Source organism: Pogona vitticeps, chromosome 4 (assembly GCF_051106095.1).
Source record: "Pogona vitticeps strain Pit_001003342236 chromosome 4, PviZW2.1, whole genome shotgun sequence".
NCBI classification, from domain to species: domain Eukaryota; kingdom Metazoa; phylum Chordata; class Lepidosauria; order Squamata; family Agamidae; genus Pogona; species Pogona vitticeps.
In genome coordinates this window covers 8680550-8824728 of record NC_135786.1, presented here as the reverse complement: position 1 = coordinate 8824728, position 144179 = coordinate 8680550, and the positions used below count along the sequence as shown (strand labels likewise).

At 42.9% G+C, this 144179-nt stretch overlaps 1 long non-coding RNA gene across 1 annotated transcript; it reads right to left on the bottom strand.

Moving 5' to 3' along the window:
• Positions 1-52361: 52361 nt before the first annotated feature.
• On the bottom strand, positions 52362-141869 carry LOC144588708 (uncharacterized). The gene is made up of 4 exons (XR_013544385.1): positions 141753-141869; positions 64390-64528; positions 57590-57641; positions 52362-56039 (listed from the first exon to the last, which is right to left on the bottom strand). It is a non-coding gene; the product is annotated as an uncharacterized LOC144588708 (long non-coding RNA).
• Positions 141870-144179: the final 2310 nt, after the last annotated feature.

Here is a 144179-nt window from a genome sequence, read left to right as displayed (position 1 = left end):
TCCCTTCCACACTGAAGACAAATCCTATCTGTCCCCTGTCCAGCTCCCTGATTTTGCTGCTTTTGGGACTGCCTCTTTGCCTCAGCCTGCTGGACAAGGGTCTCTTCAAATTGGGAGAGGAGGCAGGCGTTGCATCACGGCCTCTCCCATACAGGAGGACATACCTTTTAAAAAGCTGCAACTTGTGAAGAAGGACAAGTTGGTAGCACATCCATCCTTCAGTTCATGGAAACCAGCCTGCCCAACAGCTGAATCTTACTGTAGTGTTGTAAGTTTCTATCAATGCTTGGAAAAACCTCCCCACTTATTATTTATTCATTAGGAACTCTTTGTTAGATTTATCTCCTGCCTCTCCTCCAGTGAGTTCTAGGTAGCTCAAGTGGTCCTCCTTCTTACTTCATCCTCCCAACCATCCTGGTCAGCATGAAAGTGAGTGAGCGGTCCAAGACACCCCGTGAGGTTCATTGTCCCCAATCCCACTCCAGCATCTTAACCACAACACCGAAGTGGTGCTCTTAAATATAGGACATTGTCTGGGAGAGTAAATGTTGGTTAAGCCCTATTAAAGCAAAGTGAAGTGTGTGTTTAAATGACTTCTCTTGGAATTAAGAGTGCTGAATATTGGTTGGAGTTGTAATTAATTCATCATAATGAACGATTCCATTAATTTGGATATATACCAATCTATGTTTAAAGTACAAGAATCTGAGTTGCTGTTAAAAGTCTGCCACCCATTTCCAAAACCCATTCTCATAACCAAAGACAGAGAACGTGAATTAAGGATTGCATTTATAATCCATTAATTTCCAAGTATCCCCATAGAAATCCATGGGGTTGCTCTGTATTTTTTCCAGAGTAAGGGAATGGTACGTTATAACCTTGAGGCAAAATCATAAGGAGGTGGTGCTGCAGAAGTCTCGCTGAAATAAATGGCAAGCGCTCAGTCATACACACCTACATAACCTGGCTTTGTCTATATTTTTATACTCCTTTTAAAGGTGATGCCTCTCCCTTTCTCTGCATCCTTAGATACTAAAAAAGGTGAAAAGGGTGAAACAATAGAGCAAAGGGTAATGTGAATTAAGATTCTAAATTGGATGCTCCATCTTTAATGATACATATGATAATTAAAGAATACAATAAACACAATTAGCATATGTTTTAAACAGTTTATTAGTGAAGCTTACCATAAAAATCAGAATATATAGCGCTCCAGGGTTTGTCAGGATAAAAGCTTCTAATCCTCAGAGCCATAAAATCTCTGGCGTGGAAGAAATGGGCATCTTTAAAATGATTGAATCAGCAGGCCTCCAGTGAAAACACACAAATTAGCAAACTCCAGCAGTTGGCCACTCTCTCTCTCTCGTCTTGCAATGCAAGGGAGGTGAAGTGATCTTCTCAGTGGCTTGCATGGGGAAGGCAGGGACAAATAGCTCCCTTCGAGGGGCACCCCGAGAGGATAATGTCTTTGACCCTTTCTGGAAGGAGCAGAGGCCGCCTTTGAGTCCCATCATACCAACCACCGAGCCTCCACAACACACACAGACACACATATGGCCCAAGGCTAGGGTTGCCAGACATCAGGCAAAAGGAGGACATGTCCTCCTTTTTAGCCTAACGTCCTCCGTCCGGCAGGCAAAGATAAAAACCTTTAAAATGTCAGGCTTTTGTATATTTTATGTTATAATTTTGAATGGGAGGGGGAGAGGTGGAAGGGAATTATGGAAAAAAAAGCCTCCATTGAATTTATTTTTATTTTTTAACATGACTGTTACTTGGTCAGTTCACTAAGAAACATTTATTGGCAGCTATTGTAATAAAATCGTATTGATTGCAGGTTTAATCCGGAACGATTCAAATGAAACATTCAATACATCCTCCTCTATCCTCTTTTTTGTCTTTCTATGTCCTCCTTTTGGTACCCATGTATCTGGCAATCCTACCCAAGGCAGGACAACAAAAAACAAAACAAACCAGGCCCTGAAAGAAGTTGCAAGACAGGTCTCTCTGTCCATTTTTGGTGAGAGGAAGAGGGCAGCAAAAGGACCACAGGTCCTTAAGGGTGGATGCAGGATTTTCTCCGGCGACAGGTTCACTCATCTGTTCAAGATATTTCACAGGGCTTTGGGCATTCTGGCTGTGCAAGAATTCCAGCTGGCTGTCCGATAGGCTGGTGGATCTGAGAGGCTTATAACATGTGGTTCTGGGGCCCATAAAGCTGAGCTACACAGAGAGAAACCCCCTGCCACTTCATTTAGATATGGACACAAACTGAACAAACCATGAAACGGTTTGCTTTTGAAAAAAAAAAATTCAGCATGGTTCATGCTCTGTGGACGCTGATGAACCACGAACCCTTGTGCCAGTTCGTGGCCATCTCTAATCACAGGGAGGGGGTTGTGTGAGCTCACCCATTCTTTCATGCAGTGGTTAGTTCAATACTCAGCAGATCATAAAACTGGTGGAGTTGTTGTGTGCTGTGAACCATGCTGTCTCTCTCCCTCCTTATTGCTTTTGACTTGTGAATTACAGTAGTCTAGCCAGTGTTTGCTAGCTTTAGGTATGCTTATTACAAGTTAGCTATGTGTATTAGATATGTGTATACTTAATACACATACCTAATACACTTCTTTTAAAGGTCTGGTCAAGAGCCTGCCTGCAGCCTAATACATAGCCTAATACACATACTAGTACATTTTTCACTTAAAGGTACAGTGGTGCCTCGCATAACGAGCGCACCGTTTAACGACGAATCCGCATAGCGATCTATTTTTTGGGATCGCTAATTTGATCGCACTGCGATGTTCTGAATGGGCAAACATCGCATTGCAATGATCGGTAAGCGTTTCGCTTACCAATCTTCGCATTGCGATGTTTTTAGAACAGCTGATCGGCGGTTCCAAAATGGCCACCGGGTGCCCAAAATGGCCACCGCAAGCATTTTCGTGCGCTGCTCTCGCTTACCAAGGCGGCGAAAATGGCGGCGCTATGGAGGATCTTCACTGAACGGTGAGTTTGGGCCCCATAGGAATGCATTAAATGAAGTTTAATGCATTCCTATGGGATTTTTACTTCCGTTTAGTGACGATTCCGGATAGCGACCATTAATCCGGAACGGATTAACGTTGCTATGCGGGGCACCACTGTACTGTCAAGAGCCTGCCTGCAGCTGAGTTAGGTGGCAAATTCAGCTGTGGGTAGGTTTTTGACCAAGCTTTTAAGTTAAGGCAAAGAAAATACTTTGAATTTTTTTTCATAAGTGATGTAGTAATGTATTTTCACTGCTCTAACAGAGTCTTTAATTTTTTTACTTTTTCTGCTCCTCTGCTAGGGAGCAGAAGAAGAGTTTATAATAATAATCTTAGAACTGCAAAGCTGGAAGGAACCTTATGGATCATCAACAGCTCCTGTCAGGGAGGCACTGTGAGAATTGAACTCCTAACCTCTGGATCTACAGCTAGATACCTAAACCATGAGCCAATATCCTGAAGTGGATGTCTTATTAAGCCAATTCATTATATTAGCAAATCAAAAAGGGAAGGAGACACTCATTAGGCCCATTAGGAAGAAACCAAAATTGGCGGCGGACGACATTGGAAATTATAGGCCTGTCACCAATGTTTCCTTCCTCAGCAAAGTGGTCGAGAGGGTGGTGGCAGACCAGCTTCAGGCGCTTTTGGATGAAACCAACACTCTGGACCCATTTTAGTTGGGCTTCAGGCCGCACTATGGTACAGAGACAGCACTGGTTGCACTGTTGGATGACCTGTTGAGGGAGGCCGATGGGGGCAATATGTCCTTGTTGGTCCTCCTTGATATCTCAGCCACCTTTGATACCGTCGGAGAGCCTCCTGGGGAGGCTCTCCGAGTTGGGAATTGGTGGCCTGGCACTTGCCTGGCTCCGTTCCTTCTTGGAGGACCGTCCCCACAGAGTACAGCTTGGGGAGAGTGTCTCAGCCCCGTGGAGCCCCAGTGTTGTTTAATATCTATATGAGGCCGCTGGGTGAGGTCATCAGGGAGTGTGGGGCATTGTGCCATCATACGCTGATGACACACCGCTGTACATCTCCTTTTCACATACTTCAGTGGATGCCGTTCTGTCCCTTCAGCGCTGCCTGGAGACTGTACTGCAATGGATGCAGCTGAATGGGTTGAGGCTGAACCCGGACAAGACAGACGTTTTGAAGGTGGGTGGCCCTTTCATTAGCGGTTTAGGTGACTCCCTTTCTTTTGGGGGGACGACCCTCACCGCAAAGAGTGAGGTCCGCAGCTTGGGGATACATCTGGACCCGGCACTTACTATGGAAACCCAGGTGGCATCCGTGGTCCGCTCCGCCTATTTTCATCTATGGCGGATTGCCCAGCTGTGACCATATCTTGATGGGGGGCCCCCTCACTACTCCAGTCCACTTGCTCGTAATCTCGAGATTAGACCATTGTAATGCACTCTACGTGGGGCTGCCTTTGAGGTTGATGCAGAAACTTCAGGTGGTCCAGAATGCGGCAGCCAGGCTCATTAGTGGGGTGAGAAAATATCAGCATATCTCCCCCACCCTGGCTGCCTTGCACTGGTTGCCCATCCGTTTCCGCATTGACTTCAAAGTGCTAATGATCACTTATAAAGCCCTAAATGGTTTGGGACCTCAATATTTGGCAGATTGTCTTCTTCCACCTAGATCTACCCACATCACCCGACATAGCCAGCAGGGACAGCTGAGGGGCCTGACACCGAGGGAGGCCAGGAAGGAAAAAACAAGAAACCGGGCCTTCTCGGCGGTGGCCCCTCGGCTGTGGAACACCCTCCCAACTGAAATTCAGCTGGCACCCTCGCTGGGTGTTTTCAAAAGCCAGTGAAAAACTTGGCTATTCAAGCAGGCCTTCCCTCCAGTCAATTAATTGATCTTTGTTTTTTTTTCCCTATGAGTCATGCCATCTTGGTAATGTGTTGTTTGGAATTAATTGTTATAACTGTATTTTATACATGTCATACTTGTGTTTTTATCTATGTAAGCTGCCCCGAGTAGACATTGTCTGGGGGGGGGTGGAGTAAAAATCTAATAAATAAATAAAATATATTAAGGCTTTTGCTTCATTCCAGTCTCTGGATCTACAGCCAGCTACCTAAACCATGAGCCAATATCCTGAAGTGGCTGTCTTATTAAGCCAGTTCATTATATTAGCAAATAAAAAAAAGAAAAAGAAAAAAGGAAGGCTTTTGGTTCATTCCCTGCAATCACACATGCTGGGAACAAACCAAATGAGAACAATTGTACCAGCACCAATAAAATAAAATAAAATAAAGTAGAAGCCCCTGACAGGGACCTGAAAGGTCTGGGTAGGACTGCTCTGGGGATGGGCTGTTTCGTTCCAGCAAAGACATAATCTGATTGCCCTCTGAACTGCCCAGGAAGCACTGGGGCAGAAAGTGGTCCCAGACAGCCAACTGTCCTAGGCATCTCGGAAGTGTCAGAGGTGACGTGAAGGCCCAGACTGAGTAAGGTAAGTGCTAAAGTACAGGAAGAGGGGCTTTCTGGGAGTCGGGGAAATGAAGTGGAATGGAACACCCATGATGAAAAAGTCTGACATTTCATTTTGCTTTCTGAAAGTGTGGATCCCCAAACTGCCCATGAACTAAGCCACAAACTAGCCTGGTTATTTTGCAGGGGTGGGGGGGTTGCTTTGTGGTTCATTTCGTGTCCATATCTAATTGCGATTGAGGAGTGGTGGTGAAATTCTTGCCTCAGACTGTATATTGGAGCTCTCACTAGGCAAAGTGGGGGGGGGGGGGTTATGTTTATGTGCTGTGATGGTTTATGATGATGATGTGTTTTTCCCCAGCCCCATTGCATTCCAATGGGGCTAGCTGTGTGTGCATGTGTGTGTGGTTTTTGACTTTCCCCCCCAGCCCCATTGCGTTCCGATAGGGCTGGCGGTGTGGGGGTAGGTGGGGGTTTTTTGGATTATTTTTCAGCCCCATCGCATTCCAATGGGGCTTGGAGTGATTTTTTTAAATTCTTTTTTGTTGTTGTCTGGAATTGATTAATTGCATTTCAATGCCATACCTATGGGAAATGGTGCTTCCACTCAGGACCATTTCGAGTTACGCCCATCTTCTGAAACAGATTATGGTTGTAAGTCGAGGCACCACTGAATTCGATTCAGGATTGAGGGTGCAACTGAATGTGAAATGTTCCAGCATTCTTTGGAATCAGGAACAATGAAGGTCCTTTAGAAAAGGGATGGAGAACCTGAGACCCTCCAGGTGTTGATATACTCCTCCTCCCGTCATCCATCACTCCTGGCCCAACTGGCAGGGACTAGTAAGAACTGGGATGCTGCAAAACAGTTGGATGCTACGACACAAAGGCTCCCCAGGACTAGCTTGGATGCTGGATATTTCCACCTGGGAAGTGATTAAGGTGTTGAAGTACAGTAGCAAAAGGAATAAACTATGCTTGTTTCAGGGGCACTGTAGAGGTTTCTTGTTTGGGCTTCAAGGTGATACAAGCTTTTTGCTTGCTTTAAGAGGCTGCAAAGTGCTCCAAGCATAGACAGCTGGAAACTAGTGCAAGATATTTAGTGGCAAACAGCTACCAATATGTGCTTGCTTTACATGGATTTTCCATCACTGAATTTTGATGGCAAGCAGCTACATGCTGGCATTAAGGCAACATGTTGTTGTTTATTATTTTTTCCTGTAACACAGTTTTATTTATTTTTCCAATGACACACTGTTTTTAGGTTTACCCTAGGTGACTCAAAAACCAAAATTCTCAGTGCTGGCTTCCATGGGTTCAGTCAGGATTACAATTAGGTAAACCATCATCATCATCATCATCATCATCATCATCATCATCATCATCATCATCACCACCACCACCACCACCACCACCACCACCACCACCACCATCATCATCTGGCATCCCCTGGAATTGCAATGTCAATGATCCGGACATTTCTCCATTCTATTACTGCTATGTCTGGGGTGTTACGTTCAAGGTGTTGATCCAGAAATCCCAGGAGATCTTGACTTCCTCGTTTTCTGACACTTTCTCTACCTGATGTTCCCACAGGTTTTTGGAGGCTGGCAAGTTATGTTTTTTGCATAAAGACCAGTGCACTAATTTTGCCACTCTATCATGTCTTATTTTGTAATTTTTGGGGCAGTCTTTGGACATTCGCAGATGAGGTGTGACACAGTTTAATCTTTTTCTTGGCCAAGTTGACTTTTGCTGTTAGTGACTCATTCCTTGAATCTTAGCATTCACCACATTGGTTTGGAGTGCGTGTTCTTGTGCAGTAAAGATCAAGCCTTCAGTTTCTTTCTTAATGTTCCCCAGTTTTAGCCGTGATCATGTTGAATTATTACATGCTTTCCATCAATATTTCACAGGTGTCGTCCATGTAGTGGTTTATTTTTCCAACTGTTTAATTTATTTTCAAATTGTTGTTTCTTACATTGAGCCTTTGGTTCTGGGGTGGTGAAAGCTGTACGCTAAGAGGTTGTTTTCAATATATTCTCCATTTTCTCTGCCTTAAGTAATTTTTCTCTGCTTATACTGATATAATCATTTAGCCTTCTTTTTCCTCCTCTGCTATCTGCTGTATTTGCAGTAATCCACAGCCTCCAGTTTTTCATGGTAAATAATAATCTGTCCACATCATTTTTGGGATGTAGTACCAGCATTGAAAACAAAGACATAGAAAAACTAACAAATTACAGAGACCCAGGAATCAAAACATCTCACTTGTGGATGAAACACACTTCAGTGGTCCCCAGAGTCTTTGGGGATTTGAGAACAATATCGAGAAATTTCATGCAGTGGAAAAGGAAAGTAGGCATCCTTCAGTCTCGAAAGACTATGGTATCGTGCTCTGTATGGAGGACTTGGAACAGCGTCTAGTGTGGCTGAGGAGGCCAATTCGAGAGTGACAATCCCTTCCACACTGGAGACAAATCCAATCTGTCCCCTGTCCAGCTCCCTGGTTTTGCTTCCTTTGTGACTTCCTCTTTGCCTCAGCCTGCTGGACAAGGGTCTCTTCAAATTGGGACAGGCCGTGATGTACTGCCTGCCTCCAGGCTGAACGATCAGATGTCAGAGTTTCCCATCTGTTGAGGTCTATTCCTAAGGCCTTCAGATCCCGCTTGCAGATATCCTTGTATCGCAGCTGTGGTCTCCCTCTGGGGCGATTTCCCTGCACTAATTCTCCATATAGGAGATCCTTTGGAATCCGACCATCAGCCATTCTCACAACGTGCCCAAGCCAGCGTAGACGTCGCTGTTTCAGTAATGTGTGCATGCTGAAAATTCCAGCTCGTTCTAGGACTACTCTATTTGGAACTCTGTCCTGCCAGGTGCACTATAAACAGTTGCAGATCTCAGAAACAATACCATCAGAGCTACAAAAAATAGCGATACAGTGGTGCCTTGCTTGACAAGGATAATTCGTTCCATTCAAATCACTGTTAAGCGAAATCCTCGTCAAGCGAAATGAAAAAGCCCATTGAAATGCATTGAAAACCGTTTCAATGTGTTCCAATGGGCGAAATACCTCAGCGTTCAGTGAAGATCCTCCATAGGGCAGCCATTTTCCGGTGCCTGTAATGCGAGGAATCCATCCTAAAGCACAGCAGGGAGCCATTTTGCACAGCGGGCGGCCATTTTGAAACCCAACAATCAGCTGTTTTTGATCGTTGGTAAACGAAAAATCGGTTCCAGAAGCAGGGAACCAATCAACGTTAAGCGAAAAAAGCCCATTCATTCATCGTTTAGCGATTGCAATAGCGATTGCAAAAAACTAATCGTCAAGCGATTTCCTTGTCTAACAACGTAATCGTCAAGCGAGGCACCACTGTATTAGTAGCAACATACATACTGTGCCTATATTTAACAGATATGAGGTGTTTCTGGTTAAAACTTGTATCTGTTACATAATACCAGTCAATGTTTTTATAATTTTGATTGACTGTGCCTGGTGTTTTTTTATAATAATAATAATAATAATAATAATAATAATAATAATAATAATAATAATAATAATAATAATAATAATAATAATAATAATAATAATAATAATAATAATAATAAGTGTTGTCAAGTCATTTCTGACTTATGGTGAACCTTTTCAGGGTTTTCTAGGTAGAGAATACCCAGAAGTGGTTTACAATTCCAATTTTCTGGGGTGTCCTGGGACTGTGCAGCTTGCCCACAGCCACCAGATTAGCCCTACTTGCAGGAAGCACAGGCAGAATCAAACACCCAGCCTAAACTACTGAGCTATCTAGCCAGCAGATAACACGTAGGTAACATATATGAAATGCTTTCAGCCTTTGACAGTGCTGTGCCATTGTTCAATATTTTTTATTAAAAAGGTGTTGTTTATCTCCTACCCCCTTTTCTTAGTAAAACCCATGTATAGCTTTGTGCTGCACACACAGAGAGAGAGAGAGAGAGAGAGAGAGAGAGAGAGAGAGAGAGAGAGAGAGAGAGAGAGAGAGAGAGAGAGAGGAGTTAATTATTTCCATGCCCCTCCTTTTCTTCCTTCTATGTTGGCTTCTTCTTTGCTTGCATCTGAGTAAGGCTTAAGCTGCCTGTGCATTTTAATCCACCTTCAAAATAATGTCATCCTCCTTTTGTTGGTGGGTTGGTTGGTTGATTGTTGTCTTGTTTGTTTGTTTGTTTGAAGTGGGAGGGATGGCCTTAATCCTACAGTCGAGTTATCATGGGTCTCTGCATATCACGGATCAAGCCTTAGGACGTGGTTTGAATCAGAGTTAGTGAGCATGCATTGAAAGGCAGCCACAATGCTTGAGTTTGCCAGCTTTGAGATCAACATGCATCTGATGCGCCGCCATTTCAATTCTGCAAAGAAAATAAAGAATAAGAATTGAGCTGGTGTTTGAATACATTCTTATAGGGAAATTGGAATGTCAAGACCTTCAATTAGATCTGAAGACGGCGGAACATTTCCATAAAAATGAAAGAGCGTCCCTCAAATGATGCATTTCGAGTTTGTTCAGCTCCAGGCCTAATCTGAACAAATTCAATCACAGCTTAGTGCCAGTGGAAAATTTCACTCTCTTTGCCGAACGGCGACTTCGGGGACTGCATAATAACTGCTTTTGTCAAAGGGAGGTGTGTGCGGAAATCCAGGTACCTGATTCAGCAGAAAATCAAACAGTGCTGGGGTGGGGAAAGGTGTATGCTAAGAGGTTCTGTGTTCACTTGTAACATCGGGAACCGGCAGAAAGTGATGTAACAAACAACCACAACCCCACAACAATCCCACAACATTTATACTGATGATGCAGTATAAAAACAGGCTAACACAATTTCAAGTTACATCAGGCAAAGGCTAATATCTAACCAGATCAAAGACACTAAATAATGATACTACTCTAGTCTAATTCAACCAGTTGTCACCTAGGGTCTTATGTCTATTTCCAGCCATCACAGCTTCAGAAGGATACTGAAATGCTTAGGAACATAACAACAGGAGGGTGACCAAGAGGGTAAATGGTCTGAAAGGCAAGCCCTATGAGGAAGAGCTGGGTATTTAATATTTGTTTTATTTAGCCTAAGGAGTTATGAGATGGCCATCTTCAAATATCTGATGCACTATCACATGGAGGATGCAGCTGTTGTTATACTTCATCAAGAAGTATCCAATTTATGGAAACCCTTTGAATGAGAGATCTCCAAAATGTCCTGTCCTTAATAGCCCCACTCAACTCTTCAAAACTCAAGCCTATGGTTCTTTTATGGAGTCGGCCCATCTCATATTAGGTCTTCCTATTCTCCTGCTGTCTTCCATCTTTCCCAGCATTATTGTCTTTTCTAGAGAATCCTGCCTTCTCAGGAAGTGCCAGAATTAGGACAGCCTCAGCTTCAAGGGACTCGGTGGCGCTGCGGGTTAAACCGCAGAAGCCTCTATGCTGCAAGGTCGGAAGACCAGCAGTCGTAAGATCGAATCCATGCGGCGGAGTGAGCTCCCATCGCTTGTCCCAGCTCCTGCCAACCTAACAGTTCAAAAGCATGCCAATGCGAGTAGTTAAATAGGTACCACCTCGGTGGGAAGGCAACGGCGTTTCGTGTCTAGTCGCGCTGGCCACATGATCACGGAAACTGTCTATGGACAAATTCTGGCTCTACAGCTTGGAGACGGGGATGAGCACCATGCCCTAGAGTCGGACATGACTGGACTAAATGGGGAACCTTTACCTTGACCAGTTTCGACATTTTTGTGTCCAGAGGTAGTTCAGTCTGGATTTGATCTTGAACCTGTTTGTTTGACTCTCGTGTCAAAGCTGCACAAAGCTGTACCCCAGCACCACACCTCAAACAAATCGATGTCTTCACTATCCAGTTTTCACACCCCTACATGGTAATCAGAAATACAAGAGTGCGGGATGATCTTGCTCTTCGTCTCCAGTGACACTTCCTTCCAGTTGATCTTTTCTAATTCCTTCCTTGCTGCCCTTTAGAGGCTCAGCCTTCTTCCGATTTCTATCACTTGACGGCAGAGAACAACTGCCTGTTCCATTCGATAAAACCAGAAATAGTATCCCAGGTGAGAGAGAGAGTGAAAAGTTTTAGCCTCAGACTGAAACGGTGAACGTCTTTATCTAAAGCTCCCAATGAATTCATCTTTTCTAAGATGGACAGCTTTTATTTTCTTGCCAATGTTCCTAGTTCTTCATAGGATTTAGCCCCCAGTCCCCCTTACCATCTTTGTTGCTTATCTCTGCACCCCTTCCAGGGCCTCAATGCCTTTTTGTATCATGACGACCAGAATTGGACACAGCACTCCAAGTGCAGCCTCACCAGCGCGGTACAGAGTGGTACTATCATTTCCCATGATCCTGATGCTATCCCCCTGTTGATGCATCTAGGACTGTGTGGGGTTTCTTGGCAGCTGCAGCACACTGCTGACTCATCCTTAGGCAGTGGTCCACCAGGACCCCTAAATCCCTCTCACAGGTCAAGCCAGGTACCACCTACCCTGTACCTATGCAATAGGTCTCTTCAATGAGACTGGGTCTGGTTGGAAAAGGAGATAGAAATTTCATTCCTGTTTGTTTGTTTGTTTGTTTGTTTGTTTGTTTGTTTAGCAGCAGTGGGGTGGAGATCGCTACAATCTTGGGACACCTTCCCACATTTTAAGGAGAGAATACAGGGATTGTTGTTGTGGGTTTTTTGGGCTCTTTGGCCGTGTTCTGAAGGTGGTTCTTCCTGACGTTTCACCAGTCTCTGTGGCCGGCATCTTCAGAGGACTGCAGTAGGACTACCCTGTCCTCTGAAGATGCTGGTGAAACGTCAGGAAGAACCACCTTCAGAACACGGCCAAAGAGCCTGAAAAACCCACAACAACCATCAGATCCCGGCCGGGAAAGCCTTTGAGACTAGAGGGATTGTTTGCCATTGTGAGTCATCAATCTACACTGATGGCTCAACCCGTCTTCAAACTCTGGGCAGACAAAAACGTGGGACGGAAGGCCAGAACCACCCTCATCTGTGTCATTCCTCTCTCTCCGTGTTTTTTTGAGAGAAGCATCAACTCTTCAGTCGGTTTGCTCCATTTCCCCCAATTTTCTGTGATTTTGTGTGTTTCAATCTGTCTTGTCATTCTCGCCTTAAATGGATCGAGGCGCTGACGGCCTGCAATCTCAATGTGACATTTCACAAGGAAGGTGAAAACATAATCAGAACTGTTATTTTAGCAGGGAGAGGCTGAGCAGGGTTACCTGAAGTTCTGCTTGTAGTTTGGCAACACAGCTAAGCAACTTTGGTGTATCTTGGGGCCAATTTCATGTGTACCCCCGGATCCCAGATTAAGACCTTGGAGGAATCCATTCCCAACTGGAACCCAAGCTCCCAAGCCCAGAGTGAAGGTGCTGATTGACAAAGCCAACCTATAACAATCGATAAACGTATGTTGCCAACTTTTTTTGCTGGCTTTCTCCTCTGCTTTTACAACAAGCTGAGACAGAGAATGGCCAATTCCTCACATTTTACCTGCCAGCCATAAGAAGCTTAATTTAACAGAAAAACAGCCTTCCTTGGTCACGATATAGTCCCTATGCCTTTAGAGCAATATTTCCCAACCTGGGGGTTATGATATCCAAGGGGGGTCAGGAAGTGTTTTCCGGGGTGGGGGCTGCAACCCTTGAATGCTACTTAGGGACTGTTCTGGAGCAGATGAAGGCAAACGGACTGAGGTTGAATCAGGACTAGATGGAAATCTTGTGCATCAGCAGCCCTGATGTCAGTGGGTTGGGAAACTCCCTCTCCTTTGGGGGGAGTGATTCTTCCCACAAAGAGGGAGGTTCGCAGTTTGGGCATCTGTCTGGACCTGGATCTCACCATGGAAACCCAGGTGGCACCAGTGGTCTGGGGAGCCCATTTGCATCTTCAGAGGATTGCCCAGCTGCATCCCTATCTAGACATGGGGGCACTGACGACCCTGATCCATGCCCTCGCAATCTCAAGAACAGACTACTGCAATGCTCTCTATGTGGGGCTACCCTTGAGGCTGATGCGGAGACCTCAACTGGTCCAGAATTTGGTGGCCAGATTAATAACTGGGGTGAAGAAATTCCAGCACATCTCCCCCACTCTGGCCACCCTTCATTGGCTTCTGGTTTGTTTCCGCATTGACTTCAAGGTTATGATGATAACATTCAAAGCCCTAAATGGTTTAGGACCTTGGTACCTATCACAACGCCTGCTCCCAGCCAGATCTGTGCATAATACCCATTTTTCACAGGCAGGGGAGTTGAGGGCCTTGACCCCAAAGGAGACGCAGAGGGAAAGAAAAAGAAACCGGGCCTTCTCAGTGGTTGCCCCCACCTATGGAGCAACCTGCCTATTGAGATCCACCTGGCACCCTCGCTGGATGGGTTCAAAAGAGCACTGAAGACCTGGCTCTTCCATCAGGCTTTCCCGGAGCATTAAGACCTTGGCCTCCCTTTTTGCCATCCTCTCCATCACCCTTTTTACCACCTTCATTGCCATGTTTTAATTTACCCTATTTAGTTATGTATTGATTAATTTTTTAATCGTGTTTTAATATTGTTGCTGATATTGCTGTTAGCCACCCAGCATGGCCCAGTTGCCAGATGGTGCGGGATATAAATTCAATAAATAAATTGCCGGTCACCTTATGTATGTTGTAGTCCTTGTTAAATAATTTCTTCCTTGACCTTTCAGAGCGTGATATCAAAGTGAGCATGTATGCGTATGTATGAGAAACGGGCCCTTTGGGGGAAAAAGAAGCCTCTAATTTCTGAGAAGGGATGACTGTACTCCATTAAAAATGCCTTTTCATGCAAATGTGATGCTGGTGGGGTCACAGGTTATTTGGGTATTATAAAAGGGGGTCATGGCTTGAAAAAGGTTGGGAACCACTGCTTTAGCGTATACCCGACATCATCTTTGGTAGCGCAAACCTGAGTTAAAGACAGAGAACCATAATAAGGAGGGAGATTCACATGCCTACCCACACAAGCAACTCAGAATGCCAACAAGTCATGGGATCACATGCCTTCCCCACTTGACCAAGATGCACTCCCCATACTATTTAAATTAGAGAACATCATTTCTAATTTTATATCTGTACATTTTCACAAAGCATAGGAAGGCATGTGTGTGTAGGAATGTTGAAAACCATGATTCCCACTTCCTTGCAGTCTATAAATTATCTCTTGAAAACAAACAGCTGTAAATTCTCCCCCTAAATAAACATGTTGTGGTGCCCCTAAGCTGGCTGGATAGCTCAATGAGTTAAGTATCTGGCTGTTAGATTCAGCACTATGCCTCCAGAGAGAAAAGTCAGCTTGTGTGGCCTTGGGCAAGCTGCACACTCTGAGAGAGCCCCCCCAGAAGAAGGGAATGTTAGGACACTTCTGAGAACTCTTTACCTAGAAAACCCCCAAAAGGGACACCATGACTCAGAATTGACTGGATGGCACACAATTATTATCATGGTGCTTAGAGATCGGCACAAACTGATGGTTCGGGATGGGTTGGTGCAGTTCAGCGCGCTGGCTTCCCAGCCCTGCCTCCTCCATGGCTTCCAATTCAGGAGCAGCAGTGTGGCTTTCCAACCCTGCATCTTCCAGGAGCTACCTCTGATTTCGGCACCCGCTGGAGGAGGCAGGGCTGGGAAGCCACATTGTTACCTCTGAGTGGGCGGCTGCTGGAGGAGGCAGAGCTAGGAACCTGGTTTGCCCATGGAAGAAGCTGTGCAGCTGAACTCCACCAAATTGTGAAATGGTGGTTCATGCCCATCTCTAATAGTGCCTCTAAGTTCATTTATTTAAATGATAACCGGAAGGCATTCTTGCATTTCTCTACCTACCTGTATTTAAAGTGTCTTCTTCCATTTGTATGTCAATGCCATGAAAATCCAGGTAAGGTGACAAATAATGCCATGTAATGTATGTGGAATAGAAGGGCCATCAAGTAAGCATTTTCTTGCTCAAGGAGACCCCTTATTGTACAACCCATCAAACAACCAGTTTCTTTAAGCCATCTCCAAACCACAATAAGACCAGGCGTGCAATGAGAAACTCAGCATGGAAAGGAAACTTACGGGATTGTCCTTCTGCAATTGCATGATTTACCATTTTTCACAAAGAAGGCTGTTTAAAGGAAAATAACTGAAAGATTAAAGCTGCAACGAATGAAACCCAGGCATACAATGGGAGACAAGGCTTCTACCTTGGCGGCAGCTGTCACTTTACATTACACCGCTGCTTTTAGGTGAACCTTTGCTAATAAATCACAAAGTGGTGCAGCGACAGCATAGGAAACGGAAGGGAAAAGTTCACATCCTTGGTTTGTTTCCTGGTTACAATACACGGCGGAATCATAAATTAACTGTGGGTGTTTGGGAGTTTTTTAAATATATATCTCATAAAGGCTATATCAAACACTCCTGAGATTGCCCCATGACCGTGATGAGAAATAAATAAATAAATAAGGCCCAGGAAAGCATAAAAGATTAATTTTAATGGATAACAGGTTTTGCTAGTTCATACTTAATAATATTTAATATTTCATTTACTAACGGGCAGACTCACCTTCTCTCTCTCTCTCTCTCCCTCTCCCTCTCTCTCTCCCCCCCCCCCATGCCTTCCTCTGTCTCCTTTCCTCTCTCTGCTGGAGTGTGCAAGACTGGAGGCACTCGGGTGCATTAAGATTTTATAGCTGAAGAAAACAAGTCTTGTAAAAAGCTGGTGCAGGAGCAATTTAGCCTGAAACAGAAAAAACGAAAGCCACAAGGCGGTAAATTTTTTCTTTACCTGCTCCCCTTCCCCACCTTCCCTGAGCTGTCAAAGCAAGATTGAGAGAGTCTTCTGCAGGAAGATTTCACAGGGAACCATGAACAAAATCCACGGTAGGTTCCTTTGGATGTCAGGTTTGGCAATGGTACCTCTCAAGGGGGATGAACACAACAACATGCCGAAGTCAACCCCCACTGAGTGACAGCAAGATGATGCTCTGGGTCCCAGAGCATCATTCTTCCACTTCTCCATGATAGATGGCTTCCTTGTGGCATTTTATGCCTTCTTCAAAGGAAATGGCCAAGACCCTTTCTGGTATGCTTTTGCTTGTGGGTCTCCATAATTTAGGGTAGGCTGAAAGGGAACCCATCTGAGACCAAGTCATGTGTGTTCTCATAACGAAGCTGCAGGGAGCTTGTTCTCATTCATTTATTTTGTTCCTGAGTTGGTCTTTCACCTGGTATGAGAACCCAGGGCATCTCACAAACAGATACAAACACATGCAATTTTTTAAAAAATCAATGGCTATAACATGGAAAAGCAATCTGAATGTGCAGCAAAATTTAACATGTTCTTCTTCCCCTATAGCCATTCAAATGGTTGCAGAGGTAAGCATGCTCACTCCAAGCAGAAAAGGGCAGGCTGAATGATCACAAAGAAACAAACCGTCGAAGGGTGGTCTGTTTTAATAATCAACGCCACAAGGCAGCAGTTATTACCATTTTAAATTTACAGAAATGCATGGAGGACTTGAACATATGCAAAATCTCTGTCAACAACAGTAACAACAACATCTTCCTGTTGTGTTTCGAGGAGAAAAATGGCCCCATGGCCTTGTCTAGCATATGACGATGAACACAACTTGTAGTTTGCCAGACCATTTGTCTAGAAGGGCAGGGTATAAATTTAATAAAATAAATAAAATATATTTTACATCCCAGCTGTCAATTCAGACCCAGGATTCTCTGCTACCAGTTGCCCAATGTTGCTCAATTCCAACTCCCATCAATATCAGACAGCATGGCAAATGGTAGGATATTTTCTTGGCTTTATAGTGCATCCGTGCTTGGGGTTCTGAGTCTAGAACCAAGGGCTTTGGAGGATTTAGGAGAGGAGTAACTGGCCTAGAAAGACATTCACCTGAAGCTCCATGTTTTTTCCATTTCCCTTCCATCTGACCTGAGGCACCGAGTTGAAAGAAAACAGATGAGGAGAATCCATTGCTGCTTGGCTCCTGGGAAACAGAATTGACTTTCTCCCTTAAATTCCTGCTGGTTCAATTCACTAAACCAAGAGGGACCAGGGCCTCTGTTTCCCAGGATCTCCCCATCTAGAGGAAACAACCAGCATTTAGGACACAAAGAAGACTCATCGTTTACTTAATCTAATAATAATCTTATAACTGCAGAGCTCGAATGCCCCCAATGAATCATTGAGTCCAGTTCCTGTCAAGGAGATACAACTGGGGAATCAAACTCTCAGTCTCTGAGCTATCCAGCAGTTGAACGCCATCTTCCTCCAGCCAGTCTCCATCCACTGACTATCTTGGTTGGAGATGGTGGAGAATACATTCCACCCCATTTGGAGAAGAGTAGGTTGGAAAAGGTTGCTCTGCTCACTCCCTCCCTCCAGAACCCATTGTTGTTTAGGAAAGTTTCGGGAATATAGGGTATGCATGGCAGTGAAGGATATCTAGTGCAAGGAATAGTGGAACAATCACAAGTTGAGCCAAGCCTTCAAAGACGTTCAACTTGACTTGACATCTCTTGTTGTTTAGTCGTTAAGTCAACTCTTTGTGACCCCATGGACCAGAGCATGCCAGGCCCTCCTGTCTTCCACTGCCTCCTGGAGTTTGATCAAAGTTTGTGATCTCTTGCTGTCTCTCAAATTGGCAAAACTTGGTTTCTAAATCTCCATCTCCACATTTCAGTGCCATCTCCACATATTACCTAAATGTACACTAGTGGTGAGTCCGAACTACCACCACCACCACCACCACCACCACCAACAACAACAACAACAACAACAACAACAACCAACCCACGAACGAGGCTGGTTCATGGTTTGGTTTGTGATTTAGTTTGTACAAGCCATTTTGCCAACACAAAATGAACCACTGCACTTTTTTTCCCCTTCTTGTTGGTGCTCCTTCCAGGAGCCAGGCCTGCGGTCTCTGCCCATGCATCAGCATATCAGCTAATAGGTGTGCGCATGTGCAGAGAAAGCAGGATCTGCTCCCAGAAGGGAAGTCAGGCTGCTGCCTCTGAAGATGGTGGTGGTGGAGGAGGAAGAGGCAGCAGGACTGGGTAGGGCGTCAATGGGGGCAGGGGGCAACTGGAAGGGGGTGGAGCTGTTATGTTCCCCTTCCCCCTAGGCATGAACCAGAAAAGCAAACCACAAGCCAGTTCATCTTTCTGGGGTTCAGAGATTGTTCGTGGGTAACCACAAATCACTCTGATTCATTATTTTTCCAGTTCATGCCCATCTTTAGTGTATGTTCAGAATTACCCTATACATTGAAAGCTTTTGTAGCCCACAGTTCCTTGAAGTGAGCAAAGAAGGCCACATTCTGTTTCCCCTCATGGTATGCCTGCCTCACGGTTACCCCAGAAATACCCTGATTCAGTCTATTTTTGCACATTTGTCTGAAGAAAATGCACATCCCAATATAGATTTAGTGTTTCTAAGCATGTGGTTCCCTGTTTTTGTATGCATCTTAGCTTCCCATTGGATCACACACATTTTTCTTCATGTAACACAATAGTATGTATTTATGAACCACATGCCTATTTCCATTGTGTGTCAATATTTGTACCATATTCAACACTATGTTCTTTGAACATTTTCTATTGAATTTTACCAGTGTTATCCATTTGAAGTTTGATTATTTGACTATATATTCTGCCTTGCTGCTAACAAAGAGTTTGTTCAGAGCCACAAGAAAGGATTCACAATAGGGCCGCATCTGTCTTTGCTTGACTGTTCTTAAGTTTATAAAATCCTGCCTTTTTCCTGTTCCCCATCTAGCAAACACACAGACACACTGAAGAGGTGAGGCTAAAAGACAGTAAATGATCACAGAAAACTGTGTTCATTTGTGCAGGATCTGGATGCACAAGTCTTTAAATAACTTTCTAAAATGGTGACCACGTCGGTCCTCACTTGCATCTTGGAGACGTTCCCCCGCATGTAAAATTGCAGCAGCCTTTTAAGCTACTGGCCTGTGTGATAGCATTCCACTGCACAGGGCATTTGAACCCCTGGGAACCACAGCAGACAAACTGCCAGATTCCATGAATCACACAACCCAGACCCTTTTGTGGCAACATGCCACCCTTAGACAAGTGTGACAAGCCTCTAGAGAGGGACGATGGAACTCATCAAGCGGCTGGGCTTTTTGCCTTCCAACCTAGTTTTGGCTTGACTCATCTGGAGCAGCTGGCACCATGCAGTGGTGCCCCCACTCTTAGTTTCTGGCAGGCCTTGGTCTGCGTCGTGGGGCTTTTGTCCATGGGCAGTCCGTGCGTGCAATGCTCGCCTGTGAGCGATAGAACTGGAGAGATTTTGAGTCTCTTTCCATTCTCTGATCCCATGCCCAGGACAGATGAGGGATTGAGCAGGAGTTCTGTTCATCTGTCCATCTCTAGCAGCTGCCCATCCAGTTACTAATTGGGAATCAGATTCCAATGAATCTCTAAGCAGCTTGCTCCTTGGCTGGTGCAATGGATGGAGCAGAAGAATTAGACCAGGGAGATCTGGATGAAGCAAGAACATTCACAGGCTGATCTCTGGACACTGATCCTCAGCAATGTGTACATGTTTGCAGGGGTGGGTGGGTGTGGAGAGATGAGGGTTATATCATTATGAACAGCAAAGTGAGGATAGAGAGACACACATAAAGATTCTTAGTTATCCAACGAAACAGATTGGCAGCAGGAAACAGAACATGGAAAATTTTATTTAGAAGTAATTTGTTATAATTCCAGCCCTAAGATAACTGATTTTTGGATAAATGATCTAAAAGTAGTCAGTTTCCACTAAGCTTATCATTTAAAAAAGGTAGCATTTTGCCTTCCTGTTTCTCAAAAGGAACTAAAAAGGTGATGCTTTGCTTTCTCTCTTCTCAAAAAAACCTAGAGTACTGAACTCAAATTTAAAAACCATTGGAACTGTGCAACCCACTTGCCTGCAGTACAAAACACTTTCTCTTCTGGAACAGTTGCTCATCTGATCTCAGCAGCCACAGAAAATGAAATGCATTATTTCCAAGAGCATCAGAAAATTATTGGGGAGGGGGGGAATCCTTGTATGAGCAAGAATGATAGTCTATGGAAAACCATCCATTTTTTGGTGAAACATGCCACAATTTTGTGAACTGCACAACTTGCGCCAAAGGATGCCTGCTGGCTTGTTTAAGAATCCCAAGCCCTGGATGGGGTGCTTGCTTCTTTTTCTCACAATCAGCCAGTCCTATTGTGTTCTCTCTCTCTCTCTGTCTGTCTGTGTGCATATGCTCCGCTTCTCAGAGGGTAAGGGCATGAATAGAGCTGTTTTGTACAAATTGCAGAGCCCCTGTGGGTGGAAAACAGATCTTTGTCTTACTCTTAGCTGGAGTTAAAAAATCCTACTGGGGCTTAAATTCATCACTGAGGTCTATCATCATGTCCGTGTATGTGACATCAAGTCGGAACAGACTTCTAGCAACCCTAATAGGGCTTTCAAGGGAACTGAGATATTTAAGGCATGGTTTTACCATTTCCACTCCCCACCCCACACCATGAGCTTCTATGGCCAAGTGGGGATTTGAAGCATGGATGCAAGCCAGAGATTTGACTTGTTGCTTCCACAAGCTTGCCAGTGTCTGGCTGCAGATTTTATAGCAACAGCAGTCATCTAAACACCTCATCCTGCTAATACTCAGGGCTGGTCGACCTGATGTTCCTATGGGAAGCATTCATGTGGGCTTCGGATCTCCATGTCATGAGTCCTTGCTGAAGCTTGTCCCTCACTCTGGCTACTGGGGGAGGAGAATCTGGCGGTGATTCAGCTGCCTGTGATTCTGATTGCCTAGCACTCTCCTCAGCTGTAATTAACCCCTCAGATTCCAGATCTTCTTCAGCAGAACTCATGACAGAATGGCAATATCCCTCATGATGGTGCTGATGTAAATGCAGTGATACCTTTTTCATTTGGAAAAGGAATTAACTACAAGTAACTAATCTGATGAATACAAGGCAAATTTATAGATGAAAGGGCTGTCCCCAGGTAGGAGTTAAACAGAACCTCTGTTCCCAGAGAAAGTATATCAGATGCTAGGTCCCATCACATTCACAGATGTGCTTGGTGGGGACATGGAAAAGGGCCTTCTCTGTGGCTGATCCCAGACTCTGGAACTCCCTCCCACAGGAGGCCAGGTTGGTTCCATCTTTGCTGTCCTTCTTCAAGCAGGCAAAGACCTTTTTCATCAGGCAGTGACTGGCCGTCTGAGTGGGGCTTTTAAATGGATGGTTGTGCCATCCATTTTCTACTTTCTTTTAGTGTTGATTTTGTTTCCTTGTTTTTAGTGTGGCATTTATTTATTTTTCAAAAAATATTTGTATACTTACCATTTGTAGCTTTGAAATATTGCCTTTTAATGAGGTCAGCTGCCTTGGGTCCTTTTTAAGTGGAAAAGTGAGGTAAAAATAAACAGATAGCTACCAACAGGAGAAGGTGGTACCCACAGGACTTTAACACTAGTAGGAGCATAAGATTCTCAGTGTGGTGCTGTAGATAGAGTGAGGGACTAGGACTTTGGAGAACACGGTTCGAATCCCAGCTGAGGCGTGGAAGTCACTGGGGAAGTGGAACTGGTAAAACCACTTCTTAAATACCTCACTTACCTTGAAAGCCCCATTATGTCTGTATGGGAAATATGGCAGAGGGCTTTATTAATCCTAGCCCTTTGCCTTTTTGGACAACAACTCCCATAATCCCTCAGACAGCATGGCCTGGAATATGAGTTCTCCAAGTTTTGCAGCTTGCTTTGTTTCACTTGTTTATGATTTATGTCATGTTTTTTTTTTAAAAAATTAATAACCAGTGTGGCATCCAACAAAAAGACAGTACAAGGTTATAAAAGAAAAACAATAAATGATGATAAGACACATGATAAAAAGAGAACAACAGTGAGAGATCTATAAGAAAACATTAATGTGTGGCATGTTTAGAACGTCGTTGAGAATATCATAAAAACAGCTGGTTACTAATTATTAAATGCAGAGCTTTTACTAGCCATGCTTACTGGAGGGTTTTGGCAGTTGAGATCCCAAAAAAGTAACTTGTCCAAACTTTGAAAAAGCTAGCTAATAACAAAATCGTAGTGTGGCGGCAAAGAGGGCTGTCTTTCTGATAAGCTGCCCTAATTAGCAACCCAGCTGGCTTGTTCTCCATCAGCTCTATTTTCCAAACTAGTCACATGTTCCACATAGAAATCATCGCAACAGTCAAGACTTGAGCTTACCAGGGGCTGAACTGCTGAAGGCAAAGCTGTTGCCAAGGTGTAGCTGTTTGTGATTGGTCCAAACGGCCACCCCAACTGAAGTTGATAAACGGTACTTTGAGCCATGGAAGCCACCTCAGCCTCCCATGACAAATATGGCCCCAATAGGACCTGTCAGTGCTACGCTCAATCCAGGTGCTGCCATCAATCCAGGACAGGTAGCCTGCTTTTCTCCCAGATATGGGAGTCACTCACTCATAAAGCCTCTGCCTTGCTGAGATTCACCTTTAGTTTATTGGTCCTTATCCAGCTCACCACTAAATCCAGGAATGGGCGTAGAACCTGTACAGCCACACCCAACTCAAAAACAAGCAAGATGTAAACTCTGTCCAGTGTTAGAATCCCATGCTCTCCGATCATGCTCAGAGGGGTGCATCTCACACCATTGCCTGCTGTTATACATTCTTCAATGGATCACCATCCCTGCTACCCAGAGAGTACCAGAGCTTTGATCCTGCAAACTCTGGATCCACTACATCAGCGGTCCCCAATCTTTTTCGGACCACAGACCGGTTGGGGGGGCCTCCATGCGTGGGGGTGTGTGTCGTGCTTGCGGAAGGGCGTGTCGTGCTTGTGCGCATGCCCACAAGTGTGACATGCCCACCCGCGAGTGTGGCATGCCCACCTGCGAGCACAACACGCCCACCCTGTGAGGGTGACACGCCCCTCCACAAGCATGACAGAGGTAGATCACACTGAAATCCTTGGAAGAAGAAGGAAGAGGAGATGTGGAAATGAGCTTAGTAATGAATAGCCTTATTTTAATTTCATAATATGGACTCAACAAGTCTATTAGCCTCATAGAATGGACTCAATGTCTTCAATACGAACATCTTAAATATGGTTAAGATGACTGGAAACTCTTCTTTTCTGAGGCCTCATCCTTTCCTTTTCCAGTTCCCACAGGACAGCCATCCTTTCTGCTTATTATGAAATACAATGACTTAAGTGACTACGGTGGCTCATGAAAAATGACCCCAGTGAAGTGGTGCCTGAAAAGGAAACACGGTAAAATTAGCACGTTCCCTCATGCAAAAGTTTAGGTTCTAGAGTGGACGAGTCGCCCAGATAGGTGGGGTATAAATCAAATAAATAAATAAATAAATAAATAAATAAATAAATAAATAAATAAATATAACAACAACAACAACGATGATGATGATGATGATGATGATGTCATACATTAGCCTAAATGGGCAGTTCTCCAGCCTATACATAAAATCTTTGAATTCTTATCCACCCATCTTTACCCCATTCATCAGAAAGGGACATGGCTTAAAAGACTAGTGTGTTCCATCAATTATGCAAAAGAAAGGGAGTGTTTTTTTTGAAAAAAGGAGGAACAGAAAACATCAAATCATCCAAGTTACTGTTACTTTTAGACAAAGTGCAAATAAGCTTTTCATTGCATATTAATGAATTGTTAATGCTGGAGCTCTTCGAAATGCATATTTATGCCGATTATAACCATGCTATTTGCACTACTGTATATAAAATGAAGGTATTTCCTCTTTCCATCCCCACCCCCCATTCCCCTGCTACTTCCTTTTGAAATTTTCCAGAACCTAAGATTGAAAGCCAAACCAGCAATGCAGAAAGACTCTATTGAACGGTTAAATCAGAGCAAGATGGAATGGAATCCTCAGGGATCTTTTCATAAAGCCTAGAGAATACAGTTTTGCAGAACTGAGCAACAAGACAATCAGGTGCAATAAATGACCTTATAATTTGCGCTGTTCATAAGAGTCTGTGTTGGCTGGGGGGTTCTGACTATTGTAGTACAGGCTGCTCAGGGAATCCCCAGGACTTCTAGACCAAAAAGTAACTTTTCCATACTCCAGACCAGGAGCACAAGGGGTCAGGCCAAATCGAAGTGGTTGTAAATACATTCAGTGCTTATCAATGCTTATCAAACCACAGCTGGCATCTATGAAGCCTCTTGGTGCAGTGGTTAAACTGTAGTACTGCAGTCAAGACTCTGCTCAAGACCTGAGTTTGATCCCAATGGGTTCAGATAGCCAGTCCAAGGTTGACTCAGCCTTCCATCCTTTCAAGGTTAGTAAACTGAGCACCCAGTTTGCTGGGGGTGGTACTGTCAATGTGTAGCCTGTACAATTAAATTGTAAACCACCTAGAGAGTGCTTTAAGTGCTATCAGGTAGCATATAAGCAACACACTCTGCTTTTTTTGCTATGTCTAGTAAATTTTTTTTGCATGTCTAATAATTATTATGACATGTTGTCGAGTCAGTTGCAACTTATGACAACCTTCCCAGGTTTTTCTAGGTATGATGTAATCAAAATTAATTTATTGGTCCCTCCTTCTGGCAGTTCTCTAGGACCCTGAAGGCTACCTGTTCTCCTAAAAGGCACAGTAGGAAGTCAAACACCCAAATTCTAGCTCGGTAGCAGAGTGCTCCAGCCCACTGACTCAGGAATAAGCTCCAGTTGCCACAACATCTCAGATTGCAAACCAAAGATGAATTCCATGCCACAATTTCCTGGGTTTTAAATAGCCTCTTACCTCTCACAGGATCAAGGAAATAGCCTGCAAGAGCATAAACCAACTTGAATTTTCACCTTGGTTGCTTATATACCAAATCACATATTTACCTTTGATCATAAACAACTCCTCCAGAGCTATATTAATCCATTAAGTAAATAATCTGTGTCATTCCTAGATATACAGCACAGAAATATTCCAATGCATAATTAATGTAGAGAGCAATTGGTCGTCTCTTGTAGATGTAATGCATGTATCCTTGAACAGATTTAAACATCACCAAAGACTTCACCAAGGCCTTTCCACCCACTCCTTCCTATATACACAACAAAGGAAGGGCCACCATTTTGAAGGCCAGTGAATGGGTTGAATGCACATCATGAAATTCAGCTGTTAAAGTGAAGTAGGTCTAGGCTGGTAAAGACTCGTCTCTTAAATCTCTGGCAATGGCAAAAGATTATAAATGGACAAGGGATCAAAACTCCAGAGTTGTCTAATATCTTCATTGGGGCATGAACATATCAAAAAAAAGAGATGGAAAAGGCAGCTTTTGAGCCTTTTAATGGTGCTGTAGGACAGTGGTTCTTAACCTCGGATTACTCAGGTGTTTTTGAACTGCAACTCCCAGAAACCCCAGCCAGCACAGCTGGTGGTGAAGGCTTCTGGGAGTTGTAGTCCAAAAACACCTGAGTAACCCGAGGTTAAGAACCACTTCTGTAGGAGACTCTTGAGAGTCCCCTGGACTGCAAAGAGAACAAACCTATCCATTTTGAAGGAAATCCACCCTGAGTGCTCACTGGAAGGACAGATCCTGAAGCTGAGGCTCCAGTCCTTTGGCCATCTCATGAGAAGAGAAGACTCCCTGGAGAAGACCCTGAGGTTGGGAAAGTGTGAAGGCAGGAGGAGAAGGAGACAACAAAGGACGAGATGGTTGGACAGGGTCATCAAAGCGACCAACATGAATTTGACCCAACTCCGGGAGGCAGTGGAAGACAGGAGGGCCTGGCGTGCTCTGGTCCATGGGGTCACAAAGAGTCGGACACAACTTAACAACTAAACAACAACAACAACAACAACAAGCTGGGCATTGCAAAACCTGTGAGTGCTGAGTAATAGATAGGAAGGAAGGGTAGACTGAAGATGTTAAAACTTCATCCCACCCAGAGTTTCATAGAATCATAGGAAAGTGAAGATGGAAGGTGCCTATGAGGCCATCAAGTCCAACCCCTGCTCAAGGCAGGAATACCATCAAAGCAGATCTGCCAGGTGATTATCCAAGTTTTTCTTGAATTGCTTCAGTGTTGGAGTATAATCACTATCGAAGCTACACTTACTGGGTGTAGTAGTAAATTTGGAAGTTTGGGTGCTCAAGCGTACCATCCCCATAGCCAGCTTTTCATAAGTTTAGCTGAAAATGCAGCCAGCTGGCTCAGTCAACTCAAGAAATAAGGAGTAAGGGCTTTGTAAAGTCAAGAACTTTTAATAGCCCATACAAGATCAAAGCACCTTCAAATAGTTTGCACTCCAGCGGAGAAAGCTTGCAACAATGTACAGCTCTTCAGAAAAATCCCCCTCTCTCTCACCTCCTATGTATACTTTGTTGTATGCAAAAGGCCCAGAAAGAAGTACAGTATCTAGAAGAATCTGGAAGGGCCTGGAAAGGCACAATTCGAAAATCTCAGGGTAGGGGGTGGAAATAATATTCAAATTTATTGACATTTAAAAAACAACAACTGTATCCAATTCATGGTCTGCAAGCCTCATAATGAAAACACCCGTCCCTTTCGGTTTCTCACCATTGACGAAAAAAATGGCAAGCTTCAGACTGCTGTAGTCTCCTCCCCCCCCTTGCTTTTTTTAACTGCATGCAGGTATGTGACTAACAAATCAAGCATTTGGAAAAAAAAACCTCTAGTTGATGGAAGTATAAAGAAAATGTCATGTGTCATTAAGGAATAATGCATAAAAGCATGCCCCTCAGGAAAACATTCTGTCAAAATATGTACACGTTTCTAGGTGGGGAAATCTTGAATCTGAAAAGTTGGAAGGGATCCTAATCATCATTATGTCCAGCTCCTATCAAGGAGGTGCAGTGGGGAATTGAACTCCCAAACTCTGGCTCAACAGCCAAAGACTTAAACCACTGAGCTATAACCAGATCTAAAACTAGGACAACAAACTGTTGGGATCACAGCCTGCAATGCTATTTTTAGAAACCAATTTTGTTGTACTCATTGGATAACCCTAAAATAATGTGATATGTTACTTGCTGAAGGGCAGAAGCATTCATAACGTTTCATATTACTTGCTAGGTTCCCCCATTGCTACCTATGAGAGGAGAGGGAAAGATTGAGTGTCGCTTTTTACTTTATTACACAAGACGGAATGGTAGGGCTGCCCCCTTTACATAAACACACACATTAAAACAAGAGTCACACACTGTTCGGCAGGGACTGTGTTTACTACTTATTGCCCATTTCCATACAATGCATACCAAAGCAACGATTCAGGAAGTAGAGGTGATGCAGGAAGTGAGGCTGGCTGATAGCCACACTTCTTGAAGCATCTAGAGTATCACATTAGGTAGCTTCTCCACTTGGTTTAATTAAGTAAGAGGTAACACTCTCCCACCAATGCATGGCTGGTTGTGGCTAAAGTATCATGTTATTTAGCCACTTCATGTTGTCTAATTAAGGTAGGAGGTATCACTTCCGCACCAACACTACTTATTACATGTGCAAACACACACACATTTTTTTTGCATTGCCAGTTGTTTCATTACTTCAAAAACAATTCAATGACCTTGTTATCACAAAGAATAGCTTATTGCACAGTCAATGCCAGGATTTGTAATTCACTACTTCCAACCTCAAGGTGGGATTCTGAGAAAAAGGCAGATTTTTCTACATCCTGATGGGGAACTGCATCTTGCAGAGATCGAAAGAGGGACCCTGAAAAACCAAGTTTTTTTTTTTTTTAACAGAAACCAAGGTCCACCAATCCCAACTGGGTGTGAAATAACGGGCAATAAAAGTATACTTCCGCTTGAAGTGTAGTACCAGCCTCACAGCCCTTTCACACAAGCACAGCAATCAAGATGGTCTACAGCGGTGGTATCCCATGTGTTCTTGTACGGCAATGTCCAAAAACTCAGACCAGCATAGCTATTGGTGAAGGTTTCTGGGAATTGCAGCCCAAGAACACCTGGTTTACCCAAGGCTGGGAAACACTAGTCTGGAGGAGACCCTCTTACTTACTTGCTACAATTCGTGGAGTGTCACAAAGACCATCAAGTCCAACTGCATGGTCAAGGCAGGAATCCAAATCAAAGCAGATCCGACAAACGGTTGTCCAATTTTCTCCTAAATGGCTCCAGTGCTGGAGTGCTTACCACTTCTCGAGGTCATTGATTCCATTGTTGTACTGCTCTAACAGTTAAGAGGTTTTTCCTGATATTCAGCTGAAATCTCGCATCCTGTAGCTTGAGCCCATTGTTATGTGTCCTGCACTCTAGGATGACTGAGTACGGAGCCTGCCCATCTTCTGTTTGACAACCTTTCTAGTATCTGAAAAGTGCTATTCTATCTCCCTTCAGTCTTCTTTTCTCAAGGCTAAAGGTGCTCATTGTGCTTGGTTTCCAGTCCCCTGATCATCCTTGTTTCCCTCCTCATGAGGTACAGCAGAGAATTCCAACCACCTCAACAGTTTCAAAATCCCAAGATTTCCATAGGATGGAACTATCACAGTTAAAATGTTACCCAACTGATATGACGGTGAAGTGTGGATACTAGAGATGGGCACACATTTAAAAATGAATCACCAGATGCATTCAAAAATTGCTAATTCGTTGATTCATATTCATATAAATGAATGCCCCTGACAAATCACGAATCAATGAATTTTAGCCATTTTTGATGTGTTGATTCATTTGGCTATAAAACGTCCCCCAAGGCGCCCAAAGACACCAAAAATACAGAGAAGCTTCCTCCAACTCTTCTCTGCATTCTTGCCAGGATTGGTGAAGATTGGATTACAGATGTCCGCGTTACGCTCCAATCAGCTGAGCTTAGCTTGACAAGTCCTTTTGCTCAAGAAGACCCAGGAGGATGCCAAAGCTATGCACTGCTAAATTCAGTTCTACATCCTCCTCCCTGACCCCATGCTATATATAACTCTTTATACACCGGAAATGTTGGCAAAGTCCTCTGAGCTTTTGAGATAGGATAAGATTAAAATCAGGTCAGTGGAATCACTGAAATTATGTGTATCTATCTGTTTATCATCTCTTTAAAAACAAGTATGGCAGACACTAAAGATAAAATGCATTCTTTTGAAACAGCAGTTCATCTTGAACATATTCATGTTTGGGATTTTGAACTTTAATAGGCTTCAAACATTTCCTCACCTCATCCAAAGTCTGAAGCAGCAACCCAGACAAATAAAAGAGATGAAATGGTAGGTAGCACTGCCAAGAACAGCAATTTTTTAAAAACTTTCAGCAGGAAGAAGTGCACTTCTAAACATTCAGAAGCAGGATTTATTTGACCAATTTTAAAATAATGAATTGCCTACTGAAGAATTTAATTTGGTATTGCTGCTAATAATACAAGAGCCACTGAGCAGTGGTTACTTACTGATAGTTCTCGTAGAGGCGCCATATTTCTAGCATAAGAAGCTAATTAAAAGTGCATCAATATTTAATATTCTGTGTGTTCTCCTTCCCCTCACCTCCATTTTGGTTTCAAATGCAGCTTGATCATAACATTACAATGATGGGTAAATAAATTAAGAAAAAATACACACAACCTAAAAGAGAGTGATCTGTAGAATTTAATGCTGTAAGAATATGAGCAATAACAAAAGATGTGTTTCCAGACGATTGCAAAATGCACAAATGGTAATCATTTAGCGCTGAATATTTTTGTGCATGTAATTAAAATAAACTAATAAAGATTTCAGAGATGTACTTGTTTTAATAGAATGCAGAATTATAATCGGTGACCTATTCTAAGCAATTTAATTTCCCATGACCTGCTTTTCAAATTAACATAGTAATAGACGGGTGTTTATTGTGTTTGGAAATAGAGGCTTCTCCTTCAAAAGATGGCAATTCCTCGATGCAACTTGGTTTGAAGGTGCATTCATTGATTAAAATACTGCTTAAGATCTTGAAAAATATATATGCCTATGTCTCTTTTTATGATATCTAATGTGCCCAGAATATTAGATCAGTGCATAATAATACAAAAATAAACAAGGACATATTGAGGATCCAGAAGATTGTTAAGTGGCTCAATACAGTCATACCGAGTTAATTTAAAATCGCTTATACAGATAATAAATTTGAGAAATACTCACCCATGAACAGAAACGTGGTAACAATGACTGGGGAGAGGATCATAGGTAGCAAAGGCAGGTCTCTGTAAATGTGGGCTGGCTTAATGTACAACCTTCTGAACTCAAGTCCAACCTGGGTTGTTCAGATGTTTGGAACAGTCTCTCTGGCAAGTCCATTGGAGTTGCCCATAGCTAATAGGGTAGATTAGGTACTGGTGAGAGCTCATGGGAAATCTACTAGGCTGAGGCCTTTTCCAGCTGCCTCTTATTCTTTCCTGGCTAAGGGAAATTGGTTCTGGGCCAGCCAAGAGGGTTTTACCAAGATATGAACAAGTAAATGCTGGAGGACTCATATGGACGCAGGGCATATCTTAGCATTTGGTACCATATTCTAACTATTGGTACAATAATTAGCATAATGTGACAGGAGGGGGTTTTGACACAACTCCGGGAGGCAGTGGAAGACAGGAGGGCCTGGCGTGCTCTGGTCCATAGGGTCACGAAGAGTCGGACACGACTAAACAACTAAACGACGACGACAGGAGGGAACATATTATTGCTCAGTACAATTCAGTCTTCTCAGACTACTGCATAATGACAACCATGGTGTGTTTTTATTATGAGATATTCTGCCGTTCAGGGACGTGGTGGCGCTGCGGGCTAAACCTGCAGAGTCAGAGGACCAGCAGTTGTAAGATCGAATCCATGCAACGGAGTGAGTGCCCATCGCTTGTCCCAGCTCCTGCCAACCTAGCGGTTCGAAAGCATGTAAAATACGAGTAGATAAATAGGAACCACCTCGGTGGGAAGGTAACAGCATTCCGTGTCTAGTCGCACTGGCCATGTGACCATGGAAGATTGTTTTCAGACAAAACGCTGGCTCTATGGCTTGGAAACGGGGATGAGCACCGCCCCCTAGAGTCGAACACGACTAGACAAAAATTGTCAAGGGGAACCTTTACCTTTACTATTCTGCCGTTCATATGGCAATGGGCCACCAAGTTGGAACCAACTTATAGTAACCCTAATACAGCTTTTCAAGGTGGTTAGACCAGTTCCACTCCCCCAATGAGTTTCCACAGGTCAGTGGAGTTTTGAGCCTGTGTTCTAGCCTGTGACTCACCATAGCCAGTATGATTATTCGCAACACCATACCGAGTATTCCATATGTTCCATGCTGCTCTCTAATTTTGGGGACATTGGGGTGAAGGGTTTTTTTAAAAAAATAATAAATAAATAAAAGAAAGCTCACATGACAACTGATCTCAAGGTACCTGTAATATTATATAGAGCCCAACCTGTTTCAGCATTTGGAATTCCCTTCTCCGGAGATCCTGTATCCAAGGGTCTACAGTGAGTTTTTTCTTCTTCTTTGTCCTCAACAAATTACAGGAAGGTAATAGTGGGGGAGGGGAATTCACAGAAGGTTGGGACGAATCCCTGAGAAAGCCATTCTAAATCTCAAAATTGGTTGGGTTTAATAAAATGTCGTAGGCTCCTTGGAGGATAGCTTCTTGCTGACCTTTCTTGGGTCGTCTGCTTTTGTGAGAAGAGTCCTCTAATTTTTCTTAACCCTCAGAATGCCCCTGGAGGATAACTTCCCTCTCCTCAAATTGACCTGGGAAAAGTTGCTGGCTGTAGTAGTTAAGGATTACAGAAGTTGTTCAAAAAAATGGAACTTTTCCTACTTCTTCCCTCACCTCTAACCCTCTGGCCTTGTCTGGATCAAGCCAGCTGGCAACAATAGGTGCCATCGCTGGTTTATTATTTGTTGGCTTGTTTAATGCTGCTTTGATGCTGACACCCTCAGTGAGGGTTTCACACCAGGTAGTGATTGGTTTTTTTACACCTCGGTGGTAAGCCTGCCATGCAACATACGATTAAAAAAGTGACAGACTCATGATATATGGGCCCATTAGTGGGGGCCTGAGAGCCATCGGGTGAAGGCTGAAGGCACTTGAGCCACCAGAGAAATGCATTTATAGCGCTGTTAAACACACCCTGGAGTGCCATAATGCTGTTGTAATCTGGAAGGTTCCCCTTCAGTTTTAATTAGATTTTTGTGAGGGGTTTATGTGTGCACCCACGCATGTGTTTACTTGCTGCAGAAGAAATGCACTTTCTACTGTAATTAGAGTTTGCTAAAAGATGTGTTTTTTAAAAGTTGCATGCAATTGTATTTAGTGTTCTTAATGAAGAGGATGATGCACCGTCAAGTCGATTCCAGCAACTTACAGCAACTCTCCTATCAGATCGATATTTAGACAAAAGCTCTGACAAGATGCTTTTTCTCTCTCGTTTCTCAACAGCAGATGCTGCTCAGGAGCTGAATCCATTGCATAGATGAGTTTTCTGCTCAGAGGTTAAATCTGATGACATGGAATTTAGCAACAATAAAATGTTCTAGTAGTTGGCTGAAGCAAGGCCTGATTTTAGTACCACAAACCCTTTCAGCCGAAAACTCAGGCAGTTGGCTGAAGATATTTTTGTTCTATTAAAAGAAGCGGGGGAAGGAGAAAGGAGTAAAAGAGTAAAAAAAAAATCCCACGAAGTTACAAGAAAGTTTCAGAATTACTTGGAGCAAAATACTATCTAAGGTAGTTCCAAAGTTCATACTAGAAAATAATAAAGCCTAAACTTACCTACCTGATATTCACACTTTACTGCAGGATCAGCATAGCTTTTAGGCGTCCTTCCCAGCACTATGAACAGCAGCCATGGTCAAAGCCTCCTCTCCTTAGAGACCAGCCAAGTTAAGCTAACTAAACATGAGATTTATCCATGCTGACCTCAACTCCACCAGCAGGTTATAAATTCATCTTTGAGGGAGGGTGTCCTCCCTTCTTGCATAAAAGAAACCATCGCCTGACCCATCGTGAAACAACACCAGTTGGCATCGGACAATCTTACTAACTTCTGTCTGATCGCCAAAATACCATTCTTGAACAAGGTGATTTAGAGAGTGGTGGCAAATCATCTACAGACATACCTGCAAGAGCAGGATTGGCTTGATTCATTCCAATCCAGATTCAGGCCATGGCTGGGTTCTGAGACAACATAGATTGCACTGCGGTATAACCTTTTAAGGGAGGCTGACAGGGGTGGATGTACCTGTTGGTTCTTCTTGATGTTTCAGCGGATTTTGATACCATTGACCACAGTGTCTTCATGGTCAGGCCCTTAGACATCAGAGTTAGGAGCTTAGCATTGTGCTGGCTCTAATCCTTCCTTGAGGACCATGTCCCAACTTCAGCTTGGGGATGATGTGCCTGGACCCTCTCTTGTGGGGTTCCCCAGGGATCACTGATATTCCTAATGCTGGTTGGCATCTATGTGAAGGCACTGGGGGAGGTCATTAGGAGACATGGAATAAAGTGTCATCAGAATGCTGATGATATGCAACTCTATCTCTCTTTTAACTTCTCTGCAGTGGAAACCATGCAAACTCTTGAGTGATTCCTGGCTTAGGTACTGGAATGGACCAGGGTGAACAGGATCAAACTGAAGCAAGACAAGACAAGGTTGTGCTCCTGAGAGAGTCCACTCAAAGGTTGAGAGGGATTGTCCATAGACTGGATGACGTTGCCCTCCCATTTAGAGACCAAGTTCAGAATTTGGCCATTCTTCTGCACCTGGTTCTTTCTTGGGACTTCCAGATTGCAATGGTGTCCAGATCAGCCTCTAACCAGTTTAGGCTGATCACCCAACTCCACCCCTACCTAGATGACGACTCCCTCGGCACCCTGGTGCAGGCATTGGTCATTTCCCAGATTGACTACTGCAATGCTCTTTACATAAGGCTTGAAGCTGAACCGGAGACTTCAGCAGGTCCAAAATATAGTGGCCAGACTGGTGGTTGGTGCGAGCAGATTTGATCACATCACCCCAGTTTTGGCCTGCCTCCACTGGTTAACTGCTGAATCAGGGTTGTGACTCTCATGTATAAAACTCTTCATGGTTTTGGCACATGTTACTTGTCAAGCCCATTTGGAGGAGTTGATGCTAGCTATCGAGGATAAGAGGAGAACTCTAGCAGCATACAAAGCCTGTCCTAGTGAGTACAACTTGCAGGCTCTTTGACTTGCTCATAGCAAAGTGCAACAGGCTGCCAGGAGATGTTTCAACAATTATTGGCTTCAGATCTGCTCTCAGATATAGATAGCGGTGGACACAGGTGACATCAAGGGAATGTATGATGTTATCAAGCAGGCTTTAGGTCCAATAGAAAAGTAATCTGCTCCATTGAAGTCTGCTACAGGCGTGATCATCCAGGACCAAGCACAGCAGATGGAACGCCGTGTGCAGCACTACTCTGAGCTATATTCCACAGAGAATGTAGTAACCTAAGCAGCACTAAATAACATCGAGTGCCTGCCTGTCTTGGAAGAGTTGGGCAGTAAGCCAACTTCAGCAGAAATAAAAGCGGCCTTAAACTCTCTAGATTGAGAGCGAGGACCAAAGTCCAGCTGAAATGTATGCGGGACTTCCTCTTCACCAATGATGCAGCCATTGTTGCCAACTCTGCTGAAGACCTCCAACAACTCATGAATCACTTTAGCAAGGCCTGCCAAGACTTTGGATTAACAATCAGCCTGAAGAAAAGACAAGTCATGGGCAAGGGGATGGACTCACCTCCCTCTATTACCATCTCCATACAGTACAAGAATTGGAGGTTGTTCATGACTTTGTGTACCTTGGCTCAACGATCTCTGACACTCTCTCCCTAGATGTTGAGCTGGATAAATGCATTGGCAAAGCAGCTAATATATTCTCTAGACTCACAAAGAGAGGATGGCTTAATAAGAAGCTGATGGCATATACCAAGATCTAGATCTATAGAGCCTGTGTCATGAGCACACTCCTTTACTGCAGTGAGTCCTGGACCCTTTGTGCACAGCAGGAGAGAAAGTTGAACACATTCCATATTGTTGTCTCCGACACATTTTTGGTATCACCTGGCAGGACAAAGTTCCAAATAGAGTAGTCCTAGAATGAGCTTGAATTTTTAACATGTATACATTACTGAAACAGCAAAGTCTACATTGGCTTGGGCATGTTGTGAGAATGGCTGATGGTTGGATTCCAAAAGATCTCCTGTATGGACAATTAGTGCAGGGAAATCGCCCCAGAGGAAGACCCCAGCTGTGATACAAGGAGATTTGCCAGCGGGATCTGAAGGCTTTAAGAATGGAACTCAATGGATGGGAAATCTTGACCTCTGAGCATTCAGCCTGGAGGCAGGCGTTGCATCATGGCCTGTCCCAGTTTGAAGAGACCCTTGTCCAGCAGGCTGAGGCAAAGAAGCACACCCGAAACCAGCAAAATCAGGGAGCTGGACAGGGGACAGATTGTGTTTGTCTTCAGTGTGGAAGGGATGGTCACTCTTGAATTGCCTTTCTCAGCCACACTAGACGCTGTTCCAAGACCTCTATTCAGAGCACGTTACCATTGTCTCTTGGGACTGAAGGATTCCTAATCTAACTTGTCAAAGTGTCATTTCCGAATGTCAACTGCTGACCCACCAAAACATCACATACAATGCTCCTCTGGGTAGCCTGGCATCCTGAGGGAGGCCCATAAATCTTCTATGAGAGGTAGAGACTTCTTTGTGGTGGGTCCATCTTTGTGGAACAGCTCCTGGGGGAGCTTCATCTTGAAGCCTCCCTGTTGGTTATCAATAGGCCATTGAAGGCATGGCTCTTCAAGGAAGCTTTTTATATTATTTATTATGATTGTGTACTTTATGTGAACTGTGCAGAGTGGTGTTGTGGCACTAATGGGAGTGGTATATAAATTAAAGCAATAAATGAATAATAAATAATTGGTTTTCTGAATCCCTTTTATACAATAAATGACCCATTCCAGATCTGTCTTAATCAACATTTTAATCCCCTTTCATGTTTTTCAAAACAAAGCACCTCTCTCCCTTTCACACAGCTGTATTCCTCCCCTAGTTTTGTATGACTCAGGTGAAGAAAGTGGACTTGCTTTTGATGACAAGAGATAAGGTGAAGGTATCTGCCCAGATGGCACAAGTCAGTCGGTTAAAGGGGTCACTTTTCCCTTGGCTGGAACCGAGCCTGGCCTTCTCAGCCAGCTTTCCCTGGCATTCACAACAAATCTTTGAAGTTTCTAAAAGGGTTCTATATCCCATGCTCCCAGAGTTTCTCAGTTTCTTCACAGACTCCATCAGGTCCTTTAATATTCATTTTCTTTCTCCTTTGATGCTGGGAACTCAGTGTTCTAGTCCTGACTTCCCCGTTCCTCAATTCAAGTCATGGACCATCTTTTTAACCCTATGAATGCTAAATGGAATAAGAAGAATCTGCAGGGATGTTGCTCTGTATTGTGGATGAACAACAGTTCTTTGCTCTGTCCCATGATCGCTCCCAAATCCTGTTCTACCTGTTTTTGCATGTGTCAAGGCAAGGCACATATCTACTATGAAGCTCTTGTAATTGTTGTCAATTCAAGGGGTAAAAAAGCACCATAAACATAATCCCAAGTATTTTCAGTGAGGAAGACACCCAGATTATGTCAGTGCTGCTTCCGCCCCCCAACTATGAATGGATCAGTAGGGGCTACAAATTGCTATGTTGGAGTTGCCGTCTTGTATCTGTCTTCAGATACTTTCTTAAGGAGTTTGTGTTAAGTTAGAGTAAATAAGAGAAATGCAAGGCATTTAAGCAAACAAGATACAATGTGTTACCAAACATTGCCTAACCTCAGAGGAAACAACATCCTTATCTGGTAAGCATCCATAGGTGTCCAAAGAATAGCACAGGGTTTCCCTTCACCAGTGACTGTCTCCATGCAATAAAAAGGCAGTATTAAACATCACTCAGGTCTTCTCTGTAGAGATTGGCAAGAACTGCTGGTTTGCTTAGTGGCTGAACAGGTGTTTGGCACTTATTTGATTGATTGATTGATTGATTGATTGATTGATTGATTGATTGATTGATTGATTGATTGATTGATTGATTGATTGATTGATTGATTGATTGATTTGCTGTCTTTCTCCCGATAGGGGACCCAAGGCAGCGTACAATAGATAAAATAAAAGATTTAAAAACACTATAAATATCATATCTAAAAACAATGAAATATATAAAAAGATTAAAAAGTCTGAAAACAATTCAGGTAGCAAAGAACTGTTATGTATTTAGAGAATAATTGTGCCATGCTAACATTTCCTTTATGTTGCAATAAAACAAACTGTGTTTGTGAGGAGAAGACATGTTTCTGCACAGGGAAGATCATGAGCATCTTGACCATGCCTTTCTAAAGGATTCGTAAGAGTGTCACTGCACTTTCCTCCTCAGAGCAACTCGTGATGCTTTCACAGTGTCATCAAGACATTTTGAAATAATAATCAGAAAGAGTCCTATAATCTTTATTTACTCTGCAATCCCAAAATACAGGGTGGGATTAAATTAGGACTGTGAATTGGATTTGGTGAGATCATTAACCAAATCAGCATGATTCAGGCTAATCTGCCGGAGGCCTGAATCCAGTGGAATGACTAGGTTCTGTTCCAGGGAAGAGCAAAGAAAATTACCACATTATTTCAATTTCAGAGCACAAATTCAATTGGATAGGTACAAATTTGTTCAGCCCAGTTCAGATCAGAATGCATTCCAAAGCCCTTAACTGGCCTCCACATTAGATTACAGGACCACACACAGCCTTAATATAAATGTTTTAAATAAAATAACAGCCAGCCCCTTGATTTAATGAGTATCACTTGTGCATGGATGGTTGGGGTGTGGGGACAATGGGTTCTGTTTCTTGGGGTCTCCAAAGAATAGGCTAATAGCTTTACCTAGCCAACTACCTGGATAAAGGGGAGATATTCTGGTGGACCTCTCAACTTTGATGAAGTCTTCTGCCACCTCCCCCTTAGGAGACAAGAACTATGAGTGGAGGGCAGAAAATAGCAGGGGGAATCTGGCCTTTCAAGTACACCTCATGAAGACTTAAAACATTCTTGAGTAGCCCTGTTTTTTCTGAAGATGAGCATAAGGTCACCCATTCATTTCTAATTTGACCAAATTAGTTGTTGCATTATCTGCTGATAGAAATGTGTTCAAGTCTGCCACATCCGGCTGCTGCAGAACACTGGAAGAATTCTCAAGAAGGAGATATATGAATAAAGGTTTGCTGAATATATATATATTTTTTTAAAAAAATAACAAGCCAGTACTTTAAAGCTGTTGTTAGGCTTCTGCAAGCCGAAGAAGACTAAACCTTGAACTTCTCCTGGAACATCCCACCATCTCAGAGAAGGGCAACAAAGTGTACCAATATTCCTTGATTTTTCATCAGCACTTGGAGCAATGACCTACAATAAAATAGTACTGTGGTGTGCCACCAGGTTGCTTCCAACATATGGTGACTTATGGTGGGAGTATTCGTATTCCTATATGAATGCCCCCCCCCACAGGTGGAGATAATGAGGGTCCAGCCCATGGCAGTTGCGGAACGGTGAGTGGACGGTCCGTTATCTCCACCTGTGACCCTATAAATTAAATTGGTGACCATATAAATTAATGACCTTCAAAATGTCCTGTCATTAACACACCTGCTCAGCTGTTACAAATTCAAGGCTGGGACTTCTTTTATCAAGTTAATCCATCTCATATTTGGTATTTCACTTTTCCGGCTGCCTTCCACTTTTCCTAGCATAATTGCCTTTTTCAGTGAGTCTTGCAGTACATAACTGCAGTACAAATCATCATCATCTTTGAACTACAGAGCTGGAAGGGACCCAATGGATCATCGAGTCCAACCCCTTTCAAGGAGGCTCAATGTGGAATTGAACCCCCAACTTCTGGCTCCACAGCCAGATACCTAAACTACTGAGCTATCCAGCAGAAACCATCTCAGATTTTCTTCCTCCTCCTCCTCTTCAGTTTTATCTGCTTCTGCAATTTCTATAACTTTTACACTTCTGTGACGGAGTGTTTCTATGTATGCAGCCAAGTGCCTGTCCTTTTGTATGGGTTTCAATTGCCTGGGTCAGAACTTCCCTTTAGAATGGTCTATTCTGCCTTTTTCCTCTCGTCCGTTTGGTTTCTGCTGGTTCCAGCGTTCATAACAGGCAGACAAATAATTCTGCCAGAACTAATTTCGAAAGTATTGTGTGGCTTCCTGAGATGTGGCTATTTTTATTTTCCTCTTTGCAAAAAGTAATGGATATGGCTAGGTTGGGTCATAGGGCAACTGAAGACCCAATCTTTGTGCTGTTATTTGGACTCCGTGGAGAAAGATAGAAGTACAGTGGTGCCCCACATAGTGACGTTAATCCGTTCCGGATTAATCGTCACTATGCGGAAACATCACAAAACGGAACTAAAAACCCCATAGGAACGCATTAAACTTCGTTTAATGCATTCCTATGGGGCACAAACTCACCATTATGTGAAGTTCCTCCATAGTGCTGCCATTTTCGCGCCCTCAGTAAGCGAGGAAACCACGCGAAAATGGTTGCGGCGGCCATTTTGGGCACCCGGTGGCCATTTTGGAACCGCCGATCAGCTGTTTTAGAAACATCACAATGCGAAGATCGGTAAGCGAAATGCTTACCGATCATCGCAATGCGATGTTTTGCCCATTAAAACATTGCAATGCGATTGCATTAGCGATCTAAAAAAATAGATCGCTATGCGGATTCGTCATTAAATGGTGCGCTCGTTATGCAAGGCACCACTGTATACAGCCCTATTTTTTCAAAACAAGAAACAAGGGAGTTACTTTCAAAAATCAAAAGGATCACGGTAATTAACAGTAACTTTTTCTACTTGAAAGACTATCAAACAGAAGAGAGGAAGAATCTGTTTTTTGCACTTTAAGGAGGATGCTAACAAAATGGAACACGTTCAGAGGAGAGCAATAAGGATGGAAACCAAGGGACTGGAAACCAAGCCCTAGGAGGAAAGACTGAAAGAACTGGGCATGTTTAGCCTTGAGAAAAGAAGACTGAGGGGAGATAGGGTAGCATTTTTCAAATACCTGAAAGGTAGGAGGGGCAAGATCTGTTCTCGATCATCCCAGACTACAGGACATGTAATAATGGACTCAAGCTACAGGAAGCCAGATTTTGGTTGAATATCAGGAAAAAACTTTCTAACTATTAGAGCAGTATGAGAATGGAACCAATTACTTTGGGAGATAGTGAGTGCTCCAATGCTTTTAAAAAAAATATCATTGTTTTAGTTTTTCAGTCTGTCTACATTCAGTTTGTGCCTGTTAAATATCACATGGGTTGCTTATAATAATTTGTTTTTGCATCTTGGTGTCTTCTTGGTTGTCCCTTCAAAATCTTTACATTTTTTTTAAACATTGAACCAAACATGTATATATTTTAATGTACCATATTGGTGGCTATCATAATACAGTATTGCTGTCATAGTATACAAGTTTTCAAAATCTGATAAAATGCCTAATACAAACAATTCTGGTTTCAAATCTATATAATTTTGAGGCAACGTAACTGAACAACTTTATATTTTATACCAATAGTAGCTAAATAGGTTCCTAACACATAATAAATGTTATCTAAAGCATTTTATATAATTGTTTAGCCATTTCTATCTCCACATTTTCTGTCATGTTTATATCAATATCATATCTAGTATATGTTAAGTACTATTTGTTTTACTTCTTTCTTATGTCTAGCTTCAATTTATTTGTTTGTTTGTTTGTTTGTTTGTTCGTTTGTTTCCCACCCATTTAGACCACATCTACTCTTGGTGTCTTACAATAGGAATATCATAAAACAATTAAAAACAACAATTTAAATAAGTAATCTTAATATCATTCAAGATGGAAAAAGTACAGTGGTGCCTCACTTAGCGATTTTAATCCATTCAGGAAAAAACATTGCTAAGTGATTTCATCGCTAAGCGATATGAAAAAGCCCATAGGAACATATTAAAATGTTCCTATGGGCTAAAAACTTACCTTAAAGCGAAATTCCTCCATAGTGGTGGCCATTTTGGGTGCCTCTCAAGTGAGGCAAAACAGCGGTGGCCATTTTGTTTTTGCCACGGCCATTTTGGATCCGCCGATCAGCTGTTTAAAGAAGTTCACTTTGCCATGATCGCTTCCCCGCGATCATCGCAAAGCAAATTTTAGCCATAGGGGCCATCGCTAAGCGATCGCTCCAGCGATGGCCAAAAGTCTATTGCAAAGCGATTTCATCGCTCAACGGAGCGATCACTAAGCGAGGCACCACTGTATAGAAAATTAAAATAGAAAAGTAAAGATCAAGTATTGACAGAAGGGAAAGCATGCCTAAAGAGACAGGTCTTAAAACATTTATCTTAAGAACCACCTTGTTATGCCTTAACCCTGATTAATGATCCCTTATTTCAATTTGATTCCCTTTTCTTATATGTCCCCTTACAATTCCAGAAGTTAGGTGTATACATGTTTTTGTGAGTGCTCCAATGCTAAAGCCATTGGAAAAGGAAGTTAGAGAGCCATCAGTCAGATCTACTTTAATTTGGATTCCTGCCTTGAGCAGGGGGTTGGACTTCATGGCCTTATGGGCTCCTTCCAGCTCCATGATTCTATGATTCCATTATTCTAATTAGGGACATCATGGAGTAATTGTAGTAAGCCATTATTTTCTGAAAGTAAGACTTCAGGTTTAGCTTTTTTGTAACTTAAATTCATTGCTTAGTTGTGGGTTGGAAGTACTGGAGCTCACGAGAGAAAGAACAGGAGCACTAGAAAGTGAAAAAAATAAAAAGTCAATATGATGCTTCAGAAAGCTCCATAGAAATAATTATTTATTGATCTATGTGAATTGCTAGACATAGTTTGATTTTTCAAAAAAGAGAAGCAACAAGCCTTGCCTGCTATCTCTCTTTATGTAAAGTAACCAGATTGGCTTATTCAAGATTATTTCTTCGAAGAATGTTCTTGTTCTCTAGCTGGCTGAGTACACAATGCAACAGAAATTTCTCAGAGGAGATTGGACAATAGCATGACATGGACCAATTCACAATTATTCACAGCATGGATTGCAGGCTTGGGCTGCCCTCCCTTCAACACAAGGATATGTAAATTTCCCTGCAGAAGTCCTTACATCATGTCATTTCCTTGAAAATGTTTTAGATATTTTCACCTGGGGAGGGGGATCCTCCAGGCTGGATTTAGTTGAGACATGGCAAAAACCTTGAGGTTTAAGGAGGTTACCGTTCAGGTAAAAACTGGTGAAAATCCTCTCTTGAATACTTAATGTTATTAAAACTGTTCTGTTCCTTTTACTAATATCATTTATACCCTATGCATTTAGAGGCAAAAGAGGGAGGAAATACTTCTTCCTTGAAAACTTTTCTCAAGTTTGTGCAGATATTTCACCCAAAGAGCTGCAAAATTTGTCCAATATTTTTGACATCTCTGGCTTAGGTTTTTTGGTTCCTGGCAGGATGATGGTTATCAATTTTATTGTTCATCCTTGAAAGGTAAACAAAAAGCTGAAAAGACAAAAAATTATCCTCACTGCAAAATACCTTTATTCTTTTCTTTTCTGTTCCATTTTAATGTTTTGATAAGCCTCACAGAGATGTTGTATGTTTATGAAACTGTTTTTTTTTTCATTTGTTTAAAATCTTTGTTATAGGGAGATGTAGTAATGACTACAGTCAAAGCTATGGTTTTTCCAGTAGCAATGTATGGAAGTGAGAGCTGGACCATAAATAACCGAAGAATTGATGCTTTTGAATTGTGGTGCTACAGGACACTCTTGAGAGCCCCCTGGACTGCAAAGAGAATAAACCTGTCCCTTCTGAAGGAAATCAACCCTAAGTGCTCACTGGAAGGACAGATCCTGAAGCTGAGGCTCCAATCCTTTGGCCATCTCATAAGAATAGAACACTCCCTGGAAAAGACCCTGATGTTGGGAAAGTGTGGAGGCAAGAGGAGAAGGGGATGACAGAGGACGAGATGTTTAGACAGTGTCATCGAGGCAACCAGCATGGATTTGACCCAACTCCAGGAGGCAGTGGAAGACAGGAGGGCCTGGCATGCTCTGGTCCATGGGGTCATGAAGAGTTGAACACAACTTAATGAGTAAACAACAAAGTAATGACTGCCTTCTTGAGCGAACTAGGAAACATAGTAGCACTGAATGGTTTCCTTATGTCTGTCTGATCAATCAGCTGGTCTTTCAGTGCTTCCTGTATGTGTCAACAAAGGGACAAGGCACAACATTTGCCTTGCCTCATTTTGTACGTAATGTAGAAAACAGAATGGGTGGGGGAGGATGCTTGTCGTTCTGTTTTCGTGTAGGAGAAGAGAACTGCCCCAGAGGTCAGAAAAAGAAGAGATGTGCCACCTTGTTGAAATGGCTTCTTCTCAACCACAAAAGGAGGCATGGAGATGAATCCTTTCCATCTCTAGTCTGGTCAACACATGGACTGTCTTGTGGTTACAGATGTTCTGCTGTTTCCAACTGCCTTTTCCATTTACAGCTGCGTTCCAGAGGCAGATGAAGGAAGGCTCATAGTGGCCTCAGTTGCTGGATGTGATGATCTTGATGTATTTCAATTAATTCGTTAAGATAGCTTCCTCATTAGACACAGGTCTAAATCCAAAGGTTAATCGTAGCTAGAGAAAAAGTATTGGCTCAAGGGGACTTGGCTTAAGTATTGACCCCAGTGATGTGCTGGATCAAGTTTAGCCAGTGCGAACTATTTAATTTAGATGTCACTCTTTTTAAAAAAAAACTTGTATCTTTGATTAGGATGAAATGTTTCAGGTCACTTTGTTATATCCCACTTCAGCAGGCAAGTGTGTTGTTTTGTTTCTCCCGGGGCAGGGAGACATTTGCCATGTCTTGTAAATGGGATTCTTCCACTGGGGCATCCTTTCCAGTGCTCCTGAAATGTTACACATTGGTTTCATTTCTTCTCAAGTGCTTCGTCAAATGGGGGGAGGGGAAGAGAGAGAGAAACACCCAATGTCAGTGGTTTTAATCGCCTAATAAAGTTTTTCATTCCTCCCTCCAGACTTGCTGGGTTGGCAACAAGTCAGGGGAATACGCAACCAACTAAGTCATCGAGGGTTGTTCAGACTGTCAAATTCTTTTCAGTGGGCTTTTCTCTCTGCCAGCCTGCACCTCTGTGTTCAGTGGAGGAAGGGGAGGAAGTGATTGGCGGAAAACCGGGGCGAGTGGGGATTTTCAGGAAAACTTCCATGGCAAAGTGCCCATGGAGACCTGGCCTCCTTCCAATCTGGCCCCCTCCTTTCCCCATCAACTCCTTGCTTCCAGTGGGTACAAGAATCTGCCAATCTCTTCTGCACACGCATGCTCACCTTCCCATCGCAATGGGAACGGAGGCCAACCAAGTGACTTTCCAGTAACTTTACTCACAAGTGGCCCTCTTTGCTCAAAGCTTGGCACCCTCCAATCTCCTTCTCGCCTTCTCACCAAGCTGGACAGCTTCCAGCACTTGAAGAAGCCAATTCAAATTTTCTCTCTCTCCCCCACCCGCCTTCCACCCTTCCCCCCCCCCTGCTTTTGTGGAGGACTGCTAAGCCCTGCGCTGATTTTATTGACTTCGCTGTGCCAAAAGGAGAAGGTGCCAAGGGTCGCCGCAACGCCTGTCGAACTCCACCAGCCGCTGTGCACTTTTACAAGGGACTTTCTCCGAACACAAGGATACAAAAGGCAAGGGTGTTCTCCACACATCAGGCGCCTGTGTAAGTTTTAATTCCCCCCCATCCCTTGGGCTTGCCTTTATCTTCTTGGCAAGCACATGTCATACTTTTCTCTTTATAAATTGCACGGTAGAAGGATTTGAAGGTCAAGTAAGGTAAGCTGCCAGACTCCCTCCCCCCCCCAACTCCAAACTGCGTTGCTTAAGCCATGCGTGCAGTGCGACACCATAACCGCCAGGAGCAGTAGAGACACAGCACAGAGGTGGATGGCTCCAAGAAACATCTTTGTCAGCGCATGCATAGGAACACAATTAATCTGGGTCATGTTGGGGAAGCAGGATGGGCACTTACACCTCAGCAAAAAGGAAGAATTGTATCATTATAAAAAGCTCTTGATGCCGGCCGTTCCCGAGCCACAATTATCTGATGTGTTTATTAATTATACGGTAGCACTTCTGACACAAACAAAGACTGGCTGACAAAAAGGAGGGCACTGAGATGCATAAAATTACACATCCTGCTTTATATGTATTGATGCAGATGCAAAAATAGAAATGATTTTAATAAGTTAAAGGGAATTACGATACATCTCTCTCTAGCTGGTGGGAACTGAAGGTTGTGTCCAGATGATCTGTGCGCCTGATGCTGGCTAGGCAGCTTCAAGGTCCCTGATCCTCCTCTTGTATAGCTCAACTCTTTAGGCCTCTGGGTATGGAGCCAGAGGCTGAAAATTCCCCACTCTGCCTCCTTGACAGGGGCTGATTGATCCATCGGGTCCCTTCCAAAGTTATTTATCATTAAATCATTCCAAGGTTATTTTATCATTAAATCATCATTGGTCAAATGAAGGACTGTCCTCCCCAAAAGAGAACATGTGGTCACTCTACAGGGAGACTATACAGAAAACAACTTCTCTTAACAGAATGGTTGGTATATTTCAAAGACTCTGACTGATTGATTGACTTGGCAACAGTGGGAGGGTGAATAAAAAAGCAGCACATTAGATTACATATCTTAACCCACCCCTACACTCCGCTTTTGAGCTCCTGTATAGGATAGCAAAGAGCTCCTGTATAGGCTGCCTGACCTAATCCCTCTAAGCTCTTTGAAAAGCACTAAAAGGGAACCAAATTAGTTTGTATGAAGGGACAAGCTCCCAAGGGGAGCGGCTACAACACCTAGAATCCCCCAACCTACTGGGCTACTTGAGAGCAAGGATAGTGTTATTGGGATACAGTCTGGCTTAGCTCCTACAGTGTAGGGTAGGATTTGGGCTAAAATCACCTCTCAGCCTTGCCTGCCTTTAGACTGGTCACATTCAGTCTGAACGCCAGACTGAATGTCAAAGGGTTGACAATGAAGATAAAAGGGTAGAGGATGGCAGTGGTGCCAGTAAGTCGTTTTCCAGATCACTAGTGCACAAGTGAGATATAAGTGTAACAAATGAATAAACAAACAAATGATAAATGTCCCCAAGCTCTGGTATAGTTGCTTCCGTTTACTCAGGACAGTGGTGATTTTAGTCTCAAGACACTCTCCATGGTGCTGAATACAGTTCCCAAAACAGGTTTAGAGCCACAGAGAGCTCTTCTGTACTTCTGACTAAAACTCAGAATGGATTCACCACCCCCACAAAACTAGAATCGCCTGCCTGCAGCTCTGTAGCCCCAAGGTGGGCCCAGTGGTTGAAAACCAACTACCCTGGTCAGCCTACCCCAGGAATTAAAAATGAGGGCCTCTTCATGACCTCATGACCTGTTTCACCGATTGAAGACATCAAATAGAAGACCTATTGCATATAAGTACCCCAGCCCCCCTGTGCTCTTTGGAAGAGGAGGAGGAGGTGGAGAGGAGGAAGAGCAGAAGCAGCAGCAAAGGTGGAGGTAAAGCAGTGACTGCCCAAAACAAGGCTACTATAGGTCATGTATAAATGGTTATCAAAAATATTTTTAGTAACTTCCTTTACCAATTAAGTCACCAGTGTCATGCATTTTGAACTTTTTTGCTTTTCCCCTTCTCAGCTTCCTCAGTTTTGCAACAACCAGATAATGAAAAGGTCTGAATTATCCAGAAATTCAGTTGTTTTTCATATATATATGTATTTTCAGATATATTCATATCTATCTCTCCCTGCTTCTTCCATTCAATCTTGTGGCTGTTTCAATTATTCTCTCCGAGTACATGCTGCCATTTTGAATGTTCCAGCTAGCCTTTCAATTATAGTTTGGCCGTTAGCAAACAAAATGGCCACCATTCATTTTAACAGACCTTTATGTTCTCTGCATCGCCAGTACGAGGGACCAGACATGCTCATCCAGACACCTCTCACGGCAGGGGGGATTGCTACGCAGGTGGAGGTGGCTGAGAGGGTTGAAGCTGATGAGGAGATGTCCGGCTGTGACCTTCTTTCCTTCAGGTCCAAAGAATGTGTTGGTCGGAAGTGAAAAAGCAACATGCTTTAACATGTATACAATTATGTGTTGAAGGTTGAACATTGGCAGGTTTGGAGAGAAGAACACCGTGGCTTGATATACAATAAAATCTGTAAAACAATTCACTCTGAAGGTTCATTTCCTTCAAGACTGAGTAATTGGATACTTGAGACACCCTGTGGCTGCTGCAGGTGAGATAATAGCCAGTTATCACAAAGTACCAACGCGCATGTTAGTGCTCGTGAACTATTCTGGTCTTGCTAAATAGAGCACAATGGATTAAAAGATCCCTCCCCCCTCCCGCCCTTTGAATTTGCAGGCCTTCCAGCAAGGCGGTGAGCCTGATAAAGTGACATCTAAGGCATCCACGGCTGAGTAGATGTAGTCACCCAGCAAATGGCATCAGCCTTCTTCAGAAAGATCCTAACCTTTTTCTCATGTAAGGCAATTAGGAAAACTCTGGGCTTTCGCTTCGGATGAGGCCAACAGGAAAACAAATCTTGCACAAATTTTAAAAGGTGAAAATTATACCAGTTTCAAGTGTACTTTATTTTTCAGTTTAAATTTCAGAGCTAGGAATCCCCCCCTACTCTCTCACACAGACTTCTTACTACGTTTAAAGCAATAATACCAGCCAATTCTTGAATTGTTATCATTCAGGGAGCATGTTTCTCCTGACCTCATCTTCATTTTGCAATATTTTAAAGCTTTTGTACAGACGCACCACATCCTGCTAAGGATTGGAATGTCTGTCAATTACTCTTTCTCTTGCATGCACACACACACACACACACACACACACACACACAAATCTTTAAAGTGTTTGTGTCCCAAATATAAAGAAAATTATGAGTTTTTGTATATTCAGCAAAACCCAACAATTGGAGAGGTGGAATGCCTTCATACTGGGAAGCACAACTTGATGGGCGCTGCTATATGATCTGTCCTGCTTACAGGCTTTCTGTAAACATCTGGTTGGCCAGAGTAGGAACAAAATATTGAATTTCAATGGGTCAGGCTGTCTGCTCTTATATTCATAAAGAATGGGCATGCAACGGCCCAATGACAGAGTATTTCTGATTTGTCCTCATTTCACTTGATTCGATGTAAGCATCAATATTGCATGTAATATTGGCTGGATAGCTCAATGGTTTAGGTATCTGGCTTCAGAGCTGGAGGTTGGAAGTTTGGTTCCCTACTGGGCTTCATGCAAATAGAGCCAGCCTGTGTGGCCTTGGGCAAGCTGCACAGTCTCAGAAGAAGGGAATGGTAAACCACTTCTGAGTATTCTCTACCTGGGAAACCCTGAAAAGGGTCACCATAAGTCAGAATTGACAGCACATGATGATGATGATGATGATGATGATGATGACGACGACGACGACGACAATTGTATGCTATATACAGAAGGACAGAAGTGCAATAGCCCTGACTGCTGAAAATCTTGTCTTTTTCTGCTCTCTATCTTCTGCTAAACTTGACAAAAATGCAGTTCTAAGATTATTATTAAACAGCATATGAAATTAATGCTAGAGCTTTAGAGAATACAGTGGTGCCCCGCATAGCGACGTTAATCCATTCCAGGATTAACGTCGCTATCCGGAAACATCGCTTAATTGTTTAAAGCGTTCCTATGGGGGGGACACTCACCGCTAAGCGAAGATCCCCATCCGGCCACCATTTTCGCCGCCTCGGTAAGCGAGGGGAGGGCGCGAAAACGCTGCGGGCGGCCATTTTCTGCACCCATTTGGGAATTGCTGATCAGCTGTTTTCTAAACATCACAATGTGAAGTTTTGCCACCTAAAACATCGCAACTATGTGTCGCTATGCGGATTCGTCGTTAAACGGTGTGCTCGTTAAGCGAGGCACCACTGTACCTAAGGAAAGGAGATGTACCACAAGAACAAAGCCCTGAGACTAGGAAAGTAGAGAAAGAAAGAGCTCTCTGTAAGATGTAGTTAAGAAAGATACCAGGCATAAGCACTATCAGATACTGCCAGGGAACCTTCCGTAATTTCTGAGCACTTCCTGGCCAGGGTGCTTCTCCTTGAGACTAACACTGTCTCACCTGAATTAGAAGATAAAACAGATCTCTTGTTTGTCTGATACTTTTTCTCTGGACATTTGTAAAGATCAGATCCCCCTCAAAAGCTCAGTGAATCTGGAGACTTAGCATTGCAACCGGGCAGGGCGATTGCTTTGCATCAGAGCACACTTTTTGTGCTGCATAGTTGCAGGTGACATCACTTGTGTGGTTCACAGGGCCATGTTTCTTTCAGCCCAGGATCCCCCATCCACTTCCCCAAAATCAGAACCTTTTCTCTCAGCTGTGCTATATTTTAACAGGTTACCTCCTGTTTCATTTGTTTCCCTGATGAAAGATGGCCGGAACATTTACAAGGCCAACCGACGGTCTGATTATCCCTGTTGGTGCCCTCAGTTGATCCCAACTAAGAGCAGGAAGCAAACACCGGATAAATGAAATGCCCAGCCTACGTGCATCTCTAAGGGAAAGCCAACAACACATGCAAAAAAAATGTGCGCGCATGTACACACACGCATAGTGCCAACAGTAATATACATGTTGAGATCCAGTTCTAAAGAGGCAAGCTTCTGTTGGACAATTGCTATGGAATCTATGCATTTCAGTGAACATAATGTTTATTAATATGACCTTTTGATTTCCGATATATAGCATTCACCATCGGTAATACTTGGGTTGGCTGATAATACTGAGGGGTCTGAAAAATCAGCCAAGCATTATACTCATTCTTGTAGAAATCACAAGTCACCTGTGATGAAACTCAACTGTCTTTGCCATAATTTTGAAAGAACGTGTCATAATCCAGGGTCGTGGGGTGGGGGTGGGGAAGAAACACCACCAGGATTCATTGCTAATTAGGCAAAGGGATGAGGTGACGCAGATAGAACAATTTTGGTTGCCAGCGAATTCTTTGGGACTGCATGAATGGGTTGTATTTATTTATTTGAAATATTTATACCCTGCCTTTCTCCTCAAGGGGAACCCAAGGCAGCTCGCTAGGGGTAGCTACCTTGACATCACCCCCAAAAGAATAGAGGTAGAAATGAGCACCAGCCACTGGTTCGGACTGGGAAGCTGCAAAGACATGTTTGAGGGCTAAACGAATTGTCTCTAAACACATGCCTAAGCCAAAGAAGGCCAAAGAAGGTGCTGATTTGCAAAACATTGTATATATTCATTAAGATCAGTGGCGCCCGCCTCGGTGTTCTTGGACTGCAACTTTCAGAAGCCTTCTCATGATGTGCCCAAAAGTAGTTCAATCTCGTTTCAGCCTCTCTCTCTCTCTCTCTCTCTCTTTTTGGCCTCCAGAGACAGTTCAGACTTGATGAGCTCTAGGGCCTGCTTGTTCATCTTTCTGGCAGTCCAGGGTATCCACAAAGCTCTCCTCCAGCACTATATTTCAAACGAATTAATTTTTTCCCCATTCCCTTTCTTAACTGTCCCGCTTTCACACCCATACATGGTGATCGAATATACAAGAGCTGCGAATGATTTTGGTCTCCAGTGAAACATCCTTGCACTTGATGATCTTTTCTAATTCCTTCATTGCTGCCTTCCTCGACTCAGTCTTCTTCTGAATGAGGAACTATATTCTAACAAATCCTGGACATAATTCCAAGCTACAGTTAAATTTACAGCCAACCATTACCAGAAATGCTGACCAGAACATATCTTAGGGGCTGCTTTTGTTCTCGTCCTTCTTGCTTTAACTGGATTTCTTGTCTAGCAGAAAGAAGTCTTGAAACAGCAAAATTCACTTGGGGGAAAAAAAAGACAGCAGCCCCATGCAATGATTTTCAATCGTGTAGCGTGCTGTTCACCCCATGCAAAATTGTCCTTTTGAATGCACCTGCCTTTCAAGGAGGAGCTGAACGAAAAAAGAGAACCCACAATGTCCTTTAGTTTGTCTTTCATTGTGCAGCATGCACATGCTCTGGGTTGCGTGAACCCACACCACGTTAATCAATGTGCTGCCTTACAAAACAAGAGCAGAACTTATTGTGAACTCTCAGCTCCTTGCCAAGCTAATTAAGATTAATATTATAGGCCTTAGACTTGTTGTTGTTTAGTCATGTCTGACTCTTCATGACCCCCATGGACCAGAGCACGCCAGGCCCTCCTGTCTTCCACTGCCTCCCTTAGACTAGGTCAGATTATTTCTCCAACTTATTATTACTTACTTAGCTTGGCAGAACCAACCCAGAGTGCATGACACAGGTCCTTCACATTATATCCTTCCTGCTCTTTTAAGATGAAAAAGCACAGACCTGCAAATTTTAAAGGATTTGGCTTCCAAAGCAGAGCTTGAAAAATTGGCCCTTTTTGATAGCAACTCCCAATTCTGTAAAAGGCCAAAAGACTTTGGTTTGTGGGCCCAAGGAGCAGAACTTGGAAAAAGTTATTTTTCAGATCACTACTCGCCGTGTTGGCTGTGCAGTTCTGGGAGAAGTGGGTCCAAGCTCTGTAAAGTACACGGTTTGCTCTGTCATTGAGTTTCAGTCTTTCAAGCCAACGGGTGAACCTTTGTGAATTTTTTTTAATTCAAATTTTGACGTATTCAATTGGAAACCATGGAAAGAATTCTCACTGAACAAGAAGGGTCTCTGTGAATCAGACTGCTGTTTTTACAACCTCGCATGCTGCTGGAGAAGGCGTAGCTGGGAGGGACCTTTCTGGACTAGAGTGACTGTCAATCCATCCAGCGCTAACCAATGGTTCCCTCCTGCCTCTGAAATCAAAGCGAACCCTCCCTCTCTGCTGTATTTTCTTTCTCTTTCTTTATTTCCCCCCCCCCCCCCGTTGGAAACAGTCAATGAGTCTGTTGAAGCCTGTTTCTGAAAGCAGTCCTGTTTGTCAGTTTACTGTGTGATCTGCTAAACTGCAAGTAATGAAACCTTTTATTCTTTCTTCACACTAATATCTCAGAGTGAATTACTGAAACTGTTAAGTGCTAGTTAATGAGAAAAGGAGTGGACTAGTCAGGAAACCTGACGCTATTCTAGTCTGCGCAGCTAGAGGAATTTAGCCAGAAATCCAAAACTCTGTAACACAAAATGAGAGGATCAGTTCTTGACATATCCTAATATGCAAAGTTGCATGACATTTCTAAATTACAAACACTGCAAAATTCAAAATGTTAAAGGCAGAAGTTATATATGTATATAGTTGATCTTTTTTTCCCCCCTAGCAGAACTAGCATCCGCAGAGACCACATGGAGACCATTCTTGAACATGCTATGCACAAGCCATGTCTACAAAAACATATTTTCTGCCATGCTAAGCCTATGGATTACTGGCTTGGGTATTATTGGGGGGGGTAAAGGAGGGGGTTAAAAAAAGTTGCTAGGCAACCAGCCAGGCGTTGCTATGGCATTTCTGAGTAGAGAAGCTGGGCCAATCACAGCCAACAGCGAGCTAGCGAAGGCGTAAAACCTCTAAATTTAATGTCAGTGCAGACAGGAAGGGAAGCTGCTCAGGCATGTACGAGATGCTGATCGTGCGCTCACTAAATACGGACAACATGGCCCCCGTGATTAGGACCAGCACACTAATGAATATTCATTGGGCTGATTAAAGCAAAGTCAATTAGCTACTTGACTGCTCGATTTTTTTTTCCTTTTTGGCATCCCAAACTTGATTATATTCTTCTTTGCTTTTAACCATTTTGTGGCCACAGAGATATATTTTTCATTCTCTCCCCCACCCGTCTCCCTATTTGCTGATTATTATGGGTATTCTCCTTTTTTGTATGGGTTTTAGGTGTTGGTGTTTTTTTTTTAAACCACAATCACACATCCTATTCCAGGTTTTACAAGTATTTTTTTATCACACTACTAAATCCACTTCTTTTCTGTGTTTTACTACAGCCACCGGTAATCTGAAAAGGTCATGATCTTCATCATGTTTCTTTAAACAAAAAAGAACAAAGAGTAAGAAGTTTAAATTTCAGGCTATGGTATGTTTTCAGGGGGATGCATAAAAATATACATAAGCTTCTGATTGTTGGCTCACAAAAAAAATCCTCCATTTTATAAAACAGAGTAAGATGGAAAATGTAATAATATCTTTAAAACATAGTCCGATTAGCTTGTTAGCCACTATAACTACTGGTCTATTGTTTTTAATACTTCTAGAAAGATCCTTGTGTTCCATTCTTCCAACCACAAATTATTTTTCCCAGACATTCTCATGAAAGAAATTTAAATTAGAAGTACAGAAATAATATAGTTGCCTTGCTATCAGAATTAATAATTCCTGGCATTTTGTTAGCAACATACTAATAACTGTTAATATATTCTCCCAAAAAATTTAAATTATAATTACAGAAAGTAATGTGGTTGTCCTGCTTCCAAATTAACAATTCCTGGCCCTTTTGTTAATATGATGCTAATAACTATTAAAAATGCATTATATATTTTTGTATGTACCGGTATGCATTTCCTATTATTTTTCATGGCTTAAGCTGCAAATCTCAGATGTGTGTGTATTTCACATGGAATTTCTACTACCAAATGGAACTGAAAAGATGACAGATACTGCTTTAAGTAATTTTCAGTGTGGAAAATATTAATTGATATTAATATTAAAACAGAGTTAACAAATAGTCTGTAGTTTAAAAAAATGCTTCCTTAATAATTGCCCTTCGTCTTTAAAGAGCTAGCTCGTATATTAACATAGTGCATAAAACTGCCAAATGTCATGAAAAATTGTGTTTATTTTAGTGTATATCTATACCTCTCCTTCCGTACAATATTCATAACTTCAGAGACATTTTTAAAAAACAGTGTTTACTTGTTTTATCCTCTTTCTACTATCAGCTAGAAAGAAAGCACTCTAGATTTTGGGTTGGCTGAAGGAGGAGATATAGGTGAATCATTGCTGAGGGGGAATGAGAAATTTAAAATTATATACGTAAAAGAGAAAGAGGGAGGGAGGGAGGGAGGATGGAAGGAAGAGAGAGAGAATATAGCAAAAAGCAGAGGTGGCAACATATAAAACACCAAGAAATATTGTGCTAGTGTTTGGCTCTTATGTTAAAAAAATGTATTAAAATTATATTAATTCCACCCTATATATAAATGTTGACATTCTCAGTTAAAGGATGACAGATGCTGAAAATATTTGAAAAACATTTTTCCAAATTTTTAAGGAAGTATATAATTACTGACAGTCATATTTAAATGACTTTTTAACTCTGCATTTTCTATTTCTGGGTTTGGGGACTATCACAAAATCTTTCTAGGATTGTCTACATTTGCATGTGAATATCAACATTTGCCCAACATTGGACATGTAGTGTAACTACAGAGAGAGCGAGAGAGAGGCAGGCAGACAGACAGACAGCCATCACTATGGATACAACTGTTTTATGTTTAAACTGACCACCCCCCAGCAAATATATATATATATTTCAAGGTAACCTCTCACACCTTTTGAGACCTATGCTAGAATTTCAAACAATGTCCAAAAAAATATAAATCTCTGGACTCTTTACATTGCATGGATACGAGGGGAGGATCTTCTGATGTATAACATAAATTATATCTCACACAAAAGAACAATGAATATTACATCCACATTTATTATGAATTTCTTAAAAAGCTCAGACCTATACTTCCCTGCATTGTCAGATCTTCGTTCTGCTGTCAGCAGATTTTTTTTAAAAAGGGGACCTCATCATTGGTTCTACAACCGCTGATTAACAAGCGGGGTGGCCTTTTCTCTCTCTCCCCCCCCCTCGTTATCAAGTAAGGATAAAGGAGCAAAACACAAGAAAACCACCCCAAGGGTATTCCTTAGTACAGTACTCCATGTTATTTCAGAGGTTTACATGCCAGCCATCAAAGCAGACACCTGGTGGATATTCTGCATGTGTGTTTCTCCATGCAGGATCAGACCTTAGCATGCTTGCTTTATTTCATAAAACACAAAGGGATGTTGCAATTGTTCTAAATTCCAAAACAGAAAGCAAGCAAGCAAGCAAACCGTTAACTTGCCTCTTCTTAAATGGTTTCCATCTCAGACTAATGCTTGGGTTTCCTCTGGCATTACGGGTCACGTAATATCATGATCTTGCCTGGTAGGAAAAGCAGCAGCCATGTCAAAAGGTTGCGACTTGAGCTTGTTGTGAATCCTTCCTACGGAACAGGGATCCAAAGAGTATCTAGGTCATCGGTGCAGAAGGCGCTCGGCGATCTTTGCAGTCTGCTCAGGAGAGAAAAACCCTATAGCACAAAGAGGCCGGCATTAGAGTCACTTGAACATGGGAGGCCATGGCATTAACATGGAATGGTGGTGCAGGGTCAAGATTAAGACGCATTAACGATTTCATGCAAAGGGGGCTCTCTCAGCACCTGCTCGTTTTCTCAGCCTCTCTATTTTGACAGCATCAAACGTGCTTATAGCAGGAGGGTAGATTTATCTTCAGTACATATTTTTAAAACATGCATATTCCTTTTCTTGGAAAGATGGTTTGTCCTCAAACATTGTGGCTCTCAATCCAGCCCTCCCCATCACAAATACACAGAAGCCAGCAGTTTACCAACAAGCAAGCTTCATGCAGTGCATTTTTTTTAAACTATGAAGAAAAAGGGTCTCTCCCTGCTTATAAGAAGATTCGTATCCCCCTTTTGCCTCTGGTAAACAGGCTGGTTAGGTTGTTCTGTTGTTCCCCCAACCTGCAAAATCTATTTTAGGGAGTGTTATTTACTGATTTCGCTTTCATTTCATCCCAGATTATAACGCCTGGTTCATCACTTTCCCAAATCATACATTTCCGAAAGATATGCAGTGTTCAAGTAGCAAATCTACCTCTTGTTAATCAGAGGAATTTTTATTTTACTAAAAACAACAACAGACAGATGAGGAAATTAAGTCTGAGAGCCACAGCTTGATTCCTGAATTTAGACATCTGTCCCTGTCAATATATTGATGCATTAAGGTTAGCAGTATCAGCAAAACAGAGCAGTCCACAGTTTTCATTTCCCTGGGATAAAATCCCCACTGAAGTCCATGGGGTTGACATCTGAGTAGACATGTATAGGGCTACATGGTTAGTCTCAACTTTGGATTCTTTTCCTTTTGGTGATTTAATTCTGACTCATTGTTTGTTCTTGGGAAGTTCTTTCCAGTTGCTAGAAACTTTCAAATACACATTTGACAATGTCTAGGTTTTCAAACGTGTCTTCACCTTTTCACTTATTTTCAGCAGCAGCAGCAGCAACAAGAGCCACCTGAGTAACTGGAAAGAGCCAAATCTCATATTCCTTCATCCATCACTGAGACAAATAAACATCAAGGAAAGGGAGTGCAAGATCATGTGAAATGTGAAAATACATGTAGAGTGGATCAATATGAAAATTCACCCATTATAGATATATTTGGATGCCAAAACATGCCCATATGTTCGAAGAAACAGCAATATTCACTATCTAATATTTTCAGTGTTTGGAGTTTTTTTTTTCAGCTGCATTTCCCAGGATCCTCAGTCAAGTAGTTGGAGAATTCTAGCACTTGTGGTCCAAAAAAAATTGAATTTTTCCAAGCTCTGCATTTTCCCTCTACGACACCCAGTCTTTTGGAAGTTCTCCTGTGCAGTCCCTACTGGAACAAACTGAACCTACACAAGAATATGTGAAACTTCAGAAAACTGTATGTAAGGTACGTTCATGTCAAGGAGTAGAATTCTCATTAGAATGTCTCTTCTGTTTTGCAGAATTAGTGACTCTCTCTCTCTCTCGTAATTTGGGGGAGAATCTAGCAAGCATTCCCATACCTGCAGTCAAAAGGGGTGCAGTTCAGCAGGCACTCCACCATATAGTGTCCACCTAGAACAAGAAAAGGAAGAAAACTAAAGGTGGGTTAATACTCCATTTTAATCTGCATTTGATTCCATTCATGTTGCTTTCATACTAGCAATGCTAGGCACATGATACATGCAACCCTTTTTTCCCCAAGGGGATAATGTAAATAATAAGTGGCCCAGTCTAAACCAAGGGTTTACACCAAGACTACACTAAATTCAGGTCATGGTGGCACTGTTTGGTGAGTGATGACCTCACTAATATCAGCCTCTACCTGTTATTGGTATCCACAGAAGGATCATTTTTGGTTGCCATCCCTTTTTTTAAGCCTTGTGTGCATTGCCATGTCTGCACCTACCCATGGATAGGAAAGATGAAATGATGATGATGGTGATGATGACGACGACAACAACAACAACAATGACAATGATGACGATGGTTTGGCTAGTGGGTGTGAGGCTTAAAAATGGCAGGACACAAAAATGGGAAGAAAATATAAAGGAACAACCCCACCATAGAAAGGAAGAAATTGCAAGGAATGGGGGCAATGGAATGCTCTGGTTGGGAAACACTGCAGTGCCCACGTTGGAGTGGGAAACACTGCAGTCTTCTTCTAATCCTGTCCTCCAAGGCAGTTTCACACTGTGCCCACAGATCAGCTGCAAACTGAAGTTATTCCTGAAAATCAGTGGTACCTTCACAGTAGGAAAACCCAGAGCAAAGAGGATTTGCACTGGGTCATTCATGTACATCATGTGATGCTCCGATAGAGGACACAAAGCTGCCTTAATATAGATCCTTGGTGTCAATCCAGCCTAAAGGGCTTACGTCCATGTTTAATGGCAGGGCCAGTCTTCCCATTAGGCAGAATGAAGCAAGTGCTGTTGGCACTACAGTGGTGCCCTGCATAGCGACGATAATCCATTCCGAAAAATCGTCACTATGTGGATTCGTCGCTATGTGGGGCAAAAAAGCCCATAGGAACGCATTAAAACACATTTAATGCGTTCCTATGGGCAAAAAACTCACCGTTCTGCGGAAATCCTCCATGCGGCTGCCATTTTCGCTGCCTGGTAAGTGAGAAAAGGGCACGAAAACACAGCGGGCAGCCATTTTCTTTACCCGGCAGCCATTTTGGAACAGCCGATCAGCTGTTAAAAAGACATCGCTATGCGAAAATCGGTAAGCGAAACGCTTACCAATCATCGCAAAGCGATGTTTTACCATTAGAAACATTGCAATGTGATCGCTTTTGCGATCACAAAAAACACATTGTTATGCTGATTCGTTGTTAAACGAATCGCTTGTTATGTGGGGAACCACTGTATTTGGTATTTGGTCCTGGGTACAGAGCTTTCTGTTACTGAATAAAAATCATCACTCCACAGATTGGTAGTAGGGGCAATAGGAAAACTTACTCTGTTACACATTTTTATAGTTACTGTGGGATAAATGTTAGTTACAGAAGCTCTCACAGCTAGTCTCTTTCAAATGAAGATGCAAGAAAAGCGAAGTGACCTCAGAGAAGAAGGAGGAAGGTCAAGGGCCTGAAAATACCAATCTACATATAGATCTAAAAAAGACAACAAGACAAAAGCACTAGGGATAGGGTTTTTGCAATTCCATGATTCCCAACCCCAGATAATCCCCAGACAGACCTCTGAAACTGGGAGAAGAGAAAGAAGAAAGCAAACGATGAGTCTTTCTACCACCATTGTTTGCTTCACTAAGTGTGCTTTGGCTACAAAGCAGAGGGGAAGGCCCCCTCTGTTCCACTGCTTGCTGGGAGTCCTCTAAGTGCTTCATGGGAAAGGTAGTCTTGCTACCCATTATAAAGTGAGCTTCTCAATACACAGCCCTCCCATGGAGCAATGAGGCTACTCCCAGCAAACAGTGCAATCTATCTGCCTGTTCTTTCTCCAACAGTACAAAACATGTGCTTACAAGTGTTGGTGCTCAATTCCAGCAGCTACATCAGGACAGAAGGTGCTGGGTACTTGGGATTGGGTACAAAGTGTCTGAGGGCTGGTCTCTAGATGTTCCTGTACTCTCTCCATTTGCAGTCCTCTTGTGCCACGGAGGTACTGAGATTCCACTATCTGTCTGACTTTTTTGTTTTGCATGGAAGGCTGGATTGGTGCAGGGGCTCTATCCTGTCCTTCATCGCAGGCAGCCCTGCTGAATGCACTGTGAGAAAACACCCTGTGCCATTTGTGCGCTGCACTGCAGAGAGTCCGACACTTTGCTGTGTCAGAAACAGTGAATTCATCTTTGAAACATTTGTGAGATGGGCTTATGGCTGGAAAAGGTGTAGTGCAACCCAACCCAACGCCCAATCCCTTTTAATGGCCTTCTAAATTCATTGGGAGGGGTGATCCAGGATCAGGCACAGTGACCCTCCAAAGGTTATGGGAACAAAGCCTCTATCAGAACCTACCCAGCCTCACCAGTGAGGAGAGATATTTATAGCTAGAAATCTCCCTGCATGTTAAGATTTGGCTTGGTTCACCAACGTTGATGGGCACTGCACCACAGGTGCTGCATGTTCCCTTCACCCACTCACAAGCCAGTGCACACTGGCTGTCCCAAGCTGGCGTGCACTGGTTGGGTTGTCCTCCTGGGGATACTGTCCACTCTGGGCAGGAGCCTGGGCTTTCCTTCCCCACCTCCTCCAGCAGCTGACCGCTCAATGGCTGTGTAGCAAGGATCCCTGTGTCAGGGTCCCTGAGTGGTCAGCTGCCAGAGGAGGTGGGGAAGGGAAGCTTGGACTCCTGTCCAGACTGGACAGCTACTCCACAAGGACAGCCAGTGCACGACAGCTGGCTGGGTGGTGTTGAAGGGAATGCAGGGTACCTGTGCTGACGAATTTTGACCAACCAAGCCAAATCACTTTGTGCCCATCTCTACTTATAGTTGCAGTGTAATAACAAAGAGGGAGTCCAAATTGGCCACTGCCAGTAGAGACATAAGGCCCAACTGGTCATAGGCTGAACTACAGCAGCTGACAACTTCCTTCTAACATGCATATAACAAAAGCAACAACAATGGAGAAAAAGTGGCCTCAAGAGCTAGATGTTATACAGTATAAACAGATAGACTCAGGTCTGCAGAAAGAGTGCCTAGACTCATGCACGAGCCTGTTTGAATCCAAGCTATCTAACATCATCTTGGAAAAGTCACTTTTTTGGACTACAACCGACAGATTCCCTCAGCCAACATGGCCACCCTTGCATAGTCTCAAAATAAAGTGAAATAAAATACAATGTTTTCCTCCCCATGATCTGATTTTAACAAGGCACTTACTACTGGTTTAGAGTTTAATAAGGGTAGCAGTGGGGAAAGGACAGAACAAGAGGAGAAGAACGAGAAACGAAAGGAGAAGACAGCAAACTAGGTAACAAAAATTAAGAGCTCAATCCTAACTGAAAGGAGCAGGTTGTTCTTAAGGCCTTTCTTAACATGCAGGGAGATTTAGTCGTTCTGATCTACAGTGGCCAAGCATTCCAAAGAGGGAGACAGAGAGTAAAGGCAGAAAAAAAGATAGGCACATGAAAGGGACAAAGCAATAGTACACAGTTGAGACAGAAGAAAAGAGAACATGATAAATGCAGAAAAACAAGCAGGATAATGTAGGGAAAGTAAAGCTGAGAAAAAACAGAAAACGTGGAAAAAGGTGGACTAGTTCAAATGGTGGCAACAAAATCTCAAACTCTCTACGATGCAATAATCAATGTGATGTGATCATCAAGGCGAGGGAAAGCACACACCCCAAAAAAAGGAATGACGCCAATCAAACTATCAGTTGTCAGACTAGACTAGGAACATTGAATAAAGGAGGTAGGTCGCTTTGACAGCTCTTGGGTGCCACCTTCACCCATCATCACCCCGATTCCACCAGGTACCAAACTGCAGACCTCAGAGATGCTTCTTTACTGGGCTATAGGACTCCCAGAATCTTTTAGTCATCGTGGCCATATCCTGGGAGCTGGGATCCACAAAGTACCATCAGCTGGGTTTGCAGCCCCACTCTCATCTCCAGACACTGTGTGCAGCCCAAATCATCGGGTGTCTGCATGGCGACAGAAGGAAGTAGGAGGAAACTCTTCAGGTTTCGTGGAAATGTCACCAGTGGGTCAAAATATGCCATGTCTTACAGAAAAATCATGCTTCCTAGGGGATTCAGAGGAAAAGGGTTCTGGACCAAAAGATCCTGAAGGAGCAGAGAGAATGTCCACTCATTGTAAGGTGCACGTTAGTTAGTTTTTTTCCCCTTTGTCTGCAACTCCTTGAACCCCTTCAGAAACCAGCTTCAGAGGCTCCCTCAAGAGTCTTCAGACTTTGGCATCAAATGACCGAGGGATATTCACAGGATGAGCGGAATACCTTCTGCTCACACAGCAGAATCATGGAATCCGAGCCTTTCGGTTTGAGATAGAGTTTTTAAAAAGGGCAACATGTGAAAAGTGGAGATTAAAAGAGGTGTAAAAATCACATTTAGAAGGATGAGAAACAAGCTGTTTTTGAGTTGCAGTGCCAAGAATCTCTCAGCCAGAAGTGGCAGTGGCAATGCTGGCTAGGCACATTTTGGGAGCGATGACCCCAGACCAGGCATTTTCCATCTATGAATCTGAATAAAGTGACACAGAAAGGCAAAAAGAAATAATGGCTAGATCCAGACTTAGCTATGCTTAAGGGGAAAGTACACGTTATGTTTAAGATCTCTATTCTTCTTCTTTTTTTTTAAGCTAAAGGGAATATCAAGGGCCTTATTGTGGACACAGAAGGCTTAGAACTTGTCCATATCTTCCTTTTATTTCAAAATGTACACATATATACATGCAACATGGGAAATTAGAAACAAGGGACCTCCCGTGGAGCATACTTCTTTCCTTTCCTTTCCTTTTCTCAATGCCAAGGGCAGGTGACATTTGAAATAGTAACCAGTTGAGGGGAAGAGTTTAAACCAAGAGCAACAGTCTCATTACATTGAGATGGATCAGGATTATCTGTGTTTATGTGTAAAAATATACAGAACTTTTAAATTAAATTAAATTTATTTCCACCTTTCTCCCAGAATTGAGATTCAAGGCGGCTTATATAATGCTCTAAAACAATAGGGATTGAAAATGCAGTAAAATCTCATATATTAAAATAGGATTAAGTTCAATTATATGATTAAAATACAATTGAAATTAAAACTATTTTAAACTGATTTTTAAAAATAGTAAAAAAAACTATCTGTAAATAGTAAATAGTAAAAACTATCTGTAAATAGTAAAAACTATCTGCTGGCTGTCACTTAAAACAATGTCTAGTCGCGCTGGCCATGTGACTACGGAAAACTGTCTTCAGACAAATGCTGGCTCTACGGCTTGGAGACGAGGATGAGCACCGTGTCCTAGAGTCGGACACGACTGAACTAAATGTCAAGGGCAACCTTTACTTTTATTTTACTGGACCTATTTCGAGATAGGTTTCAGCACCTTGGATAGTTCTTGCAAGGTGCAGAGCAAAACTGAGAATGGACTCAACTCTCGCAGAAGCCCATACCCAGGGTGGTGGGATGAGGTGACTGAGAACAGGCAAATAATGGGAAGCCTATTCTTGTGGATTGCAGCTACAAGAACCTGTCAGGCTGCATCAACACAGCCTTGAGGCATGCCCCAGAATTTCCAAATTCTAGGAGGAAGGCCATGTCTTGTTTTACTTGTTTTTTGTTCTTTACGAAGACTGTAAGATGGAAGGGAGATAAATGTAAATGGCAGTGGTGACGATGATGGTGGTGATGATGGCTTGTAAATAAGAAATTGAATAAGGATGCAAATAATTGCTTCTTTCTAGAGATGGAATGAAATGAACCACAAAGCAAAAAAGAAAACAAAACACAACAAGCTATGAATCAGGCCCTTTTGCGGTTCATGAAACAAGAACAAAAAGGACTCGCACATCTCCTGAAGCTATCAAGTAAGACGAGACGGTGGTCCTAGGGTGTGAAATGGGTATCCATCCTTTATTCAAAGATAAGCCCAACGCATTTCGGCTATAGCACTTTTATCCTTCTTCAGCGGCACTGATATTATGCTTATGTAGAATCTGTCTCTGAGAATATTTTTGTGGACAATCTCTCACTCCCTTTTCGGATAAATGGTCTTGTTTTGTGGTTCATTTCGTGGTGCTTCGGGAAAATGCCCCTGCCGAGAATGAAATGAAATGTAGATCTTTCATTGCCATTGGTGATTTGTACGTCGGTTATAATTTAGATGTCCCAAATTCCATCTTTGCCAAACAGGGATTGACTCTTCTCCCCACCACTTCCAAATCTGGTGAAGATTGGATTTGGGGCACTCGAGTTAAAGCCCCCCCAATGCATATTCCCCCAGGAAAGTACTCTTCAGCAGCTGGCTAAAGAGCACTTTCCTGGGGCTGTCTGCTTTAAGGGCTATGACTTGGAGGTTCCAGAACCCAATCTTTGCCAAAAATGGAGGGGGTGGAGAGGAGAGTCAGCCAAAGACCCACTCCATGTTTGGCATTTCTGACATGTGTGTGGGGCCATTCCACCACCTGTAGAATTCCCAAAATGCATGAACCACAAACCGGTTCCTTTCATTGGGAAGTTTGTGAAAGTTCATGGTTCGTTAATAACAACGAACTATACATGAACCTGGTTTGTGTCCAATCATCTCTACTTCTTATGCATCTCATATAATTTTTAAGTTTCCTTTTTAGTGAAGGGGTGACATTAATTGCAATAAATGAAAAATAAAATGCTTACAATGGGCTGCATTGAGTTCTGGGTCTCCACTCATGCAAGAGCAGTACTGAGCATACATTTTTGTTGAGGGCTGTAATTCTCCCTTCACATTGCACGCTTCCAGTCCATCCAAAACCTTATCTGGAGCAATAGCGAACACCTGTGAAAAAGAAGTGATGAAAATGTATTACAAGCCCTGGGTTTAAACTAATAAACAAATGTAAATATTTTTGCTGTATTGTGTATTATAGTATTTCCCCTACTTCCCCTCTCCCCCTTCAAAAACAACCAAAAATGTCTGCAAATAATAGGTTTAAAAGCCACCTACAGAGCAAAGGGAGTGTGTCTGTAAACTTGCACTCATATTTACTTTTCAGTGGGTTTTTTTGATTAGCAATGTTATCATATTGCAGCTTTAGACTGCTTTGTTTTTATTTTCACAACTACTTAAATAGGCAGAAAGGAAACAGGAACCCCTCTCTCCTTACTGTTTCATCTGGCATTACATTTAAATATATTTGAATATGTTCATTGTCATAAAGAGCACCTGCTACCTACAGTTAAGAGTCTGAAAAAGCACCATGCTTGAAACAAGATTAATCAATTGCTTCTGTTTTTTTTTTTTTTTTTTAAATCACCATATAAAGTTTTATCCCAGCCTCATTAGACTCATAAAAGGTAAAGGTTCCCCTTGACATTTAGTCCAGTCGTGTCCGACTCTAGGGCACAGTGCTCATCTCCGTTTCAAAACCATAGAGCCAGCGTTTGTCCAAAGACAGTTTCCGTGGTCACAGGGCCAGCACAACTAGACATGGAACGGTGTTACCTTCCCACCGAGGTGGTACCTATTTATCTACTCGCATTTCGAAATGCTAGGTTGGCAGGAGCTGGGACAAAGCGACGGGAACTCACTCAGTTGCATGGATTCGATCTTACGACTGCTGGTCTTCTGACCTTTCAGCACAGAGACTTCTGTGGTTTAACCCGCAGCGCCACTATGTCCCTAGATTCATAAAGGGATCTCCAAACCCAGATTGTCATCTTGCTAAGCCCTCTGTTAATACCACAACTGCAGCACCCACAATCCCCTGGGAATGGACATGTCAATTTAGCTTAGGGAAAACTGTATTAGAGGCTCCATTTTCACTGGCCATAACCTCTGTCAGATCCTCTATGAATCTATCTCAAAATATGTTGTGTGGTGCCCCTTACATGTTACACTAGTGCATCCCTTAAGTCAAATTTGCACAGCACCACGTGAAGCTGAGCTTTTTTTTTTTTTTTTTACTTATATACCGCCCCATAGCGCTACAAGCACTCTCCGGGCGGTTTACAATTTAATTATACTGGCTACACATTGCCCCCCCCCAGCAAGCTGGGTACTCATTTTACCGTCCTCGGAAGGATAGAAGGCTGAGTCAAGCTTGAGCCGGCTACCTGGGATTTGAACACCAGGTCGTGAGCACAGTTTTTAGCTGCAGTACAGTGTTTTAACCTCTGCACCACGAGCTTTCTTTTGTTCTGTCCTATACCAGCAGATCACAATCACATGGATCCAGCAGTAAATCACCACTGCAGTAGACTTATTGAATCAATGGGGGTCTGGTGAATCAGTTCCTCTGATGAGTTCCATTGATCCAGTGGGCCTACTTAGTTATGACTTACCGTTAGATTTCAGCCGTTACTTGTTTCATGGGGTGGGTAAGGGATAACCACTGTATAGCTTTAGGTTGGTGTGAGCAAATTCTAGAAGTCCAAGTGGCCTCCCCCTCTCCCCCAGAACCCTAACTTTTAAAAATTGGTATTTTGTTAAAATGTTTTAACTGCTGCAAACTATCCAGAGCAGAGGCTTGCCATTAAATGAGCAGTATATAAGTGTAATAGATAGATAGATAGATAGATAGATAGATAGATAGATAGATAGATAGATAGATAGATAGATAGATAGATAGATAGATAGATAGATAGATAGATAGATAGATAGATAGATAGATAGATAGATAGATAGATAGATAGATAGATAGATAGATAGGTAGGTAGGTAGGTAGGTAGGTAGGTAGGTAGGTAGGTAGGTAGGTAGATAGATAGATAGATAGATAGATAGATAGATAGATAGATAGATAGATAGATAGATAGATAGATAGATAGATAGATAGATAGATAGATAGATAGATAGATAGACGGACAGGCGGGCGGATGGACGGACGGATAGAAAGATAGACAGACAGACAGACAGACAGACAGACAGACAGACAGATAGATGATAGATAGATAGATAGATAGATAGATAGATAGATAGATAGATAGATAGATAGATAGATAGATAGATAGATAGATAGATAGATAGATAGATAGATAGATAGATAGATAGATAGATAGATAGATAGATAGATAGATAGATAGATGGGGGCATTTTGTTTTAGTGGAGAATTGCACTCTCTAGAGAGAGAAAAACATTAGATAGCTAGATAGGCCCATGAGCTCCATGAGAGATAGATTTAATTAATTAATTTAAAATATTTTTACCCTGCCTCTCTACTTAAAAAAGGACCCAAGGCTGCCTACAACATTAAAAGACAATAGTTAAGAATGAAACAATGGGTATACGAAGAGGTGTGCATCATTCAAAGGCAGCATTTAAAGCTGAAAACACTAAATGTAAAAATATTAAAAAGGAACAAACGCCATTCTGAGAAATGGGGAGCAAGCAATACTAGAAAAAAAAATCAGTAAAAGCAGTCAGGCATAACAGTCCATCTAAAAAGACCACGCTGAGGCATCCAGTCACTGAGAGAAAGATTGCCTGAAGAGAAAAGTCTTAATCTGCTTGCGGTGAAGATATATAGATATGTAATTTTTTTAAAAAGAAATGTGCGCCACAATTCCCATCCTCATTTCAAGGGCACCTTCCTATCTGAATTTGGAAATGGAGACTGGGGGGAAAGTTCTGCAGAGAGAAAGCATCTCAAAGAGAAAAAAGATCTTTCACGTATAGTTCCTTAGTTTTTTAAAGAAATTATCCAACATGTCCTGCGACCATTCCACACTAAAGATTAAAAACAACATTCAGTTAAACAGAACCTAACATACATTGTGCAAACATCACACATGAAACCCAAACAACACATCTAAAATCTTCGGATCCTGAACTCTTTCAGACTAAAAGGCCCAGGATTCCCCAGTCATTGGAGAGTTGTGGGATCGGGAAAAATCTTTTCCAACCTCTGGAAATGCCCATTTTGCTGTAAACCTACAGATATAATGGAGAAAACAAAAAATCAGGGGGAGATAAAATCAGGCAGCTGGTGGGTGGGTCCTTCAATGATTAAATATGGAGGGCAGAGATAGCAAAGACATTAAAACAGAGCAGAGCCCATTAACTCCCCCAGTTTTCTTAATCCAATCTCCCCTTAATTTTCAAGAATAGACGCTAAAGACGTGCTTATTACAGCAAGGAGGACTGGACTCCTGTACAGTATTACAGATTCTGTTAACTACAGAACTTCTTTCCATAACAAAATCACCCACACCAATGTTATTTACACCCTGGGGCTGTTTACACAATCATTTATCTCAGGGTAGTCCATTGGGAACTCTGTGGCCATGGTGGGATTTCATGCATGTTATTAATGGAAGGCTCCACTTCCTTGAAAGAGAAGTCATTGACACATAGGAAAGAAAAAAAAGCCATCTCAGGGCTGTGTTCAAATGCCCGGAATTGGAAGGGAACATATTCTCTCTCTCTCTCTCTCTCTCTCTCTCTCTGTGTGTGTGTGTGTGTGTAAGAACTACGAACTTGATGTCTTGGGGTGAGGAAGATGTATCTGTGAGATTATTAAATTTGGGACCAGAAATCATTGACGTCTGACCTGTGAAAGTGAAGATTTTAAAGTCTGATGGATATTCTACTGTGCCTGGGCTTAGTTCATGTAGAAATCTGATCTCTTTCAGTATGAAAGTGAAATGTGGTGCTGTAACTAAATGATGAAGTATCCGATGTGGCGTAGAGGGTATTGTGAAGGATTAGGGCTCTAGAGGCCAGAGTTCGCATCCCTGCTCAGTCATGGGAAATCCCTCGGGGTGTGGAACTAGTAAAACCGTTCCTTAAATATCTCACTTGACTTGAAAGCCCTATTAAGGGTGGCTGTAAGTCGGATCCAACTTGATGACACAGAACTAATTAAACTAAGCAACATCTCCAACAAACCACCTGTGTGGTTGAGCATTTCGGAAAGAAGTTAGCAAATGTATGCAAACTCTTGTTCGGGGAGAATATATTAGACTTCTCATTGCCCTAATCAGGATGCAAAAAAATAGAGTCTGAAACCCACTGATTTAAAAGACCTTCATCAGTTCTAGGGCACTTCATCTCTCTCTCTCTCTCTCTCTCTCTCTCTCTCTCACACACACACACACACACACACACACACACACACAGAGAGAGAGAGAGAGAGAGAGAGAGAGAGAGAGAGAAAAGAGAACAAGAAAAGATGCATGTTGTACACCTTGATAAATACATTTAGACACACATTTAAAAATAATGGTTATAATTTAACTAGAAATAACTAGAAATCCATTGTAATTTACTCTAACAGGGAAGATAATGGTGGGGCAGTCTGTATGCTGGCCACAGAGGTTGCTGTCCAGGATCTAACTGAACAGCCATTTAAAAGGCCTCATCCTGTCATCGTCATCTTTAAACCCAACGGAGATCAGCATTTCCTTTCAAACAGAGGACCATCCTCTATAAAGTAGAACATGTGGGCACCCTATAGTCCTTAGGAACATTTTTATTTCCTTTCTTACTATTGGCAGCTCTCTCAGCATCTTACAACAATCATTCACTCCTCCCCCCCCCCCGACTTCTAGTATTGCCATTGTGTTTTAAAAAGCAGAGATAGTCTTTTTTTTAAAGAAAGACCCTTTGTGTCAACATAGTAAATGGCTCTAATTAGACCGGAGGTGGAGTGAAAATGCTTAGTTCTTTCTGATGAAGCAGAAGGAAGAGCTCAAATGTTTATAGACAATGAGTGAACAGGGAGATATAATGCTGAACGCCAGGTTTAAATGCAAATTACCGCAGAAAATTTGCTCCTCCACCATCTTGCTCCTTCCTGTACCCCCCATCACCAACGTTGCATTGTAATCACCAAACGCATTAATTAGAAATGAAAGGGAGCAGATTGGTGGTCTGTGATCAGGTTGCCCAAAAGACAACACTCTGCAGAATTTCAGGGAACAACAGCAAAAGAGAAGAAAGGGGCTGTGTAGTCTTTTCCTAGAATTCAGCCATATTTGCAGAGAAAAATAGCATTGGTAGCTGTTGTGGTTAAAAGACATTAGAGGTGCACAGCTGTGTGATTTGTGTTTCGGTTTTGACTGTGTCTCCTGGGGAAATCTGGAAGTTGCAGTGTCAAAACACAAATCTACACACCCCCAGAGGACATGGTGTGAGAGTAAGGTCAGAGCCGTAGGGCCATCATACTGGCACATCGTGCCTCACTGTGGACGCCATGATGCGCAGAACAGCTTGCATTCATCAGCAATCTCCTTTCCGATTGCTACTGCCTTTTTTTGCGGGCCAATATTGCTTGAGAGCAATGCCTACCTGGTTCTAAGCCATTAGAGATTGGCACGAGCTGGAAAACTGGTAGTTTGTGATGGTTTGTGGTCTGTGGCTACGCACAAACGGTGAAACTTCTGAAAAATAAACTGGCTCATGGTTCATACCTGCCCCTCCCACTGCTCCAGTCACTTCTCTACCTTGCTACCTCCTCCTCCTCCACCACCACCACCCTTTTTTAAAATAAATTTTATTTTCCCAACATAAAACTTACAAATATATAAGAAACAGCATATTTTATATATAAAAGAAACAGCATCCATTATATCTCCGGAGTCCTGGAGGCAGTTCCTGTCATTGTGCCAACTCCTGCGACGACGCTGAAACCAGTTGTGTTGGCTCTTGCCTTTCCATTGGACTATTTCAGTGATGTGGAGAGGGGGGATTTGTTGGTTGGGTAACAGCCTATCATCCACATTATTTTACACAGGCCTTGTGCCCTGGAGAGGACACTCCAGCTTTGCGTACAGCGTCAAAACACAAGTCCTCCATACAAAGCACGTTACCATAGTCTTTCGAGATTGAAGGGTGCCTAGGATCTTCTCCATATTATTCATTTTGGTCATTTACTTTCTATTCATTACAAAGCTTTTGTTTTCCACCATTCATAGCATAGGTTCCAGCTTTCATAGTGAATTGGTTTTTCTTGCCCTTTTAGTCTCTTTGTTAGTCTGTCCATTTCTGCACACTCTAATTTTTTTTTTTTTTTTTTGATAATCAATTCATTTTTTGGCGGGTCTCCCTCTTTCCATACCTGTGCGCATGCTAATCTATCTGCCGTCAGGATATGTGATATTATATAATAGCTTTGCTTGTTTATATTATTTAATATTAATCCCAATAAGAAAATTTCTGATTTAAATTGTATTTCTTCTATAGTCATTTGCTTAATCCATGTATGAATTTTAATCCAGTATTTCTTTGCAATATCAAATGTCCACCATGTGTGGTAATAAGTTCCTTCTTGGTTTTGGCATTTCCAGCATTTATTTGAGATGTTGGCAGACATTTTTGCAAGTCTGGATGGAGAGAGATGCCATCTATAAGACATTTGGTATAGATTTAATAATACCACCACCACCATTCTGAGAGACAGTAAGCTCGGCTCCTTGCACAGAAGGTGTGCACATGCGCCCGCACAGGCGGCCACATGCTCAGAGGCAGCAGTCCCAGCTTCCATGCAAGCCACCGGGCCTGCTGCCTCTCAGAATGGTGGTGGAGGCCATGGCGGCTTCAAGACAAGGTAGGAAGGCAAGAAGGGCAAACATCCCATTTTGCTAAAACAAAACAAAGTGCTCGGAGGGGGGGATTTTGGCACTTCGTTTCATTTTGGCAAAATGGAATCCCCAAATTGAACCATGAACCAAAAGCTTGAACCAGCCCAGGCTGTGATTTTCTTTTTTCTGGTTTGTGGTTCAGTTCATGCCCACCTTTCCTCCTTGCACATTGCTTGAACAGGAGAAGACCAGCCAGGCGGTGCTTGAAGATTTCCCTGCAGCAGGTTGTGAGGCATGTGAATCAAAATTTGAGGAGGAAGGATCTATGAACTCTGGGGGCCAGGTTGGTGATGTTCTTTGTTTCTTGCTGGGGAGCAAAATGTCTCTCTAGGTTTATCAATTTATTGAAGCCAGTGCTCACCATCCCAAACATAAGAGTCTCAGGGCGTTCATTTTGAGCCTCATGACATGGAGGCATTTGGTCAACTTTCCTTCCAGTCTGGATACTGCTACTGTATTCCAGTATCCAGATGATGCAGGATTGGCATGAGCTTCAACAGAGTCAAAACATTAATAATAACTGCACGCCCTTGAGGGTCAATTCCCACTTATGGTGACTTTTTTCAGGGTTTTTCGGGTAGAGAGCACTCAGTAGTGGTTTTACCATTCCCTTCTTCAGGGGGTATCCCTGGGACTGTGCAGCTTGCCCAAGGCCACCCAGGCTGGCTCTACTCACAGGAGGCACAGTAGGGAATCAAACTCCCAACCTCTGCATCTACCTGAACCACTGAGCTATCCAGCCAGCTATCCAGAGTTGAAATGGGACAAAAACAGGCTTGTCCTCCAGATGTTTTTACAATATCACGTGGTGGTGTATTTTTGTTTCCTTTTGTTCCCATTTTCTTCATTGTATAATTAGCTCATGTGGCCCTAGTGCCATGTTGTGCTGATCCATGCGCTTGGTGGGATAAGAGCAAAGTACTGCATCTAGGAAAAAGAAACCAAACACACAGTTGCAAGATGGGGGATACCTGGCTCAGCAATGCTACAACCCAGAAGGATTTTGGAGTTATTGCAGATCATACACTGAATATGAGCAAACAGTGTGATGTGACAACAAAAAAGGCAAATGCTATTTTAGGCTGCTTTAACACAAGTCTAGTCTCCTAATCCCATAAGGTACTAGTTCCCCTGTATTCGGCACCGGTTAGGCCTCACCTTGAGTATTGTGTCCCGTTCTGGATATCACACTTCAAGAAGAATGCTGACAAATCAGAACAAGTTCAAAGAGCAACAAGGATGGTCAGGCGGCTAGAAACCAAGTGCTATAGGGAAAGACTGAAATAAATGGGCATGTTTAGCCTTGAGAAAAGAAGACTGACAGGAGGTATGTTAGCACTCTTCAAACACTTGGAAGGCTGTCATTCAGGAAGTGGCAGGATCTGCTCTCGATCATCGCAGAGTGCAGGACATGCAACAATGGACTTAAGTTACAGGAAGCCAGATTTTGGTTGAATATCAGGGAAACCATCCTAACTGTTAGAGCAGTGTGACAATGGAAGCAGTTATCTCAGGAGGTGGTGAGTGCTTCAACACTGGAGGCATTCAAGAAAAATTTAGACAATCACCTGGCAGATATCCTTTGATTTGTAGTCCTGCATGGAGCAGGGAGGTGGACTTGATGGCCTTATAGGCCCCTTCCAACTTCATGCTTCTATGATCCATTCCAGACTCCCACAAAAAGATCTGAATGACCCAAAGCAGTGGTTCCTAACCTTGGGTAACCCAGGTGTTCTTGGACTGCAACTGCCAGAAACCTCAGCCTGCACAGGTAGTGGTGAAGGCTTCTGGGAGTTGCAATCCAAACACACAACCTAACCACGTAAGGACCACTGGGTTTAAAAGGCTCCTTACTGAGGGCTCCCTTAAAATGAGAGCTGGCCCTAGCCGTAACCATGCATGATTTATGGTCATGCTTTTATGTTCCTGTGAGAGAGAGGGAGGAAAGAAAGGGAGGATATCAGTTATGCATCACTAACATACAGGAAATGCATCACTAGAAAAGAGGAGAAAATATGAGAGAAGCTTGCATGTTTTCCATATCCAACTAAGTTCAGAAATATAGTAAATCTTGCCATAGTGAATGAAGAGCATGTGAACCCAGTGCCTTCTCAGTTCGCTGTCCAATTTGTGCCTCCATCTGATTTGATTTGTGTCTGAGAATAAACACAGTTTGTAAAGGTTCTTTGCTCTATCCTGACTTGAATCTGGCCTTTCAGCTTTAATCCAGATTTCATCCGATTTGATCCAGATCAGACCCATTTGTTTAGCAATATGGGCTTTGGCTGAAACCGATGGACAACGGTCATGAATAATCCCCGCAAGAGAAGTAAACGAGATATTCCTTTCCAGAAATGCCATGTTCTCCAGCTAAAGAATTAACAGAGGTGACAGCTCTACCACAAAACCTCCCCTGGTCAGAAATGCAACATCTCTGCCAATGTGCATGTATATTTGTCTTTCTCTGTGCTTGCTCAGTGAGACAGAAACAATGTCCGGCTGCAGCACAATAGACCATATAAAGGAAGCATCAATTAACTGGAACACGTGGATATGGTATTTAATTAACTGATGGGCTCTACAGCTACTGTATGATGTCATGGAAACCCTGAAATGTTGCAATGCAGCCACACAAACGCCAGCTGGAGACGTCACTGGTAAACTGACATACCCTTCCCTCAGTTTGGTCCAAGCCAATAAGCAGGACGGGAACTTGGAAATAACGCAAAACATATCCGCTTTCAAAGTCCTCTTTTATGTTTTCGTTTGAAGCAAAAGGACCTCTTCTGAAAGGAAACTGCATCAAAGCACAGGGATCTTTTGTGTGACTTTTTGATTTATTTTTATTTTATTTTTATTTTTTGGTAGCTTGCTTGTTTGTTAATGTTCCAACTGATGGCTAAAATCCAGTTGAGAAGACTTGTGCATGTAAAATCAATTGGCCAGTGGTCTTTCTCCTCTGGCGGGCTAACCTTTACGCAGTTAGTTGCACAACTAATTACCACACCTGATTTCACAATGAGTGCAGGACAGGTCATGCAAAAGAGCGTGTGCCAGAGGGTGGAAATGCTTGCATGATTACCTTTGCACGACTGTGTAAATGAATAGGATTCTGTCCTGTGTTTTCAGTGGGGTTTGTTTTTAATTCACGGGAACAACCTTGAGTCCTGCACTAGACAAAAGATGGGATATGGATGTAGTAAGCTAATAAAGACAGGCTATTGTTTGTAGCTGTTCTAAAGGGCAATTCACATATTCATGAATCTCAGTTGAACTTTCATAAATTTGTGTCCCATTAAGGTTCACCTAGTGGCAGTGGAAGATAGGAGGACCTGGCGTGCTCTGGTCCATGGGGTCACGAAGAGTCGGGCACGACTAAACGACTAGACGATGACGAGTGGCAAAAAAGAGAGATCTCCTTGCACTAATGCAGTATCTGAACTTAGAAAAGATGCTTTTTAGACATCCTTTTCCAGAATACTCCAGGCTTCGTGGCCATATACCTGGAAGGAAAATATCCTACCTTAAGCCTTAGAGAGCTGCTGCCGGTCAGAGCTGGTGATACTGAGCCAGGTGGATTAAAGGCATGACTGAGTACAAGGCAGCTTTCTATTTTCTGATGGGTCTTGTCTTATAAAACATAGCCAACCAATCCTTCAGGGAGAAATGTGCATGGACCAAATATGGAAGCAGCGAATATACGATGGTTGTGGATGCAGTAGTTTTACAAAAGCACATTCATAGCTCATAGTGAACTGAGCGTTACATAAGTGCTGACCTAAGAAATCACATTCATTCAGTCGCTCTGCTGTAGCTCTAAATAACAATTGGATTTAGCCCTAAAATTTGACATAGAAAAAGCAATGGAGAGGAGTAAGAGTAACTCTATGATTCTATCCCCATTCTACAGTTCTATGAATATGGATTAGAGGTTAAACAAGTAAAGGATATGCTTTTACTTCAGTTATACATAATGTCTGTACCTCTTGGCCTAGCCTGCTTCAGAGGCTTGTTATGATAACAAGAAGGTGATCCTTTTGCTTGTTGTTGTTGTGCTGCTGATATGAGTAACCTCATGTATAGCCTCTGTTATTTCCTTAGAGGAAGGATAAGATTCAGAAGTGACACCACGTTTAAAAACAACTTGATTAATCCTACATTTGGAGACTTTTGTTCCCCTTTGCCACAGATGAGCTTCTGTTCCCCCCTGATCTTTGCTCCATGGTGTATTTGAAACTCGGAACTATTTAATATTTCTGACAGAGTCATATTTAGGACTGAGATGGAGAGCATATCTGTAATGCTTCATTCTCTGGAGAACGAGGACAACAGAACATGGATCGATGTCAGCAAATGTAGCCCTATGGGCTGGAGGAGGAGGTGGGTCCTGCTGCTAAGAACTCCTGGTCTCAGTTTATATATAAATTAATTTATGGATTTTCCTGACAAGACTACATCTCTCTCCCTTAGGGACGTCTCGCTGATATATTATCTGTGAAAGTGGGCCACAATTTATTAAACAGCACATACAACCAGAAGTAAGTGTGGACTGGAATGTTTTTGAAATATTAAGTTATATATGAAATGACGTGGGTGAGAGTTAAATTGTGCAGTCATCACAAAATCAGAGAATAATGGAGTTGGAAGGGTCTTATGAGGCCATCAAGACCAACCCCCTGCAAAAGGCAGGAATCCAAATCAAAGTCTATCTGGCAGATGGTTGTCTAATTTTCTCTTGAATGCCTCCAGCTTTGGAGTGCCCACCACCTCCCTTATAATTGCTTTGAGTTCAGATGGCATCATAAGCAATGGATTCCTTTTCAGTGCTTATTATGTCACCAGAGCACCATTATTAATGTTATAAGTGACCAGGAGCAGCTGAGGCAAATCCTCCTGAACTTTTACCCTTCCATGCGTGAACCAGAAAATTTAAAGGTGGGTCTGAAGACTGGCCAGGGGGTTATGAATCCCTTGTCTGGAACAGAGTGGCGCAGACAGTCAGAGGGTCGGAAGGAGGAGGGTGGCATTAGATGAGGATTTGGGTCCAAGCCTCCAGAGTATTTATGGCTGTTGAAGAGCAGTGAGATTTAAACAAACAAACAAACCACAGGTAACAGTCAGATATCATGGACTGGGAGAAAGAAAAATAAATGGATTCTAAGAGCCAGCCTGTGTGGCTTTGGGCAAGTTCCATAGTCCCAGGGTGCCCTCAGAAGAGGGGAAGAGTAAACCACTCCTGAATACTCTCTACCTGGAAAATCTTGGAAATGGTCACCCAAAGTCAGAATGGACTTGATGCCACACAGTTCTTATCATGAGATAGATAGACTTGATGGATTGACCTTTACAGTGGACCCTCGACTTACAGACGGCTCGACTTACAGACTTTTCGAGTTACAGACTTCTCTGGCTGCAAAATTTAGATTCGACTTGCAGCCAGTGAATCGACTTACAGACCAGAAAAAAACCAAAATGGAATAAATATAGAATAAAAACAACTGGTTATGGGATTAATCGGTTTTCAATGCATTGTAGGTCAATGGAGATTCGACTTACAGACTTTTCGACTTGCAGCCACCATTCCAATACGGATTAATTCCTTAAGTAGAGGGTCCACTGTACTTTGCAAGACCTTTATTTATATATTTATATATTTATATATTTATATATTTATTTACTTATTTATTTGATTTGATTTGATTTGATTTGTATCCCGCCCATCTGATCTAATAGACCACTCTGAGCGGCTTCCAATAAAAAGGAACATATACAATAAATAATAATAATATTACAAATAGATAGACATATATAAGAATATAGGGAATAATAAATAAAGAAGAAAATTAGGTATTGACAGGAGGTATTGACCTTGTTTACAGGTCTTCAAACGTTTACAGACAATCTTGTTGTTGCATTTATTATTCATCAGATGTTAGTGAGTTGGGTAAGAACAGGTGACGGGGAGGAAAATCCAGGGCCAGCATCCTATAAGGTTCATGAGAGGGCCTTTTAGAGTTCACTCATTCATAAAAATGGGGAACGACTTCATGGCACATAAGAATAAGAAAAAAAAATACAGTAAATGGAAAGTGCTGCTCCAAATTCAATGTCCTGTTTGTGGACTTCCCATGGGCAAAAGGGCAGCCAGTATTGTAAAGAGGAGTCTTTGATCTGAATCTAGTACCACCCTTTGTCTGTTCTCATCTACAGCAGTGATCCTTAAGACAGCAGTACTGTACATGTCCCACAAGTGAGACATGGAAGTACTCTAGGCAAGACACAGGAGTTTTCATAACAGTTACTTATGATTTCCCTCAATCCTCCTGTCCCTTTACAAGTTTAACAGGCCATCTCCTATCGATTTTATCTGACACTCATTGTCCATTGGTGGCCTGTTGATGGGCTAGAGGTACCTTTGAGCACTCAAGCCAGAATCTTGTTAGAAGATAATTCACACACAACCATTCAATAGTTTCCCCCTTGTAACAAGTCTTTTTTGTGTGACCAGTTGTACACTATTCATGAAATCAATTGTGTGGTGACGTTGTACCAAAGGGGGGCAAATCTATTGTGTTGTTGTTGTTTAGTTGTTAAGTCGTGTCCAACTCTTCATGACCCCTTGGACTAGAGCACGCCAGGCCCTCCTGTCTTCCACTGCCTTCCGGAATTGGGTCAAATTCATGTTGGTCGCTTTGGTGACACTGTCCATCCATCTCGTCCTCTGTCGTCCCCTTCTCCTCTTGCCTTCACACTTTCCAAACATCAGGGCCTTTTCCAGGGAATCTTCTCTTCTCATGAGATGGCCAAAGTACTGGAGCCTCAGCTTAAGGATCTGTCCTTCCAGTGAGCACTCAGGGTTGATTTCCTTTAGAATGGATAGGTTTGTTCTCCTTGCAGTCCAGGAGACTCTCAAGAGTCTCTTCCAGCACATCTGTTGTGTACATATGCTTTTTTCCTTATAGGATTCCGGGGCCTCCATCACTTATTCTTATCCTGTCCGCCAACTTATTATAAATAAAAATTATAAAAACAAGAATGTGTGTAAACATGTAAATGCCCTTCTCAGGAAAACTAGAGTTTGTGTCTTTTATCATGGTGGGATTTGGGTTCTGAGTAACTGATCAATTTGTCTAGGGAATCATTTGTAATGTCTATGAAGCTCTGTTACACCAAGTAGTAAGAGCCTGTTCACACAGGGATATAGTTATGGTATTTAGTTCCCTAATAGCACTGTTTGGCATGGAAAACAAGTCCTTGTCCACTTGTATTTCTACTTGAAATGATCCACTCTTCCTCTTTAAGAGGTGCAAGAGACTTTTCTGGCAGCTCTTTGTTCTGCCTTCACGGATGGGTACCAGGAGTTAAAATAGATTGCACTGAAGATAAGGACCGTTCAAGCACCAACTAGATAAGACCCAATTTCACAGTGTGGACCTGCCCTATGTCTATGCTTTTAACCAGTGGTCCCAAAGACTTTAAATGCACAACGTTGGAGCTCTACTACTGATGGATCTATGGTCTCTGCTCCCCAGGCTCAGATCTCTAAACACATAACACACACTTGAGCTCTCATACACCTCGTATGAAAAGTCTGTACATCTAATCCAGTTTGAATAACAGCACATAGCATTAGTTTTATGTTTCAGAGGAAGAACTAAAGAAGTTGCATCTTCAGCCTTTGACGGGATGGACATCATTTCTCCACATAGCTTTGTATCAATATAGACCAGTGGTTCTTAACCTTGGGTTACTCAGGTGTTTTTGAACTGCAACTCCCAGAAACCCCAGCCAGCACAGCTGGTGGTGAAGGCTTCTGGGAGTTGCAGTCCAAAAACACCTGAACAACCCAAAGTTAAGAATCACTGATATAGACAACACCACTGTCCAAACATCTGGATTCTGGCATTTTTTAAAGACCAGATTTGATAGCTACTCTATACATTTATGCCACCATATAGTATCATCATTGCCATCGCTGTCGTCATCATTATCATCATCCTTAGATTTGCTGGGAGAACTAAGAAGGAATGGCTTATGATTCAAGGGGACCCGCAGCAAATACTTTGCTATTTTATAAGCTGTATATGTCCCTGTGTGGGATAAATTACTTGGTGCCAAATGGTATAGACAACTCGTGTGTGTGTGTGTGTGTGTGTGTGTGTGTGTGTTTAAAGTGGAGGATGTTTAACCTCCTATAAAAAGGGAAAAAAACACAATTCCTTAAATTAATGGTGGCATGTCCTCTGTGCTAGGAGGAACAAAGCTCATTCACTCCTCGTATTAAAGAAGGGTAAGGGCAGTGGTGGGATTCAAATAAATTAACAACAGGTTCTATGCCCGAATGAATGAATGAATGAATGAATGAATGAATGAATGAATGAATGAATGAATGAATAAATAAATAAATAAATAAATAAATAAATAAATAAATAAATAAATAAATAAATAAATAAATAAATAAATAAATAAATAAATAAATGCCCAGGACAGTGGGATCCGATGAGAGTTTCTTCTACAGTGGTCTCCCTACTGCCTATCATCACAACTACTTCTCACATGATTAAGATATCTGGATAAGTGTATCTGTTTGGGCATGCTGCTGCTGTTAACCTCACCATGGGCATGTGCCAAACACACACACACAAACACACACCTCACAGTGGGTGCTTATGACCAGGTTTGACAGAGAACTGACACATCTCTCCTTCCCTTTACCTCCTATTTCACCCTATAGCTCACCAGTAAAAATTGCTTCCATCCCCTTTCCTGCTCCTGAAATGACTGATAGCCCTGCTTGTTGTTACCTGGAGGCTGCCTTTGCCCACCTGTTGAGGAGTTCTTCTCCCCCCCCCCGCTTCCTTCTGGCTTGGAAGGTATGGTCTCTTTTCAATCTGTTGCCACTCCACCTCAACCCCACCACCTCACTCGGTCCAGAACACTGCCAAAGAGCCCGAAAAGCCCACAACAGCCAATATCAACAAATGCTTGATTAGTATGCTCTCATGTATGTCTTTTCTGGAGAATGCTGCCTTCTCATGGTGGTCCCTCCCCCTCGGAGTCCCTCCGGCCCCCACCCACCCCCCATGTTGACCTGTGGTCAAGATGCGTCTGAATGTCTGGAGAGAAGAGTTTCAATTCCCCTTATCTATTGATATGTTTATGTGTTTTCCTTTCTTGGCCCTGGATATATGGCCTTCAAGAATAGTAAGTCTTACTAGTGTCAAAATACTGATAGCTATCTTCCTCCTTCTAACAGAGTGGGCCATCTCTGTGTGCCATTTGTCTCCCGAAATTGTCAGTTTTGGGGCAGGAGGAAGAGTTCTTTGTTACTCTAAATGAGGCTTGGAGGTTTCATCTCTTTGTGGTGTGAGTGACTTTTCTATTGCATACCTTGCTTGCGTGGATCAGTGAGACTGTCACTGGTTCATGCATTGGATATTCTCTGGGATTTTAAAAAAACTGTTTCTAGGCAGAGCAACAGTCTTATGTGGTACCTTTAACTTGAAAAAAATCATAGTAAAACGAGGACGGTTGTTTGTTTGATTGAAGCGGTCTCACCCCAAAACTTTTTCCCTCTGTGTCCTGCCCTCATGCCTTGTCAGTCACACACACCCTCTGCCTCGAGGCCATGGGCTTTCCTCCAGTGACATCAAGGACTCATCCTCCCCCCTTTTCCCCCAGTGACACCTCTGCTCTTTCCACGGCTTTATCTCTCTCACCCATATCCCACCTCAGACGGCTCAGTGTGGAGTGGGAAGGGAGGCAGTTAATTGTGCTCCTCCCCCTCGCTCGTCGCTGGTCACCTGGCCCCTCCTCCTTCATTCATCTCAGGCCAACAAACGGTTCTAAGAACCAATAGTACATTTAGGAAGCGGTTCTATAGAATAGGTGAGAACCTGCTGAATCCCACCTCTGGGTAAGGGAGCCATAAAAGTGAGACAGGGAGTAATTTATGGTTCTTAACGCAGAAAGCAGAGAGGTTCCCAGTGAAAATTTGGCGCTTGTTTCGTCTTTAAAGAGACAAAGGAGGAGGAGTAAGACGTAGTAGAGATAAATAATGCAAATCCTGTACATTGTGACTCCAACATTCGTAGTTTTCTTCCCATGTTATATTAATTAATGTAACATATTATATTATGCCTTTCTTCTCATAGAAAGGCTCAAGGCAGCTTTCAAAGGGTTTAGAAACACAGATTCTCATCATATAAAGCTTTCAAGAAGGGAAGCAACGACTTCCATTTCCTTCCATTGCTAGGTCACTTTCTTCAGGCACTCCAGCTCTTTCTTAGCTTGAAACCTTTTTCAGAAAAATAACCTTTTTTTTCCTTTTGTGCTTTGCAGTTCCTAGTCCATGGTGATGTGGGAAGGGGGAGTCTGACACTCTTACTGCTGTCCTATTGTAGGTTCCATCCCAGAACCAGCTGTCAACTAGGTTTATATGCAGCTCCCCAGAGGTGAACGCAGGTCTTCGGAGTGGCGCTCAAGTCAGTTCAGAATCATCGGTTAGATTTGGTTAGATCCAATTAGATTTGTGCCTAGAATGCAGATTGTTTGGTAAGCCTCCCATTCATTTGTATTGGGAAAAAACCAACATGGCTTAAATTTTTTGGGTCTGCTACGATGCACCCTCTAGAGAAAAAAATGAGATAGATAGATAGATAGATAGATAGATAGATAGATAGATAGATAGATAGATAGATAGATAGATAGATAGATAGATAGATAGATAGATAGATAGATTGATTGATTGATTGATTGATTGATTGATTGATTGATTGATTGATTGATTGATTGATTGATTGATTTAAAATTGGTTGTATATCTTTTTAACTGTTTAATAGGTTTTTTAATTTGTTTAAGCTGTTTTTCATATGATCCTTTCTGCCTTACAAAATTTCTGTAATCTGCACAAAATTTATCTGCATGAAACTAGCAATGCCTCCTCATACACAGATATGTCAAACAAAGAGCTGATTGCTCAGAAACAATCCATTCAGTGCTTCAGATTCTTAAATGCCCAAGTAACAAAGCAGCAGTTGTCCTAGCTTTATGCAAATTGCACAATTCTGCGCAAAAAGCTAGGCAATTTGAACAAACATTGTGCTCATCACTGTGAGAACAGTAGCAACAGTGCCTGCTAATTCCTCACTGTCTTCATTGGTGGTGAGAAGGACACAACCAGCATCCATCTTTAACTTACAGTACACATTTCCTTCCTGAAAGAAATCAACTTTTTTATAACCATTGCAAAAATAATACTCAGATCACCCTGTTTCTAGTCCCAAGATAAATCCCCCCCATACCCTCCGGGCTGCCATAAAGATGATTCGTCGATACCCTTCCAAATACAATAAGCGAGCGTGGGTCTTCGTCAGCATTGTCGGTGCCACTGTTCTACAAAGTAACATCCCTCCCCGGATAAAGCCAGAAAGTGTTATCCTGTAGTGATAGGAATCCTTTGGGGAAACCCCTATTCACATTCTTTCTAAAGCATCCCTAATTGTTCCAGTTGCTGGAAAATCTTACGCAGGTTCCCCAGCTGCTTTGCCAACTCACACTAAGCTGGCTTTGTCAAGCAAATGTGCCAACCAAAGGCACAGTGAGATAAGGACAGCAGAGGGAATTGGCTGAGCTCATGTCTTGCCCAGAGATGGTTCCACTGTGAGGCTTGTCTGCTTGGTGTTCTGTTTGGCTGCACTTTTTTGGCATCCATCGCTACGGCTTCTGCAGGCTTTCTTTTCAACCAAATACCACAGTAGCTATGAAGGAGGGCCGTGTGCAGCCGTCACCCTCCCTATCGAAACTTCCCAATGCTTGTCTGCTTTCCAGATTTTGTCCAGCATTGAACTGCTACTCTTTTCTAGAGTGCACCTCTGAAATCAGTGGATTTACGTAAGTTTCAGCTTAATAAATCAGCCATGGATCTAATGGTTATGTGACTTACTATGTATGCTAAGCAACAGAATTAGGCATGGATTTTTTTAAAAAAGTATAGCCCCCAGAAGTCATCGGAAATTTCCCCAGCCAGTCTTTTGAGGGCTTTAGCCAAGGAAAACCTACAACTCTTTTGGGTGTCCATAAGCAGCTTTCTCTCTAATATGATGAAGATGAAGGAAGTGGCTGGGCAGGGCTAAGGAAACTGCAAGGCATTGGGGAGCTGGTAGTTTCCCTGAATGGAACAAAATAGGCAGGGAGACCACCAGACCTATAATGCCTTTCAGTTCCCACTGAGAAAAATACTTGTCTACTTTCCCTCTACTATAAGTTCTATAAAGTTTTGCTAAAGTTCTCTTTCGTCGTCTTGTATGCCTTTTTGTCATAGGTAACCATACAAGCAGAACTTTCCAAGACTTCTTCTTTTATAATCCTACTACAATTTGTACACTTGAACAGCAGCAGGCAGGAGCACCTTTATGAAGCCACAGCTAGCCCTACATCACTGGCACTATTACTGAATAACTTTGCCCAGATTAGAAATGGATTGTTTCCACCCATTATATTCTATTCCTCTTCTTCCCTTGCTGCAACATGCTTGCTTCTACTTCGTGCTAGTCCTCTTTTTTTCCTTCCTCTACAAGGCGCATTCATCCTAACACTTCCTTCATCTCGCATAGAAATTAAGCTCCCCCTTCAGAAGTTTGAGAATATCAATGGCGCAATTATAGCCACTCAGTTCTCTGTGAGATAGGCTGCACGGTGAGATACTGACAATCTGGGCTACCTAGAGAATAAGGAGAACACATGTTGCCTAGGGTTAACCTGTTTTTCCTGCCACAACAGGATTTCTTTGGTCTCAACAATCAGGCTTGCAAATTAAGCCCAGGGGTGAAACAAAGCAGACTAATGCAAGAGCATCCGGTGTGGACAACCACTTGCTTTCACTTGAGAGAGGACCTTCTCTAAAAACATGCTAGATTGATTGTCTCATTTGACCCAGAATCCTGGCAAATCTGAATCTCTCCAGTCTGATAAACTAACCGCTACACTGTCCTGCCTCTCGGGCTTCCAAGTCTTATGTGCATATCTTCCCAAAAAGAAACAGCTCTGGTGCCTTTCCTCTTACACTTCCTTTGCCTTCTTCTTTAAATAATCAGCTCCTGGTAAATGCTTACCGAGGTAGACAGATTGGTATATCTTTGATGATTCTTTGATATTCAGGTTTCAAAGGATGGTGTGTTTCTTTGCATTCCAACAAGGCATTGTGGTGGTGGTGGGGCTATTTGGAGTGAATATTTTGAAGCGCGATGGGGCACTGCATATTGTTTTTCAAAAAGATGCTAAAAATAAAACGCCAGCTCCATTTTAATCACCCTGCCAGGATGCAGCAATTGTCTTTTTTTTTTGTTTTGTTGCTGTTTTGTGTTTTTTCACTTGGCTTTGTTCTTGCTTTCATTTCCCCTGCCTTCCTTTCCTGACATGTGCTTTGCCAGGAAGCTCAAGGGTTGGTGCAAGCGGGCATAAAGAGAAATTCTCTCTCATCTAACTAGCCAGAGTTGTTTATTCCTAAGACGACATTTCCCAAGCATTTAACAAGAGAGAAGCTTCAGCAGAGTTTCACCTTCGTTTAGGATTCCAGGCTGTCAATTCCAAGCCTTAATCGGGATACGAAATCCCTTTAGCCCATACCGAAGCGTTCTTATCTTCCTCCAGCAAACACAAGCTGCCAGTAGACGACTCGGGGTTCAGTCTGGAGTCTGTGGGCTGGTTCGTCCACGTGCTTTATCTTTCAGAGACTGCAGCCTCAAACACTGACAGCCATGTGTAGAAAAGCCACAGCACGGATCCTGTCCTGCAGAGAAAGCATGCACAATGTGCATCCTCTACCCGCTAGATAGTACTGCCAATTTGCCTTTCATTGACCTGGGGGTGGAGCGGTGTGCCACTAGGTTTAATATCTAGCTTTCTTGGTCTTGGTACTACCATTATTGTGCTTGTTTCTGATCCCAGTCAAAGTAGAAGTCATGTGCTTCAGTAAAATAGCAATGAAAGATTCACTGGGTAGCTGCTGCTCTTCTGTTTATAAAGACGGAGAAAGGGAAGTGACAGCACACCCCGTAAGGGGAAACCTTGATACTACCACCACACCTCATGTTGACCCTTCAAGTTTGCAATTTCCATCTTGGAAGCATAGTTTTGTCATAGATCTTACAGCCTCAACATCTCACTAGGTTGTGTTTGTAGCATTTCTGTTTCTCCCACCACCAGAGTAAGTTCCATGGTGCCCAACCTGATTTTTAAAAAAAGTCCTGCAGGACTCAAAAGCCCACCTACTTATGGTGTTTTAATTTATGAATCAATTCCATGCTGTCAAATGAATTCAAGGTATCGCAACCCCTTTCCAGGGCTTTCTAGGTAGCGAACGTTCAGGACTGATTGATCAAGTCATTCATTTGGGTGGCGTTCTAGGACTGGACAGCTTGCCCAAGGCTACATAGGCTGGCTCTTCTCTCTGTTAGCACTTTAATCATGCAAAGGCAACAGTCTGAAAAGAGACTTTTATACTGGGGAAGTCTGTAATTGCAGTCCAGAACCATAAACCTACACACCTCAAATCTCCATGCAGGGTTAAGGAAGCTCAAACATCTTTCAGAGCTGCTATCAGCCAGAGCTGACAACACCAGTCTAATTCTGCATAAGACAGCTTCCCATTTTTCTACAGGAAGCTACAAGGGTCTGGGAAGCAAAAGCATCTAGGCACAGAGAAGTCCCAGAGTCAAGGAAACTGGAAGGAGAGGGACAGAGATAAGGGTCTCAACCGATCGGTGGATTATTGCCTTGGTCATACCAAAATACGTGGCAGGAAAAATGAAGGAGGGGCTGAAGGGGCAGATCATTTAGCAGAAAAAGGATGGACACAGTGCAGAGTGAAAAAAAAGGAAGTAAAATATTCTGGATGAATAAAACACAGGTTTTGCACTACATTTAGGTCTCTTCCTTCCTTCCTTCCTTCCTTCCTTCCTTCCTTCCTTCCTTCCTTCCTTCCTTCCTTCCTTCCTTCCTTCCTTCCTTAAAACATACCATGATAAACACAGAGGCTAGAGGCCCTTTGAACATAGCAGAAAAGGTCCCCAAAACTTTGCAATCCTGATGGTGGACATCTAACATCAGAGCCCATGTGTTCTTCATATTCTGAATACTGGGGCTCTGCTAGGGACAGATAGATTTGCTTATTTTCAGCCTTGCAGCTAAGAACAACTGCTTTCAGAAGGTTTCACTCTACTGGATAAGATATTGAGTGTTTGGAAGAGTTCTTCCTATTTTGGTGCGCTTTTTGCACAAATTCCATAGATTATTTCCGACAACAGCCTTTATGTTTTGTGTAAAAGCCTTTATATTTTTCAACAGTTGCAAAGTTTCCAACATAAAATACACTGTGGTGCAAAATACAAGTTTTTGCACAATGATGCATGAATTTTATTATTGCTTTATTGTTGTTGTTGCTGTGCTAATGTTGCTAATAAAGAAAAAAGAATTGGTCTTTTGGCTTTCCTACAGGAGTGAAGAAGTATGCTGCAGGGTGCCTCAATGTGTTAAGATATGTACCGTATTTTTCCATGTATAAGACTATACTTTTGTCTAAAATCTTTAGACTAAAAATTGAGGGTTGTCTTATACATGGAAGTAATCAGAGGAGAGAAAAAACAAGTGGAAGGGAAAGCAGGGATGAAAGTGATCCTGCAGGGCTTTGATCCTTGTTTTCCCCTCCACTTGCTAGGCCCCACTTAGATGGCTTAATTTTGGGTTGGAAAATCAGGGGGTGTATTATACATGGGGGCGTCTTATACACAGAAAAATACATATACACTGTATCACGGAGAACAAAGCATTGTTACATTAGTGGTTCACAGCCTTGGGTCCCCAGGTGTTCCTGGACTAAAACTCCACAAAGCCTTCACCTTCTGAACAGGATTTCTGGGAATTGTAGTCTAAGAACATCTGGGGACCCAAGGTTGAGAACCACTGTCTTGCATCCTCAGGCTGTGCAACCGATTTGGCCAAACTGTGGATCTGAAAACACATTCAGGTCAACTTGGATTCATCTGGACGGGGCCTGAGCCAGATTGGATCATCCCAAACTTGGTCCCAAATGACATGATCATTCTTTATAAACACAACAAGAAGAGCTTAAGAGGAACATTTCCAAATCGAGAAGGGAAACTGTCAGCTTTGCCTGCCCAAGCACAGAGATTTAAGTGCTTAGCTCTTAAAGGTTTGGCTTTGGGTCCCTGTGTATTCAGCAATGCCTGTGCAGACAGATTAGAGTATCTGTTCTTACAACAGAACTTGTCCTTAATAGCTACAGGTATTAGCTCACCTTTCCACTGTAGAAATAGCTGCTCCTTTTGAATTTGGCTGATATAGACGGGTGAGAAATTGGTTTTTGATCAATTACTCAAATTTGCAAATTTACAAAAGGGAAAGAAACTGAGCTAGGTAACAAAATGGTAGATTAATCCATTAGGAGCTTTCTTACATTGTCAGACTAAACATGTAAAAGGAAAATCTGTTCCTTCAAAATGTATCCATTCCCCTGAGTGTGGCTCCTAACACAACTCCTCATTTTTTAAAACTGTGCAAAGAAATATGTGTATGCTTCTAAAATACATCCAAACATATTTTAGCCCATGGTGCATACATCCAAAAGACTGCGCAGGAAAAATGTGCATGAAGGATGCATATGTTCAGTGAAAACAGTTCCACTGCAACCAGGGCAGTGCAAACATTGCCTGGCTTTAACAGATCTGTCCATTCCTGAGTCGCAAAAGTATGTCCATCCATTTTCTCACACTTACTCTGACACATAGCAGGGCCCTAATGCTGCAAATTAGGATAGGCAAAGTCTTGCCTAGCCTGATTTATGAGAACCAAAAATAGCTACCTAGGATACACATGGAGACCATCTGCATTGATGCCTATGCTTGTTCCAGAGCCCTTTCTCCATAGTCTCATGGTTAGGGTTGTTGTGGGTTTTTCGGGCTCTTTGGGCGTGTTCTGAAGGTTGGTCTTCCTAATGTTTCGCCAGTCTGTGGCCAGCATCTTCAAAGGACAGCACTCTGTGTTCTGGTGTAGTTGGCTTGGGAGTGCAAATGGTTATATTTGCAACTAGAAAGGATGACATATTTGCAACTAGAAAGGATGACATCCAATTGAACCTCTCAGCTAGAAAGTAAGATTCCTTTGGTGAGCAGAAACCAAATCGTCTGAGCCTAGATGTCTTCTGTTGAGCACGGCCCTGTGGCCTAATGAAGTTTATGATCCGTTGATTGGCACTCAAAATATATCAGCTACTTTATACGGAAGCATTCTGGGAGTTCTGTATGAGGTCTCTCCTCGGCAAACAGAGCCATGCAGAAAACCCAAAGCAGCTAGCGTAACACAGACAGAACGTACAGTGGCACTGATATCATTTTGCTGGATTTCTTCATGCGAGAAGTTGGGCAGCCAGCCATTTGATGGTGCCCACACACTTCCCAAATTGCAGGTATCCCTTTACACCAGCGAAATGGTGCCCTGCCAGGAACAGCAGGCTCCAAAACGTAGCCTGTATTTTGAAGTTTTTTTTTAAAGGATTGGCAATAATTACTCTTAGCAAGCTATAGCACAGAAATTGACAAGCAAACCTTCTTAGCATGGATAAAGAAACCGATTTCTGGAATTCTGCATGGACTGGAAGTATATTTGGTCATTTAAAACAATAACAACAAAGTAACAGGCAAAAATAAAAGGAAAAAAATTAAAAAGTCAAATGAAAAAGAACAAAAACAGCATGGCATCTTAAAGACCAACTTATATTTTAACATGAGCTTTCATGGATCACTAACAACAAAACGATGAGCTATGTGCCATCAAATCGGAAACAACTTAGAATAACCCTACTAGAGCTTTCAAGATATTTAAGGAGTGATTTTGCCAGTTCCACTCCCCCAGTGAGTTTCCACAGCCAAGAGGGGATTCGAATTCTGGTCTCCAGGGTCCTAGTCTGTCACTCTGTCCTCTACACCACACTGGAACAAGAAGAGAGATGTCCACGTAATGCCAAAGAAAAAGGTGTAAATGTTTTCATCGGAGAGGATGACAGGCTTGCTACTAGTAACGAGTTAGCCACTTCATGTTAGCTACCGTTTTTAATAGTCCAGCCATTCAGCCACAGGGAGTCTGGAAATCTATTTTAAAATTCAGCGGCTTTATCCTGTAAAGGCATCCTTCTGACATGGGGTGTGTGTGTGTTTATCTGTGCATACATGTGCAAGCATGCGTGCGCACACACAGAGAGCATTTGAGGATCACATACCCTTCAAGGGCCCATCACCTGGAATGCTCTTTCCCATCATGCTCTTGTTTTGAGACCTACGAGAGGCATCCTTCCATCCCTTCCCACCCATCCCCACCCCCAATCCCATGGCTTAGTTTGTGTGCCATAGATTAGCAAAAGGGTTTATGACCTGCCATCTGTCATGGCAGGCTGCAGATCTCCACATAAACCCTGAAGTCTGAGCAACATTGCTGAGGACTCTGAATGGGTTTGGGGAGAAGAAGAAAGAGGAGAGATGAAAAAGAACTTATTGCCTTAATGCTCGTTTCTTGTTCTGCATCCTCTGATTGAGATAAATTTCCCTCAGCGCACATGGCACTCCATACAAACCAGAAATGTGCAAATCTGTCTGTCTTCCTCTCAGTGCATAGCTCAGCCTCCGTACAACATTCTCATATTCATTCCTGTTCTCTATTGGGTTGCAAGACTTTTTTTTTCCTTCCTGCCTGCAAGGAAATGAATATGTCTTTGGAGTTTGTTTAAGTAAGCAAATACTCTTTCTCTCCAGTTTTCAAAATGCATGTATTTGCATTTAGTTGCAATGACTAGCTCAGGTCTGTGCATCTCTTTCACATGCAAGCATTTTGTATGCATTTTATATTTGTGTGTGTGTGCATGGTTTTATGCATATTTTTTCCTCTGAGTAGCCTCAAAAGCCTCACAGATTTATCAAAAGATATATTAAACCTAGATACAGAACTGCAAATCCAGCTAATTTCTTTTCTGTCTTCAATTAGAAGCAGGAAAGGAAGGGATTTTAGTTTGAACAAGAACTTAAAGGCAGCTGTATCACCTTGGCCTGTATTTACTGTACACATATGGGACCATTCTGCTTATCTATTTTTCCAGTCTTAAGTTGTCCTTTTCCCACAACTTGCTTTGGTTTTTAAAAATCCACAAAAACAATGTTATCTTTTTCTCTCTCTCTCCAATCGATGACAGGAAATACCCCTGAAATATTCATTTAAATACAGAATGAACCACAGTATCAGATCTATGAGATAAACCGGTGATACAGAAAATGTCAGAGGAAAATGAATACATTCAAAGAAAATATAGAACTACTTCAATTAAAGCATAAGGTGAAGTGGCTTTTACATACAAAAATTGCAACTTGCAAAATTACAACTGTAAATGATTTAAATATTCTTGCACTATTTATTTATTTATTTATTAGATTTCTGTGTCCCCCCCCCCCCAATAAGACCAAAGGTCTACTCTGAGCAGTTAAACTTCCACTGGGCCCATAGTAAAAGATTAAGTCCCCAGCTGTAGTGTGGGGTAAATATTATTGAGAAAGGAGAAGAGGTGGAAAGGAAAATTTTAAACACTTAGCTGTCTTCATCCTGGGTGGTTTTGGAATCTGATTGTGGAATCAGAGGTCAAGAGTTGAGTTCCCCACTGGGCTTCCCAGAAGAGCCAGCCTGTGTAGCCTTGGGCAAGCTGCACAGTATCAGAAGAAGGGGATAGTAATCCACTTCTCTGTATTCTATAGCTGCAAAACCCTGAAAAGTGTCACCATACATTAGAATTGACTGGATGGCACAGGATTATTCTAAACCAATGAAGACAAACTCACCTGGGGTTAGACAAAAACGGGAAAGTCTGATGCATAAAAATAAAGGGTTGAAATTGAAGCTTCAGCATGAATTGAACAAAGAACAGGAAAGGACAAATGCAATACTGCAAATGGGGCTCTACAAAAGCAAACTACATTAGAAATAGTTTGTGAATCTTGGAGAAGGAAAGCTGGTTTTTAAGATATTTTGACCATATTCCTCCTTCACTTTTCAAAGCTGTTCCTGGTCATTTTTAAATAACCATTTAGATCCCCCAGAGACCTTGTTCGGAGAAAAGAGGGGCCAGGAGAAGCTTCAATGACATAAAGAGGGATGCGGTCAAAATAAAAGAGGCTTTGTCCTACCTAAGAGGTCAAGTTACACATTAAAAGAAAGGCTTATTTACTGATACAGTGGACCCTTGACTTACAGACGGCTTGACTTACAGACTTTTTGAGTTACAGACTTCTCTGGCCTCAAAATTTAGGTTTGACTTGCAGCCTGAGAATTGACTAACAGACCAGAAAAAAACCAAAATGGAACAAAAATGACCTGTTACGGGATTAATCGGTTTTCAATGCACTGTAGGTCAATGGAGACTTGACCTACAGACTTTTTGACTTGAGAATCGCCTTCCAATACGGATTAAGTTCTCAAGTCAAGACCCCACTGTATTACACTTCCTACTGTTGTAAAAGGGAAAAGACCCTAATGTTGGGAAAGTGTGAGGGCAAGAGGATAAGGGGACGACAGAGGATAAGATGGCTGGACAGTGTCATCGAAGCGACCAGCATGAATTTGACCCAACTCCAGGAGGCAGTGGAAGACAGGAGGGCCTGGCATGCTCTGGTCCATGGGGTCACAAAGAGTCGGACACAACTTGACGACTAAACAACAACAACACAATAGATTTGCCCCCCTTTGGTATAAAGTTATCACAGTCCTCTGAGATCAAGTTTGAGAAACATCAAAACCTGGATCTCGCAAATGATTTGATCTTTCTGATGTCATCAGTGAAATCCGATGCCACCTAAGATTCTGTTCTATGGTACAAAACGATCATGAATTCTAGGAGCCCTCTGGAACCACCTAATAATAAACTAAAACCAAACGAAAATTAAAACAACACAAAAGCTAGCCTAGCCTGATGCTAGGCCAATACTGAAACTCAGAACTGGATTGGAAATATATGTGGTATTCCAGTCCACCATTTCCATTAAGCCAGCTTTAACAAGCAGAAAAAGTAGGGTGAAATATCCTGTATAGTGCAGTAAATTTCCTATACGGTAAATTCTCATCTGTGTGCACTGTACATTTTGTAAAACCCATCATGTTTTTATTACTACTGTTGTTCTTGTTTATTCCAAATGGTTCTCTCAGAAGTAACAAAAATTGTCTCCTTATGTCTTTCGCCTTTTAATCCATTTCTAAATGGCTCGGTCTCAACTGATAGAAATTGCTTGTCTCTCCTCCACCAGGAAACAGACAGGGTACAGCTAAACCAAACATTTCTTCCTTTCTGTTTCATAAATGTCTGGGCCTTGTCACCAGGACCACAAAACTAGACCCGAGTAAGCAATCTGCTTAAAAATTCTTAGACACATTCTAAGCTCAGACACACTTTCTCTGTGTGTGTGTGTGTGTTCAGTTTTGCCCAATGCACTCATCTTTTTTCACCTTCTCCTGACTCTTTTTTCCTGTTCCATCCCTTTCCCTTTCTTCCTCCCCTCCCCCACATTTTTAGAGCAAGCAAGCTTCCCGAACAGAATGCAATTTTCTAAATTATTTTCACTGTTATACACATTTTTGGTGACCTTCATCACAAAATTAAGAGGTGCTGGTTGGAGATGGGCATAAACTGCTGCTTCGGTGGTTCGTGCTGGTTTGTTTCTCAGCCACACAGGTATTTGGCACCCCAAAGCTCTTCCTCTTCCAGCAGGCAACCCTTTGGAGGCAGCGGCCCAGCTTCCCTGCCCCACCTCCTCCAACCTCTGCCTCTGAGTGGGCGCCTGCTGGAGGAGGCAGAGCTTTGAAGCACCAAACACCGGTTTGGCCAATAAACGAAATGACAGTTCATGCCCATCTCTAGTACCAATAGGAAAGGATAACAGTATTTTGGTTACTGGTTGGTTAATGTTCTTGTTTGACAAGTGCAGATTCGTTAGGATCACATTAAACTGTGAACTGGAGATGTTACTGTCTTTTTCACTGTAGTTTCACCAAAGCAGAGGACAACTCTGTAGTCAAAACAACAAGTCCTTCCATTTAAAAACATATTTTAAAAAGTCTGACCAGAAATGTTCATTTTTAGGGCTATAACTCCTTCTCAGTTTATAATTAATAACTATAATTTCCTTAGCTTTTGTCACTGAAGGAATTGTAGTCCAAAAAGCAACCAGCCTGTCTATAAAGGTAAAGGTTCCCCTTGACATTTAGTCCAGTCGTGTCCCACTCTAGGGGCGGTGCTCATCCCCGTTTCCAAGCCATAGAGCCAGCATCTGTCCGAAGACAATTTCCATGGTCACATAGCCAGTGCGACTAGACATAGAACACCGTTACCTTCCCACGGAGGTGGTCCCTATTTATCTACTCACATTTGCATGCTTTTGAACAGCTAGGTTGGCAGGAGCTGGGACAAGTGACGGGAGATCACTCCCTTACGTGTATTCGATCTTACAACTGCTGGTCTTCCTGCCTTGCAGCACAGAGGCTTCTGCGGTTTAACCCGCAGAGCCACCACGTCCCTATAGCCTGTTGTCTATAACCAGCTTTAAATACATCTTAAGAAAATGGTACCTGGCAATTTGCCCATTAGTTTTTGGGGACATTCATTTATAATTGTTCTGTGCTGCTCACACATTCCTGGTGTGTGCCTGAAGAAGTGGATTTTTATTTCACAAAAGTTTGCATTAATTATCTGGTTTTTATTGACCTAATACATAAAGATGTCACATTCTTCTACATTTATGTTGTGTAAGGACCACACAGGTGCCTTTTAATTTTTCCAAAACATCAAGCATTTTTCATGTCTATTTCTGACCTCCCATATTCTCTGCCATTCCCCATTTTGTGCAGCTTGCAACTCGATGTCAAACTGACTTGCTGCCTCAGGATCTATGCTGACAAAAGTCAGGGAAGAAAGATATATCACTAGCTAGCAGCTAAACAGAAACTCCATAGGCAGAAACGGTATACCTGTAAACTGCATGCTACAGCCAAACAACAGACTTCTTCATGCTGGGTGTGTGAGCTTTCAGGAGCACCAGGTTCACTATCAAATTTATTCTCCTTCGATTCCCCATGTTAATTTTTCCCTGAGCTCCTTCCCTAAAACAAAAGGAAAATCTCATTTTCCCCCTACCAACCCTCAACTCTGTCTCCTCCATTCTTTGACCTAAACAGCTCAAGTCACATATCCTCTTCCTAGAGGTTGCTCTATTACTGACCCCTCTGAGTGGGGTTTTAAAGTGGATTGTTGTGCTTTATTGCTTTGAATGTGTTTTTGGTATTGCTCTTGCTTACCGGCTCTTAGTGGTATTTCTTTGATCTTTTTTAGTATTTATACACTGACTGCTTCTAGCTTTAAATATTGTCTTTTAATGATGCAAGCTGCCATGAGTCCTTTTCAAGGATAAAGGCAGGTTAAAATAATTAAAATAATTAAAATAAAAATAATAATTAATAAATAAACCCAAACCTTTCGGCCTTCCTGACAATGGCCTCTCTGCAGGAGAATAAATGTGCAGATCAATGATGTTTGTGTTGGGAGTGTGTTTCAAGGCTCCTGCGAGCCAGGACAAGGCCTCCAAAAATGGATTTCCATGGTCTTTCATGTCTCCTCTCCTGCTTCTGACACCTCCAAGCCTGGTGTAGCCCACATATTTTTTAAAACCAAGGGTTTTTAATTTGCCCTCTCATGACATAAAGTAATTAATTGCATTAGCTATAGCTACACCAGTAACTATATCTACATCTTCTTCTATGCCCAGACAAGGATTGATTGATCAGTTGACCTAAAAATCTATTGATCTATTTGTTCGCAAATACTGTTGTTACTAAGCATCTGTAGGGAAAGGTGTTTCAGAACATGGAGAAGATGTTGCTCAAGAAAAACTACAAACACTGTTCTGAATCCTCATCATAGGCTCAAACTAAGCATTGAGGACAATTTGTATTTCCCATGATTAGCTTTTTCTTCCTTTTCCATCACAGTGAGGGCCTGCTCAGATTGGCTGTTTTGGATATAGGATGGATCGGTCTGTTGAGTTTGGGGGGGAGAGAAGTGATATGCCAACTGCTGGGTAGTTCAGTGGTTTAGGTCTCTGGTTGAGGAGCCAGAGGTTGGGAGTTTGATTCCCCACAGCGCCTCCTTGACAGGATCTAGACTCGATTATCCATAGGGTCCCTTCCAGCTCTGCAGTGCTAAAATTATTGTGCTCCTTCCATCTGAACAGCAAATGATCCTATATAGCCCAAAACTATCAATTACGCTGTCCTCTGATTATTTGCAGAGGATCAGGGCAAGAGAGAGAGAAAATTACATCACTCCTCTCCCCCTCTGTTGGTCCATACCATTTTCTCCTTCTCCCACCACTTCCCTTCCCTCAATTCTTCCCCTACTTTCTCTCTTACCCTACCTCCAAATCTGCAGCCATGAGGTCAGTTAGCAGCCTCCAGAATCCTCAACTTCCATCTCCCGACTAATTCAGATAAACAATGAGCATGCCAAAAAGAATGCATGCCCTACCAGTAGGTCAGAATGGTGCACAGCAGTTCTTAAAGGAGAATGATGGATCATTCTAAGTAGAAATACAAGTGGACACAGTCTCTTCCCCCCCGTCCCAGATCCAAACCGTACCACCAGAGATCCATATATCATACTTGTATGCCATGGTGGACAGTCCCTGGTACAAACTAGATGAGTGACTTATTCTCCCTTTGAGAAATTGGCATTGCTGAGTTGAAGTGTAGCAGGAACATGAAGGTTAGGCAGTCTGTCAAGTATAAATGATATAGGTTGGCTGAGGGGGGTGGCCATTCCTTCTGTGCCACAAAATTTCACTATTTCAGAAGACTTTAACTGGTTTTCATGCACCATAACTCTCTACACTGCAACTGACCTTCTGAAATATGGCCATTTCCATACCCAGTGAGACCTCTTTGATGTGTGTCATTTTCATACAAATAGCTCAAAAAGCCATAGGAGGAGGAGAATGGAAATCCAATCATCCAAGCTTCCCAACTTTGAGAGCACCCTCCTCTTCTACATTATGTTCCTGAAATACTGCACATCTCTTGCTTAAGGCCACCTCTACGTTGTTCATCATTTTCCGAACAATGGTCTTCAAGGAATCTAGGAAGTAAGCATGTTCTTTTATTGGCTACCCTCCAAAAACTGCTGTTATGCAACAAATAGGCATGGGTTTAGTTGGAAAATGACAGCCTCAATTCCCACCACAGGGGCCACTATGCCTGCAAATGTTTATCTCCATCAAAAAAATAGATTAATTGCTGATCCTTGTGTGTGTTTTTTAAAGAAAACTTATTTGTTTGCTATTTGAAATACACAGTTTACTCTTAAAAGGATATAATGTCTGTAAATTACATTGGAGGCTTGCACAGAAAGAAAACACAAAACATCATGTCCAATTTTTCTGGTTGTCCGTGGTGTAGAGCAGAGGCACTCAACCCCAGTCTGTGGCCCGGTGCCGGTCCATGGCTTGAGCCAGACCGGGCCGCAAAGACAGACCTCCCCCTCCGCATGCACTCCCCTCCCCACAGCTGCTTTGCCCACGTGCGTGTGTGCCAGCGCCAGCGTGAGCACTCCCCCACACCTTCGTTCATGCGCAGGGGCACCTGCACGCCCGACCGCACGCTCCCCCACCCTTCGCACATGCACCCAGTTGCTGGGAGTGTCCACGTAACATTGTTGATTAAGTGCCGACTGGGGTGCATTATAGGAGCAAACTCCTTATGCCTCCCCTCTACTTACAAAACACCTTGTAAATAATATTTTTAAAATATTCCTCTCTTAGTTTAACACTATAGCACTACAGTGATGCAGCGCTGATTCAAATGCTCACTGTCCAGTGCTATTTCACTTGTTAAATATATTTTAAAAGGAAGGAAATTGAGCACCTCGTTCTAAGCTAAAGGGACAAGATTTATTGATGTGCAGTGCAGGTGTTTATACTTAACACTTGTTCATGTGTTATTAAACATTGGGATATCCCCTTTCTGCCATGACAGCTGACATTGAGTGAACGGGCATCAGCAACTGATCAACAAAAGGGGTAGGGAAGAGGGACATGATAACAACAGAGAAGGGAAGGGGCACTGTGGTGTGTGGACACCTGAAACAAACTTTCCTGAGATAATTAAACACATCAGTGTTTAACAACTGTTTAACAACTCCGATTTAAGTGCCAGCATAAAGACGTTTGCATCAATCCAGAGAACAACCCTAGTTTACTAACATTCACTGAAATATCAGTATACTGTTAGGACTGTGTTGTGTGTATGATTCTGGAAGGTTAATGGTTCTCTGGACTTTGAGTGGGAAGGTCACAAAATTTGATGTTAGAGTCCCTGACATTTCTTCTTCTTCTTTTTAAATCTTTTGATAAATAACAACATATGGCCTAAGTGCCATGGTAAAGCAGTTTTCCTCTGTCACCTTCTTCTGTCTGTAGGGCTTCCCTCTGCCATTTTTACCATCTGCCACATCCCTGAAATTGATGGAGCTGTTCAGCGGCCCTAGTCACAGCTGTGGTGCAGTGGTTAAGTTGCATTACTGCAGTAAAAACTCTGCTCATGATCTGGGTTCAATCCCAGGCACCTGGCTCGAGGTTCACTCAGTCTTCCATCCTTCCGAGGTAGATAATTTGAGTACCCAGCTTGTTTCGGGGGTGGGGGTGGGGGGTTTGGAGGCAATGTGTAACCTGCAGAATTAATTGTAAACCACCCAGAGCATGCTTTAAGTGCTATGGGGTGGTATATAAGCAGCTTGCTATGCTTTACATTTCCATCCCACCCTGCTTAAAAAAAAAAAAGAAATACAGTACATAGAGATCCAGAAATGCACAGATACATCGCAACCCCAAGGGTAGAGGGGCTCAGAATGTCCTCTAAAGCAGTGGTCTCCAACCTTGGGCCCCCAAATGTTCTTGGACTACAACTCCCAGAAGCCTTCACCACCACCTCTGCTGGCCAGGACTTCTGGGAGCAGAAGTCCAAGAACATCTGGAGGACCAAGGTTGGGGACCACTGCTCTAAAGGGTCAAGGGCAGGTCAGTCATGATTTATTCAGTATAGAAGTGGCCTGTAATTATAATTCTGCTCAAACTGTAAAAAATGATGCCTAGTTCTGCATTTTGATCGACCCTCTGCAAAGTCTTGGGAATCAGAATCCTTTTTCCTTACTCTTTTGTGGGGATGTGTGAATGGCCACCCTATGGATACAATTACTGCACCTCTCCGACAACCCATTTTGGCCCTTTGCACATTTGCACACGAGGCACCTGGGGAAACTCGTCAAAAAAGTAGCCGAAGCGGGAGGGGGGGGCAATCCAGTCCCTGTACAGTATGGGCTTTTCAAGCCTGAAAATAACCACAGTAGCACCTTGGAGGGAATTGTTCTCTGTCCGTTTGAGAGGCTCCGGCACGCTTTTTATTCGCACCTGCTGAAGCATCTCTGGCCTTGCCAAAGATAGGCTGGCAACAGGACTTTGCATCTGGCGTCCTGGCAGTGACAATATTGCCTTTGGCAGTGGGCCAGTGCAGTCCATCTTTTCCTGAAAATAGCATGCCATTATTACATTTTTTTTTTTAAAAAAGGAAAAAGATGAAGGGAATATTTTTGTTCATTAACTCTTACAGTTCTGGCACCAAGTCCCCCCAAAGTACAGCAGAAATCCACAGTCAGATTAAACCAGGGTGTGTATATAAGGATTCTGGAATGATCATGGCATTTAGACTTTACTCAGTGAGGTGCACACGTCAAACATTATACAGGCTACATTTCTGGTAGCCCTGTGTCCTTTTTTAAAAGCAAAGCGTGCTGCTTATATATCGCCTCTTAGCGCTTCAAGCAATCTCTGGGTGGTCTACAAATTAATTATGTAGGCTATACAATGCCTCCCAGGGAGCCGAGTCCTCAATTTAGTGACCTCAGAAGGGCTGGAAGGCTGGGTGAACGTCAAGTGAACCTTGAGCCAGCTACCTGAGCCCAATGAGATGGAACTCAGGCCATGAGCAGAGTCTTCACTGCAGTTTAACCACTCTGCCATGAGGCTCCTTTTAAGGAAAACAAGCCTCTGTTTCAAGGACTGTCCAGTCCAACTTAGCAAAGAACAACGAACCCTAAGAACAGGCCTCAAAAGTTGCCCGTCTTCTGTGAGCACTGTGGGTGAACAAACAGACTTGCAGGCACACAAATCAGCTGGTCACTTGAGTGAGAGGCTTCATAATTCTGAGGATTTTTTTAAAAGCCATTTCTAATTTTGCACCTGTAGGTACTGTATAAAACTCAGCATCTGCAATTGTGCGCAAGCTAGTGTTCGCTTTGCCCTCCCTTTTGCGCCTTCCTCTTCGATGAGACTGAATTGGCCACGCTAATTTCAAATGTAGTGCATCACGGAACCTTGTTGATCAGACCCTACAATGGTTTTAACAAACTAAAAGCATCTCTGGTCTTGTGTGTGAGGTGGGGAGAAGCATGGCCTGATAGCAGCCCCACACCTGATCCAGCCCTTCTGCTCATATCAGGACTCGTCCTGGAATGTATGGCATGCCTGGTTAAGCCAGAAGCACAAGAACAGGAAGGAAACCAGAAAAATCGTTATGCAGTGGCTGAACGGTTAAATCTATCTCTATGGATGTCCTTTTCCCATTGCAAGGTCCGCTCTGTGCTGCTTTTTTGTGAATTTTAACTGGGGAGAGAGGAGGGACTTGATCCGTGTTTTTCCATACATTTTCAAATAGACATATGCTTCCACTGGGTTTGTTTTGGGGGAGGGGAGCTTTTTATTTTATTTATTTATTTATTTATTTATTTATTTATTTATTTATTTATTTATTTATTTATTTACTTATTTACTTATTTACTTACTTATTTATTTATTTGATTTTTTACCCCACCCCTCTAGACAACGTCTACTCGGGCCGGGGTAAAGGTGAACATTTTTGTGCATTAGTGGGTTGTTGGGGGGAGGCAGCTGGTTGCATTTTTCCAGTGTTCATAATTTTAGCACATTTTTCTTTCTTTCATCAGATCCCTTGCCAACCCAGCAAATAGACAGATTTCTATCTCAAATTGTTTGTTGTGCTGATTCTACAAGATATCCATCAGGTAAATTCATTGTTTAGAACAATAATTGCCGTTTCCTCGAAGAGTTATAAGGTTTTCTCTAGTTATGAGGTCTGCATATCTCTCTCTCTCTCTCTCTCTCTCTCTCTCTCTCGTGTGTGTGTGTGTGTGTGTGTGTGTGCGTGTGCACGTGTGTGTGTGCGCGTGTGTCTTTCAAGGATATGAAGAATGTTCAAGATATTTCATGTTCTTATATGGTAGAAACATACAGTGGAACCTCTACTTAAGAACTTAATCGGTTTTGGAATGGTGTTCTTAAATTGAAACGTTCTTAAGTTGAAGCAAAATTTCCCATAGGAATGGACTGAAAACCAATTAATCCGTTCTGGCTGTTTTTTTGTTATGTAGAGGTGCATTCGTACATTGAAGCATTAGTTCCCATAGGAACTAATGCAAAGCTGGTTAATACGTACTCTACCACTAGGGGGAGAATTTTTTTTAACCGAAGATGACCTAAGGTTAAAAAAAGAGCAGGAAAGGTTTTTTTTCCTGTTCTTATCTTGGATTTCTGTTCTCAAGTAGAAGCAAAATTTAGCAAATGGAGCTGTTCTTAAGTTGGATTGTTCTTAAGTAGGGACGGTCTTAAGTAGAGACCCCACTGTACCATGTCCTGAAACACCAAAACAGTTTTTAAGAAACTGCTTGGCCTGGTGAGGGTTTTCATTCCCCCCACCCCACCCCAGGTTTCCATAATTTCTGCAAAATGTCTATGGAGCAAAAAACACATACTCAAAAGGACAGGAGAGCTTGCTGATTGATTAAAAAGACACAGACATTCCATCCAAAAGCTTCTGATTTTTAAAAGTCCATGCAGTAAAGAAGCAGCTATCATAGGTTTTGTGCAATTTTTGCCTCTACATTCTTCATGCACATTCTCATGCACATGAATGAGACAAGCGAAGATTTATATACTCTCTGTCTGCAAGGTTGTCATCAGTATTACTAAGATAAATTGGAGTGAATGACTTTGATCACTCCAAAGGCAATATGTAACACAGGCAGGGGGCAATAACAGCAGAAACACTAATAACAATAAGATCTCTCTCCCCAGCCATAAAAAGAAAGGAGTTTTATTTTGCAAGAAGAAGAAGAAGAAGAAGAAGAAGAAGAAATTCGCAGCTGGAAGGGACCTCATGGATCATTGAGTCCAGGCCCTGTCAAGAAGGATCAATAGAGATTCAAATTCCACCTAAACCACTGAGCTATCCGGCAGTACCAAGATACGAGTGAGCAGGTAATGCGGGTTTTCAAAGCCTGTCAAATTCGCTTTGCAATCTGTTGTAATTTCTGCACAATCACACTTGAAACAATGGCAATTTTCTTTAAAAAAAAACGAAAAGAAAGCTTCAGAATGTTCAAATCACAACTGGCAAAAGTCTTTTGCTTCCTGCTAAGTCATTATTTTAACCTATAATCCTTCTTTCAATTCCTATACCCTTATCCAGGACCAAATCAAGCTGTCTCTCCCCAGGAAAGTATGAGTACACCTTCTCCTTCCTTCCACTCCCTTTCGCCTACCTAGTTAATTCCACGAAACCGCAAATCAGTAGGATGCAACGGGCGGGTGGCTGGATATGTGAGCGGGAGCAAAGAGTGCTGAAAGCTAAGATTAATGCGTTCACATTAGGAGAGCTGCACAGAGGGATTAAAAAAAAAAAGCAGGCTTGTGCTGTAAGACAGGATATATGAGTCCCAGTGACTTTTTATGCTGGGCCGGCATGTCCATGAGCATACCATCGGGCTGTGCTGTATTTGCCACAGTTTGGAAAGGTGACATCCTGCCAAGAACGAGGAAGGGTGCTTGGGGTCAGCATCAACACCTACAAGAGACCTCTCCATGTTGGGCCTGGCTGTGATTTGCAGAAGGATATCTTACCTTCTCTTTTATAAACTTCCAGGGCCTAAATCCAACTCTGTCCTAGCCAGAGTTAGACATATGTAATAAACCGCAGAATCACTTCTATAAATCTCATTAATTCAGTGGATCTACTCAAGTTGGTATTGGCAATTAGATTTCTTCCTTTTGTTCGTTCTTACCGGAGGCTGGACGGTCATCTGACTTGACAGCACTAAATCAGTCTTCAGGGTTCTTTAACCAATATGTTCTTCTGCCTCCTGCACGTCTTCTCCTATTAATTTTTTATCTTGAATGATCAGTTGTAAAAATCTGCACTTTTGTTTCTCCTTAGATGGCCAAAATACTCCAATATTCTACATTGCATGTGTTTTATTCTTCCTTGATCTTTAGTCATTCAAAGCCTTAATGAGGCACGCAATTAAGGCTTTCTTGCAGATAATGCATGGCAGAATTTAAAACATGTGCCCAAAAGGGGCAGGAGTCAGGAAGTCTAGAAGCAATAAATAAATAAATAAATAAATAAATAAATAAATAAATAAATAAACTTTAGTGCCTATGTGTGCATGTGGAGAGGTAATGTGACATAAACGCAGATACATGTGCTTCTTAGAAAATCTTTGAGAAAAACCAACACAGGAAACTAATGGAGCATTGGAGTATTGGTAAACAAAGTTCTTGATTCAAGATATATTTGTATAACTAGTAATGTGCCATGTCTTTCTTTGCTTTGCAAACCTCTGCATCAGTCTGGGAGGGTCTTCAGAAAAAAAAACCCAACCCACCCAATATCTGACGTCTGACAATGCCAGAGAAGAGACCAAGCCCCTGGTGCGATGGGAATGGATTGATTAGTCTTAAATAGCAGTAGATTTTCAATGCAAGGGAAAGAAAGCATCCTTCCCATTGACAGCTGGGTTCCAAGCAAGTATCAGGCATTCACCAAGGGGCCTGATCAATAATCCCGTGGAATAAATCCACACTTCTTTCTTTTTAAAAAAAGGGATACCGGAGACATGAGATAGGAAGGTAAAGGTAAAGATTCCCCTTGACAATTTGTCCAGTCATGTCTGACTCTAGGCGGTGGTGCTCATCCCCATTTCCAACCCATAGAGCTGCAGACAATGCTCTGCGGACAATCCTCTGTGGTCACATGGCCAGTGCGACTTAGACACAGAACGGCGTTTACCTTCCACCGAGGTGGTCCCTATTTATCTACTTGCATTTTTGCATTTTGCATGCTTTCGAACCACTAGGTTGGCAGGAGCTGGGACAAGCGACGGGAGCTCACTCCGTCCCGTGGATTCGATCTTACAACTGCAAGTTTTCTGACCTTGCAGCATAGAGGCCTCCGCGGTTTAACCCATAACGTAAAAGTTCTGTTTGTGAATAACTATGGTGATGTCAGGAACCATGGTTCCCCTATTTCGTGTCTGAAGGATAATGGCAAGATTTCTGCTCCTTGGAGGGACAAGAAAAGAACAAGAGATGTCTACAATCCTAAAAATATCAACCTAAAATGAAAGAAGGTCAACACAAATAAAAGTACATCCATGACAGTCTAGGAAATGGGAGGAGACTCTCTCTCTTATCTCTGCTCTCCTTCATGCATCATCCTGAATGTAAGTTGCGTTGCATGCACCCTGTTACCTCCAACATGGAGGAGTGGGGAAGGCTACGTACCAAACAGAAGAAATTTCCCCTCTGACATGAGATAAACAACTCTCAGGGCAATAGTTTTATTAGCTTCCCTCCTCCCAGCCGTCTGACATGGAATAGTCCATTTTGCTGCCTTGGGACTTGACCAACAATCACTGCTGAGGGTGAAGCAGCAGCAGAGTCGTATGCAAGGCCAATTTTCCTGTTGGGCAAGGTTAAGAAGGTGGTTGACTCAGACAGCAGAGGCTGGGAGACGGCAGCAGGATTTCACAGAATTGTGTGCCACACAGCCCATCATGCACCCCCCTAAGCTTGCAGTGAACTTCAAGGGCAAAGGAAGACATGATCCTATCCCTATGATTGAAGACCCTTCACCTGCCAGTCTAGTCAGCTTCTGTACATGGAGTGGGGTGAGGCCCTTTTTGATTTTCTCCTCAGAAAGCAAAATATCATGAGCCAGCCCCTCTCAGTGCCATCCTCACAGTCTGAAGTAACTCATTCTTCCCCTCTCCCAGTTGGCTTTTGGTCACCCTGTATAAATAAACACCTTTTTATAGAAACCCTGTTCATTGCCAGCACTCTCACTTCTCCTCCAAAAGAAATACATCTATAGAGGCTGAACTTCTGAACCCCTTGAGGAAGAAGATGAAAAAAGAAATACTGTGAAATTATGGGTATCACCTCTCCATTCTGGAAACAGGCACCACCCAAGCTCCTGTGAATTGAGATGGCTTCTTTTTATTATGTTCAGTGAAGTAGATGAACTAGGCTTTCTGAAGCAAACATCAGCAGAACTTAAGGCATACACATAAAGACCTTTTCAACAACTATTTCAATCTCCCGCCCCCCACGTATATATAGAAAACATGTTCCTGCTAACCAAGAATTGCTGAGTGCCCTTCATCAGCCCAACGGGCACCAAATTCTGTCACTCCAGGCTATCACAATAAGTGTAAAAGCAAAGGCAGCTCAGAAAAGTAAATCAGCCAGTGATTACATGCTGGGGAGGGAGAGGAAAATGATGACCTTGTTATGAAAACCATTGAAGATAAAAATAGAATCTGTCAGGAAACACAACTATGCTGTAGAGATGCTGATGGGGGGGGAGAGAGGATGGGCCTAATATACGTCACCATCAAAGACAACAATAAGATAAGCCTCTGATTTTTTTTTAAAGAATCAAAATCTTCCTAACCACTGTAAACACGGAAGCATCCAAGAAGCAGGTTCCTGATTCTGCAGACTGAGAGGATATGTGCATTAAACAATGCAAAATATGATACAGATAGTTCGACAGGCTGGTCATTGAGGCAAATGCTAGAGTCTTAGGTGATTCCCTAAGGCAGCTTGAAAATGATGGAGAAGGGTGATGTCTTATGGTCCTTGTTTCCTTCCCCGATATCCTCGGCGTACTTCAGACTCAAGAAACCCTGGACTATTCTGGTACAGTTCTTCTTTAATCAAAGGGACGTGGTGGCGCTGTGGGCTAAACCGCAGAAGCCTGTGCTGCAGGGTCAGAAGATCCGGCAGTCGTAAGATCGAATCCACGCAACGGAATGAGCACCCGTTGCTTGTCCCGGCTCCCGCCAACCTAGCGGTTCGAAAGCATGCAAATGCGAGTAGATAAATAGGGACCACCTCGGTGGGAAGGTAAACAGCGTTCCGTGTCTAAATCACACTGGCCATGTGACCACGGAAAGATTGTCTTCGGACAAATGCTGGCTCTATGGCTTGAAGAGCGGGATGAGCGCCGCCCCCTGGAGTCGGACACGACTGGACAAAATTGTCAAGGGGAACCTTTACCTTTACCTTTTTTCTTCTTTAATCAGTGGGACTTGATAGGCCTTCACAGACGTGGTGGTACGACGGCTGGATCTAGGCACCATTCCGAGTGCCCTGCGGTGTCACAGAGTAACACTGTGTTAGGTGTATCATGGAAAACTGAACGGTAGCTCAACCCAGCTGCCTGCCATTGCTCAGAATGCCAAGAACAAAATCAAATTAGGGTAGGTGTCAAGAGAGTTTCTCTCCATACTTTGTTGACATTGGCTCCTTTCCGCTTCTTATACATGAGTTCTAATCCTACTTTTGAGACAACAGTGAAGACGTTTGGACCGTCTTCTACATGATGCCTAAGGTAGCCATGGGGCCTCTTTTGAATAAGACCATCCTGTATTGGAAGGGACATTAAAAGGCAATCCTCTTTTTGAAAATGGCATCTGTGTGAAGGGTTGAAATCCTACTTGCTTTTCTCCTAGTTTGTCCTTGTTCATCATGGAAGATCATGGGGCTTAGTGCCTGGAATTTGGATCCAAACCAAAGCCATTTCTCAGAAAACCACTTGTCTGCAGCTAATCCTTCAATAAATGTGCAAAAAACCCCAAACCAAACAAACACCCAAACAAAAGAAAACAAAAACAAGAAAACCCTTATTTCCTTGGCTTCTGTAGCTTCTCCTCCATACCTTTTCAAACACACACTATTGCAAATTGAATCTTTCTAAGTAAGAAGCTGAGGCCTCCGAGAGGGACTTCATGAGAAAGCATTGAGTCAAAAGACTCTAAGCAAGTGTAAGAAAAATAAACCAGCTTTCGGATGACTCAGAAAACCCCCAAAAGAGACAGATTTTGTACCTGGACCTAGTGAGACAAGAGTTGCATTATCTGGATCATTGGAAAGATGCCAGAAACTTCAGTGTGGAAAAAGGCACATTCGGGAGAACTAACGCCCCTTCTCAAAGTCTGATTTAAAGATAAAAAAAATGTAAGAAAGGAGAAGAGTCAGACACGACTTAATGACTAAACAACAAGAAAGGAGATCACGTACTCTTGACATTGACCCTCTGTTGTTAGGAACTCCAGGAAAAGAGAAAACACATAGATTTCTGTTCATAGTGGCTGAAACCTGCCACATAGTGTAGTAAGTCAGAAGTAGAGCATGCCCATTTAATCAATGACACTTACAGAGGGGTTAGCTCACAAATCTCCATTGATTTAATGGGTGGATTCTAGTTATAACTTGCTAAGCAAAGCAACAAGATTTCAGCCATCATCTCCTAGAGCAGTGGTTCTCAACTTTGGGTCTCCAGATGTTCTTCAACAGCAGAAATCCTGACCAGCAAAGCTAATGGTTAAGGATTCTGGGAGTTTTAGTCCAAAAACATTAAGAGGAGCCAGATTTGGGGACCACTTCCCTTGGACAAATGGCATTTATAACCCAATTTAATTTATAACTCATTTCTTGTTTTGCATCTGTAGATCAATACTAGCATCTGAACTTGGTATGAATCAGTATCAATTTATCAGAGATAGATGTCTTTCTTTTTGATGATGTGTAGGTACATAATCACTTTTGATATTTAAAGATCATGAAACAATACTTCCTTTTGGCCATTTTTCTAGGCTGAACATACCCAGCTCTCTCCATTTCCCATAGTTTTCAGACTTTTCCACATCGTGGTCCCACTTGAGAAGAGTCCAGTTCTAGATCAGTGTCCTACCTTACATGTGGCAGAGAGAAAGTGATGTCAGAAGCAGGACTGCCAATGTCAAAATGGTTCTGAGCTGACCTATGGCCAGAAAATTTGACCTTGGGTGGTTTAAGAAAGGAGGCCAGCATAGTTCACAATGAAATGTGCAGGTGCAATACTTATAATTTAAGGCATTGTTAAATAGACCTTGTGGCCTCCACCAGGAAATAGATCTTCGCACTGGGAATGCAATCCAAGCTCCCTAAGATGTACGGACAGTGTCTTCCAGGTTTTTAAGAGAAGACCAAAGATATGTTTTGGTTAGCCAAATAAAGTGTTCAGGATCAACAATTCACGGTGTGAATAGGCTACAAGAACTTCTGCAGTTTTTAACAACAAAGCTCCCTACTTGTTTCCAGAACCCAAAGAGGACTAAACAGCAACTTCTGAGATTGGTAGGTTGATTTATGGCAGCCCGGATGGTTTCCCAGAGGATCTTGGGGCAGAGTTGTCCCCTGGACCTGCAGCTACCCAAACCTGACATAATTGTGTGCCATCAAGAACATTCTGATTTATGCCAACCTTTTTCCAGGGTTATTCAAGTAGGGAGTACAGTACTCAACAAGATTTCAGCTATCATCTCCTAGAGCAGTGGTTCTCAACCTTGGGTCTCCAGACGTTCTTCAACAGCAGAAATCCTGACCAGCGAAGCTAGTGGTTAAGGATACTGGGAGCTTTAGTCCAAAAACATTAAGGGGAGCCAGGGTTGGGAACCACTTCCCTTGGGCAAATGGCATTTATAACCCAATTTAATTTATAACTCATTTCTAGTTTTGCATCTGTAGATCAATACTAGCATCTGAACTTGGTATGAATCAGTATCCCTTTATCAGAGATGGATGTCCTTCTTTTTGGTGATGTGTAGGTACATAATCACTTCTAATATTTAAAGATCATGAAAAAATGCTTCCTTTTGGCCAAATGCTTCCTTTTGGCCAGTACTCAGTTTCCCATTCTCTTCTTCTGAGGGTGCCCTGGGACTGTGCAGCTTGCCCAAGGCCACATGGGCTGGCTGTACTTCACAGGAGATACAGTGGGAAATCAAACCCTCAGCTTCTGGTTCTGCAGCAGGTACCTAAACCACTGAGCGATCCAGCCAGCCAAACCTGACATAGTAGTCGAGAACAGAGCCAGAGGAATTTTATTGCTCTATCAGGATTGCTGGTGTGAATAGGGCTGATCGTGGAAAAGTTCTTTTGTTGGACTGCATATCCCCCCCCCCCCAAAAAAAAATGAAAGCTAGGAGATTCTAAAAGGTGTCACCTCAAAAAAGTGCTTTTCTTACAGTGATAAGAAATGGTCCGCTTCCTTCCTTCCTTTATTGGACTACAACTCCCAGAAGCATGACCACCGTCATGCCAACTGTGGGATTCTGGGGGTCCAAAAAGAGGAATACTTCAATTTCTGGAGTGTTGCTTAGCAAACAATTAATCCCTTTTTCCGTGCTAGAAATCTGAAGATAGATTTAAGGATTTTATTTGTTTCCTCTCTTGGTCTTATAGATCTTCTGTGATCGAGTTGCTCTTGAGCTGAAAAAATGAATGTCCAAGGCTATCCATATTTGCAAGTCAGGAACCTAATTTTAAATCCGATTAATTAATTCTGAAAATCTGCTGGCAGTGCAGGAACAAAAAAAAATGCTTACTTTCCAGGCTGTATCCTCTGCTGGTAGATTTGTCAGATGGTGGTGTAACTCCAACTGCATATTAAAAATGGGAAGAGGAAGAATGTGGGAGCGTGATTAAGTGCAGAAATCTGAAAGCTATTCATGCCGAATGTTAATTAAAAGCTCTGCATGTGTAATAGTGGTTGATAATAACCATTATAAAATTTTGACCCTTGTGGTATGATGCTTCCTAGAAAGGAATGCCAAGCCCTTCTGTCTTCCACTGCTTCCCGGAGTTGGGTCAAATTCATGTTGGTCACTTTGGTGACCCTGTCCAACCATCCCGTCCTCTGTAGTCCCCTTCTCCTCTTGCCTTCACACTGTCCTAACATCAAGGTCTTTTCCAGGGAGTCCTCTCTTCTCATGAGATGGCCAAAGTACTGGAGCCTCAGCTTCAGGATCTGTCCTTCCAGTGAGCACTCAGGGTTGATTTCCTTCAGAATTGTTAAGTTTGTTCTCCTTACAGTCCAGGGGATCCTCAAGAGCCTCCTCCAGCACCACTATTCAAAAGCATCAATTCTCCCAGGAAACTAGCAACAGACAAAAGAGGTGGGGATAGTTAGAATGGAGGAGATAAAAGAATCCAGGACAGGGAAAGGGGGCAGAATGGAGACACAGGAGCGAGGAGGAGTGGTGGAAGGGAATTATGTGGTAAAAGTGGAAAAATCTGAGGAAGAAATAGTTGAAAACGGGACCTGGGTGGTGAAGAAGAGAGACTCCTGGACCGGAGAGTGGGTTTGCCTTAAAGTCCCTAGAGCACAAGCAGGGAGGGAATGGCAAAGATGGCTCCCCAGGAAGCCCTCATAGTGGAGGAGAGTGTGCGCGCGTATGGAACAATTAAAGGAAGAAGAGGAAGGAATAGAGAAACAGAGGGTATAAATAGAGAAGGAGGAGAGGTAAAAGGAAGAATAAGGAACCTGGGGAGAAAATGAGAATAGCCAGATGAGAATGGATTGGGGATCCTGGAATACCCCCATTTCAAAAGAGTTTTCCATTTCCAACCGACCTACCTACCTACCCCAGGTAGAGAAGGTATGGGGAACCAAGGGGACGTACAGTGGTGCCTCGCTTGATGAGGATAATTCATTCCTTTGAAATCGCTGTTAAGCGAAATCCTCATCAAGCAAAACGAAAAAGCCAATTGAAATGCATTGAAACCGTTTTAATGTGTTCCAATGGCCTAAATACCTGAGTGTCCAGCGAAGATCCTCCATAGGGGCGGCCATTTTCAGTGCCTGGAAAGCGAGGAATCCATCCTAAAACACAGCGGGGAGCCATTTTGCACAGCAGACGGCCATTTTAGAGCCACCGATCAGATGTTTAAAAATTGTCATCTAGCGAAACATTCGTTCCCGAAGCAAGGAACCAATCATTGGCAAGCAAAATTTCCCTATCTAAACATTGTTTTGTGATTGCAAAAGCGATCGCAAAACCTTCATCGTCAAGCGGTTTCGTCATTTAATGAGGTAATCCTTAAGCGAGGTACCACTGTATATCTTAGTAGGCCAGCATTCATTCCAAGATGTTGTCATGAACCCAGCCCCATAATAACACCGGAGGGGGCGTTGGACAAAGCATTTCCACTGCATAGTTGTGGATTGTTTCAGGCTCTTTGTTTAAGGCAGAATATAAGCCTGAGTCATTCAAAGCCCCTGTTGAGGTGGTGGTGGTCAAGCCACCTCTTTCTTCAGGGGGTCCAAATGGCGAGGAGGGGATGGCTAATCCAGAACAGAGAAAGCCATTCCAGAAAGGAAAACTTTTAATGTAGGAAAAGTCTGCTTCCTGCAATACAACGGATAAGAGGACTCAGAATGCTTTCAACATACTGTATGAACACATGGCACAAAGACAGTAACTTATGTATGGATATTAGGAACGGGATTTTCTGAACTAAAAATGCCATAATTCTCCATTCTGAGAATTCTACCTATCTTACAAAAATCTAAATGTGAAGATGCTGGGGGAAAGGCCTACATTAGTGGGCTTGGAGGCTCAGCTAGGATAAGCTCCATCCAACCTTCCTGTTCCGGCCCCAATGCTTGCTGAGAGCTTTCTTTCTGAGCTGGAAGTTTGAGGACAAGGTAAGAAGCAGAACAAAATGGAACCCGGTGAAATGGGAACGTCTTAATAAAAAAATGCCAAAAATAAGGGGAATCAGTGGACAAACAGAACAATATTTTAGACCTCAAACCTAAAAATTAGTACACTATCATTAACTATTGCCCCCACCCCCAATGCCACAAGAACAGAAGACAGTGGCCCGGAATGACATCTGCTAAGTAGGATCACCAAACTAAATTCATGACACATATGTGAGACTTGATGAGACAAGATGCAGGAAACCACAAATCGTCCTCAGGAAGAACATTCCAATACTCGTTCCAGGATTGTGAAGGAGGGACAAGTATGTGGCTGTGTGTGGCTGCATGCACACTCACACATACACACAGACAACGCACACAGTCAAAGATCTTTGATTAAGGATTGAAGTTCCAGGGGAAATTTCCTATTGAGGGGATACAGGGAAGACAGGAAATCATGTCAGCACTCCCCCAGTTCTGACACACATGCCCTTTCGTCTCAGGACCAGTGCATAACCAGGAAGCCGCAGAAGAGTCTGGAAACCATGATGAGGAACCGTCAAAAGGCCTGGGTATGTGTAGACCAGATTTTTGAAAACAATAAGAGGAAACACAATAGATTATATATCTAAAAGGTCATCATGCAGATAATGGATCAGACTTGTTCCTTCTTGTCTCTCTCTCTCTTTTTTTATTTAAGTATTTATTTAAGGACAGGGTAGGGAATACAAAAAGTAAGGGGGAAGAGGGAAGAGGGGGAAAAAGGGTTAGGGGGATAGGAGAACACAGAGTATACCATCATCCAATCAATTCATATTACAATAACAGTTCAACTTTTTGCTTTTTCACAGTTTGATTACCCTCCTGCTTTCATCTTATCATTTAATTTTAGTTTAATTCTATGTTACTCCAACACTATCTGCAGCCATTTATACAATACATCCCATCGCTCAGTTTCCTTTTGAATTGAATTGAATTTCAGCCCATCTGACAGAATATCCATTTTTGTCACTTCCCATATTTTCACAATAAGATTCTCTTGTTTCAGTGTCTCTTTCTTGAGATTTTTAACATCATGCTTTTTAATTTTGGAAGCTGCATAGGTCACTGGATAACTCTCTATCCCATCTATGTTACCTGGTGTCATGCCCAATAAAGACGGTTCGAAAGTTTGTGCAGCTTCATTTGTTTTGTTTGGCATCTAATGTCCCCTCTTTCGTCACTTTCTTCAGATCTTCTATTTTGCTAAGACCTTCATGTACTTGCCGAAACCCTGTTATTATTTTTTGCATAGTAATCTGCCATTCCTTTCCTATTTCTTGTACCACTGTTCTGAAACTTTGGGATTGGACAGACCAAGTCACCATTTGTTGTCTTAAATTTGGGGAGGCCATCTCAGGCTTACCAATGAATGGGGTTTGTATAAATAATACTGTGCCCTTAACCACAATCATCGCCCCTTATATATCCTTCAACAATTTCCACAATTTTATCAACAATCCAAACCCCTAGTCATAAACCTCCCCTTAGATCTCCCTCCAATCTTTATCCAAATATCATAATATAAAAATCAACTTTTAACCCAGCAAATTCAAAATCAAATAGAACCGTAATGCAATTACCGTATTTTTTGCACCATAAGACGCACTTTTCCCCCTCCAAAATGTGGGTGGGGAAGTCAGTGCGTCTAATGGTGTGAATGCAGCAATTTCGTCGCTGCTGGCCCCGTGGGGGGGAGCGTCGCAAGGGTCCGGGTGAGCCTTCCAGGACCCTTGCGAGGCTCCCCCACGCCCCCACGGGGCCAGCACCGGCGAAATCGCCAGCTTCCAGGTGGGGGGAACGTGGCAAGGGTCCTGGGAGCTCACTCAGATCCTTGCGACGCTCCTCCCACCCACGCACCGGCCAGCACTGGCAAAATCGCCAGGTTCTGGGAGTGTTTTGAGGCTTCCCAAGCCTCAAAACACTCCCAGAACCTGGCGATTTTACCCCCCCTGGTCCCATGGGGGGGTGGGTGGAGGGTGGCAAGGGTCCAAGGGAGCCTTCCAGGACCCTTGCCACCCTCCCCCCACCCCCCCGCGGGGCCAGCCCTGGCGAAATCGCCAGGTTCTGGGAGTGTTTGGAAGCTTGATAAGCCTCCAAACACACTCAGAAGCTGGCGATTTTAAAAAACCCCCCGCTCCGTGGGGGTGGGTGGGTGGAGGGTGGCAAGGGTCCAAGGGACCCTCCCTTGGACCCATGCCACCCTCCCCCCACCCACCCCCACGTGGCTAGGGGGGGTAAAATCGCCAGCTTCTGGGAGTGTTTGGAGGCTTGGGGAGCCTCCAAACACTCCCAGAAGCTGGCGATTTTACCCCCCCCCCGGTCCCATGGGGGGGGTGGAGGGTGGCAAGGGTCCAAGAGAGCCTCCCAGGACCCTTGCCAGGCTCCCACCCACCCACCCCCATGGGGCCAGGGAGGTTAAAATCGCCAGCTTCTGGGAGTGTTTGGAGGCTTGGGGAGCCTCCAAACACTCCCAGAACCTGGCAATTTTACCCCCCCCCCCGGGTCCCATGGGGGGGGTGGAGGGTGGCAAGGGTCCAAGGGACCCTCCCTTGGACCCATGCCACCCTCCCCCCACCCACCCCCACGTGGCCAGGGGGGGTAAAATCGGGAGCTGGCAATTTTACCCCCCCTGGTCCCATGGGGGGGTGGGAGGCTCCCTTGGACCCTTGCCAGGCTACCACCCACCCACCCCCACGGGGACAGCGGGGGCAAAATCGGGAGCTTCCAGGACCTTTTCTGAGCCTGGAAAGGCTCAGAAAAGATCCTGGAAGCTGCCTATTTTGCCCCCTCTGTCGCCCGGGGGAGGCAGGGTGAGTCTCCAAAGGGTCCTAGGGTGTGTTCTAGGACTCTTTGGAGACTGACCCTGCCTCCCCTGGGGGCCAGAGGGGATGAAATCACCACCTTTGGGGGCTCTTCTGAGGCTTGGGAAACTTCAGAAGAGCCCCAGAAGGTGGCGATTTCACCCCCTCTCGCCCCCGAGGGAGGCAGGGGGAGGCTCCAAAGGGTCCTGGAACACACCCTAGGACCCTAGGGTGTGTTCCATAAGATGGACCTCTCCATAAGGTTCACCAAATTTTAGGAGAAGAAAGCAGATAATTTTTTCCTGTTTTCTTCTCCTAAAAATTTGGTGCGTCTTATGGAAAGGTGCGTCTTATGGAGCGAAAAATACGGTATTTCTTCTTCTCCAGAGTTTAGCAAGCTTCTGTTATTAGTCTCACATGCAGTCCAGCAAACAAAACAACAATCTTATTCTTATTTTCAGCTTAATGGGGCTGTTTCATAAATCAAAGGCTTCAGCTTACTTAGTTGTTATATATTTTAAGCTTATATTGGTTGTTCTCCTCTCCCCAATAAAGGGTTACTCATGGCTCCGTGCCAAATATGGCATCCGCTCCGATCCGTGCTGGGTGATTTCTTCAGAGGGAAGAAGTCTGGGTTTGCATCCCTTTCTTCTCCTTCTGCTGCTCACCATCTGCTTCGGAGAGACTTCTCCTAGACTCTCCTTCGATCCCCATTTCAAAAAGGGGATCCCGGACTGGACGGTTCCAGTTTTTCCAGAGAGAGCTCTTCTCTGGAGCTACTGGCAGCACTGCAACAAAGCTCCACCTCCCTCCCTCTTTTCTCAAAGTACAGGACTAGGAACTAATGGGTGAAAATTGGGAAGAAGCAGATTTGCACTAAACACTGGGAGAAATTTCCCTGATGGTCTGAGATGTTATTCATTCATTCATGGGACGTGGTGGTGCTACAGGTTAAACAGCAGAAGCCTTTGTGCTGCAAGATCAGAAGACCTGCTGTCATAAGATTGAATTTGCGTGACGCAGGGAGCTCCCGTCGCTTGTCCCAGCTCCTGCCAACCTAGCCGTTCGAAAGCATGCAAATGCAAGTCAATAAATAGGTACCAGCACGGTGGGAAGGTCATGGTGTTCTGTGTCCAGTCGCGCTGGCCACATGACTGTGGAAATGGTCTACAGACAAATGCTGCCTCTATGGAGAATCAGGGATATTTGTTGAATATCCACCGAGTATTCATCGTTTTCATATTTGTCTCCATGTCTGGTCACCGCTGACTATAAGGACACTACTGACTCCTCTGCCAGAACTTGGGGAAAAAAGTTACCTTTATGGACTACAACTCCCAGAAGTTTTAGTCCAAAATGGATGGTTTCCCATTTGTATTTCCTGTTCAGTCGTTACATTCTTCTATGAAGTTCCCTCCTCACTTCTTTAAAACTTCGGACTCTAGATTTCCTCTATGCTGAACCACTTCGCCTGCACTTGACCTCTATAGTACTTTATGGGATTGAGCTTTAGATAGCTCGGGGGTTTAGACACGTGGCTGTGGAGCCAGAGGTTACGAGTTCAGTTCCCCACTGTGCTTCCCTCATAGGGGCTGGGCTCAATGATCTATAGGGTCCCTTCCAGCTCTGCAGTTCAAAGATGATTATGATGATGATGACCTGACTTTTAAAAGAAGATAATGTGTCCATGCATTGGAGAGACACCAAACAGCCTCCGTTAATGGTAATGTGGCAATTGCAGCTGTTCTGCCAGTGATTAAATGAGCTGTTACTGAGCATTTACTCTGTTGAACTGGCCTTTTCTCCTGCTTATTAATCATTCATTAGGTCTCCCCTATTCAGCGACATCGTTTGCACCAAAAGAAAGATGATCTGGAGGGTTATTAGGGGGATGTTTGTTTGTTTGCCTGCTTTTCATCAAAGATGCACACAAAAGGCGGTCTGATGACAGTGTCCCACCCCATCCAGCCATGGAACAAATTACTCCAAGACTCAGGCTAGAGAGGTTAGTTAGTTGAAACAGCAAAAAGATGCACCATTTGCTAAGCCTTGCTGTAAACATGGCAGCTTAACAGGATTTGCAAGCCATTTATTAACCTTTGAGAGGGACAACACAGAACCTTATCACCAGAGACAACTGTATCCACATGTGCATTTTATTCCTGCACTTGAAACAGAGATGCAGAAAGGCCCTTCGTCCATGGCCTCCAGCTATACAATGCAAGGATAATTGTGCCATCTTTTCTCTTATTTGTATTGGACTGAATCCATTTAAAGAGGCATCGCTTTGGAGGGGGGAAAATGAAAGCAAGACTTGGGCAAGTTGAACCACTAAGGATGCCCTAGGGAAGAGACAACCAGCTTTTTGAGTGGTGACCTTTGACGCCAGCAATGGAAAGTCTGAATAGTGCCACCCTACTACTCTGAGAGCAAACACAACAAATAAACGATAGTTGTTGTAGGTCTTTCGGGCTCCTTGGCTGTGTTCTGAAGGTTGTTCTTTCTGACGTTTCGCCAGTCTCTGCGGCCGGCATCTTCAGAGGACTAGAGTAGGAACTCCAAAGATACTTTGGCCCATTTTAATAACTCCTGGAGTTTACCTTGAGAGCTTAGGGTCAGAATGTTGGGTCAGAAGGTCTGACACCTGAACAGTTCCCCAAGAACCCTACAGAGCATTACAGACCTCTAGGAGGAAATCAGAAGCTTCTGTTCGTCACAGTTGCATTTATCCCAGAAAAGGGTTTATTCCAAAATGAAATCTTGTCTTTTCATTCCTGACAGGAGGAACTACAGCAGGCTATTATGTTTCCATGATATGTATATGTATATGTTTATACATTATGCAGAGTTTTGGGAAACGGTCCGTTTTCATTAGTACTGGTTGCACTTTAAACAGCCGGCTGATTTTACAGTGAACCATAAAAGGATGGCTCGGGGGTCAGCAGAGGGTGTGATCAAAGGAAGGAAGGAAGGAAGGAAGGAAGGAAGGAAGGAAGGAAGGAAGGAAGGAAGGAAGGAAGGAAGGAAGGAAGGAAGGAAGGAAGGGAGGGAGGGAGGGAGGGAGGGAGGGAGGGAGGGAGGGGACGGGAGAGAGAGAGAAGGCAAGAATGTTTGCTGCCCCATCCATTTTGACCCGCACAAATCAGGTTGTAAATTCCCTTCTCTTTATTATGGAACCAAATCTGGCCATTCCAGTGCAGTCTGAACCTTACACAAATCTCTCCAAATCAGACTGATTCAGTTAGTAATTTGGGATTTTTTGGAAGCCAGTGCACAGTCGTATAATCCTCTTTAAATGTTGTGAAATAAAAATTCCCCCCTCTCACACACTTTATTTAATTTCCCTCCTCACATATCCCTGCTACCAATTTCTTTCTTTCTTTCTTTTTCCTGAGGCACAGTCAAGTCAGGCAAACATCTCAGGAACTGACAGCCTCTGGTATCAACGCTCTGAAGAAAATTACAATGAGAACATAATTACTAGGATAAATCAGACAATGAAAAAGAAATTCTCAACTTCACTGCAAAGTGTCTCATTCTTTACTGTATGTTACAGACCCACCTCCTGTGGCTATTTTTAGCTCTGCATGTGCCACTATTGTGAGCCATTATTCAACTTGCTTTAATAAGCAGTTTTAAATGGTTATGAGGCACTCACATAAAAAAAAAATTAGGGGAGGAGAGCTGAGAAAACCTCTGGGAGGATAAGGGAACTCAGTACGTTGTACCATTGCCTAGAAAGATTTGTAATTTTCTCATCAACATGCCCTCTGAATCTACTGCTCATTAAGTTCATCAAGTACAATGGTTCCTAACCTTGGGTCCCCAGAGGTTCTTGGACTACAACTCCCAGAAGCCTTCACCACTAGCTGTGTTGGCCAGGATTTCTGGGAGTTGTTGTCCAAGAATATCTGAGGAACCAAGGTTGGGGAACCACAGATCTGGTACAATGATGATGGCCGTATCTCCCCTTTTAGGGACACCATCCCTCCTTTGGAAGGGCTGCCTGAAGACAACCCTGGTTCTAAATACAATAGTTCTGAAACTTGGTCTCTTTCCGTGTTTTGCAGTTCAACATCCAACATCCCAAACAATTTCCCATCTTGACTGGGGCTTTCAGGACTTAAAGCCCAAAACATGATTGGCCAACCCTTCAGATGCCTTGTCCCAGCCAGCCGTTAATCCTTCATAGATCTGCAGTGATTAGAGGCAGAGCCTTTGCAGGTTTCGCTTCTGGAGATATGGAGCCATTTTCATGAATGGTGATGGGAAGGAAACTCACACCAAAGCCTTTGTCTGAAAATACGGAGGCATTTCCTGATGGCGCGCGACTCATTAAGCAGTGCAACAGTTTGCCTCCCAGTGTGGTGGATGCCCAAACCCTGGAGGTTTTCAAGTAAAGATTGGGCAGCCATCTGTCCGGGATGGTATGAGGTCTGGGATTCTATGAAGTCTCCTGCTTTGGACAGGGCATTGGACTAGAAGACCTCCAAGGTCCCTTCCAACCCTATGATGATTCTGTGATTTATTCTGGACACTAGTGGCAGATAGGATTATTTATTATCTATTTACTTAAAATATTTTTACCCCACCTTTCTCCTTGGAAGGACCCAAGGGATGAGCTAAGCCTCTAATTAGGTTTGAATGGTCTTTGCTGGATGAAATACATCAGTCCCAAACAGCAACCTAAGCCCCCCTTGAAGACACGAGAGGTGGAACCTGGAGGCCTTCTGGAAGTAAAGAAGATGTTGCAGCGTTGAGCTACAAACTTTCCTTTAGGCTACCTGGCTGTTTCCTTGTTGTCTCTCTCTTGGTGAGCAAAGACCTTTTGAAAAAACACAACCTACAAACAGTATTCAAGCCCACCACAAAAATACAACAAATGTTACGGTCAGCAAAGGACAAAAGGGACCCCCTCGCTACTGCAGGAGTATACTTGATACCTTGCAGTTGTGGCCAGGTATATATTGGAACCACAAAATGAAGCATCCACACCAGAATCAAAGAACATGAGAGACACTGCAGATTAAAACAACCAGAAAAATCGGCAGTAGCTGAACATGCCCTATAACGAGCTGGACATGAAATTCTATTTCAAAATACTGAAATATTGGACAACACCAGCAATCATTACATTAGACTGCACAGGGAAGCCATTGAAATCCACAAACACCAGCAGAACTTCAACAAAAAAGAAGAAAGTTTGAAACTCAACAAAACTTGGCTCCCAGCACTGAAAAATACAGTGTGTAAAAGGACAACGAACTCTACCCAGCCACAAAGACCGGTGATCACTACACACAAAAGACCAGCTAATGACACCCATCAATCACAGTGACAGATATACACCCACAACAAAAACACACTGATCACTATAATCACCCATCTCCTGAAAAGGACAAAAGCTGATCTCACAGTCATAAATACTCAAGTCCCAAACAAACTGCACCAGAGCACAGAGTGCTACTCCTGTCCTCTGAAGATGCCGGCCACAAAGACTGGCGAAACGTCAGGAGGAACAACCTTCAGAACACAGCCAAAGAGCCCGAAAAACCCACAACAACCGAAAGACCTTTTCATTCAGGCAGGCTTTTTTAGCCGGGTGATTGGCTGCTGAGGAGATGGCTTTTAATGATACTACAGGGCTGTAGGTTTTCTTTTAATGGATGTGCTTTTAAATTGCTTGTAATTTGGCTGCCATTTTAATGTGATTATCAGTTTAACTGTGTTTTCACATTGTGATGACCTGTAGAGCTTTTACTTGCATCTACATTTTAAATATTGCCACGAACTGTCGAGAGTTGCAGACATGAGATGAAAGTGGGACATAAATTAAATAAACAATAATAACTGTGTGCTGTCAAACCAATTCCAAATTATGGCGATCCTTTCCAGGGTTTTCTAGGTACAGTGCACAGAAATGGTTTGCCATTCCCTTCTTCTAGGAGTGCTCTGAAGCCATTTAAATTGCCCAAGGCCACACAGACTAGCTTTTTCTTGTAGGAGACACACTGGGGAACAGAAATCCTGATGGTTGCACCAACACCCAGACTTTGGAACTCCCTGCCACAGGAGGCCAGACTGGCCCCATCTATGCTGTCTTTCCATAAGTAGGCAAAGACTTTTCTCTTTAGGCAAACTTCAGTGACTGGCTGCCTGACTGGGCTTTTTAAATGGATTGTTATGCTCTACTGCTTTAAATGTGTTTTGGTGCTGCTTATGTTTTTGTATGGTATTTCTTTGGTCCTTTTTAGCATTTGTATACTCAAGCTTTAATATTACCTTTTAATGATGTAAGCCATTTTGGGTCCTTTTAAGGACAAGGGGGGGGGAGAATATTTTTTAAAAAATAAATAAACTCTGCTATCCGGCCACCCAACCATTCAATTAAATAAATAAATAAACAAGGTGAACGTTTACTTGCAGTGTCTATGGACAAACGTGCAAATAAGATGGAATCAAGGCTTAGTTGTCCTTTTCCAAGGAGATCAAAGAGCAAAGGGACCAGAGGCACATACTGGATAGAACAGCAGCACCTCAATCGGCTATTCGGTGTAGATCAGGTTTGGGCAATAGTGGAAGTCCATGTGTTTTTGGACTACAAGTCCCCTGATCCTTCATCACCGAATTCACTGGCTAGAAAGCCACAATTGTCCCCTCCCCTTGTGATCTGGAATGGCGCCGAGACAGCCGGAGCAACAGAATGATGTGGTAGGAGACCGTTTCCTAACACAGGGCAGCGTGAATGCAGAGAGCGATGTTGAAGGAACGGAACCAGCTTCCCCAACTGATTGCCCTCCAGATCTGTCAGACTACAGTTCCCATTATTCTTCTCCAGCAGGATCATCATTGTTACGGTTCAACACATCCATCTATCAGGAAAGGCTAAGACAGGGGAGGTCTCTCTCCTAGGCGGTGTGAGCGTTGTTCAGCTTGATGGGACACAGTTCCTGCTGGCTTGTTATTACGTGCTTTGGTTCTTCCTTCATGTTTCCTTCATTATTTTTTAAGTCCCTAATTCTGATCCCCACCATATTCAGAGCCCGGGGAAAGGCCCTCTTCTGCAGTGCATCTCCTAGAATCACACAACGGCCATGTTGGTGGGAGAGATTCCATTAGCTGTAGTCTGAAACGGTCATTTTTTTCCAGACTCTGTTCGGACTGATTGCTGAACCTGTTTTTTAAAGATAGTTTATTGCTATGCGCCATCCAATTGCTTCCAACTTACAGCAACCGTAATAGGATTTTTGAGGTGTGCGAGATGTTTAAGAAAAGGTTTCACATTGCCATCCCTGTCTGTGGCTAAGAAAGGATTTGAACCTCGGTCCCTGGAGTTCTAGTCTGATCTGTTATCCACTGTACCACACAGGCTTTCTTAAAGACGTTGTTCTTTCATTTCCTTCTTTTTCGCCCTCCCCCTCAAAAAAAATACAGTCAATTTTTCTGATTTACTGCAGGGTGACAGAAAACGTGAGCCCCATGCTAAGGCAGTTGGTTTTATAGGGAAGCAAAGAGGTGAACAAGTGAAGTTCTCCCCATTGCCTTATTTCTGAACCAGTTAATGGGTGTCATGAGTGGATTTTTCCCCCGGGTCAGGCTTGCTTCAAAATTGTAGGTTTCGTGCACCTCCCAAATCAGTATCTTTCAGCGGCCTCTCCATTCACCATCGTGACCCAGTTTCTTGGCCTTAACACTGAATTCTCTGTCTCCGTAATGTTCAGTTTTATGATAGTCTGAGGCAGAGCGCCTCAGACCACTGTTTAAACAGCTTTTTCGATATCCTTTGAACACCTTCAGGACTCCCTCCCCAGAAAAATACACACGGCTTTGTCACAGGAAAATTCTGAAGGCATTTCTGAAACATTCCACACCCTGTTTGGTTAATGTGTCATTCTTTTCATCGTTATCATTCTCACAATTAGCCAACAGTGGCTTAAATTTAATGACACGGTGCTTTAATATTATACATATAATGAGGGGAGCTGAAATTCAGCCTTTCTGGAGAGCGCTGCGTTACACCAGAATGGTTGGGTTTTTCCCCCCACCCCACTCTTTTCTTGCAGAATGTAGGTCTATGGTGGTGGGGAGTCTATTTGCCCTTCTAAAAGCAAAAAGAGACAAGGCATTTGACCAAAATCTTCTCAGTTAGGAATGAATGGAAATATGCATCTTGGCTTTTAGCTAGTCCCTTTTTTTTTGTTATTGTTTCAGTTTAACTCAGCTTGTTTCATTGGATTTCCTTTCATTTATATTCTACCTTTTCCTCAGTATCGTCCTCATCCTCATGTGCCATCAAATCAATTCTGACTTACGGCAACACTTTTTAAGGGTTTTCCAGGTAGAGAATACTCCAAAGTAGCATACCTTTCTTCTGGGGATGCCTTGGGACTGTGCAGCTTGCCCCAGGCCCCCCAGGCTGGCTCTCCTCCTAGGAGGCACAAATGGAGAATCAAACTATTAACCTCTGACTCTGCAGCCAGATACAGAAACAAAACTTCATCCATTCGTCTGTTCCTTCGTTTGTTTATTCATTCATTCTTTCATTCGTTTCTTCATTAATTCATTCATTTGTTCACTCATTTTGGCCACCTTTAATCTTCAAAAAAATATCTGCCTGAACTTTCATTGGTTTATCTAGGTTTTTTAAATCCTTTATTTATTCTTTATGGGTTGTTTTTTTCTGAAGGGCAAAACAGCTCTTTCAACAACAGTTTCCAGGTTGTAAGATGGAGGGAGAGAGGGAGAGTGAGTGCCATCCCTGCCACCAACCACTGAGAAAGAGAGCCAGACCCCACCAGTTCCCCCACCCCAGAAGAAAAGACCTCCTAGGCATGACCCGGGGAATTTAGAGGGAGATTTGAAAGGACTAATAATCGCGGAACTCGGGACTACCTTGGCGGGCACAGGAGAAAAAAGGTGGGAAGTAGTGGAGGTGGGGTTGGGGGCTATATGAAAGGGGGAAAGAGAGTTGCCAGTAGGCTGGGAGTGGATCTGGGTAGAAGATCCATGGAGGTGGAAGAGAGAGAAACTGCATGTCCCCAAGGGGGACAACTGCTTTGTTCTTGGAAAATGGGTTGGGTTCCAAAAGCAAAGAGCGAGAGGGGAGGAAATCAAATGTCAGAAAGGTCCACCTTCTCATTGGATCCAGTTTGGATTTTACGCGTTTTCTTTTAATGGACTCAAGTTTTTGGAAAGCTTTCTTTTTTTAAATGCCAAAACGGGCACAACCAGGTTTGACCTACTACTGCCCTTCCAAAAAATAAAGTCAAAAAGCCGTTGATTTAACTTGCACACACACTGAGCTTTCCTCTCCTCTACACACACACACACGGACATCCTTCTGCCGCTTATTGCTTGCAATCGATCAACTCTTACCTAACCTTTGCAGGCTTTTATATCATCAAGATAGGAAAGGGCATTTCATGTGTAAATAACTGCCCACGTGCCATTTCCTGTCATCTGGAAATCATACAGTCTTTGGACCAAATCCTTCAAAAATGTCAGCTTCAGGGACAGCTTATTTCTATCCAGATTACGTCTTTGTATCTTCCCCACTTTAGAGCGCATACCTCTTGTGATTCATCCCAATCAATATATTTGGCAGATGAGAGACCCATGTGTATGGAGCAACAAAACTTTGATGGCTGCAGTACTAATTCTACAGAGGGTTTACACTGATGCAGTGAGCAGGTGCCTCGCACTACCAGCCTGCTATGTGTCCAGCTCAAAGGGACATGGATTGATGCCCGACTGACTTTCTGCCCTTTCAGAGACACTTCAAACTCATCCTTGCCTGGGAATGCCAGTATTTGTGTGCTTCTGGTTCTCCTGAAAAACTCAATTACCATCAAAAGGGAAATGGAGACAGTAAGCCCAGGTCATAAGCTGAGTGGAACATGGGAGAGGGCCTTTACTGTTGCTGCTCCCAGACTCTGGAACGCCCTTCCACGGGAGGCCAGCCTGGCCCCATCTTTGCTCTCCTTCCTCAAGCAGGCAAAGACCTTTCTCTTCAGGCAAGCTTTCCCTGAGGGACTGGCTGCCTGCGAGGGGGTGGCAAACAGACTGGCGTGCTCTGTTGCTTTTAAATGCTTTTTTTTAAGTGTTGCTTTTATTTGCCGGTTTTAATGTAATATGACTTTAAAATATTTATATTAAAAATCTGTCCCTGCAGCTTTTAAATATTATGTTTTTAATGATGTAAGCCGCCTTGGGTCCTTTTAAGGGGAAAAGCGGGAAACCAGCCAACCAGCCAGCCAGCCAGCCAGCCAGCCAGCCAGCCAGCCAGCCAGCCAGCCAGCCAGCCAGCCAGCCAATCAATCAATCAATCAATCAATCAATCAATCAATCAATCAATCAATCAATCAATCAATCAATCAATCAATCAATCAATGCTGCAGGTAGGACAAACCTGGGTGCTCTGTTTTATTTTAATTATTGTTCCCCCCCTTTTTTCCCACCATGCATTGCTCTTAAAAGGGCAGCGTAAGACGCCTGTGCTTTTCTGCATTTGCCATTATTTCTTCCCCATCACTCTTTTCCTCTTCCTTCTGGCTGATGGGCAACTTAACCTCCATCCCCTGCCTTCTTTTCCAAGGTTTCGGTGTTCCCTTAAGGCAGATTTGAAATGCCTTGATACAGAGAACTATCGTCTATATCAGGACATACAACTACCCAAAGCTCATGCTCCCAGCATTATCCTGTCAGAACATTCAGACATTTTAAAAGCCAGTATCTGCGTGTCCATTTTCTGTCAGTTTCCCACAAAGCTTGGAAAGGTTACTTTTTGGGCCACAATCTGGGAGATGTAGTTCAAAAAGGCAATATTGCCATGCTCTGCTTTCCTTGCACACGTTGCCAAACACCAAGCATATAGAGTGGTGCCTTGCTTAACGGGCGTCCCGTTTAATGACGAATCCGCATAGTGATTAAGTTTTTGCGATCGCATTGCGATGATTTAGATAGGAAAAACCGCTTTGCAATGATCCGTAAGCTGTTTCACTTACCAATTTTCGCATAGCGATGTTTTCCTAACAGCTGAATGGTGGTTCCAAAATGACCACCGGATTTAAAAAATGGCCGCCCGCTGTGTTTTCACGGCGATTCCTCGCTCACCGGGCAGCGAAAATGGCGGCCATACGGAGGATTTTCGCATAACTGTGAGTTTTTTGCCCATAGGAACGCGTTAAACGGGTTTTAATGCATTCCTATGGGCTTTTTTATTTTGCATAGCGATGAATCCACATAGCGACGATTTTTCCGGAACGGATTATCGTCGCTATGCGGGGCACCACTTGTTATGGTTTATCAGAACAGGGATATTAATGTGTTCTTTGCCGAAGGAGCACATATGTTAATGGTTGTCAGAACCCTGCCTACAACAGAAAAGGAAAGAGAAATTGAAGTCACTGATGCAGTGCTGATTCAGTGCAAACATACCTACATTAGAGTTTGTTTTGGATAACATTTGGAAGAGGTAGCATTTGAATGATGCTTACAACCCTTGCCTTCTTCTGTTGCCTGCGGGAAGGCATTCAGAGGAGAACAATGGGGTGGGTGGGAAGGACACACGGTGCTAATTTAGGAAGCACTACCTAGTCTTCTCTTAGGCACCTTCGCTTGAGAAACTGTGCTATTGTTAGAGCTCATCTGTATTTTAGGAACAGTGACATTTGGGGGCGGGGGCGTCTGCAACAAACCTCTGTGAGGAGCAGTTACAATTTTAAGTGCTCGGTTACCACAGTAAATTGCTGGTTTCTTGCTTTAAGGATGCCTCAAGCAGGACATTGACTCTGCATCAACATTAAATGCATGTCACACCCGTCTACTGTAAAAAGACTCCCTTGGGTCCTATTGAAGAGAGAGGTGGGATAAAAAATATTTTAAATAAATAAATAAGAGAAGCCCTAATTTTGTGATGGCCACTATATCAGCGTCACACGGGGAGTGTTGCCATGGAGTAGATAAGGTTGTTGAGTGGACACCCACCACTTTGAATGTGAGCTTGGCTGGATCTTGGTGATGTGAACCCTGACACTATATCTATGTGTGGATATTAAACCCCCTGTTATGGTCCAAACACTGGTACCCAGTGTGGTGTAGTAGGTAAAGGAACAAACTAGGGCTCAGTCTGCTTGGTAATGGAAACTTTGAGCGAGTGGGCATTGGTAAAACCACATCTTAAATATCTCACTTTCCTTGAAAACCCTATTTGGGTCACTATAAATCCAATGCAATTTGACAGCATGTAACACGTCACTGGAAGGACAGATCCTGAAGCTGAGGCTCCAATACTTTGGCCATCTCATGAGAAGAGAAGACTCCCTGGAAAAGACCCTGATGTTGGGAAAGTGTGAAGGCAAGAGGAGAAGGGGACGACAGAGGACGAGATGGCTGGACAGGGTCATTGAAGCAACCAACATGAATCTGATCCAACTCCGGGAGGCAGTGGAAGACAGGAGGACCTGGCGTGCTCTGGTCCATGGGGTCACGAAGAGTTGGACATAATGACTAAACAACAACAAAACACTTGTATGGTCTTAAAACTCATTTTCAGAATACACACAGGCCAAAATCCTGTTGCATAAATCATGCCTGCATAAGAGTCATGATGTCAACATGACATTCTTGGTCATTGGAGAAATTCTTGGTCATTGGAGAGTTTCTCCTGGAGCTTTAACTAGTAATTTTGGCAGCCAGTTCAAGTTGCGCATTCTGCCCTGATGTACAGGCACAACATCTCTCCTAAGAAAAAGAAGGAAGAAAATGAGATATCTCCCACCACCACCAAAAAGAAAAAAAGGAGATTATATATACATAAAAATGGAACATGAGTAGGGTGTGAGTTATTGCTGTTTCTTTTCCAAATACTGACAAGTAGATACATTACTAGATTTTAGTGCCCTCTACATTTTGGTGCCCTAGGTAAATGTCTCATTTGCCCAGCTCTGTTTATGGCTTTGGTTCCTCCTTCTGTCCCATAGCTTGTCTAGCTCATATGCAATCACATGTAATCACTCATTGTGTCGGAACCGTTTGTGCCCCAGGACTCTTTAATTACCAAACTTTCCACCCATGACCCTTACACGGGCATAATCTATGCAACAGGATTTTGGCTGTTATTATATTACCATAATTTCTTATGGCTGGACCATAAAGAAAGCTGACCGCCGAAGAATTGATGCCTTTGAATTGTGGTGCTGGAGAAGAGTCCCCTGGACTACAAGGAGAACAAACCTATCAATTCTAAAGGAAATCAACCCTGAGTGCTCACTGGAAGGACAGATCCCGAAGCTGAGACTCCAATACTTTGGCTATCTCATGAGAAGAGAAGACTCCCTGGAAAAGACCCTGATGTTAGGAAAGTGTGACGGCAAGAGGAGAAGGGGACGACAGAGGATGAGATGGCTGGACAGTGTCTGCAAAGCAATCAACATGAAATTGACACAACTACGGGAAGCAGTGGAAGATAGGAGGGCCTGGCGTGCTCTGGTCCATGGGGTCACGAAGAGTCAGACACGACTGAATGACTAGACGACGACAACGATATTACCATGGTGTCTTCCCGTTTTGCCATACAGATTTAATTATTGTAACCAAAACCAACCGAAACTCCATATGAAGGGCTTTAAACACTTAGAATTAGAGCTATGTATGAATCCCCTGATCAGGCTAATTTGGGGATTCTGAAGTCACGCTAATTCAGTCTGGACTGATTTGTGCCCCATCCAATTCAGTTCATAGAAGCTCATTTCTAAGTCTTCCATTTATTTGCACTGGAAAATTGAAACGGCTATTAACTTTATTACTTTTGCACGGATGTACTTGGAATACAAATAATAATAATAGCCCTACAGAGGGGAGTGTACTCAGTGTAGTGTAGTGGATAGAGTGATGGACTCAGGAGGCCTGAGTTCAAATCCTCAATCAGCTATGGAAGATTACTATTTGATTTATTTTATTAGTTGTCTCATTTATAGGGAACTTTCTCTTGATAAGGAGTCTCAAGGTGTTGCACACTATCAAAAAGAACAGAATTTGAAACACAACAAGTTATACTTTTAAAAAAACTATAAAACAGATTACAAATACAATGAATGATTAAAAACATGTAAAGTGAACAAAACCATCTGAACAAAAAAAAAAAAGGCATTTGGGGGCTCAGTCACTATTGTTAAAGCCTGCCTGAAAAAGTGGGTTTTCAGCTGTCAGCAGAAGGATAAGAGGGAGGGAGCCAGCTAGGTTGAACACATTTTTGGGGTTTTGTTACAATAATAGAGATGAGCACAAACTGAACTATGAACCAAAAAAAACCCACCACAAATCAGGCTGGTTTGTGATTCGGTTCTGCTTTGTTCATGCCCCAAACTAGAATTTCCTTCAATTAAAAAGGAGAATTGGTTTCTTATTAATGTTTCCATGTAATTAAACCTGTGCCAAGGTTATAATCTCTCAAGGGAAATCATAACCTGGGAGGTGCCACAGAGAAGGCCGTCTCTTGTGACCCCATCAACCGTGGCAGAGCTGGCAAGGGCATCCAGATGAAGGCCTCCTCTGATTATGTTGAGCTCATATGGAAAGATATGGTCCTTCACTAGGGGTAGGGAACTGCTAAAGCCACTCCTCAAATATCTCAATTACCTTGAAAGCCGTACTAAAGTTGCCATAAGCTTCTTCCGAGGGCACATAAAAAACAATAACAAAGAGAGGATTCGTTTTGTTTAGTCGTTTAGTCATGTCCGACTCTTCGTGACCAGAGCACGCCAGGCCCTCCTGTCTTCCACTGCCTCCTGGAGTTGGGTCAAATTCATGTTGGTCACTTCAATGACCCCGTCCAACCATCTCATCCTCTGTTGTCCCCTTCTTCTCTTGCCTTCACACTTTCCCAACATTAAGGTCTCTTCCAGGGAGTCTTCTCTTCTCATGAGATGGCCAAAGTATTGGAGCCTCAGCTTCAGGATCTGTCCTTCCAGTGAGCACTCAGAGTTGATTTCCTTTAGAATGGATAGGTTTGTTCTCCTTGCAGTCCAGGGGACTCTCAAGAGTCTCCTCCAGCACCACAATTCAAAGGCATCAATTCTTCGGCGGTCAGCTTTCTTTATGGTCCAGCTCTCACTTCCATACATCACTACAGGAAAAACCATAGCTTTGACTATTTGGACTTTTGTTGGCATGGTGATATCTCTGCTTTTTAAGATGCTGTCAAGGTTTGTCATCGCTTTCCTCCCAAGAGAGGATTACCCTTGCAAATTTAACTTCAAGGGCTTGCATAGAAAACATCTTTAATACTTACTGATTTGAGGGTTGATAGTAGATTAAAGCAATTTGTACCCCATCTGACTCTATTTATGATCCAGACACAGGTCCATACATGAATTCACTCTCTTTCCTCTGGACCAAATCTGTCCATTCTGCTTCCATCTAGACCTCATTCCAACTGGAACAAATTAGGCAGATTTGGCCAGTGACTTTTGATTTGTCCAAATCTGGGGCACAGGCCTATTTAAAATGTACCACATGTGGAAAAAAACAATGGATAACTGTATTATATGCTAACATTTTGGAAAAGGGGACAGGAGGGAGTGATTAACTGAACAACGATAGAAAAGAAATCTCAGGAGAGCCAAAGTTAGTCCTCAGGGAGCATATTACTTCTAGAAATAGCTACTGGCAGCCCCCTTCTGATCTCTAAGCATTCAGTGGAAAGATTTCCAATATTCTCCCCATGAGGTCTAGAAACTTTGCCACTGACAATTCCATGTAGGTTTTAGATAGCCAATCACATTGTTACCTTCCAGAAAAGTGAATTGCTGGCCCTACAAGAGCCATTGACTGAAAAGTCACCATGCTAAAAATACAATGGACTGCTGTTAAATTTAATTAAGTTTTAAATAAAATGGTCTTCTGTTATTCAAGGAAGAACAAAACTTGAGATCATTCCTGTTCTCTGGAAATCTGGATAAAATTGTGGCAAATAAGTGGTGAAATCTTGTTTGAGGCAGGGTGGGATTGGTTGAAGAGCATACTCAGTTCTGCCAAGCAATGGAAGGAAATGGTTCAGAAGGCTAAGGACAAACAGCTGGAGCTGCCCCTTGATATTTCTTGTCTGAGACATTTGCTTCACTTTGCCTCACGATAGAGCCAGTCCTACATGCTTTGATTGTCCCAGGCAAGAAATCATCCTGAACCTCAGAAGAATTCAATATTTGTATACATAGTCATTTAAACTTTTAAATATTGTCTTTAACTGATGTAAGCCACCTTGAGTCCTTTTCAAGGAGCAAGGTGGGGTATGGAAATATTTTAAATAAGACATAAATTAATATGTATTTTCCGTGTATAAGATGCCCCCATGTATAAGATGCTCCCCCACTTTTCTGATCCCAAATTAAGAAATCTAAGTGGGACTTAGCAAGTGCAGGGGAAAAGGGATCAAAGCACTGCAGGATCACTTTGATCCCTGCTTTCCCCTTGACTTGTTTTTGTTCTCTCCTCACTTTACTTCCATGTATAAGATGACCCTCAATTTTTAGTGTAAAGATTTTAGACAAAAGTATAGTCTTATACATGGAAAAAATAGGGTAATTATGGAGAAGGCTATAGCTCAAGGATCAAATATTATGTATGAAAAAGTTGCCAGGTTTATTCTTAGGCCATATGGATTGTATTTTGTACTATCAGGCATTCTCAAAAATATTAGGAATTGTTATTGTTAAAAATGTTTTACTCCACCTTTCTCCTTAAAAAAGACTTAAGTCAGCTTACATCATTAAAAGACAATATTTAAAGCAAAAAACAGTAAGTTTACAAATATTTAAAAGGATCAAAGAATTACTGCTCTGAGAAATGGTAAACAAAAACAATATTTTAAAAACCACTCAATGCAGTAAGCATAACCTTCTGCCTCCCATCACCTTCCCATATTTAGAAAATATGCCTCTTCTATTTCCAGTGGTATTTGTACTTATTTGATTTAGGAGTTGATTGTAACATCAGTTCTATTTTAGATGTTTTATTTGTATATTATTAACCCCCCAGAATAGTGATATGCACTAATGGGTGGGGTATCCATCCATCCATCCAAAAATCCCACTCAGGGAGACCAGTCACTGAGAGCAAAGATTTAGAAAGCAAATATTTTATAAATAGAGATAATAAGAAATTACTAGAGATTCAAGCTAAAAGGAAAGAGTTAGAAAGCATAGAGTTAGAAAAGGTCCAGAGGGATTTGATATGCTCGAAGAGAAATTTTTTCGAGTATAGTAATAACAATTCAAGCTTTTAGCCAGAGTATCTCAAACTAAAAGATTAAAAAATACAATTGGAGTGATTAGAGATAAAACAGGAAAGAACTGCAGCCCGATGAAGGAAAAATAGTAATATTACAAGAAATTTATCAAAATTTCTATAAAGGAAATTATACACCGAAAGAAGATATAGAAAGTTATATTAAAGAAAATTTAAAGAGTAAACTATTAGAGAATGATAAAAGAGAATTAGAAAAAGAGATAAAGGATGAAGAGATTGCAGAGGTTATTAACAAATTAAAAAATGGTGAAACTCCAGGCTTTGATGGAAGGGGACCAGAATATTATACATCTTTTAAATCAATACTGATCCCCAACTTGAAAATACTCTATCATGGAATATTGGAAGGAGAGAAAATACCAGAATTTTGGAAATATTCACTAACAACTCTTATCCCAAAACCCAATAAAGATCTGACAGATCCAAGCTCACATAAGCCTAGTTATTAAATCAAGATGCAAATATATCTACAGCATTTTTAGCAAATAAAATGAATAAATTCATTACAAAATATATTAAAGAGTATCAGAATGGTTTTTTAAAGGGATGACAAATGGTGAATTTAACTAGGAGAGTTTTGAATATTATATATAATATAGAGAAAGATAAGATAAAGGCAGGTATTTTATTATTAGATATTTTAAGGCATTTGATTGTGTAGAATGGCCAACATTAAAGATTCTTTTAAAGGGTTGGGGTTTTGGAAATAAATTTATGGGGTAGTAGATCAACTATATTTGGAGAACACTTCCGCAGTAATAGTTAATGATGGAATGACAGAACAGATAACTCTAGACTGAGGCACTGGACAAGGTTGCCCTCTTTCCCCAGTTCTGTTTTGTTTGATTATTGAAATGTTAGTAAATGCAATAAGGAATGATGATTTAATTAGTGATATGGGTGAGTCTAACAAAATAAAGATTAACTTATTTGCTGATTATTCCCTTTTGACAGTTAAAAATCCATTAGAAAGTATGGATAGAATTAAAAATCATTTAGAAAAATTTGGGAAAATAACTGGATTATGTATAAATTGGCAAAAATCTGAAAGAATGTTTAATCATAATAAATTAGAAAAAGAAATGTTTGCTGTTAAATATGATTTTATGTAAATCTGTTAAATATTTAGGTGTAGATTTAGTAAAGAATATTCAGAAAATAAAGGAGCATAATTATAACAAATTAAAAAGAGATTCATAGGATTGATCAATTTCAGCCTCTTCAGCATTGGTGGTTGGTGCATAAACATGGATTACTGTGATGTTGAAAGCTCTGCCTTGGATTCGTATTGAAATCATTCTATCATTTTGAGATTATATCCTAGTATAGCTTGTCCCACTCTTTTGTTGACTATGAGGGCTACTCCATTTCTTCTATGGGATTCTTGCCCACAGTATTAGATATGGTAATCATCTGAAATGAATTCATCCATTACTGTCCATTTTAGTTCACTGACGCCCAGGATGCCAATGTTTATTCTTGCCATCTCCTGTTTGACCATCTCCAGCTTCCCAGGGTTCATAGATTTTACATTCCAGGTTCCTATGCAGTATATTTCTTTGCAGCATTGGACTTTCCTTTCACTTCCAGGAACATCCACAGCTGAGCGTCCTTTCGGCTTTGGCCCAACCACTTCACTAGCTCTGGAGCTACTTGTCCTTGTCCTCCGCTCTTCCACAGCAGCATGTTGGATGCCTTCCAACCTGAGGGGCTCATCTTTCAGCATCATATCTTTTAGCCTTTTGTTTCTGTTTTCTCAGCAAAGATACTGGAGTGGCTTGCCAGTTCCTGCTCCATGTTGATTGCATTTAGTAAGAACTCTCCACTATGACCTTTCTGTCTTGGGTGTCCCTGCACGGCATAGCCCATAGCTTCTCTGAGTTACTCAAACACCCTTGCCACGACAAGGCAGCAATCCGTGAAGGGGACGGAATCCTGAATCCTAGCAATCTGTAAACGGTGGGGGAAACTGAGGAATGGAACCTTTAAAATCTCTCCTCTTGCTTGGGAGAAATTCAATGAAAACTGAATGTGTTGATGGGTTTGGGGTGGGCTCGGATGGGGCTCAATCCTGCATGGCTAGTCTGTGTCTTCAGAAAGCTGCATCTGACAGAAGGTGGCTGTCACCTCTTCATTGTGAGGCTGTTCTAATTTCGAAGTCCAGGTGAAGCTGGCATCTGTTTAGGGTGGAACCTGGGCTTCTCTGCACTGCACTTCACAAAAGCTGCATGGAAGTAAGAGCTCAAAGTGGGAAAGGAAAGCGGAGAGGGAGACCCAGCTGCATGGAGTGCTGCTGACCTTCACATCAGCCAGAGGAGAGGAGAGGAGAGGAGAGGAGAGAAGAGAAGAGAAAAGAGAAGAGAAAAGAGAGGAGAGGAGAGGAGAGGAGAGGAGAGGAGAGGAGAGGAGAGGAGAGGAGAGGAGAGGAGAGGAGAGGAGAGGAGAGGAGAGGAGAGGGAATGTTAGAGTAGGAAACAACAACAGATCTATGAGTGGGAAGTGGTTTAAGAAGGTGGGGAGAATGGCAGACTTCTGCTGGATAGCTCAGTGGTAATGGTTAGTTCAATTCCCCACTGGGCCTTCTTGGCAGGGGTTGGACATGATAATTCAGAGGGTCCTTTCCGGCTCTGCAATTCTAAGGTTATTATTAAGACAATTCCACCTGGTACTTGATTAGACTGCCTCCCTTCCCCGTGCTTCTGTTAAGGCTGCAGTTCTCTGCCCAGTTTCCAAGAGAAAGTATCCCTAGAGGGGTTCCATTTTTAGGAGATGTGCATCTATGTTTGTTGGAGGACCAGTCCCTTTAGCACACCATGAGAAGGTGATGGGAGCCCATGATGTTAGGAAATGTGTGGAAGGCAGTAGGAAAAGAGAAAGACCGAACATCAGAGGGATTGACTCAAGAGAGAAAACCACAGCCTTTGATCTGCAAGACGTGGAAGGGTGGTTCATGGTAGGACTGTTTGGAGGTCATTAATCCGTGGGAGCTGATCTGAGGCCACATAGCAACGACAGTGGGAAGACCACTGGCTACCAGCGAAAGCATGGGAAATGTGGGACTTTTGGGCGACCACACCCAGAATCCTGCATCCAGCATGACGAGCGGCTATGCTGGCCAGGGAATTCTGAGACGTTTGTCCAAAACAGTCACTTTCCCAGGCTTTGGCAATCAGTCCATTTTGAGACACAATTAAAAAGGTTGGTTAAGGACCTAGCAAGCCCTAAACAACTGAGAACCGGGATGTTTGGGATCTTGCATTTTCCCATATAAGCCTGCCCGAGTTTAAGCCCCAAAGGAGGAGATCTTCTGTCTCTCTCACCACCATCAGATGCCTGGGGAACAGGAGCTTCTGAGTGGCCCTGGCTTATGGAATTATCCTAACTGTGAGAGTCCGGCAGGCATCCCTGTTTTCCGTTCACCAGGAGATGATGCATTTGTTTCAGTGAAAGTTTGGCTTTTAAGCTGACTAGGTTGCTGAAGTCAGTGTTTAACTGATATCCGCTGAATGTTCTTTATTTCTATTTTTATTTAGATATTTTTAGTCTTCTTTTCAACTCATTTCTCCCAACAGTTTAATTATGATTCCGCACTTTAGCTGTGATCTAGTACGCTGGGTTGTCTCCAATATCTATTTTTGATCACAGAAAGGTGCGGTTAGACGTTTCGTAAATACATAAAACAAACATGAGGAAGAACAAGCCTTCTGAAACAGGACAAGGGCCATTGGAAGCTCGGTGGTTGAAATATCTGACTTGCAGAGCGAGAGGTTGGAAGTTCGATTCTGCCCCCCCCCCCCCGTGTCTCTTTGACAAGGCTGGATTTGATGAGCCATAGGATCCCTTCCGCCTTTGCACTTCCCTGATGATGATGATGATGATGATGATGATGATGATGATGATGATGATGATGATGATGATGATGATGATGATGATGATGATGATGATGATGAAAGATTTGTGGGGGGGAGAACATGGTGCACGAGTCCTGGAGGGAGCAGCGCTGAGCAACAGATGAAGTGGCCTGCAGGACATGCCATAAATGTGCCAGTCTATAGGGTGCCACTGGATTCTTTGCCGTCACTCCAGAGCCCCTTGAAATCAATGGGGCTTCAATGGGGCTTTGTTGTACACCGACACTCTGGATCCCAAATCTGTTGTGCCTTCTTCCTCTTCTTCTTCCTCACAATTATCCCTCTCAAAAATACTAGGGAAAAGATCTCCCCTGTTCTGGGCAGGAATGCATTGCAGAGAAGTTAACTCCACCATATGATGATATAGCTTGGTGGTTTGAGTATATAGCTGCAAAGCCAGAGGTTGGGAGTTCAATTCCCCGCTGTGCCTCCAGGACACTCCCAGAAGAAGGGAATGGTGATAAAGGGGGGAGAGATTAAAACAACCGGAAAAATCAGCAGTAGCTGAACATGCCCTAAAACAAGCTGGACATGAAATTCTATTTCAAAATACTGAAGTACTGGACAACACCAGCAATCTGTATGTTAGATTGTACAGGGAAGCCATTGAAATCCATAAACATAAACAGAACTTCAACAGAAAGGAAGAAGGCCTAAAACTAAACACGTCCTGGCTCCCAATTCTGAAAAATACAGCCTGCAAAAGGTCAATAAACTCTACCCAGCCACAAGGGCCAGGGGGCCAGGGATCACTGCACAAAAAAGACCAGCTAACGACACCCATGAATCACAGTGACAGATAATCTCCCCCCCCCATCACAACAAAAACATGCTGATCACCCTATCTCCGCCCAGAAGCCACTGGTAATGGTGCGGCTAAAAATACTGTAAATAAATAAATAAATAAATATCTCCTGAAAAAAGGCAAAAGCTGTTCCCACAGCTATAAATACTCAACTATCCAACAAACAGCAACAGAGCATGGACAGAGTTCCTACTCCAGTCCTCTGCAGATGCCGGCCACAGAGACTGGTGAAACATCAGGAAGAAAAACCTTCAGAACACAGCCAAAGAGCCTGAAAAACCCACAACAACCAATGGAGTTACTTTATGCCCAGGAGAGATGGAGCATGTGGGTTCTGTCCAAGAGATGGGCTTCTAAGTCAGATCCTTTCCTTGTGGCCTCAAATCCACCCTTCCATCCGGCCACAACACCCTTGTGTTGCGGACAAGATCATCCTTGTGTTTGGTGCCTGATCCTACCCATGTCCGGTTCCTGGGGAGTAAGAATTACCCACCATGATCTCAAATGCAAGAGAAGGTGATACCTTTATAGACCACTTTTAAAATAATCATTTAGTGGTCTACTGTATAAAGGTATCTCCTACTGCGTTTGTACTTTATTTCGACCACAGGGCTCCCTTTTATTTCAGTGGAATTAAGGAGGATACCCCTCTATCTCCGCTGAGGTTTGCATCGCTTCAGTCAATGGGGATTCACTTTCCACGGCAGCAGGGTCTACTGAAAATCAGATTATAATATTCTAGGAGGGCTTGAGGGCAGTGAAGAGAAAACACGAGCCCTTTGCTTTAACAACATCGTGGACTGGGCAGTCAAGAGAGTCGTTGTCAAGACCCAGACCCACAATTGCTGCCCTTTTGGCAACAGCAAAAGGAGGGTCAGTCCCCGGGTCTTCAAACAATGTCCCCCCCTCCCCAAGGAGCTCTGTCTTGCATCCCAATTGCAGCATGCGGGGACGGGGGGGGGGAAGAGGGAGTCTTCTTTCCCCTCCAAAGGACCTGTAAACCAGCAAGACCTTGGACCAACACCTCTCCCCCCCTTTCTTTGTCAGGCAGCTGCAGAAGGAACGAGGATGCTGCTATGGCGAGAGTGGGAGGGAGAACATCAAGCTAAGGATTTCGGAAAAGGCTGTACTAGGAATCTGGCAACATAGATGGAGATGGAGGGGGGGCAGCAGATGACAAGGGGCCAAAGGGGCAGGAACTGAACGCTACCCCCCCCAACCCTCGCCTGGGGAGCTGCTCCACTTCTTGGATCAAGAGATGCGGATGTGTCTCCGTGATTGATTTTTCTTCTTCTTCTTCTTGGAAAGGAAAATAGTGGTACAGAAAGGAACGCCCTGCCCCACTCCAAAGCTAATCCTCTGGCCTGCTCCCTTTTTTTTTCCCCTTTTCTTTTTTCCCCCTCTGACTCCACCCTGGCTACTCAGAACCAAGAAAAGTCCTTTGCTTGCTTACTTGCTTGGTTTATGGCTGCATCCTGTATTCCTAGAGAGAGAGATGCTTTTTGTATTGTTGCAGACATACATATAATGCGTGTATGGTATCAGGGTCGGGTGGTGGAGGATGTGTGGCACTTTTTTTAGCCTGTTGTTTCCTTAGAATTCAGGACATACTGAGATCTTTAAGAGAGAACCAAATATATAGCGAGCCACAGCTTTCTCCACACCCCAAAGCCTCCTGAAAAGGAATAAGACAGTGAGGATAAAAATCTGATGGCCTTGTTCTTTTTGCTCGGTGCCTCAAAGGGACAGCAACACTCATATTTCCCCCCAAATCAATCAATCAATCAATCAATCAATCAATCAATCTATCTATCTATCTATCTATCTATCTATCTATCTATCTATCTATCTATCTATCTATCTATCTAGGATTTGTGTGTGTGTGTGTGTACACAAACACACCACCTTCTCTCTCTCTCTCTCTCTCTCTCTCTCTCTCAACATTTTTCACCCAATGAGAGGTTGAAATATTGTGATTAAATATTTTCATGCCAGCAGGAAAGAGCAATGAATGGGTGATGGGGAGGAGATGCAGAAACAGGGCATGCTTCATTATTATTTTATTTTACTAAAAGAGAAACTGTCACAATTAATCGATATTAGAAGGCCAATAGGATCCTTATTAAAAATAGAACATGAACAGCATAGGTAAGAGGGTGTGTTTTCTTAAAATGTTTTCAGAGATTTGTCTTTTTTCTTAGTATGCATGCTTATCTTATATTCCTCTCCCCTCTGTCTGGAGACATGTTATCAACACGTACACACACATACACACATACATATATGTGTGTGTGTACACACACACATATGCATCCATCTACATGCATACATGTATGCATACACACGTGTATATTTTTAAGTACATATGTGTGAGATTTTGAGAGAGAGGTAGAAATCAGGTAATAAAGAAAAAGACACCAGTATTTTATTGCTGAAAAAGACAGCAGGTGAATGCATTGCTAAATGGTAAATCAACACTTGAGTAAATCACATTGAGTTAATGGGTCTACTCTGGGACTGACAACAGAATAATGGTCAAGGTTTTCAGAAATAAGATTTTTCACTTCATTTCCCTTCAACTCACTTCTATTCTATTCTATTCTATTCTATTCTATTCTATTCTATTCTATTCTATTCTATTCTGTGTCTTGGAAGGGAGGTGGTTTAGCATCACCAGAGCGTTTTATCCCCCTGAAATACAGTATTTTCAGCAGGGCTCTCCATATTTGGGTTGTGATCTGAAATATTCAACTTGAGAGACATCCCACACAGATGAAATCTTAAAAGAGTCGAGCTGGTCACATCCTCCGCTGGGGTGCGGAGGGAGCAAACGGCGACCATTAAAAAACAAACTTGAAAACAAGACAGACTTTTAAGAAAGCGCCTAATTTCCCTTTCCGGATGGATTCCTCTTTTCTGTTTCTTTTGTTGGCAGGGTGGGGAATAGATGGAGACAAATTTACTTCCACCTCGGCTTCTTCGAGCTGGCCCAGAAACGATCTGGATTATAGTCTTGTTTTAGTCGTTTTATCGCAGAATAAGCACTGCTCCGACTGGAAAGGACCCCAAATTATTTCTTCCCTTCGCCCTCTTTGGGAGAAAGGGGGGAGGGGGGAAATCAATATTAAATCAAATCAAATAATAACGAGGGGAGCAAACTGTGGCCACGGCGTAACTACCATTAACACCATCAAGGTATCTGATGGAATGTTTTCTATACAGCGGCAAGGTCCCGCTTTCTCACACACACTCACACCCGCGCGTTCTCTCTCTCTCTCTCTCTCTTTCACACACACAGACACACACACAGAGAGAGAGAGATACACGCATGCAAATAGACCTTCCGCCAAAATAAAACCAGGATAGAAGATTCTAAATTTGCAGTGGTTTGGAGGTGGAAGGGAAAAGTCTATAGAAAAGGTCTATAATTCTATAATCCTGGGATCTTTTTAAGGAGAAAAGCCGGGGTAAGTAAGTAAGTAAGTTAAGTAAGTAAGTAAGTAAGTTTTTTTCTTCTTTGCTTAGAGAGGACATTTTCAGAGATGCCGCGCGGGGGGGGGGGGCGGTGAGTGTAATTCTTGCCCAAACAGAAGCTGGCTCTGGCTTCTTTTTTTAAAAAAACTTCTATCTTTCGCTCGCAGAGGCGGTGAAAGCGAGCTGGCCCTTCTCTCGCCTTCCAGACTAGCCCACCTCGCAAGGTCGTTGTGCAAAGATAAGCAGGCCGCCCAGAGTTCTTGTAAAAGAAGCAGCCAGGCAGGCGCTGGGTTATAAAGGATCTCTCTTCCCCCCCCCCCACGACCACAAATTGGCAAAGAAAGAAAGAAAGAAAGAAAGAAAGAAAGAAAGAAAGAAAGAAAGAAAGAAAGAAAGAAAGCTTCGGGCCCAAGGTTAACTCTTTCGGCGCTTCTTTCAGCAGAGGAACGCCGTGGGCACACCAAGTCTTTCGTAACAGAATCCGTTGGGACGCGTAGAAGAGAAGCGGGTTGGGAAAGAGTTCTTCTGTTTGCTGGATTCGCGCCCAAAGAATTCGGATTATTCGTGTTTACAAAGCGCATCCAGAGCTGAAGTCGCTGGCAGTCCCATACCGAGCCCTCTCCGGGACCTGGGTGTTCTCTCTCTCTCTCTCTCTCTCTCTCTCTCTCTCTCACACACACACACACACACACACACACAGCGCTTTCCTCCAACTTTTTTTTTTTTTTTGCGTTTGCTTCTAAATGGTTAATTCATCCCGTGGTAGATATTCAGAATGAAATAATACGGATTTAGGGAATACTATAATATTTACGAATAACAGTATGTGCGTGCAGGTCGGAAGGCAACGTCTATTTTAAAAAAAAATAAATAAAATTCACTCAGAAATTCAAGTGCGTATTAGCATAAGATTATATACAAAGTTTTCTCGTCGCAGGTAATCTTTGAAATATATCCAGTCTCCAGACACGGAGTACTTATCAGAGACTGACAACAAGCCGTCTGGCATTCCCACGACTTCGAGACACGTGTATGCAAAGCCTTTCTTAAAGTTCACAGCAGCTGCGCCGCTTATCGTCAGTTGCTCTAAACATTCAAAGGGGTTGTCTTCTTGACGAACAAGAGACGAGGTGGTAACAGGAAATCTGTTTCGTAAGAATAACGATAACGGTACGAGGAGAAATTAAAAAATGGGCACATGGGAAGGCGGACGGTCCTATTCGCCACGACTTCCTCTTTCTTTCTCTAAGCTTAAATTTCTTTTGCTTTCTAGTAAGAAGTCTCAGGTATTTCAGCTATTCCCCCCCCCGCCTCCGCCAAACGTGCCACTTTTTAAAACAAAAACTTTTTAAAAACAATCAAAAACGATCCAAACTCATCATCGCGCGGTTCGTTCAAGCCAGATAAGAACTCTGCTCCAACAGGTCTTGCAGGTTTCCCGAGCGCACCAAAACCTGCTTGACCACAAGCAACCAGAAGATGCTCCTACTCCACAAAGCCAACGCGCCTATCAGCTTTTTAGGAAAAGGGATGGGGTGGAGACGAGCCACCTTCTGTTTCCAACTGTCCCAGTGACTTTGCGGGGAGATGCAGTCCTTCCTCCCCCCCCCAGCAAAACCCCCATTATGTGACAGGGTCGCATCCTGCCTAGAGGACGATCGGCGTGTAAATCGCCAAACTCCAACCTGTTCATTTGATTAAGATCTTTCTCCCCCAGCGGTGATCAAGAGATGGCCGCTTCAAAACCAAACCAAAAAGTAATTTTTGTAAAATACATGCCCGTGCAAAACATCTCGCGGCAACTCTTGCTTAGAAGCAAGTCTTATTAAGTTCAACGGGATTTACGCTGCGCGGAGCGTGTTTTGGATCGCAAACTGGGGGGGGAGGGGGGAGAGAGAGAAACAAGTTACGCGTTCCTGACGACTCAAGCTGCTTTTCGACCCACCCCCAACCCCTCCTGCCCACAAGAGAAGGAATCAGAGAAAATCTCAAAAATTAAAAAGTTTAGTGCAGATTTAAAAGTGGACGCAAAAGACGCAGAGAAGGAAGCCTGCTTTTCCCCAATGGATTGTTTCCGTTATTAAAAAGAAGAAGTTGGAAGCTCTCCAGAAAACTTACCTGGGATGCCCGAAGTCTTCCTTTCCCCTTGTGCATGCCAAGGGAGAAGAGAAAGGCCCTTGGCAGAACCACCCCTTAAAAGTTTTCCAAAGTTCGCCCTCTCCACCCCCTCCCCTCCCTTCCCCTCCCCAAACTTTTAAAGAGCTAATTGATGAAATAAAGTTAAAGAGGAGGAGACAGGGCTCTTTCTTATCCAGAGACTGGTGGGGGTGGGGGAGAGGTGTGTGTGTGTTTGTGTGTGTGTGTGTGTGTCCAGCCTCTGCCCACAGCTTTGACCAGTCAGGGATTTCAGACCTGATTAACATTTTGGGGTTTTTTTTTCCTGATTAAAAAGCACAGGGGCCCCCTCCATTCAAATCATGGCCTTCTGTCCTTATTGTCAAAGACAGGCCTGCTCTCTCTCTCCCCCCCCTCAAACCCCACCCGCCCACCCACCCCCATTCACCCCCTCCAGATTGTCCCCTATTAACAATCACTCCTTTTGTCAAGGCGTTTCTCTTTCTCTCCGCACACATTGTTGAGGGTCCTTCAGGCCCAGCTCTTCAGGACTGTTTGCAAAGTTACCCCTTTCCGCCAGGAACTTGGAAAGGAACCGGAGGGTTGTAGTTAGCAAAACATTATTGGGCTTTTAATTCAATTAAAAATACGAGCAAGTCTCTTTTTTCTCCTCCCCCAACCTTTGGGGGTTTTGTGTGTGTGTGTGATTCTTTCTTTTTATTTAAGGGAATGGTTGAAATATGTGAATTTAATTTTCTTAATGTCCAGGGCAAAAAAACCCACAACAGTTATGAAGTTGTCGATGGGGGGCTGTTGTCTTTTCAGTCCCTCTGTATCTCTCTCAACACACATCCAAGCTACACAGCTGTAAATGTGTGCTATATATTTCTCTGCATCTTTGTAATATGCATGCATAGAGCTTTCTTCCCACACATGTATGTGTAAAGAGTTTCAACCAGTTTGATTACTCTCTGTGTGTTTATATTTGGAATTTGATTTTCACGGTATATTTCATGTATAAAAGAAGAATGTACATGTCTTATTACACTACTCTGTGTGTGCATGTGTAGTCTTCAGTGTGGAGAAACATACAAATTTTAATATACATATACTAACTTTTGTATTCTAGGCATCAGCCTTTGTAAACTGCTTTCTGTTCCCTTCTCTCTCTGAGCAGATATGTGTGTCTATATACCTAAATATCTAGGTATACCTATATTGTGTATACAAATTTAAGAGTGGCAATCCCTTATTGTGTAGGTTTATGTATCTATGGATATGTACGCCTCGCTTCAATGCACAAATATAGATTTACCTATCTGCATAACGCTCTCTTGTCTCATTTTATATATATATATATAATGGTTTATATACAATTACACACACACACACACACACACACACACACACACACACACAAATATATATATAGTTGAATGTTGGATATATATCTCCACAAATTTAAATTTGAAAAGGGCCCATGGACAGGGTGAAAGGAACTTGAGGACTTCTGAAATATATATCTTAAACCTATATATATATCCCATTCTTTCATTTTGGTTTTGTCCTTTTATGCGAAAAGGCTATTCAGACTTAGTTGCTTAATCTGGCAGTTTTTGTAAATCTGTGTGTGTGTGTGTGTGTGTGTGTGTGTAATTGTAACCAATGAATCTGCAAAGTCTTCGGCCACCACTACCACAACCAAAAAAAAAAAAAACACAACCCTCTGCTAAGGAGAGGGGGCAGCCCCTGACCTCTGCATTATGGATGAGAGCTTTTCCTGGGGGGGGGGGATCCCCTGCTGTGCCAAGATGGACCTTCAAAATCAGCTCTGAAATTGGTGTGATTTGCCTGGGAAACTGGCGCTCCTCTCCCAACTGGCCTTGACAAGATGAGGAGGGGGGAATGTCCCAGAGAGGATGCCTCATAATGGGGCCACAAAAAAAAAAATCTCTCCCTTGGAAGAAAACGCACATGGTGCTTGGTCCTCCGTAGTGAGCCAGGGCCTTCCTCTTTCCCATTCTGCGAGGAAGCTCTTTGCAAGAGAAAAGAGGGGTGGGGTGGAGAGGAAAGAATTTGGGCCTCCTGACCTGCTCCCATTGTTCTCCTCCTGTTTAGAACAAAAGGACAAAAGGAAAACTGAACTATTATTTTAAAATTTTAGAGAAGGGTCTTAGGGATGGGGGATTCATAAACAGAGGGAGAGGCTGACCTGCCAATGGGCAGTGGTGGGGGGACTGGGCCCAGGGAATGGTTTGTGGGCTCTTTTTCCGCCAGTTAAAACGGGGGGGGGAGGTTTATTTTCATCCCCTTCCCGGCTCCCTGCTTCCACCGCCACCCTGGCCTTCCCTACTTAGATCAGGAGGAGGTTTTATCTAGCCTCATAGTTGCCTGTACCACTGTGGCCATCATGGGGCAGGGGAGGAAGGA